A 140,455-nucleotide genomic window follows, 5' to 3' on the forward strand; every position below is an offset into this window, starting at 1 on the left:
TTATATTTTTGTGGCTTACAATTCATGAAGCAACCTTTTATAAATGAGCTACCTTGTGAAGAAGTTTCACCACCAAACTCTCGTAATTGTTAAAATAGCAAGCTCATCTGTTCCACAAGCAGAAGACATCCCATCATGAACTACGATGGCCCGAAGCAGGAGTGGTTCCTCTACAAAGGCCCATGGAACGAGGCACTAGATAGTTATCTTTGCCGTCGTTTGTTCGAACGTGAGGAAGAATGCAAGCCGACTCTGCTCGTCGATTCACCTCATGCAATGATTTGTGCTATGGAAGCACTAAATAAGGAACTCAATGCTGGCGTTGTTTACGACGACGTACTTCAGCGGGTTGAGTTCCTTCGAAAACGCTACTTATGCTTCAAGAAACTGGCTGCTAATGTGAATACGAACTAGGAAGCTTCCAACAACTGTATCACGGCAAACGACAGCGTGTGGAAGGAAATCTTCGAGGCATAAGAATTTAGTTCTCGTTACTAAATTAATAAATGATATGCATTCGTAGTGCTTCATCATCTAACATTTTGAATCTCTTGCGATTCAACTTGTTTGATTTTGACAGGAGGATGATTTCGCAAAAGCTTACTACACCAAAGGTGATCCTATTTGGCGCAACCTTTGCCGTCTTTTTGGGTACAATAGCATCAAGCAAGAGGCGGCGTCCCCGACTGTGATACTCATCTCCGATTCTCCCCATGCAATGCCCGCTCGTGAGCGTGCACCATATATATCTATTTCCGAAGACGAGGTGACATCCCCCGTGATGAAGCAACCAACATCCCTTAAGCTATCCTTTAATGATGATGAGTCATCGAGCATCGGTAAGGGGAAGGAACACGAGGACAACTCTTGTGCCTCGTCGAGTCCACGCCAGTGAACTCGCGTTCGACCTGGTCAGAAAATGGTGGCCTCTTTTTGTTTGTTCTTTTTGGGTTGAAGATGATATTATGTGAAAATGGCGGTTGATAGGGGTTTTTTTTGTTTGTGTATAAATGTTTAATCATGTGTATTTAGTACAACCCCTCCCCCAATTAGCTTTTGTGGGTGTTTGTGACATTATGTACTCACCTATTATCAAGTGAAATTAAGTATGCTTATGTGTGTTTATTTTCAGATACCTAGTTGGTATTCAAGTTTAATTTGTTAACTTTGGGGATTTTTCTACAATCATATTTATATTTTTCGATCACCCAAATTTGAACCAAAAAAGAATACAAATGAATGCTATTCATTTCAAGAGACCAATGTAAGTAATAGGGATAGATCAACAAATACATTTTATATAAGTAGAACAGAATGAATGTTATTCATAAGCCACACAATCAAACTAAAGTCAAACATCAAACTATTTACATAGTGAGAACAAATCTCATTTTTTCAGAGACTATCACAAACCACAAGCTAATAGATTACTATTTACATAGTGAGAACAAATCTCATTTTTTTCAAAAACTATTTACATAGTGAGAACAAATCTCATAGTGAGAAACTATTTACATAGTGAGAACAAATCTCATTTTTTCAAAAAACCCATTGAGTTCTCCATATGCAAACCAAAATAGATTACTATAGACAGTTTAAATTGTCCTACTGTCGCTTGGTGTCGAGTAGATATGCGACATACTGTGGCTTTGCATCATCCGGAAGGCCCATAAAGAGTTCGAGTCCCTGCGTTTCACCAGCTAGTATCTCGTAGGCGTAGAACTTTTCTTTGGTATCTAAGTTAGGCATGCCGTTGAGTTGATCGTACACTTCCTTTCTTGCTTTAGCTAAATCAAATTTGTAACCTATTCGTGATGCAATACTGTCTATCCGCGTTTTGGAATCGTGCCCCATCTCTCCCAAAAACTCTAACAGCCTTTCAAATCCATCGCTAACCTTACGTTTCTTGCTTGTAGACCTAGCTGCGACCCCAGACTTCTCACTTTGGCATGCACTGTCAGCTACTCCTTCTTGTTCAACTTCATCTTGAACGTGTACATAATAGTCACCATGCAATTTGTCATTCGCTTGGTTACGCCCGTGATGCACCTCATTGATTGCGTCCATGACATCTTCTGCCTTTTTGCCACTTGCTCGGTCCTTGCCAAATATCTCTTTCCAATCCTCCCAATATGGCCATCTTTTGGATAGCATTGGACGTGCATTCGAGTCTTCCTACATAGAAAACAACATGTATATTGACCCCATCAAAAATCAATCAAGCAAACAAGTAAAACATACTCAATAAAGCGTATAGAAAATTAAATCATACCATCACAATTTGCTCCCATAGCACCTTATCGCAATCAATCATATACTTCCCGTCAACATTGAATCCAACACCGGTCTTCTCTAGTATAGTCGATAAAGAAGAATAATTCCTCTTCCATGTGCTTAGTTTCGAATGTACATGTGGCATTCCCTTAAGATCAGTCCCTGGAAAGAAGCTCTTAAGAGCTTCTTCAAGCTTACCTAGATACCCAGCGCGGAATCCATTATCTGATTTAAAACCTTGAACGACAAGTTCCTTCAAGGATGCTAACAACACCTCCTTCTCCCGAATGGTCCAACTACGTCTGCTCTTGTCACCTTTTGAAGCTTTCTCACGACCGATCTCATTGCTCACCGAATCTACAATCACAAATGAATACACGAAGAACCATTCAGTACATATATATGTCCGAATTCTACAAATAATTATACAATCCAATATATTATATCACCTGGAAGTAATGGCACAATATAGGTCACCACTCATGCAACACAATCTCAGAAAAATTTCAAATTTATGCAGTATATGGGTTGAATCGTTGTGTGCAGTTAACCACTCACGAAAATAATGCACATTAGACAATCGAGGACATTTCTGATTTTGCCAAGCGAAAACAACGAAATCTACACACCTAGACAGAACACGATCATTTAGAAATTGAAGCGACCGCTGTTTTACTCATGAAATTTCAATCGAAATGTGTATCTGTAGACGTAGCATTGATATTGCAATATCGAATTTCAAAAATTTACACCAACAAATCAAAAAATCTATGAATATCTCGATGACTTACTTCCTTCAACTCTGGACATGGTGTCAGACAACCGCGTCGTCTTGTGATAAACAAAGATTCGCCGGCCGCCGGCGGTATTCGCCCTCGATGGAGTAGTTGCTCTTCTCTTCGACTATTGAACTGCAACCGGTGGAATTTGGCTGAAAGATTTTTCGCGGGTTATAAATTGGAGGCGCAAGAATCTAGATGCATTTGCTCTGCCGCTCTAAATAATTGAGGGACAATTCGGTCAATAGATCAATTATTTGAGGGCGTTATAGGACTGTTGGTTTTAGTCATTATATTACTAAACCCTATCAAACATAATTTAAAAATTACTTGGAAATATATCTACCGCATGTAAAAAGCTATCAAACCATATATTTACTAATTTATTAGAAATGCAGCATTTCTATAGTTAACTATCAAACAGGGCCTAAGTGTCTAACCCGACCCGCGTGCCTGATCCTACCCTGCACGCGATCCTCGCTCCTGACCCTACCCAGTCCGCCCAATTAAGGGCAAAAACGTCCCAAAGCTATAAAAATGGCCAAAATTTATATTTTTCCAATGAGTGGCCATAATTTGTGTTTTATGATTCATTTTGGCTATTTCAAAATTTTACTCATTCTTGAATATGTTCGTAAGAACTTAGCTCGAGCAAGGGTCAGTACTAAATAAGTCAAACTCAATATTAGGCATTTATCTTCATAATTTAGTATAACGATGGTTTAAATTATGTAGATATTTCAAGTATTCATATTGATATTAATTTAAGAATAATTAATAATTACATAAAAGTTAAAATAATTAAACACTTGTGTATTTGAGGGCAAAATATTTAATTAATTATTGTGTAATTTCAGAATTGAGTTATTAGTTCATTTATTTAAGCATAATTATCCTCTCTTTTATTTTATTTTATGTTGTTTTTTTTTTAATTGGACTTTTTTTGGAGTGAAAATTTTAATGCTCTATTCCTTATGTTATATGTGAAAAATGCCTTATTTTATAAACATAAATATTTTATGCCCTATTCTTTAGATACCCTTTTGATTTGATAGGTTTGCTTGGTTTTTTATGAAAGTCTTACACATTTGACCGATTTGACAGCTATCAGTCATAAAAGTAAATGATTTAACCGCTATCAGTCAAGAATACATATGACCAGTGGGTGGCCAGATCATGTGTTCGGCCGGGCGAACACATAATTTCACCGGCTAGACATATGATTTCACCGATCGGACACATAATTTTATCGGTCGGACACATAATCCAATCATACACCGGTAATATGTATTCTTGACTGATAGCTGTCAAATTGGTTAAATGTGTAAAACTTTCATAAAAAACAAAGCAATCTCGTAAACATCAAAAGGTAAAATAGGTCATTCACATAATTAAAACATAAAATGTTTAAGTTTATAATTCATGGCATTTTTACTATGCAACTTAAGCTGACATTTTTGGATATAGGAGCTCTTTTTTGGGTATAGCTTTCAATAAGCAAGATTGGCAGTCGTGTGCTGCAGAAAATCTTGGCGATGACTTCAATGGCGGCGACATGTCGTTTTACAGTTAAAGGCTTCGAGTCGAGGTCTCTCTGCCCTCGTTCCTCCTCTCTTCAACCCCAGTTTCACTCTCTCTCTACCTATCGTAGGAGCTGCAGCACCGACTCTTTGCGCACCTCCAAAAATGCCGGGCTCCTCCGCATTCGGGCCATGTGCTCCGATTCGTCAGGCCCCGGGCCTCAATTGGAAGACACTATCAAGAACACCATTGCTCAAAACCCAGTCGTAGTTTACTCCAAAACTTGGTGCTCGTGAGTGCATCCTTCAAAATATTTATTTTTAGTCTTTTCATTTTAGTGTTTTTGAATTTGTTGTTTTATTGATTTGGGGATTTTCCCGGTGTTAGGTACTCGTCGCAGGTGAAATCATTGTTCAAGAGAGTTGGCGCGGAACCATTTGTTATTGAATTGGACCGATTAGGTATGATTTGAGCTATACCTTTTTCTTGCCATGGCGGCACTGATGCGATGTTCTGTAATTTAGTGTGTTTTGATATGCTTATTGATGGGCTTTTTATGTTCGTCTGCACATATTGGTGCAGATTTATTCGACCTAATGTGATAGTGAGTTAGAAGTTGATGTATTTCCATTGTTTGTTCGGGTTTAGGAATATTTTCAGTAGGATAAACCTAGAGTCTAGAGAAGTCTTTGCAACTGATCCAGTTAATTTCTATTATCTAATAACTACCGATTAATTTGTTTAATGTTCTTCGCGGATTCATTACTTCTAAAGTTGCTGAAGTCTTGTATTGTGTTTCTTATGTTTCCTTTTGTCCTCCTTGGCCGCATGAGAAATTTTTTTTGGAGTTAATAGAGATTCTGCCTTGTACTATTGTCCACTGGTATGTTCAAATGTTTTAGTGGTCATGTAGCTTCTTGCTCCATCACTATGTTGTAATGAGATGTGGGCTTACAGAAAGTCTCCGTATAAAAATATTGCCATTAGATCTCTTTACTGGGAAAACTTGCAATAATGCATGAGTTTTGGTTCGGGCATCTTATTTTCCATTCATATTCTTGATACTTCTAGTTCTACAGCCTTCTCCAAGTCAGGTATACTCTTCTGGAGTACTTTTTGACTGCTGTCCAGCGACTCCAGCCTGTCATTTTACAACCCTCTCTGCTAGTAGGATATGATTTTATGTGTTGAAGCATAGTTAGAATCTGGTGATTTTGGTGTTTTTGGACTATTGACATTTTTCGCGATATGGAATGAAGCCTTCTTGTGGAGCATAAAAAGGCTAATAGCCTCTTGTAGGGTTTTTGGTTTGCATGATAATGTCACCCCTCAAGTATGTTGGTCTACGATAAATGTACATTATTCAGTAACTCAGCAGATCTATCATGGTATTGTTTAACTGAACCCACCCGTTCCATGTTCATGATCATGAGCTCTTCATTCAAATGGGAACCAAAAGTTTTGTGCAGGGTTCTCTCTCTTAACTTATTATTTCCGGCTATGGTCTCTCTGATGAGTGTAGTCTGTAAAAGAAACATGGTGTGATTAGGATGCTTGCCCCTCTAATACAGCACTGCTAGCAACTTGAATTATAGAAGTTGTTGACTCTGAAATACTCACCCTCTTGGGAGTATTACCTTAGGGAGTTTTGATTTCATTAATTCTAACTATCTCTCAAGGTATGTGATTCAACTGCCTGGTTAATCACCACAGCTGCTCAAAATTTTATTTTCTGGATATTTTTACATTTTTCTAAGATGGACATGTTTTCTCGGTTTATCTGGATCTTTCAATTCCATCACATGAGTTCCATGTTGCAAGTTATTGTTTATCTGGATCTCAATATACGAAAAGAAAAACAACAGGAGAAAACGGGGTCCTGAAAGAAATTTGCAAGTTTTAACTAAACAAAGGATGGAAAAGGAGATAGAGACGAGTACTAATTTTACAGAATATTGCCAAAAGAACGTGGATATTAATTTCACTGAAGTAAAGTAATTGCCTCCGTACACTGCGAGATACAATGTGAGGAAAAGGAAGAGGCGGTTTCTCACTATCTAGTTGCAACTAACCTAGGTAATTTCTGTTAACAAATTACCACTGCTTATAAGAACACTAATTTCACTTGGAAGTTCTCAGTTTCTTGTATTGCATGTTGTAAGTATATATAGATTGTTAGTCAAGGGAAACAACTATTCTAGTAGTAGTTTGTCATGGGATCAAAACAGTAGTTCGTAAAATCAACTCTTTTAATAATGTTTGCCCAAGGCTGGAAACTTGATGTCAAAATTTAACACCATTGTTTGATAGACTTTATGATGAATGCCTTAAATTTCCCCTCAAACCTCGGTCTATTCCATTGAATCTGATGGACTATGATAGGGATTATTTCCTTTTGGCGTTCTGGCTTGGCCATTTCTTTAATTAGTTTTTATCCTTCATCTTTTAACCCTCAGCGTTTGCTCCTGTTTACACTTGCAGGGTTAGGGTTTTTAGGTAGATTATTTTGGTGCATTGATGCTATGTCTTTATAGTTTGAATTGGCAACCAAAATCTTTGGTGATAAATATTAGAAATGCCTAGCATTTAGTGCAGTAACTCTTAAAGATTTGGGAGCTGATGCTTGGTGTTACTATGTGGCCTCTAGAATGTACATTCTAGTACTAATCATCAATTTCACTGGTGCGAAGCATGATAACATCAAGTATCCACCAAAAAATGAGGAATGAATAAAAGTTGGGAAGCTTTGTAGAACTGTAAGAATTTAAGTTTGGGAGCTTCAGTAAAAGATTCCTGTATTATTAGTTTATGAGTGATGGGACATTCTCGAGTTCCGTAGGCTCGGTGCAAACTCCATGGTGCTAACAACATTTGTTATAGTATCCATACACTACTCTTACTATAACGTTACAAGAATACTTCATTGGGTGGAGCGAATTTATTTTTAGCTAAAGCTTTATATGACACTACTAGTGTATCCCATGGTTAAGTAGGTGTTTATATAATACTACTATTGTATCTCATGGCTAAGTAGGTGGTTATTTTATTCTTTTTCTTAGTGTTTGCCTGAAAGGAGTAGCCTGTTCTGCCAAGGAACAATATTGGCAAAAGAATGTTAGGCACTCAAGAATGGAAGCCCTAACTGGCTAACTCCACCCAAAAGCTAGCTCAAAGGTGGAGGAACGACTCATACTTAAGTACCCATCAATAATTGCTTATGGGTTCGATGTGGGATAAAGACCGGAAGTCGACAAACGGCTCACAATCTGGGGAGCGTTCGGTCGACCTAGGCAGGTTGCCTTCGAGTCCGTGGTGTCGTGTGGCCCTCTCCCCATGTAGCCTCTCTTCCATACCCGTCGCGATCTGGAAGGTCAGGCCAAATTGTTAGGCACTCGAGAATGGAAGCCCTAACTCCACTCAAAAAGCTAGCTCAAGGGTGGATGATTGACTCCCACTTAAGTACCCACCTATAATTACTTATTGGTTCAATGTGGAGTCGTAACAAAATATCTGTTTGATTTGTAGCTTATGGATTGGATGAAGAATTTGACCTTGCATAAAAACAGGATTGAAATTGGTTCTATATGAAAATAAACCTTTCAAAAACAGAGACCTGGAGGCTGTTTCTAAGCACTCAAATTGAGTTTCCACTTTAAAGGATCAATGATATATCTAAAGTTCAGGATTACAAATGATAGGTTTATTTAAAATATCAATATCATGGCAAGATGTGGAATCTTATTTTGGCAAAATGTGTCTTGTCTTTGTCGTGAACTAATTCCAAGTTTCAGGTGCTCAAGGATCACAGCTGCAGAAGACTCTAGAAAAACTCACTGGACAACATACAGTTCCTAATGTGTTCATAGGTGAGAACCATTGAACAGTGCAGTTTAATGATCAAGTATTGTCCATTAGAGCTGTCTTCATTAGAAAACCATAAGCAAGGCATGGCTTGAGCAACATTGCATTGCATTCACTAAAACTTAATTTCATTTTGTTATGCATCAATCAAGAGAGCTGTTCTGGAAAGAAATTGACAAAACCTAGGTATTTGGACTCTAAAAAATAAATATAACACTGCTCTCGATCTCGCTCTCACTTCCTCTATGAGTTCCATGTGCAAAGCAATATTTCCTGAAATCTTTTTTTTTTTAATAATAACAAATAACTTTGTAATACCACTAGGCACTAACTTATAACCATTGGGGTAAAATACATCCACACACAAAAATACGAAAATCTCATCAGAGTAAGTCTTTTTTTGCTCATGGTAGGTTTTTATTTACAGTTTAATTATCCTTTACTATTATCATGTTTAACAATTTATATCTACAATTAATTGATCTTTCATGTCAGGAGGCAAGCATATTGGCGGTTGTTCAGGTACTTCTTTGCTTCCCATGATAGATTGTGTGTTGGCAAAACATTGTAGCTTCTTTGAAAGATATTAATGCAAATTTTAGAAGCAGTTCTACATTTGGTAAAAATAAAAATGATTAAAGCTTTTTTTTTTTTTTTGACTTGGAGGAGTTGGGGAGGGGGAGCAGTGGGGTTTGAACCCGGGACCTCACTGTTCACACACAGGAGGTCGCACCGCTTGGTGTCCCCTTGGGGACAATGGTTAAAGTTTTTAAAGTTTCAAAATAGTCTTTATGAGTTGCTGAGGAAATTATATGTTACACATATAAAGTGCTTCGCAACTTGTTTACTCATTTTTTCTTGTTAGATGTTCAACATATTATTTGAACATTTTAGATCCCTGCATTTATTTTAAATTCCCATCAGTAGATGGGACTGGAAATTTCGTGATGTAAGATTTATACATATATATTTAAAGGATACATTGATGATGTGTGGGTTTTGCAGATACGATGAAGTTATATGAGGAAGGAGAGCTGGAGTCTTTGCTATCAGAAGCTGGTGCAACAAAATGAAGGCTTGGACTCTACCACTCAATATGGCATGGCTTCTCCCTACATCCTTTTCTTTCTATTAAATGTTAATCTCACTTTCGGTAAGAGTACTGCACATTTCTTCTGACAGGATTGATATATCTGATTTACTTATAAGAGTATCTCGTCCATTTAGAGAGAGAGACGAGTTTCATTTCTTGTCTTTGTCAAGTGCGTTGTAAAAAAAAGGGGGGACAAGATCAGTTTTTGTCCTCAATTTTGACGTTTTTTAAAAAAATATCTTTGAACGTGTTCTTATTTTGAGACAATATCTAATTTTACCATTTTTCAGAGTAAAATAAAATTTGTAGTTACTATTTTTTAGGGTTAATTGCATGAAAATACACGAACTTTAGTCGCAATTTCATTTTGCACATGACTTTTGAAACTTACATTTTTAATCATGAACTTTACATTTGTTCCAAATTTTCTTTAAAATTGAGCTCCGGCCATTTTGATGCTGAGGTGGCGCCTATGTGGCAGCTAGAAGTGTGCCATTTAAACAGCCAGAAGCTTGTAGGCAAAACGATGTCGTTTTTTAAAAGCTTAAAAAAATAATAATAACCACCTCCATCATAGCCGCCTCCACCACCACCACCACCATAGCGACCACCACTGCTTCCGAAGCCTCCTGTTTGTGGCCTATCATTTGCATAATTAACCTTCACTGTACGACCATGAAGTTCCTGAAGGTAATTTCAAAAGTAGTAATTGTCAGTAATCAGATTAAGAAACTACAAGAACACATCTATTAGAAACTAGAAGGATCAGAGCAGTGCAAACGAAACTTACTGATCCAGAGCCTGGATGTCAGCTGATGCCTCCTCGGTAGAAGTAAACGTAACAAACCCAAATCCTCTGGATCTAGGGTTTTTGGGAGAGCTGTGAGATTGAGGGAGCTAGGATTTTTAATTTGGGTATTTTGTTGGGTAGATGGTCATAATAGAGAGGGAGAGAGGACGGCGTCGGGCTGGAGAAGTGGCGACGCCGGTGACCGGCGTTGTATGTGCAGCGGCGGTCCGCGACCGTGCGCGGCGATGGAGAGAAGTAGAGAGAGAGTCTGGCGAAGCGAGAAAAGAAAGAGAGAGAGAGAGAAGTGGATAGAGAGAGAGAGAGTATTAAAACGATGTCGTTTTCGTGCCACATCGGTTTAATTAATGACGTGGTACATACGCGTGGCAAGTTTAAAGACACATTAGCTTTTCGATGGCCGGAGCTCAATTTTAAGGAAAATTTGGAACGAATGTAAAGTTCATGATTAAAAATGTAAGTTTCAAAAGTCATGTGCAAAATGAAATTGCGACTAAAGTTCATGTATTTTCATGCAATTAACCCTATTTTTTACTACTACGTTCTCACACACTTATATAATTTATATTTTCTTTGTTATACAAATATGCACCACTTTTGATGGTACGAGCTTTAAGAAATGCATGTGTGCAAGTGAAAAATAGATCTTATCGTGTTGTGAGTGGAGTGGTATTTAAAAATGAAAAATAAATATTTTTGAGAGATGAGGGAGTATGATTTTTCTGTGTAGCTGGAAATGGTGTAACAATCTAAATAAACATTGTTACACGAGTTTACATGAAATTGTAAATTCGTGTAGTTATCAAATTTTTCGTGTAAGGGAATTAAAGTAATAATGAGTACTATTTTTATATTTTTTTCTATACAATGCTATAATTGTTTATGGTAATATGCCATTGGTTGCTATAAGTAATCTTATTACTGATAAAATTACAAGTGTATACTATTATTTTTTAAAATAAGGCCCAACATTTATCGATAGTCTACGTAAAGTTTTCTTTGATTTTCAATATTTTGTTATTTATTCTATTGATTATTAATATTTACTTTATAATGCTCGGATTGTTATAGCTATGGATATTCAATTACTATAATATATTATATCTATAAATTCAAACGAGTTCGAGAGTAATTAACAAGTATTATTATACTCCATGTGTTTAAGATTAAAGCGAGTAATTATTATTATTATTATTATTATTATTATTATTATTATTATTATTATTATTATTATTATGTTTGAAACGTTTTTTAGTAGCTGAACATTACTAGCTTCATTATTTTGGTTTGTCGTCGTTATTCACCACGACCAACAATTCTAAATTATTGAACTCTACCTAAATGTAAAATTATTTTTATAATTTCTAATTATTCCAAGGTAAAATGATTCTCCGTTGAAATTTGACATGTTACACTGGTTATGGTATCTATTTAATCTTAGAATAAATTCCATTAATAAAATGAAAATATAATTAGATATTTATTTTATAATTTACACATGGCTCCTTATAATTTGCTAATAATTGTAATTGCCTAGACGACGAGGTGACTCATTTTCTATTACTACCACATTATGGATTCGGTCATCATTATAAGTAGTACATTCGCTCGTGCGATGTACGGCGAACATAGTTTTGCATCAAAATTAAACGATATAGCGTGTGTATCGGTTAAGCGATTAGGGGTTAATGTCTAAAATCGAAGGTTTTGGGTTCAAGCCCCTGTGGCGCAGCCTTTAAATTTCTTTATTTAATCATGTTAATTTATTAAAAATAAATAAATTAAATGATGTATCAAATAAATAAAAAATAAATATTAAATATAGTTAGAATATAAGTAAATGTAAATTATTTTTTCTTAAAAAATAAAATAATTTTGAAAAGTATCATTTTTAATTTTCCATCTATTACTCAGTAAAGATCCTTAATTTTATTTTATAATTTTGAAAAGTATCAATTTTAATTTTCCATCTATTTGATGGAAAACTTTATTTTCTTCCTTAAAATTATAGAATAAACACATCATTCAAATTAAAAGAAACGAAGAAACAATAAAAAAAAGAGTTTTCACATCACAATATATAGTTTTAAAACATAAGCTAATCATGCATAAAATTAACTTTTTCTAAGTTAGCTCATTACCTATGTCATCTTATTAGAAAAGCTTCAATTGATAAGTAGGAAAATAAATGAGGCGAAATTTAAAGTGCCCTTTCTCTTATGAATAATTTGAAAAATGCCCTCTCTTACTATACCAAGCACTACATGCCCTAAATAAGTGAAGAACCGAAAATGCCCTTTGAATGTGATGGATGTGCATTGTTTTCCGCAAAAGTTCTTACACATCTATGACAAAAGTTGTTAAAGTGTAAGAAAAACATCAATTCATCAATTTAAAGAAGCAAATCGGTCAAATAAGTGTTGGAACATGTGAAAGACTGACAGAAAAAATAATATTTATTTATTTTTGAATTAAAATCGAAGGTTTTACAAGTAAATCGTAGGCTAATTAATCAATGGAATATAAATACTAAAAATTAACACAATCGATATTAGCACTCAAAACACACATTGGAAAAAAAAAAACAATCCGACCGTAAAAACAAAGTGTCCGACCGGACATAAGGTTTCATCGGTCGGACGCATATATGTTCCGGTTGGATAGATGTTTTTTTGGTTCTGATGTGTGTTTTGAGTGCTAATATGGATTGTGTTAATTTTTTGTATTTATATTCCATCGATTAATTAGCCTTCAATTAAGGGACATAATTTTTTTTTTTAAAATTGATGATAAACGACAAATATGATGTGAAATAGCCTTGTCAGTAAAGTATTCATGTCAAACACTCTAATTTCATTGAAATTCACGTGAAATGAATGAACCTTTGTTTATATATGAGTGAATTCTCTCATCCGAGCACTCAAAGTGAAAAAACACTCAAAGTCATTAGAAATTCTAATATTTTCCAAGTGGTGAAGCTATTATTTGTGAATTCTCTCATCCGAACGTTTAAAGGTATGTCATTTTACGTTTGAAATGTAATTTAAGTTGGTTATTATTTATTTTCAATGTTTTGTTTGATCCTATATGCTTATGTGAATTATTAGCATATTATAGCATACTATGATTTAAAGCCACGTTTGAAGGAAATACATGTGAATTAGAACACATTCTATCATGTTTTAAAGTATTAATTAGTAATTATTAGTTGAATTTTAGTTCTATACATATATATTGCTGTATAACTCATGTTAATATGCTCGAAAATGATGTATCCGCCCGGACAAGTGTCCTTGAAAATGTGTCCGGCCGTGTGTAATTATATATCATGTAATACACGGCCGGACACATTTCCTCGGAAACTTCCCCGGGCGGATAGATGCTTTTCGAGTGTATTAACATGTTATATGTTGTATTTTAACATTTTATTCCCTTTACATCATATATTTATTGATTTATTATTTTTTCTGTAGATGAATGAATATGGGAGATACTTTGTGGTTAATTATGGAGGTGCCTTCAATGGTTATGAGTACATCGGCGGCTCTTCTAAGAATTTGCATATTTTCGGAGACACAATGGCCAGTACGGTGTACATGATAAATTACCTGATGATGGAGAATTCATTGAGCACTAATTACAGCTTGTATTATTTGACGAAGAGATTAAATGGCAGGGTATACAGTAAAAATATTCTTGCCGATGACAATGATTTGCTTCAGTTGCTGGCGTCGCAGCCACATTTTCCTGAGATTTATGTTGTTGAAGACGATTACAGTGGAGGAGTGTATGTTCCTTCATTCGATCTCCCTCAATCTTCCGGGTATGGAGGTGAATCCAGTGCAACATTCGAAGGTGGGGACGGATTGGAAGCAATCCAAAGATATGCTTATTTAGACCTATCAGCCGGAGATTCACCGGCGCAACAAAGTGTTGAACCGTCGGTCACTTGGGGTAATGATCAGTCAACGGGTTGGCCTTCATGGGATGAGCCAAATCCGTACCAGTACGATCGCCCAACAACTGATCGTTGTTGGGGTCCAGCTGATGATCAATATACGTACGAGCCTCAGTTTGTGGAGGATGCTGGTAATGTAGATGAAGATTATGTTCCATCATTTGAAGCCGAGACTGATACAAGCGCCTCTGAAGACTTGTCGGAGCCAGAGAACGTGAGAAGGGCGGGGATTGAATATGCAGGTTGGCAGAATTTGCAGATCGACGAGGATGATGACGAACAAGAAATAATGCTCGTTGAATAACCAAATAGAAGCACACATTAATGTAACAATATACAAAACTATGCAAGACCAAGTCTAGTGATACGGGCTTTCCTAGTTTCACACAACGAAAATATAGATCTAGCAATCTTGGCCCTGTATGCCGCCACGTTGCTATTACCCCACTCAATGGATGGAGAGCCAGATATCAGTCGTTCAGCATACATGCAGACGAAAGGCCCGCAGCTGACAGAGTCCTGCTGGTGAAACTGAACCTCCGCTGGAGCAAACACTACCGTCATAAGTGGCCACTTGTTCTTTGCCACTGTCGCATCAATGGATGTGTCATCTAGCCACCTCGACACCTGAAGGACAACTGGCAACAATCTCAGTAAAGGTAGTAAATCACCAACTCGAGTATCCTGTTGTCGAGGTGTTAGCTTGTGGAATACTGGGTCATAGACCTCGCAAACGGCTTCTCCTAACCGAATCCGACATAGGATAAAATGGTGGCCAATTATGACTGGCATGAGAACCTATGACAAACCACAATGAATTGATAAGAAACAACAGATAAAGCACAAATGACTAACGACAAATAATTGTTTAACTGATTACCTGTGTGGCATCCATCCATCCTATATGACCAGGAGGAAGTTCATGGCCTTTAACGGCTTTTCCACGTACTTGGCAGAGCCAGTCTATCTCAGGCTCCCAACCATCAGCCATTGCTGTACTAGTCAATACATGAAACTCCTTAGGGCCGAACTCAGTTCCTGCCCACTTCTCCAATAGAGCGGCCCACTCTTTCTGGAGGTATATCTACAGATCAAATAAGTAATTAAAAATTTATATCCGCACCAATGAAAACATATAAATAATGAAAGTTTACTTACAAACCAATCCGTGTCTACTATGATTGTGTTATTCATATCTACGTCATCCAGTAAATCCAGGGAACCTCGAAGTCTATTTCTCAAGGTCAAGAAATACAAGTCAATATCCTGCAACAAAGTTAAAATCAATAAGTTAGTAGACAATAATTTAACAATGTTAAAATCAATAGATTATTTACCCCAGTTGAGAATTCCTGGCTGACATTATCCACCCGCGCGAAGTCGTCGTACTCCCGTATACCACCACTTGCCTTGACATAAATCTGACCACCCCTACCCTCTCGACACCTAGCCATCCACTTCTCATAATGGTCACTGCAGTATTGTGTCACTGGACGTGGCATTTAGCTATTAACCCAAGGCGATCTCTGAAAGTTAGACGGACGCCTCACCCTCTGACTGCGACGCGGGGGCTGATCTGGTGGCTGCTCTGCTGGCGGCTGCTCTGGGTGCTGCAGCAGCAGCACTTGTGGCTGCTCTGCCTGTGGCTCAGGCTCCTCTGTCTGAGCCTGCCCTGCCGAACTGGACTGTCCCCACTCATGTGGTGCAATAGAAGTGAGCGGTTCAGCAAAGAATATCGGGGTCTCTGTTCTATACCGCGGCTTCAGGAATGGGGAAGACCAATGAGGGTAGACCTGGGTCGACCAGTCAAAAGTCTGCTCTGCCGGTGTGTAGTCGCCCTGAACAGACTGATTCATGGCCCGCCACTGCTCGTTGTAATCCGGGGTCTCTGCATAATCTGAAGGGCGTGATGGGTAGACCTGGGTCTCTGGATGGCGTGGTTCCTCATCGCGGGGGTCGTCGTCGCAGGGACGTGAAACGCTTGGCCCTGAAGCGTCGGGCCCTGAAGCACTGGGTGGAGGAGACCGTCGCTGTGGAGGAGACCGTGGCTGGTAATCATCAGGGGACCGTCGCTGGTCATCATCATCAGGGGAGTCGGGCACTGGGAAATGTTTGCTCTTCTTGCACCTATCCTTTTTACCCTTGCCCTTCAGTTTATCCACGAATTTGCCGAAGGCCTTCTTAATCTCCTGACGAATCGTCTTCTTCACCCACTTACGGTCCACCTCACCCTCGCTGGGACTGGATACAGTCCGAGATCCGCTCGACGATGAAGAAGTATGCGGCGCTGGGCGCTTGCCCGGATCTACTGAATGACGAGCCGGCTCGTGGGGTCGAGCATCCCTCACAGGGCCCCGAACACTGTGACTGCGAGTCATACGAGGTTGACTAGGTACATCCTCCTCGTCCCCGCGCTCCTCCACAACACGGGCTCCGGTCTGCTGTGGAAATTGGACACCCCGAGCTAATGGGTTGTCGGAGGGCCTGAAGCTCACCGAGAGTTCGCCCGGTGTCAGCGCTGATATGAAGTAGTGATTCGACAGATCGTCACCATCGGGCTCCAGGGGCAGGACACCACCCTAGAAAGCAACAAAGATAATATATTAGAACATAAGTAAAACCAGTAACGGTGAAACACTAAATCTTAAATAACTGATTACCTGTCCCTCGAATAGATCGCGCAGACCGTGAAGCCGGGGCTTACCCCTGAAAGTCCATCTCAAACACCGAGGGTGCGCTGTCGGATCACCGCTAGATGCTGCGACCATGTGTCCGAAGCCCGGGACGCGCTCCAATGCCCAGACATATAAAGTCCACGAAGGACCGTAGAAGTGATACTTCTCGCCCTTTCCTGTCTCTCTCGTATAATGGCATAACATCTTATACGAATACGCGCCCTAGGGGAATCTATCAAATGCAGCCAGATCATCCACCAACACCCAAAGCCACGGCTGTACCCGCGCATCCAACCCAAGAACAAGGGTGTGAGCCACACACACGAGGACAGCACGAAGGTACAGGCTCCCATCCTCATCATCCACTCGACGATCCAAATCGCACACGCGTTTGATGAGCGACTGTATGCTCATGCTTCGCGTACCGCAGAATCGTCGGTATGCCTCCACGCGACTGCAGTCGTGCTGTAATGTCGCATCGAACCTCGATCCCCCGAAATTGAGCCCAGTCACTAATGCGTAGTCCGCAGGGGAAAATCCGACTCGTGCTCCGCACAGATAGAAGCACATCTCATCGTCTTCTGACCCAATCTGCCTCGATACAATCTGGTGTAATGCTTTATTGCTCTTCGGGCCGGGCCTCCAATCAGTGAAATGCCCAAAACATGATGCTCTAAATCTTTCCAATAAATCTGAATTGCACTGTTCGCCGACCACATTTAAAGTTTCAACCAGCTGCGGAAAATGTGAATCCCTATAGTAGGTGCTGATAGCAACCTCCGTCTGGTCTATAGTGTCGCGACGAAGATATGGGACATTCGCCTATTCATTTACAAAATGAATACCATATTAAATTCAGTAAAAAAATTAAAAAATAATACAAATAGGCATAATTAAATAACTACAATTTAATCAATACCAACCAATTTAATTAAACTGCAATTTAATACTAAATTCAGTAAAATTCAGTAATATTAAACTGCAATTAAATTCTGCAAAATATTAAAATTCAATAATTCAGTAAAATACTAAAATTCGAGAAAAATAGTCAAATTCAGTAAAATATTAAAATAGTAATTCAGTAAATTCAGTAAAATTCAGTAATATTAAACTGCAATTAAATTCAGTAAAATTCAGCAATTTAATATTAAATTCAGTAAAATTCGAGTAATTCAGCAATTTAATATTAAATTCAGTAAAAATTCAGTAAAATATTAAACTGCAATTAATACCAAGCAATTTAATTAAATTCAGTAAAATATTAAAAAACTGCAATTTAATTAATACCAAGAAATAACAGTTTCATTAATTAATAATTCAACAATTATAATTAAATTAAATTCAGTAAAATAGTAATAATTAACGTAAACATACAGATAGACTGAGAAAAGTAATTTATACCTAAATAACAACTATCCGGCCGGCGACGTGTCCGGTAAAATGAATCCGGCCGGGTACATTTCAGATTGAAACTGTCCCGGCCGGACTCATTATTCCGGGCATAGTGCCGGCCGGGTAGTTTTTCTATCGACATAAAATACTTTAATTTATTAAATCGCACAAAGCCCACATACACAATGCAATTATAATTACTTAAACAAATATTTCAGATTGAAACAAATTCAGTAATACCCAGCAAAACTCGCAATAATAATTACTTAACCAAATATAATTAAATTAAATTCAGAAAATTACTAACTGATTAATATAAACATACAAATAATTAAAATGGAATATTTTATGCTAAAAAACGATCGGTCCGGCCGGTGAAGTTCCCGGAAAACTCAATCCGGCCGTATGTTTCATTTAAATAATGAATTCGGCCGGACCGATTTATCCGGCCACTTCACCGGTCGGACCGATCGGTTTTTAGCATAAATTATTCTATTCTATTCAATTTCATGAACATTAAAAATAAAAACCTGTGAAGAAGATGCCATTGATGAGTACGACGTGCTTCAATATTTTGAACTCTCTCGGTGGGTAAAAAAAAGTGAAGAAGCCGATATGTGTGGTGAGTAAAAAACCCTAGTGAAGGAAGGTAAATATAGTGGTGTTAAAAGCTTCGAAAAAAATGTGATTGAAGCCGATTGTATCGGCTTTATGTCTATCAAAAGAGAATCAAATTTTTTAGAAAGATATTTTTGACCTTTATGTATCGGTTGTTGCAAAATTCACTTGGTAACATGCATGATTTTTTTGGGTAACACGCATGCATTTAATTGGGACGGATTTTGAGTATATATATATATATATATATATATATATATATTAAATTTAAAGATATGGATTAATTAACACGATATATATAGTGTTATATACTATATATCAACATTCAAGAATAACACAATATATACAAATAATTTCAAAGAATATATGTATCGAAATTAAGATATTAAAGGGAAAAAAAATAAAAAATTTAAGATAGATACGCATGGATATATATTATTAGCTTCTTGAATTTTTTTTTTTTATGAAATTGAATAAAATATAATATTTTATGCCTAAATAATATCTATCCGGCCGGTAATTTTCAAGGAAAAATGTATCCGGCCGGGTCATTGTTTTCTGAAATGTACCCGGTCGGATACATTTCTCTGGCCATTTCACCGGCCGGATCGATGGTATATCAACATAAAAGTGTTTTTTCTATCTATTTCTATCTTTATATTAATTTTTACTATTTTGCTGAATTTAATTTAATATATTGTTTAAGTGTTAATTAGTGTCCGGTCGATAATATTTACACTTTAAATTATCCGGTCGATAATATATATACAGTTTAAAAAAATCATTTCGGACACTCAATGTGTAATCATTTCGGTCAACATCACAAATTATTGTACAAAAATGCATTGGAACTTAAAAATGTGTAAGATTGTGTAAGAAGACCGAAATGATTACTTAAGATGTTGACCCACTCAAGGGTTAATTAGTAATTTAGGGCATGGATAGCTTTGTATGATAATGGTGGGCATTTTTCAAAATATGAATAAGGAATGGGGCACTTTTGCCTATTAACACAAAATAAATTATATTATTAGAATTTATTAGAATACTAATATTAATAAAAAGTTGAATAATTATTTGATACCAAATCAAAGATCTTGCATTCATCTTTAATTTAAGATATATATAGAATATTTTTTATAAATGAAATTTGATTTTTTTTTTAAATCATCAAAATATGAAAAAGAGAATATGAGAGAAAGAGAGGGAGAGAGAGAATAGAAAATTGAAGAATGCGTATGATGAAATAGAGGAGAGAGGAGAGAGAAAATATATGGGATATGAGATTTGTTGAGTTTTATAAATACCCTTTGATTGATTCTTTAATTACAATTTTGCCACAAACTGTGTTTTCATATACTCCCTCCGTCCCAATAATGAAGACACACTTCATTTGGGCACGGAGATTAAGGGGAGATAGATTAGGTGTTAAAGTATTGGGGACCACCTCTATTAGTGTAGTTGATTACTTTAGTTTAGTGCATTTGTTTATTTCTATTTAATGTTTTAGTTGAATTTTAAATTTTGGAATTTCATAAATTTCGAAAATTTTAATTAATTTAATTAAATTAAAAAAAATGTCCAGCCGTCACACCCAGTTCTCAGTGCATAGGAGCGGTGCTAACCCAGCCGTCACACCCTCCGACGTTTCGCCACCTAGAGACTCTTCCGATTAGAGCTGCACACCGCCGCTCATCTCAACCCAATAACCGGGCGGATCAGGCGGCGGCGAAGGCATCGTAGGCAGAGAGACCAAAGGAATGAAGTCGGCCTCCGATTTGAGCTGCACACCGCCGCTCATCTCAACCCAATAACCCGGCGGCGAAGGCAGAGAGACCAAAATGGAACAAATTCATTAAATCGAACAAATTCATAAATGAATCAGATTAATTAAATGGAACCAACAAATTCATAAATTGAACAAATTCATAACCAACAGATTAATTAAATTAAATTCTCAGAATCGAACTCAAAATCGAATCCAAAAGAAAACTTAGAAACTGGAACGAAGCGGCGGCAGTCGTGACCTGCTGCTGCTCACCGGAGATCTGGAAGGAAGCGGCGGCGGTCAAACGGAAGTCAACAGTGACGTTTTTCGCTGGAAAAGGCTGGGGCGGAAGTCAGCCATCGTCGTTGTCCCCCCACCCCCTTTCCCTTCGCCTCTCCTTTTCTCTTCACAAACGAGATGGCGCCGCCGCCCTGCAAACCCTAGCCCCCCAGATCCGCCGCCCTGCAACCCCTAGCCCCTAGAACCAGAACCAGATCCGCCGCGCCTAAAAACCAGACCAGATTTCGTCTTGGGAAGAAGAAGAAGCAGGCGGCGGTGGAGGACGGCAGATCAGATCGGAGAAGGGCGGCGGAGTAGTGGAGGACGGTAGATCAGATCGGAGAAGAAATGGTGAAGGAGAAGAGAGAACATTCGAGAGAGAGAGAGAGTCAGACGATTGAATTACTAAGGCCTGGGTTTTTTTTTTGTTATTTATATTAGTGATTAAGGTTAAGTTAATTATAATTTGGTAAGCCCTAATTATTTCCATATATAGAAATGTGTCTTCATTATTGGGACAACCCATTAAGGAAAGTGTGTCTTCATTATTGGGACGGAGGGAGTAATAAATAGATTTGTGTGAAAGTTGGAGATTTAAAATAAGTAAATAAAGGTAAGTTGATAGTGTTTTTTTTTATTGTTTTTTTTTTCAATGCCAAAATTTAGAATATATATACAGCACACATATATAGGAAAATATACTTATTCTAGAAAGTAGAAAATGAATTAAAGTGGAAAAAAATGGTCAAAATTGACTTCATAAACTACTCCTATTAATCCTTTTATCAAAAAAAAAACAAACTACTATTAATCCTAAAGTTATCACGTATAGTATGAAGTTGGTGGCGTGGCTCCATAGAAACAACCAGCAATCTAAATTAAGAGCCTCAGAATGTATAGTGCGACACACAGTCTGTGACAAGTGCTTGCCATGGCCGCGCTGCTGCGGCTCCCCACCCTCATATTTGATTGTCCGGGATCTTTCCCTCACCGTCACAATTTCGCCGTCACGGCTGTCGACTACTCAATACGACGCCGGAAAAGTCGATCCTCCGCCGTCACGTGCTCCGCCTCCGGAGGGCCGTCTTCGTCGGAGATCAGGTATCATGCCCATCCTTCAATTATTTTAACTAATCGCCTACTTTTTATGATGTATGCTCGTCTTAATAATCACATATCCAATTTCTTATTCCGGTGCAGCTTCAAAATCCCATTATCGTGTTAGTGAGAAATTGCAGCTAGCTAAATGTGTTTTATTAGGATAAACACGGTTGCACGGTTATGCTTTTTGCGAATTGAACACAAGTGTTGTGTTGATTTTCACTTCATTAATTACTTGTGCTAAATTGCTAATAGTCACTTCACTTAATTAGTAGAGATTTTGTGCCCAAAACTTTTGTATGTTAGTTTATGCTCTTAATTCAATGCTTTAGGGCTCATATTTCTAACCAGCTGAAGTTTTCTGTGTTCAATTTGAAGCCAATCTTCCATTTCGTTATGTTAGTGTGCATTTCTACTCATATATACAAAGAACAGAAACTATGATCATAACAGACAGAAACTTAGCTTTTATCATTTGCTCTCACCAAGTTTTGAATAGATGCATCGGTATGGTGTTTCATGTTATGTCACAAAGCCACATTTATTACATTTCGTAGTTTCAGAATTTGAGGAGTGCCATTGGATGTTCTTTCCTTGGCTTAAGATCATGCTGAGATGTTCAAGACTAGAATGTATTAGAATGCATTAAGAATGTATGTTAGAGTGTAATCCTGTATTTCTATTGCTTCAGATAACAAGTGATCAATAACCATTTCAATTGTTGTCCAGTTCCACGGCCAAAATACGAAGCGAAGTTCTGTCTCCATTTCGCACAGTTCGAATGTTCTTTTATCTTGCTTTTATAGCTAGTGGTTCCCTTGGGGGATTGATAGCCCTCAGCCAGCTGATTGGTGCCCTCGCAAATCCATCGAGAGCTGCTGATATTACTGAAATCCTCAAGGGTCTAGGCATAGATGTAGGAGCAGTCTCTACTTTTGCATTTCTTTACTATAGGGAGAATAAATCTAAGAACGCTCAGGTGGCTAGGCTTTCGAGAGAGGAGTTTCTCTCGAATCTCAAGCTTCGTGTGGATGAGAGGAGAATCCTTCCTCTCAGTGCTTTCAGGGGAATTGCTCGCCTTGTTATCCTAGCCGGTCCTGCAAGCTTCATCCAAGACGCGTTCAAACTCAGTGAACCTTTCTCCGAGAGTCTCCTTGAAAGAGGGATTCTTGTTGTACCATTTGTGACTGATGGTGGTTCGCCTAAATTTGAGTCTGAAGAAGAAGAAGAGACGAAGGAGATAAATGGCAAAAGGAAAAGGCTGTGGCAGCTAGAGCCCGTTTATGCTGCTGAATGGAGCAAGTAAGTTGCCTGTGAACAAGGAAGAAAAGCTATTGTCTGTCTACATTTTCTTGTTGTGCCGATCTCCATTCCCTGCTGTTAATTGTCATCTCATGTTAAGGATTAATTTTGGTTTTTTCATGTAAACTGGTAACAGGTGGCTGGATGAACAAAAGAAACTGGCTAAAATCTCTCCGGAATCTCCAGTGTAAGTCTCCTTTAACATTGTTCTTGTTTATGACGTGTCTCTTTGTTTGAAATCAAAGAAGTAGAGGACTAGTGATATATGGGAGTGATTCAAAGCGTCTGAGGAAGGACTTGTGTGATTGGTGAAGAAATAATTCTTGATTTCGATGTGAAGGTACTTGTCTCTGCGCATGGATGGGCGAGTTCGAGGCAGTGGCGTCGGGTACCCACCGTGGAACGCCTTCGTTGCGCAGTTACCACCGGTGAAGGGGATATGGACCGGCCTCCTTGACGGCATGGATGGTAGAGTTTAATAACCCATCGAACTGCCCACATATTAATTCAACTTTTGTTTCTATACTTTTTTGCTTTTCATTTATGTATTATATTTGCCAAAACTCCACTCAATAGGACATATGATGTACTTACATTTAGTTGTAAATCCCTCCATCTGCAAATCTCGTATTGGCTCTTTTTAATATAGGTGGCACGTAACGGGAATGTAAATGAATGTTTGGTGGGGCATATTATAGTTTAGTTCCTAAATAATTAACCTTCTAATGAAAATGTAATTAACTATCGATAACTAGAACTAAAAGCTGCGATCAAAAACATAACAAAAAGATTGAATTGGTTCGTGTGCCAGCATTGATTTTAATAGAAAAAGAGTGGGTATCGAAACGATTTAGTTTTGATGCTCTAAAATTTTAAATAAAATTTCTTCATCTGTCTTTGTTGTGTGAGCCTGCCTTGTATGTGTTGATGGACTCTCCACAACTCATTTTCATGATTGTAGTTAAATATTAGGAAATATCCTATTAGAGATGGAAAGGTTAAAAAATAAGCACATTAAGATTGAGAAATGTATGATACAGGGGTCTGATATTTGAAAGTAGGAAATAAGGATGCTACAAATTTAAAAGTGGCATGTGAGTTCAGGCAACAGCTTCCACTTCATCCAAAGCGTAGTTGTTTGTAGATACATTTGCGTAGTTCACTTTGTTGAACCGCACCACTACCGGGTACCGACTCTTCGGATCCTGCACATAAAACAAACTTAATTTAATTTGAAGATCAAACCTAAATATTATGTATGTAAATTATTATACAATTCTCAAAAAGTTTATATATATCAAAATTCGTAAGATTAATAATAATAGTAGTAATAGATTTCGTATATCGCCATGAATCGGAAACGTATACATAAACAATAAAAACTCCAAATATAAGTAATTGACAATTTATATGATTTTGACGTATCATATGGTATCTCACCTGGTCCACAGCAACAACTGAGCCGACGCCCTTGTACCAGTACGATTCCTTCCTAAGGATTCTTACCTGTAAGAATCAATAAAAATCACTCAACATAATCAATAGGAATTAAATACTTCATACCGATTTCAAGTGATAACAATAGGTACAATTTTTTCAAGGCAATTAACAAGCTAATGGTGGAAAATTTCTAAAAAAATCTTTGATTATGGTGCAGGGTGACGGGATATAATTCAAGAACATCTAATTTAGTTACTTGAAAAACACTAATTTATTGTGTAATTAGTTACCTTAGAGCCTCTTGGGGGCCCAATTGGTGGTGGCTTGGCTGCTTTAGGGGCTTCAGCAGGTGCATCGGCGGTGGCGGCGGCGGCCGGTTTCTCCGCCTCTTCCGCCGCCCTGACAACCAGTCTTGAACTTCTGTTGTTCTTAGTAGAGAAGCATACCATGTTGGTCTTCAGAGTGTTGGAATTTGACGTCACATTTTGTGCCAACACAAATCCGCAGGCAGCAGATGCGATGCTGCTGGTTGCCATTTCCTCTCTCTACAAATTTTTTGCTCTTCAAGTTTACACAACCAGTTTTTGGTATTATTTGATATTATACAAAATAGATAAAATTAAGGAAAGTGAAGAGATTTTGAGAGGCATGGAGTTGAGGGGATATCTTTTTCCTGGACTGGATTATTGGAAGCGAGCCAATGCTGTTGCTTTAGCCATTCGGGCTCTGCCACTTGGACACCATATCCCCTTCTTTTGGATAATCTCATCTCTACACTCATTATTTTCATTTTCATTTTCTACTTTCGCTTTCTTGATTTTTTTTTTTCATTTTAGTCATTAGTATGAAGCTGAGTCACTCAATTTAGTTCTGTTTTTATAATTTGCTGTATATACTAGAGTAAGACAAACACTTGGGTGCGGCGATAATTAATTATTTATAATTAAGAGGGTTGTAATCCTCAATTAGCGTTGATTAATTTCTAATTAGTGTTTATATTTTTTAATTCAAATTTAATTTAAATGTACGTGTCGGGCATCTAAATGCACAGGAATATGCCTCCTAGAGATTACTCATGCCACGGGTACACACCGCACAATTATAAATGGCAATATGATTCACTTCAAAAAAATATTTCGTTGTGCCTTATTTCAGTTGAATGAACCGAAAATAAAATTATTAATGTTACCAAAGAAAACCAAAAACATGTATATATTAATAATATAAATTGTTTACGATATATTTTTGCGTTTAAAGTCAATATGTTTTTCCCAATATAAGAAAATATTTTTTGTTTAACTTGGGAAATAGAGAAATTGCGATTAGTTTCCTATTCTTTTGCTCTTACAAAAAGGACAGATATAAACACTAAACTATAAATGCTTGCGGTGATTGTGTTTTATTTGAATGTTGAATTGTATTTATTTGGATATTTAATTTAATTTGTAATTAAATACTTTCCCTTTCAAGAAGTTATTGATTTAAGTCTTTGTATCTCTCAAAAAAAAAAAAATGCTTGTGGTAGTAGAAGAAAATATATTTGCCTATATGCCTTCAGTTATAAAGTTATATCATCTACAAAATTTAAATTATTAATGTATACATGTATGTATATTTTATTATTTTAATTTCAAAGTCCTAGCTCGGGAACTTATAATCAATTTATCTTCCCAACATTTGAGCATTCATTCTAAACATATATCAACATTTAAAAAATTGAAATGGTTTCAGCATTTAACATAAATCTTTTGAACCCATTTTTAGTGAGTCACAAGGTCCACGTTGCAATAACTATTACACTAAAAAAATGTTGTACCAAGAACATAGAAGCACATGTATGCTATTAAATATGTCTTAATATCCATATATACTTTGTTTAACTCTTCCACTATATATCTACTTATGCGGAAAACAATAACTGCTCACCACATCAACAGTGGATACATACAGTGCAATGCAGCTTTACTGAAGCTTAAACTCAAAATCAATAAAAACCTTCAACAAAATCAAGATGAAGCTACTATTCATTGGGAAAGAATTAATGTATTATCTCAAACTACATATATCGAAATTTGAATCTCCGGAGACAATTCAAGTTTTGGATGTTTCAACCATAATCGATATTACATGATGCAACATATATATACACACACACCTATAGTCGGAGACTAAAATAAAAATACATCTTAGAATATAAAAATTTAATTATTTTCAACCTTTAAATCATTAAGATCTATGATTCATTCATCATCTTATTGGATGAATTCATGGTCTCGAGTTCGAATCTCATAAGTAGCAAAAAATTATTTTTCGCAATTCATACATATACACGGCGAATTCATACGTGTTCAGTGTTTTATGTAGAATTCATACATTTTAGCTAATTCGTATTTTATATGTTAAGAAATGTTTATATCTTTGCCCTCCCCTATATATATATACTATAGGTAAAAGATCAAGTGATAACCACATCTTTTCGTGAAAACGGAGAATCATGAACAAATATATAAAATATATGAACAAGAGAGAGTACGATCGTGAACAGTCAAATATAACATGCATATAAGATGTGACAATCTCTTATTCATGTATTTTATGTATCATAATTATTCACGATTTGATTGTCTCTTGTTCACGTATTTTATGTGTTTGTTCATGATTCTGCGTTCTCACGAAAAGACGTGGTTCTCGCTTGAATTCTAACCCCATATATATATATATGTGTGCGTGTGTGTGTATAAAATCCCCCAATTAATCTTTTCTTTGGTTAATATTTCTGGATCAGTGATGAGTTTTGGAGTGCTTCAAACTAGAATGCTTATGCATTCTCCAATCTGCTGCTTAATTTTCATAAATTTATGGCTTTGTTATTTTTTTCAATTAAAAAATAATCATACGCCGTTGTTTACTTTCAGATTATTATTATTATTATTATTATTATTATTATTATTATTATTATTATTATTATTATTATTTTCGTTCTTTAAATCGTTATTTTAACCACGTGGATTCTAGCGTGTAAATCAGCTCAGTTCCCAGAAAAAATAAATGAAGATATATTTGAAAGTTATATCTAGTTTAATCAATATATAATGTTATTTTATACATTTAAAAAAATAATGTTATTTTTCGTGAAAACTCTGAAAATAGAGATAAAAAATATTTCCCAAATTCTGATTATGTGGCTCTGCAGTATCACAAAATTCATGACCTTTCCGTAATTGATATTAACGGTTAAAATAAAAAAAGCACCATGTCACATTTTTTGCAATTTGTTTATTTACTGTAAAATTGCTATAAATCTCGTTAATATTGTAAAAATAATTTTTAGTTGGGTCTTCATTTACTGTGATCATGAAGTACGTATGTTCTTGGGCCTTAGATTTGTACTATCTGTCAACTCCTTGCTTTTTCACTTCAATAATTATAAAATAAAGTATTCAAGAAATACTAGTTTCATAAAAATTTATGAAATTTGGTCAAAAAAAAAAATTATGAAATTAATTACTCGGGATAAACAAAAGCAAGTCGAGTGCAAAGCGGTGGTACGAAAAAAACGAATGCTCACTGCGAGCCAAAAGCAAAGCTACTCATATATCTATCTCTGTAGTGCCTCAAATTCCGGCGACATTCACGCCGGAACGTGGGATTCCGACGAGTGCTCCTCTTTAAACGTTGTCTCTTACTTCACCTACTCATATCCGCTGCTGTATAATACTGGTTTTCACTTGGAATAAATTTGAAGAGATTGTGCATTGTTTCGCTGCTCACATTGTTCGAATTTCCTGCTTCGAAATTCACTCCGACAATTTTAGGAGTCTCGGCGGTGCTTTCTGCTGCAGTTCCGCTTTGTTGTACTATCTGCAATATCACTTTCCGAAGGTACAAACATCGTGTTGGAATAAGTTCTACCTTTTAACTTTCTTTTTCTGCTGTCTTCTGAGGTCCAGCTTTTTCTGTAATGATTTTTGAATGAGTGATGGCTTTCCACATTTGTTGATGTTCGTTTTGTCATTTAAACTGTTGTTGTGTTTTGCTAGCTTTGCTATCAAAAATTGAAGCTTAACCTTCCATTTTGCTGTAATACTATACTCTAGCACTGCTCATTTAGTAGGAATTCTGATTTGGACTTTTAGGCATACATGTGACTACAAATGTCGAAAATTAGGGTTAAAAATTCAGCTAAGCTGTAGTGGTCCTGAGTAGTTTTTGTCTGCTTAAAATGAAATGTAGTATCTCTGGTGATCCGATTTAATCAGAATATTGGAGGAACTTGGAGTTCAATGAACATTTTTGGAGATTGGTCACATGTTGATGTGAGACATCATGGAAATATGCCGTAAATTCCTATTTACAGGGCTGTGTGTGCTGTGAAGTGTTGTCTTTGTTATTCTTTCTGCATTTGTTCCTTTTGCACATTAATCTAGGGGAATTTGTACTGTAGTTGATTGACTCATTGAGTCTTCATCTTTAATTCTCCTTTTCCCCTTGATTCTATTTTATTTGCCCCTCCTTTTATGTCTTTAGAGCTTGAACTTCCTTTGGGATGGAAGATTAATCTCTTTCTCTCTCTCCCCTTTTTGTTTTGTTAATGTGTCTTCTTGGTTGTGGAGCAGGGAGGTTCCTTTCGTGGATGATGGTTGCAAATTTGAAAAGTACCTAATGTGTGTGTTTTCAACAACTTTATGAATATCCATACTATATTTTGCCTTGGATCTCAGATCAGAATTTTTTTCTTTTCTTTGTGGCTTTTATATTTTGTTCTTGTCTAATGTCTATTGCAGATTTCTCTTTGCTCCTTTTACCAAATGATATTCATCACACTGGCAGAAACTGTGAGTTCGAGAAAACACATCCTGAATGCTTGGCAAGAAACGATTAACCTCTTTAAGATGGACATGGAAGTATCTGCATATAGACTGCTCAATGATAAACTACATTGATGATGTGATGCTTAATTCCTCTGTTTTGTTTCTTTTATTGGCCTATCCCGTCGAGATACTATGATTGGGTAGACTAAGCGTGGTGGTTTCATTGCCATTAGATTATATATTCTTCATAATTAAGCTAACAAACGGTGCTTTTGGGGATAAATTATTCGTTTATATGAACAGCATAAGATATAATATGAAGTTCTGAATAAATGGCCCTACAGATTCTTGGCATGTGAAGGTGTTTTTCACATAACAGTTCTACTTAGTCCTGTAAATGAGTTTCCGTCTTGATGTTGCTATTGGTATGTGGTCCATATTATCATGGTTGTCCAGTGACATTGTAGCAATTTATTTACAGTTTTGCAACTCTGTAGGAGCAGATCAGATGGATAGAGGATAAGCCCTTGTCATCCGACCGAAGTAAGAGTGGTAATAATTTCAAACCGTTTGAGCTTTTGTTTCAGAACTTTAACATTTCAACTCCTACTTGCAAGGTTTGTTTGTTTAGAAAACTATTCTGCCAATTCTACATCTCACTCTACAAACATGATATGACATCTAGAATAAGAACTGCTTCCACATTCCTAAAACAATTATTAATTCTTTCTTGTGCATTCTTTCAACAACTTTTATGTCTTTTTTCACACATTATTTGACATCTATAGACAACATCCTCTCTAATTTTAAAACAAACGCTAATTCTCACCATTGAACAATTCTACCAAAATCACTTCTCCTAACTTTTAGAACTCCCAAATCCCAATACTCCAAAAATCTCCACCAAACACCCTCTTAATATTATTGAGTTGTGACATATAGCAATTTGCCACCTTGCACTTTCCTGATTGACCTTCATAATAATTGTATTTTCTTCTGTTTTCGGGCTGCAGGGTGTCTCAGAGTTTAAGAACAGTTTTTCAAAGACAAAATATAATACAGCACCTATGGAAATGCTCAGTGAATAACACGGGTCCATTCAAATGGAGTCAACACAAGGTCCACCTAATTTGGTTGCTAAATTAATGGGACTTGAAGCCCTTCCCCAGCAGGAACCTGACTCAGTTGTATTTAGAAATCATTATGGAGGTCATTCTCGAAATTGTTCGGATGTCCCCATGAGTTACTGGGAACAACAGGATGAATTCTTTCACTTCCTCGATCCAAGTGGACATAAAGCTGCTTGTAAAATTCGGCAGCGGTCGCAGAAATCAACTCATGCGGCAAGATATAAGGAGACCATAAATGACAGAAAGATGGGTCTTGTTCGTCAGAATTTCATTGAAGCAAAACGCCTTTCTGTGAATGAAAGACTTCGTCAATCTAAGCAGTTCCAAGATGCATTAGAAGTTCTGAGTTCCAATAAAGACTTATTCCTCAAATGTCTGCAAGAACCACATTCAATGTTCCCTGAGAACCTTTACAGTCGGCAGTCTGATTCCAATCCTCCAGAGACGAAACGCATCACTATTCTTAGACCTTCAAAGAGAGCAGAGAATAATGAGTTTGTGGTGACTGGGAATGAAGATACAAAGAAAATTAAGAAAGAAGCCTTTCTTCAGCTGAATGGATTGGAGAAAGTTCAATCAGGAAGTTCTTCTCCTGAAAGTCTCAAGTATTACGAAAATCCCTCTCGACCAACACAAATTGTAGTTTTAAAACCTACACGTAAGAAAGCAAGTGATGATATGGCTGCGGCTTCTCCATTTTCAGAACAACCAATGATGCTGCGAAGGGAAGACTTATTTAGGTATATTGAAGATGACGGAGATCAAGAATCAAGAGAAGTAGCAAAAGAAATCGCTCAACGAATGCATGCCAAATTTGGCCAGCATTGCGAAGATGAAAACTTGATTTCGTCCGTACTACTGAATGACTACATAGGTGATGGAAGTTCATTTAATAAATTAGAACACGATTATGTTGGCGATCATCTCTGTCATTCAGAAGCCATGTCGCCTGTATCTAGGGCCTCTGGGGATTATGTTGATAGGCTTAGCCCTTACTCTACCTCCTCATTGTCTAGGCCATCTTATTCTCCAGAATCATCAGTTTGCAGAGAAGCGAAGAAACGCCTTTCTGAAAGATGGGCCATGATGGCATCTAATGAGATTGCTCACGAACGAAGACAATATCAGAGAAGCTCCAGCACATTAGGTGAAATGCTCGCTTTAACTGAGACAAAGCCATCGTCTTCTCATGGGGAAGAAGGCAGTTCAAGCCAGGAATCTAGGGACTCAGATTTTCTCTTAGTTAGTCAATGGAAAAGAGAAGAAGGAATGGATAATTCAGCAAGAAATCTGATGAGGTCGAAATCTGTTCCTGTATCTGGTGGGTTTGGAACTAGGTTGAATATAGGCAGTTCAGTTTCAGGAGAGGAGAAATCAGAATCTTCTAAGGAAGATACAAAAGTAAACAGTGCAAGATCATCACTCAAAGGAAAAGTTTCAAGTTTGTTTCTCTCAAGGGCCAAAAAAGCTGATAAAGGAATGTCTCTAGTGTCCCATACCAAAGATGGATTTTACTTATATCCTGGAGACATTGATAGGACTGTTAGTCTTAGTGAAAAAGGGTCCATTCATGCTTCACCCCTGTTGGAACCATCAAGAAAAGCATCTTCCTCTAAACCGATTTGCATGAAGATGATGTCTCCTGAGGTAATTTGTCCAAATTTTATATACTTTATTTACATCTTCTGCGTAATTTTTTCGGGGTGATAAGAGGTTTAAGGAATGGTCAAGTTGAGGCTTTTTATGATGATATCTTCATTGTTATCACAATTTCAGGCATTTGCCACAAATTTTCTTTTCTCGATACAGCTCTAAGAAATGGTAATCGATTTAAGCTTTCTGGAGTTCTCTGTGTATTATTCCAGAGTTCGTATGACTATTTTGATAGTGATAGATTGTCTAATTTTGTGCACTGCTCCGGGTTTTACTTTAGCTGCTGCGTTGTGGAGGCATTTACAAACTTGTGGTTGCAGGATGTGAACGGTCAACACTATTTCATATCTATCAAGTTTTAATTGACCAAGTGATTTCTAAACTGGAAACCTGCAGACCCCATAACATATGTTGCCATTTTTGCAGAATGGATTGGTCACAGAGAAACTCAGTGCATCTGGAAGCATAGGCGAAAACCTGGACCAGCCAAGCCCAGTACCTGTCTTAGGTCCATCATTTGAGGAGGATGAGTATATTCAAAAATCAGCTTTGTATTATGCTAAGCCTGAACAACAAGGTAACATTCATATTTCCCAAATTTGCTACACTCTGTTTGGTTCCCTTTGCATCCTCCCATTTTATTTTTCTAGAGGTGAAAACACGCTTGCTTGTTATATTTTTCAGGAATTGTGTATTCTTTCTCCCAAAATGCTAATGATCCATCATGATATTTACAGAGATGTATACCCTGTTATACTCCCTAATGTAAAATCATAGATGGTACATCATCAAGAAGACATCTTATTATTTTCCAATAACCACAAATATAGAATCTGCTAGACATTTGTGAAGAAAAAATATCTTCCGAAACATATTACTTCAAATTCCAATCAAATTATGTACACATTTCCATTCTTTACTTATTTTCCTATAGTATATAACCTATGAAAATGGCTGGATATAAAACCAAACGCATTGTTACATTTTCTCATTCTGTACTTTTCAGTTGGTTAATGTTTCTTTCCTTTTCACCAATTCAGGAGTGGGGTCCCCCCTCTTATCTATAGGATCACATCTTATTGACAAATCGCCACCTATAGAATCCATTGCACGCAGCACTTCTTCAAACGATCCCTTTGTAAATACAGACTCTTCTCATCTCGCCAAGAAATTAACCACCAAAGAAACAGACGAAGAAGAACAAGAATGTCTTTACTTTATTAAGGCATTATTAGCTGAGGCTGGTCACCAATGTGAGGCCTGTTCTACCTCATGTTTGACAAGATGTCACTCACTTCAAAGCCCATTGGATTTATCTTTTAGAGGCAGCAATTTTAATTTTCAAGACGACAAGTATTTGTCGGATGCCAAGTTAAGGCAGAAGAGAGCAGTTCAACAACTTGTGTATGATTGTGTAAATGCAGCTTTAGTTGATGCTGGATATGACTCACACATGAGCCAAGGATTCAATAGATGCATTATCCCCAACTGTATCATATTGGGAGGTGGTGCGTCATTGACAATGCTGGATGAAGTGTGGAGCCAGATGAAGGTATGGTTTTCTAGTGAGGCGAGAGGTGCGCCGGATGATTGTGGGGAGAATGACAGCTTGGTGGTGGAGAAGGTGATCGGAAAGGAAATAGAAGGCAAGGGGTGGAGCGGTTATTTTAGGTCGGAGATAGATAATTTAGGCAGGGAAATCGAAGGAAGGTTGCTAGAAGAGCTAATGCAGGAAGTGGTGGTTGAATTGGCAGGTAGAGCGTGACAAGTCTTTTCATTCATTTAGTTAATAGCTTGTTATTATGCTATAATGCTTAAAGACTCTTACCATTCTTGTAATATGCTTTGACTAGATATATTGATTGTAGCTGTTATAGGGCATCAAATGACAGGCATGAGCATCTGCTGTATTTCCTTCTTGTAAGGCAGGAGAATGATGAATTTCAAACATAAATAGATAAGATAATAACTGATCTATAGATCCAAAGATAGTAGTAGTAAACTAGTAACTTATTTGTAATAAATAAATCATACTACAACAAAAGTTTAAAGGAAATTTTGTGTGATAGACATGAATAGAAAAAATGTGGGCATATTGGAGTCGGCAGGGTGAATAATAGTGGCGCAAAGCGGTGTCTGGCAGCGAGCCGGCGGAGAGGTGGAGATTGCAAAATCTCTTGTACATTCGTGTGCACCGTGAGTATGGATCCTTTCGGCGACTTATAAAAAATAGAAACAAACCCTTAATTTCTGAGATCTCTAAAATCTCAAGTCGTTCCACGCTCGTCCATGTCGTTTTTTCCCTTTCCGATCGGTATGTTTCTTGGAGTTGTCGAAGGTGAGCTCCACCACCGCATCTTCGGCTGGAAGCCGCCTTGCTGGCCGAACTGCCATCTGAGACGTCGTTGACCATGCTGAGCTTGATGCTCTTCTTGTACAGTTTACAGAGCGTCGCCTCCAACTCGCGCTCACTGCCTCAGACAGCAACAGGCACCATCCATTCTAGCCATTTATCCACTGTTTGCTTTTCTCAATTAAATTAGTTTGAATTTCAAAATTCATGAATTTTTTGGCTATATTAGTTGAGGACAAACCTATAACGCTCTACAGGCTCGGAGCTCCTTTAACACTTGATATCCTTGTCTTGAAGTATGTTAATTTCCTCAATGAAACCAGCAAACTTATGGTAGTGTATTCAATTTGAATATGCCTTTTTTCTTAATCTAACTATCTATATCGTTCCATACCGTTGTTTTGGATTCCTGTTGTTGTGTTGCTCCTTTGTGTTTGTGGTTGGTGCTGCTTTGGGTCGCATGCATTCCTTTTGTTTGAGGCCTATTGTGGTATTCAGGATAATACTTTTCTTCTTCGTAAATGATACTCCGCCAAATTTATGATTTTTCTCTTGCAAAGTTATGTAGAATGGGTTCAGTAAACCTTGTCTACTTGGTCGTTTTCGCCGCCACCACCAGAGCCAGAGGCAGCGGCTCTGCCAAGGTGCCCGAGAGACGCCCTAAAGCTAGGTGTATGTGCAAAACTGTTGGGAATTTGGTGGAAGTGGAGGCCGGGAAACCTCCGACGAGCCCGTGTTGCAGCTTGCTGAAGGGCGTGGTGGAGCTGGACACGCTCGGCACGCTTTCTCTCAGCTTGCTGCTCAATGTATGTGGAACCATTCCTCCAATTGTTTTCACTTGTTAATAATCTTGTTGTTTTTTTAAGATTGAATAAAATTAAATCTGTGTTTGCTCGTGAAAGTAAATTACATATGGTGGAATAAATTTTTCTTGTTGCATGATTTTATTGTTGGTGTTCAACCAGGTTGAGATTGTCATGGGAGTTGGAAGGAATTTGAAAGCATATGATCTTATTGAGGTGGTCTTGGAGAATAAGTGATGAATCAATAAGTTTTCTAGAAATTTTTTGTAGAAGAATATCATATATTTCGTTCATGTGTGTTACAATATCACTTGAATTCATGCTTGGTTTTGTTGTTTAAGTTGTAAGTATAATATCAGTCTTTTTGTTTGGATTTTATTAATTTGTATTTGAAGTTTTTTTATGTTCCTTGTATCGTTTTCACTTCTGTTATGGAATTGGTGTCTGGAGAAACACGCACAAATGCACAAAAAAATAAATACTACTCTCTTCGTCCTATTGAGTGGGACTTTTATCTGTGAAATCTTCGAAGCTCGTTCATTAGACATTGGTGCCTATTGAGTGGAACTTTTATTCGGGAAATCTTCGAAGCTCATTGTCCATCCCATGTCGGAGATTGTCGAAGATTGAGAGGGATACAGTTCAGAAGATCAGAATTGAAGTCAAATTTTTCGAAGGAAATCAGCTTTTTGAAGTCTCCATAGAACAACCATAACTTCCTCTACAAAACTCCAAGTGAAGCGAAATAGGTTTCCACACAAAGTTCTTTTGAAAACGAAGAAGTCATATTTTTAGGAAGAATGCGAAAAGAGATAGTTTGATGGGTCAAATGGGGCATCAAAATTTGCTAGCATGTTTAGTTAATTGATGAATTCATCTGCGAATTCTTCAGGTATTTCTAAACCCCTTTGTACAGTAATTAAATTAATAGAAGCATGCTAGGTTTAATCGATGTATGGTAAATGTAAATAATCCAAGAGATGATCCTACAGACAAATTGAATGTTAATTAATTTTAGGGTTAAGGTACAGATACCCCCCCTAAACATGACCCCCCTAGAGCGTATACCCCCCATTCTCCAACTTGGTACAGATTGCCCCCCAAACTCGACGGAAAGTATACATTTAAGTCCAGGCGTTAGACGGACGTCTAACGCCGTCAAGAAAATAATTTTTTTTTCGCCGCTGCAATTCCGGGTTTGGGATCTCCGCCGCCGCGTCGCCCCCTTCTGAACTCTGGCGAGGGGTCGCTATCTCCATCTCCATCCTATCTTCATTTCTTCTCTCTCGAAATCTATCGAAGAAACGAAGAGAAGCCTCAAATCTGGACTCGAATGGAGCCCCAGTTTTCCAAAATTTGGGATCGCCGCTGCAACTCCCGGCCATCTCAGTCGCCGCCGGCGTCGCCTCGAGGAATCTGGTATAGTCAGTCGTCATTCGTCCTCCTCTCTTTCTCTCTGGACCTAGCGCCACCGATTAAAAATGATAGTGTCTCCGTTCTTCATACGATTTCCGGCGAAGCTTGTAGGTGTAGCTCCCTCCTTTATTCTCACGGCTGCTGCGTTTCTCCGGCGAGCGGAGAAAGGTCCGTCATTGCTACTTTCTCCTGGTCGACGGCTCGACGCAGCCGTGCTGCTGTTGGATTCGGGGATGGTTACGCCGCTGCCGCCGTTGAGGACCTTCTCCGGCGAACGGTCAGCCCCGTTGCTCCACTTCCGGGCCCAGCATTAAATTAAAAAGAAAATTTATTTTCTTGACGGCGTTAGACGTCCGCCTGGACTTAAATGTATACTTTCCGTCGAGTTTGGGGGGCAATCTGTACCAAGTTGGAGAATGGGAGGGTATACGCTCTAGGGGGATCATGTTTAGGGGGGTATCTGTACCTTAACCCTTAATTTTAATATTCCTACAGATCCCCTTAAGACTCGCCAGAATGAAGGCGTTTGATGATTCTTATGAAAATAAATGGCGAAAATGCACTGAGAGAATAATTTGGGATCCTAGGCGATAAAGCTTTATTTTGTTAGTTGTTCCACCAATTTCCTCATTCAGGATCCATTTATTTAAAACAAAAGAAGAGATGAAGAATAATATAAAAATAGAATGAAGAAGAATAGAAGACGAAAAGAGAAATGTGATGTAAAATGAATGAGTATTTAATACAAAAAAATTAGAAGAAGAAAAAAATGAAGAATGCCGTTGAATGATAGCCAACGACTATTTTCCTAATCTATATAATATATAAAAGAGGAGTTTTTCCCTCCATATTTTTCCTCTTTTTTTCTCTCTCTTCTGTTCACCAATTTTCTACTATTTTTTTCTTTTTGTTTTTTATATTTTAATTCTTTTTTAAACATTGTCAAATTTGATTCATGAAAAAATATTCAATAGACAATTTAAATTTATTATAGTATAAAAAATATCAAAAATGAATTTAAAACGAATAAGTTATAAAAAATTAAAATTTTTTATTTTCTCTCTCTCCATTAAAATTTTATAATTTTTTTTGTTTGTATATGAAAATATTTATTATGACGCATCAAACGTGATAATACTCAATAATAATAATGTGTAATGCTGATTTTTATTACACTTAAAGTTGAAAATTACATTTTGAAATTCAAGCTTTTATTGAGTAATTGATGCGGATTATTTTATTTTTCAAACATGTTTCATATTTATTTATATGTTAATTTTATTTATTTAAATATGAGTATCATTTAATTTCGATATTCGTCGTGCATCGCACGAATGGGCATATACTAGTTTAAAAAAATCACCAAATGATCGTTGTTTCATAATTTTAATATTAATTTTTTTAATTTTGTGATTGGGCAGTGTAATGCACGCGCTTCTCTATCTCTCCTCGTGCGGCTGGCGCGCATTTCCAATCCTCGTCCCGAGCCCCTTCCCCGTGTAGCACTATGCGGCTCGCGCGACCACCGATGCAGACGCTTTAACTGACGTGCGTGTAATAACTTTTTTTTTTTTGAATTTTTTAAAGGCAATCTATTTTAAAATTTGTCAGCAAAAATTGGAAATGTTTTTGAAATAGTATGTAATCTCATATATGCAGAATAATATTTCTTCTGAATTTTCAGTACTTTTCGAAAACAAACGAGCTTGAAATCCCATTATTCAAGTACTGGTATTCTGTGTGCAATATTACATTTTTCTACAAAAAGCAAATTAAGGTAATCAAATATTACATGTATCTCTCTCTAGACTCTCTATATATATCGAATCATTTGATGTGTTTTATATCCTATTATCATTTTATATTGAGTGGAAATGGAGAAGGCAAGCCCCACTTTCACCACCAAGAAATTTGCAACAAACTTCATGATAACATTTTTGCTGCTATCCCTTGGTAAATTTATTATCGTGCTCTATCTAGCTCTCAATTTTTTTATTTTCATTTTATGGTTATTTTTTTGTACTTCGTAGTTTTTTTTTCACACGGTTATTTTTTATCATATTCTTCAATCATTCTAAAATCAGCAGTACGCGAAAGAAATACTCCTGATTGAAAATTGTTTCTAATAGATAATTATTTCTTGAGATAAAATAAAATTCATGGCATATATAATGGAATAATTAGACGGACGTACCGAAGGTCCGAAACTATTTATTTGGTTTGAAATTTGTTAGGTAATTAATTATGATGATCATATAATCTTTTGACGATGGTATTAATTAAATTAAGTATACAATTAATTTAAAAATATGGTTTGTTTTGGTTTGCAGAATGTGCGGTGATCGAAGGTGAAATTCAATGCGAAGGAAAATGTGAAGATATTCCTGATTGCAATGAATTTTGCCAAAGATCAGGATTCGCATCGGGGAAGTGCTATCCACCACTTTATCAATACTGTTGTTGCTCTGATTGATTCATTCATTAATAATCAATATTGTAAGCTCAGGTGCGATGCCTAAAGTAATCATCAAATAAAATACAGTATATTTTATGAAGTATTGCAATTTTTACTATTTCATATAGGGGTGTCTTGTATAAGACATACTAGCATTTCACTGTGTATGCAATGCACTAGAAATATTTTTATATTATTATATTTATATAAAATTGATATTAATTTAATTATTTTATTTATAAATATAATAAAAAAATTAACTGAATATATTTGAGCTAAATTAATATTGTAAACATAAAGAAAATTCACAAGGATAAAAACTGATATTATGAAAAGGCAAACAAAAAAAGTTAAAAAAATTAAAAGAAATTGAAAAATATATTTATTCAAAAAAATATGAGAGAGAGAGAGATTTTTTTTTTAAAAATTAATCATTAAATAATTTTTTTAAATCAAATATTTACATTAAATATATCAAATCAAAGCTCTCTTATCGTAATCTTTTATTTGAAACACATATTAAATATTTTATAATTAATCGAAGTTCACAATTTTACAAAGACATAAAACAAAAAATAAGAAGATAATGAAAAAGGAAATAAAAAATATTACTCCCTCCGTCCCGGCCAAGACGCTACATTTGCTTTTCGGCACGAGATTTAAGGGGTGTATATTAATGTTTTAAGTGTGTAATAATAAAGTGATAAAGTAAGAGAGAGAAAGTAATAAAGTGATAAAGTAAGAAAGAGAAGGTAATAAAGTGATAAAGTAGCACAGATAAGGTAATAAAGAAATACTTAATTAGTGTTAATTAAGTGTTTAAAGTTCCTTATTTTTGCCAAATATAGAAATGTAGCATCTTCGTTAGGACGGCCCGAAAAGGAATATGTAGCATTTTGAGCGGGACGGAGGGAGTATAATTTATAAATAAATCTTCATTTTCATTATAACTACATAATTGCCACTAAATTTTAAAATTAATTTCAAATTGAAAATTATATTTTTAATATATTATAGATGAAAGTATCATTTACGGTGAAAAGGCTCATCTATACTACATAATTTATGAAACACCAATGCTCTTATGTTTTTTTCTCTTTCCTTACTTACAGTTGTTATTGTTGCTATTATCTCTCTCCTTACTCGAGTAAGCCACTGAGGGTGGGCAATGACTCGAGTCCTACTCGATTAATCGAGTATGCCTCATTCTCTCTTTTTTTGAGCGCGTGCAATGCACGCTTGAATTAAAAAAAAAAAAAATCGAATTTTCGATTTTCATTCGACCATTGCTGCTTTTTGATTTTTTTTCTTCTTTTCCTTTTCTTTTCTTATTTGACCGTTTGAATATATATATATATATATATATATATATATATATATATATATATATATATAGGGAGAGGTTCAAATAAGAACCACTAAATAAAATTAGAACGTAGAACCATTTTAAGCCATTCGATCATCAAGATCTACGGTGGATGCATCATCTTGGTGGATGAATGCAGATCCTGGGTTCGAATCCTGAAGGGAGCAAAATTTTTATTATTTTCGGATGCATTAAATTTAATCGCAAATGCATTAATTTATATAACAAATGCATTGATTTTAATGGTTCTTATGTTCTCACGATAAGTGTGGTTCTCATTATAACCACACCCTATATATATATATATATATATATATATATATATATATTCTTTCTTTCTTTCTTGCAATTTGATCGTTGCATTTTTTTAAATAATTTGCTTCTATTTATACCCCTTTTTCCCGACCAAAAAATCACAATTTTCATCTCTTCATCTCCATACTCTCTCTCTAAAAAATTCTCAATTTTACTCTCTTTATCCTCTCTTCTAAAATGGATCCAAACAATCTCAACTATTACAAACCAAATTGGATCCCCGATCTCTCCAACGACTACCATCCCAATTTATCGGGATTCAACTTAGGAGAGGATCCCCCAACCGGCGAGGAGGAGGCGCCCATAGTGCGTTGAAGCCAAAGAAAGGCGGGCGGCAGAAGGCGGTCGCCTACAAGGAGATTGCGTTGGCGCATTCAGCGGATGAGGGGAGGGTTGTCCGCCATACCTACACCCAAGAGGAGACGAACCTCATTGTAAGAATTTGGGTGGAGGAGACGAACGACGCCATCCGGGGTGTCGACCAAAAGAGAGAGTTCTATTGGCAACGCGTCTTCGACAGGTGAACGCCCTCATCGGAACCAACCTCAACCACCGGCAAATAAAATCTCATTGGGCCCGTGTGAGTTCAGAGGTGAAGTTGTGGGAGACGATTTGGGTGGAGACGACCTCCAGGTGGCCTTCCGGCCATTCCGATGACATGTTTCGGGAGAAGGCCCAAATTCTCGATCAAGCAAGGAGCAAAGGCGGCCCCTTCAAGATGTGGAATGCGTGGAAGATCCTATGGACCAACAGGAGGTTCAAATCCATGTACCTCAATGGAAACGTGCATTCCTCCAAGAAGACAAAGACTACTGAGACGGGCGACTTCACCACCTCGGCGTTGGACGAGGAAATCACGTCTTCCCGCCCTATTGGAAACAAAGCAGCAAAGGCGGCGGCGAGAGCAACGAAGGGGAAGGGGAAAGGAAAGGCGTCGGCATCGCAAGCCTCGGAGCCTCCACCCGAATGCAAGGAGTAAATGGAGAAGTCCAACACCAAGCTCGAACAAATGATGAAGCTGTACGACACAAAGAATGCCCTCAAGAGGGAGATCCACGACGATCGGATCATCTTCATGAAGACTTCCGACATGACTCATGAGCAGCTAGAATGACACAAGGAACCGATGGCGACGATTCTAGCTCGGAGAAGGGAGGGTGGAAACTAGATAGTTAAGTAGTTTTTAATTATGTCTTTATTTTTTATTTTTTTATGTAATTTGTAGGTTTTTTATATTACAATTATAATTTTAAGTAATTGTGTTATTTAAATTGGTACAATTTAAATTAAATGAAAAATACAAAAATCAAAATAAAAAGAATGAGTCACCCTACTGTAGGCTCCTCACTCATAAGTAAGTGGTCCCCACTCTATTGAGTAAGGAGCTTACTCAACCACTGTGGATGCTCTTACAAAATTTATCGTTCATAATAATAATAATAATAATAACAATAATAATAATAATAAAACATCATATTTATGTGTTGGATGATAATATCAAGAATAACATAAAAATATAAAGATTAAATTTTTTAATTAAAAATATGATGCATTGCTATCAACAAATGTGTAGGCGGTATTATAAAAATAATTGTTAATTATTTTTATTGAAAATAATAATCAAATTAGAAAGAACTATCTTAAATTTGAGATTAGAGTAGATAACATATTTTTACTATGGGAACTTTAATATTTAAAAAGGTTCACCAAATTTGTTAAGTTTGTATTATGTACATAATCTTTAATATATGGGATAATCGTACGTAAATACCCAAATTTTGGCGAGAATAAAAGTGTTATATACTCCCTCCGTCCACGAAAGAACTTCCTATCTTTCCTTTTTGGGACGTCCACAAAAGAACTTCCTACCTATTTTTGGACTATACCCCACCACTTATAATCCTCTTACTTTTTCACTTTTCACAACTCTCAATATTAATTATAATACTTTTTCACCACTCCCAATACACTCAACTACCTTTTATCCACTCTCAATACACTCAACAATATTTTTTCTTAAAACCCGTGACACTCCCTCTTAGGAAGTTCTTTCATGGACGAGGGAGTAATTTAAAATTTGGTGGAAAATTTGAGAGGAGTGAGAAAATTTGATGTTAAAAAATCTCATGTTTTATACTCCCTCCGTCTCATTAATAATGACACATTCCATTTTGGGGCGTCCCAAGTTAAATGGCTAATTTCTATTTTTTGTAATAATTTTACACTACAAATTACATGGGCCCACATACATTTACACACTTTTACACTACAAATCACACGAGTCCACATATATTTACACACTTTAACACTACAAATCACATGAGCCCACGTACCTTTGTACACTTTTACACTACAAATGGGACGGGGGGAGTATTATTATAATAATGGGACGTGCCAAAAAAGTGTACCATAATAATGGGACGGGGGGGAGTATTATTATATATAGATTAACTATAATATTTGTATTTTAAATTATTAATGTTATACAAAAATAATTACTATAATATTTATAAATAATATTTGTCTTCCCTTTAAACGCAACTTTTATAGCTAATTAATTAGTTTTTATATTATTTGTTACGAGAAACAATATCATTTGCTTTAGGGTAAATTGCAAACTAAGTCACAAACTTTGCCACATTTTTCAATTTCAACATCACTTTTAAACCTTTGCAAATAAATATCAATTCTTTTAGATTTTTGCAATTGAGGCTTCCCTAAGTTTTTGCACCTCTTGAACTACGACATTGACAACACGAGAGAAGCAAGTGAACCTATTGTATGTGGAGATATATACTAATAAATAAATTATAACAATAATAACACAACTAATTGCAAGAAAAAAAGAGACTGTAAATTGGGATGAGAAGCCTCAATTGCAAAAACATAAAAGAATTGATACTTATTTGTAAAAATTTAAAAGTAATGTTGAAATTGAAAATTGAGTTAAAGCTTGTGACTTATTTTGCAATTTACCCTTTGCTTTAAACGAAAGTATCGTTTACAAAAAAGCTAATAAAAGTAAATGACACCTTTTCTTACCGTACAATTCTTTCAAATAATTGATATAATTATGTATTAGTTAGGGGTTTTTGCAAATAAAATCACGAACAATTTTGAATTTGCAATTTTAACGCGACTTTTGAAGTGTGGCGAATTAAATCATAACCTTTTCAATTTTTGCAATTTCGTCCCCTCAATTTTTTCCGGCCACCGGAGTGATGTGTTGGAGCTTATGTGGATTATTTTTTTCCACGTAATTAATTTCTGACTAAGATTAAATTGTTGACTAAGATTAAAATAAAATCAAAACCTAACTCTTTTATTTTTCTTCTTTTTCGTCGAACTTATTTCAGTATCCCCCATTTTTCTTAAACTAGTACGTCCTCCCGTGCGATGTACGGCCACGATATATTTATTTATTTTTAAAATTTGAAATTATGTAAAAATATTATTATTTATTAATCAAATTAATTAATAACAAAAAATATATTAATTTAAATATTAGTATTTGATTTAAAATAGTGTGTAGTAATAATTTTATCAACTTAATGAGTAGGAGTATAATATTAAGTTCAATGAGTATTGTATAATAATAATTAAATTTACCGAAAGTTTTTTGTTATTGATTACTATTATTTTCTATTAAAATTAAAATTAATAAATACTTTTATAATATTGTCTCGATATTTGTTGATAATTGTGCATTATATTTTTTAATTAATATTTTTAATTTAAATATTTTTATGTATACTTTGATAAAATAATTCAACAAATAAATATTAGTATATTTTTTTAATCAAAAGATAAGAGAAGGTATATAAATTTTGTAGGAGAAAGAGATACAAATAAAAATAATATAATAACAAAATAAGGAGAAAGATAAAAAAAAATAAAGAATATTGTAAAAGAGATAGGAGAGAGAAAAATAATCACTTTAAAATTTTAAATTATAATAAATTATTTATTTCAAATTCATATTTAATGAATTTTAAATCAAATTGAAGATCTTGTCATGATCTTTAACTTAAGATACACATCAAATATATTTTTATAAAAGACGAAAAATAAGTAAAATAAAAGAATTAGATTTTGATTTTGTTTTAATCTTAGTTAGAAATTAATTAAGTGGAAAAAAAATAATCCACATAAGCTTCAACTCATCACTCCGATGGCCGGAAAAAATTGAGGAGACGAAATTGCAAAAATTGAAAAGGTTATGATTTGATTTAATTTAATTCGCCACACTTCAAAAGTCACGTTAAAATTGCAAATTTAAAATTGTTCGTGATTTTATTTGCAAAAGCCCCTATTACAGTTATAAGTTTGAAACTTTTCTAATTGGGTAAATGACACTCTTATCTAAATCTCATGATACAATCAATTTCATTACTTATAAATAGTACTAATAAAATTAACTATGTAAATAATTATATTATTGACTATTAGTTTAATGTAAACAATAATGGAGTAACTAATTAATTAGTATCACTCGCTCCACCCCAGCGAGGTTGAGTGACTTCTTTTAGGCACGGAATATAAGAAGCTAGTGTTTAGTTATTTAAGTATGTGTTTAGTTTTGTGATTAAGTTGATATTTATATAATTGATTATTTTAAATTAAATTTAAGTCCAAAATTTAAATTAATTAATCAGAAATTTTATTTTTAACTTTGATTTATTATTTATTTTTTTCTATCTTAAAAAATCAAAAAGTGGTGACATTACATTGTATGTTTAAAATCTGAATACAGAAGGTAATGGATCATGATTTAAAAGGAACTGAAATTTCATTAAATCCAAAAAATCGGCATTTAATGTCATTTGTTGTGAGAAGTAAAAGTACAAATAAAGAATATTTTAATTTAATGAAAATGATTATATTATTAATTAATAGTTGAATATAAATTGTTAATTATTTAAAGTGAATGATTAATTGAGTGGCGCGGAGAATACGGCAAGTTAAATCGCGGCGGAATGGACCTTCGATCAATTTCTACAAAACCTTGCTATGCTGCAGAAAAGCTGTGAGTTTTAACGATGTTGATTGAGAGCTCAACAATGAATCTTCAAGATGAAGCTAAAATGCAAAAACAAAACGAGTTAAACTAAAAAGAGAAGCAGTCGATCAACATAACATTTACCTTTGATTTGCGACAAATGGAAACACCAACTCTTTGATCATTCCTACTCACTTGTAATACTTGACATGCACTCTTTCTTAGCCCAATCGTAAACTGCTAGACCACGTTTGTCCTCATCCCCCTATGCTGCTCTTCTTTCCATGCAATCAAAGTGACGAGACTTTGCTGGTAAACCAAAGCTTTCCTCACTACAATCCAACCATGCAACATTAAACCGATAACACTTACACTTACCTCTAACACTCATTCCATCAATTTCAATATAATATAGATTTAGTGAAACAATTTTGTTGTTTTGATTATTGTTGGATGACGCATTAAGAATTGGAGGGAGGAGGCGCGATACACTTTCTAAAGAGAATAGTGAATTTTAATCGAGCCTTAGCAATCTTGTTTATAAATATAGGATTTTATGTTCTCGTCGTTTCATTCCCATATACCAATCATTATCACCTAATGGTTGCTCCTAATATAGATATAAACCTATAAATATATGTGCCACACATAAATTGTTGGTTATTTCGTGCAGAAATGAGTGTCCAAGAAGAAAATGGCTTGGTCCTCAACACTTTTCACAGAAAAACAAAAAGCACACTAAAAAGTTACAATTTGTCTTCCTTTTTCTACAACGATGACAGTAGTCATCCACACAATTCTTGGATCAATATACACCACGCAGCTGCGAGAACAAACCCTATCTACGCCGAGCTCACTAAATCATGGAGTAGTATAAAGAATAAATGTCATATAAAGCTGATCGCAGAGGAAATACACACCACTACTGCTCTTCATTTGCTTCTCACCGACACTTCGTAACATCAGCTGATGCTTTTGGATTCACCAAATTTTGGTTTTGTGTCACTGCTGGTATTAAGTCCATACTGACAAAAGAAATTGTATGAGAGCAAGTACAACTCAAAGTGAACGCATGCAGCAACTTTATGAATTCAAGACAGCCTCTACTAACAAAACAGAATGGTAGGGTAGGGCTATATCGAAAAATCCAACACAAGCATCTCTGAATAAATAAGTCCATTTTGAGTATAAACTGAATCTGAAGCCTACTCACAGTCTGCTATAAAAAGCATTTTCATAATCCTATACAAGCAAAACAAACAATAATATACTCACTGCTATAATTTTAGCATTTCAAAAACCAAAAGTCTGAAATATGAATCTTGAAATATGATGATGTCTTTTAACTCATGCAATTGCTAAAACCACATACACCCTACATCGCTCAAGAGAGTGGATCAGTTTTGGTGGCACGAGTTTTAATAAATGTTAGGTGAGTGTGTTGTGATTGAAGAAAGAGATCTATCTTATTGTAGTGTTATGTGATGGGGTAGTCTCCAAAACGGAAAATGAACACCCTTGTGGGTTGTAGGACATAGGGAGTATTATATTTTTTATAAGATGCTGACCTTTTCTCTCATTCTTGAACTCCAGATATCAGAATCACCTCTAGTTGAACCAGATGCTTGGCCTGAATATGGACTCAGCAATGGTTCCCTAGTGCTCTTGCGGAAACCATACTCTCCCTCAATATCGTCGTCTTCATTCTCACTAGAAACCAAGGATCTCAGTACAATCGCAAGAAGTACAGATAGGACCTGTAAAAGAGATGACATATTTATCAGTAACCCTGAAGCATGGATTTTAGAACTAATGGGAATAACTGTTTGTATGGTGGAAGCACCTTCATCATAAGACTACTTTCTAAAATACTAAGATCAAAGGTTCCCCATGAATAGTAAGAGAGGTGTTGTAGCACTAATCATGCACCTGGGTACTCTACGAGAAAAATTGCAAAATAATGATCGCAGAAATGCTGGTTGAACTTCTGTGCAGTCAGTCCCAAGAGATGATAAAAGACCAACTCAAACCAAAAACATGGACAGTTTGCTAGTTCCACCTAAAGCCATCACATATGAAATCACTAAAAGTTTGCCAAAAAAACAAAGAGGTGGCAACTCGAATATCAGGAACGGCATGGAAATTGAGATATGTAGGAGAGATTTTCAAACTTTACTGGGTTTTCCGTGGTCAAAACAACCACTCAACATCCTCTAAATTTGCAACTAGCTGTTTAAAAGTACTTTAGTAACATAGGGCTGCATAATATATTGCATTAAATCTTGTCCATCACATTTTAAGTTTGTTCCTGCTATCAACCTCTCAAGGTAAATCACAACTTAGTAAAAAGCTCACTTATGACGTCTGAGAAATGAAATGACCACTAAATTGGTCGTACCCATTCGCAAACCGCTCCTAGAAAGTAACAAGCTTCTACAGCATCTTGGTTTTTAATATACTAACTAGACCAAGTAGTAAGCACACTGAATCCAAGAATTTCATAATTAGTGCCCACCAACAAAGGGAAACAAAATAGAAAATCACAACTAACATGCTAGTATAGAAGACTCAAACATGCCTGTATAGTAACAATTACAATGCCGACCCACATAAACACATCAGCATTCTCTTTGATAAAGGTCCACAGGGTGTCGATTTCTCCAGTGGGATCAGATGGGATATCCTGAAAATGATTCGCATCACAGGTAAGGCGCAAGGATGCACAGAAGCATCATCAATCAAATGGTTGTGGCATTACCTTCTCCCATTGGTGATCAAGAGCAATGAAGGTCACCAAACCCACTTCAGATAAAATGAATATGGTTGTGAGTACGGCATACTGAGATTTATATGGTCAAGGATAAATTTATTACAACATCATATTTCATAAACGTGAGGGTCTGCCAAGATTCGTTTCAACAAAAAATAATAAATAAGGTGCAGTTTTCAAAGTAAGCTCTAGGTAAATATAGTAAATGTTAACATAACAGAAAATAATCCTCTCAGGGCACAGTTACATGTATTAAAATGCCACAAAAACAATAGAGTTGAATGAACCATCCACCTCCTCTTTGATCTTTCCAATTCCAGCATTGCCAATAATTTTTTATCTTTTCTTTATTTAGATCAGGTTTATAAAATTTGGTGTTAAAAACTATATCCTATCACTGCTCTCTCTCTCTCAATTCTCCATGTTAGCAGCCTCCGGGCTTTGCATTAACTACAATTTTAGTAGTCACTGCAGAGAGCAGTTTCTACATCAGAAGTTTTTCTGCATCTTGTTTCTCACAGCAGTTCACATAATCTCTCTAAACGTTTTGAAAAAGGAAAATGTAAAAACAACAGCACCATTCGTCCATCGCGTTGTTCTAATACTAAAAAGACAAGATAATCTAACAATCTTGCCGAGAAACAGAACACTGTACTAAAAAACAAATCTGAAAATGGAGAAAAAAGTTACACCTACCTTCAAGTGTCACCAGGATACGATAATGAACAAAAGGTGACAGTATCCTGGCCATTCCATCACGGCATTAGAAAGAAAGAAAGAAAATACTGGAACGAGCAGAAGGATACAAAGCAAAGACAACAGCCGCTGATGGCCTCCGCGCCAATGAATCCAATAAAACTGATGAAACATGTCAAAATCCCGATTCCCATAAACGCATATGTAAACCTATCAATAACAACAGACGAGAACTCATAAATGAAACAACTAACAAATCGAATTAATGCATCAGCTTCAAACACAAACTTTCCCTCAACCATAATTCCAATTGGGCAGATAACCGAGCAACAACATTAAGATCGCAAAGAATTTCAAAAAATTACCAAAAAAGTAAAAAAAAAAAAAATGTTAAGATTTCAGTACCAAGGAGCTGGGAGGGAGGTGAAATTGGAGCTGAGCGCATCGTCCGGGTTAAAGACGCCGGAGTTAGGGCGGAATCCGGATTGATTCGGCGGAGGAAATGGGTTTTGGTGGTGCTGCAATTGATTAAGCACATATGCAGAGTATATAATTATGACTACACCCACAAATGCGGTGAGGAAATTCAGGAATTTGAGGATGAATGCTAGAAAGGTGTGGGAACATGGCGTTCGCATTTGTGATTCTCTTCAAATTTTCAAGGATGCGATTCGAGAATTGGAAAATTGACTTTTGAGTAATCTGCTCTACAAATATTCCTTTTCGAGTATGAAGTTCGAGTGCGCTACAATTCAATAGAACGAGTCTTCGGCTTTTTGCTTTTGTTGTTTATGTTTATTAATTTTTTTTAAAGAGAGAGGCAGAGAAGATTTCGGATTTTATCATTTCAGGGCTTATCCATAAAAATGGAGTTAGCTAATGGGCCACCGAATATCCACAAATAAATTGCAAGTCTGTCTACCGAGCCGCATGTGCAATTCATGTAATTTTCATTTCTTAATTTAAATTTAATAAAAAAATTGTTCTTAAAATTTAATGTTTATTTAATTTAAATTCAATTTTTAAAAATAGAATGAAGGATATATATAGCCCATTTATAGAGGCCATGTTGGGTAAGGGTTTACTCTATAGAGAGGCGGCTCTCGAGAGAGCTCCTAGAACATAAATCCATTTAAAGGGATTAATATTGTAATATCCATGTATAGGTCAAGAACAATAATATTTATGATTTTATTTATAACTTCAATTTATTTTATTATAGTTCCTTATTTACAAAAACAATTAAAATATTAATTGATGTATTTTACCCGTATACCCCTCAAACTAATAGATTCCTTATTATAGCCTCGAAAACTAAAACCGATGGGATTCTACAATATTGGGGTTATACGTTTTCATTATCCTCTTCCTTCCCAAAGAAATCTTCACCATTTACCCTTTGCTAATTGGGATTGTAGAGAACTAACTCGTTATCATGTATCAGACATTCAGTATTTTACCATAATTTTAATGCTCAATTCGTCAAAGACATGGTATTTTTTTTTCATTTGTTATCTCTCCAACAAAATCAAGACTCCCAAGTTTCCAACCATCTTTGAAGGCAGAGGAGGCAATTGCAACCGAAGAAATAAAGGTTATTATTATCCCTATCAAAGATTAAGACACTAGCCAACCATGAAGATATGTTGCAGGGTTAAACATATGCAAATTACTTGCATCTTAAAACATAGTAGATGAAAAATATCCCAAGAAAATGCTGCACTCCAAAGAAACATATATAGGTCGCTAGCATTTAATTTCCTGATCATATTTTTTAATAGAACGTATATTTATCATATATCATGCCAGTTGCCACTAGTGCTAAATGATACAGAGTTTGAATGTGGTTGAGAACTTAGTAAAAAGTGAATCAAGTAAATTGGATGAATGTGTGAATGGTGAAAATCCTATGAAATTTACTGAACTTAGGTTGCATGACTGATTACCTAATGTATAAGAAAAATAGGGGGAATATCACATATATGCTTCATAAAGAGTACTCCGCCGTTAACCTTTACCCTTACTCGAAAAAGAAAAAGAAAAAGAGTTGAGAAATGAATCCTCATTTGTACAAAAGATAAGGATTCGACGAATTCATAAACATTTCAACAAATATGAAGCGCTCTGCAAATGAACAGCGGTGTCCTCTACCCAAAATAAGCAGCAGATACTCATCAGATTCAGAATCAGTGATAAGAACTGATAACTTCCTTTACCAATTACTCCTCTTCTAGACGGCGGAAGACTGTGGTGTGGTGGAGCTCTTATTTTCTATGCAGGGAAGGGGAGTTAAACGTTGTCGTAGCAATGAACCACTTACCAAAACAAGGAACAATAAATTGAGTAAATGAAGAGTATAAAAAGTTACAGCATTTTTATAGAAAAACTATATAACCAATTGATTTGTAGATTTTTGGAACCACCAATAATTCATTAATTTTATTATGTTTAATAAATTCATAATTTTTAAATATTTATGTAATTTGGTCCTTAGATAGCTTAAACCCTAAACCCTGGCTCCCTTGCTTTTCTTGACTTGCACTACAATCTACTCCTTCACTGTGTATATATGCCCACATAACGAAGCTCCTTTGAAGCAACAATTTCTAAGCAAATTCAGCGCGTGTGGATCATGTATCGCTTTGCCACTAACCTCGTTTCTAAACTCAGGTGCTATTTTATTGATATCATATTCCCACACTCCAACCTAATATTTATTTATGTTGATCAGCTCACCATTTATGTAGGATATGCAGAAGCAGCCAACTGGTAATTTCCTTTTCTATGTTTTTTGTTCCAACATTGGAAAGTGAGATGCCATTTCTGTACCTAAATCATATGGAGTTAGATTTTTTTGGTTAAAAGAAATTAAAATAAAGATCTAAGGTATGAGAATAGAAAACCCGATGGGTAAACAGAATAGAACGTTGGTTTAGAAGAAGATAAAAATCTGAGAGTAGAAAACCTGGAAGGCTAGAATTTCGCACGCTAACACCATCATTTTATCTTCTGATCAAATTTTTGTCTTTTTTTTTTTTGTTATTATAAAGGTGAATAGTGGTAGACTTTCATGGAGCCGAAATTATGCGGCTAAAGATATTAAGTTTGGGGTGGAGGCGAGGGCAACCATGCTTAGAGGCGTGGAGGAGCTGGCTGATGCCGTCAAAGTTACCATGGGGCTTAAAGCATCGTTTTTCAATTCATAAATTTATCAATTCTCTCTAATTAGTCCATGAGAAGAAAATAGATAATTTGGCTTCTATAGTGAAAGTGCTGGAGTTAGCCGTGAAGGTAAGATGGTCCCTGTAATTTAAATCTGACTCAAGTCTTACTTGATAAATTCATAGTTGTTTTTTCTCTACATTGTCTCAGAGGCGAAAACCTTTGTTGATCGTTGCGGAAGATGTGGAGAGTGAAGCCTTGGCTACTCTAATTATCAACAAGCTTCGAGCTGGATTAAAGGTGTCATTTGGTTTTGTGTTTGAGCGTCATTAGATGCGTGGGTGCCTAAGCTTCAATGAGAAGATCTCTGTTTATGTGGATCCACAGGTTTGTGCTATTAAAGCTCCTGGATTTGGAGATAACAGAAAGGCCTATCTAAAGGACTTAGCAGCACTGACGAGAGGCAAGGTAATTTAACCTGTCATAGTTTTTTGGCCCCTTGTGACCATGTCTCTCCCCAACACCCCCAAACAAAAGTAAAAAGGAAGGCAGCTTACGTTCAAAGGCGTACATACCTATATGGGCTATATCATGAGCGATTGCAGACTACTAATTTCTTTACACTTATTTATGTGTAGGTCATCACCAATGACCTTGGAATGAACCTTGAGAATTTCACAGAAGACATGCTTGGCTCATGCAAAAAGGTTAGATATAAAAATTGCTCATACGGGTCTATCCTCAACTACACTTGCCTATTTTAGTAATAGTTTGTCTTTTGGTCATAACTGATAAATGCCATCACCTTTCTCTCTCAGGTTACAGTATCAAAAGATGACACTGTTATTCTTGATGGAGCTGGTGACAAGGATGCTATTGAGGAAAGATGTAACCAGGTTGATGACCACAACTTTCTTGGCCCTTTTTCCTTTTCGAACTCTTACCTTCTTAAAATCAATGTTGAACTCGTGAATAATGTTCTGATAGTTACGGTCAGGAATTGAGTTAAGCACCTCTGATTATGACAAGGAGAAGCTCCAGGAGAGACTCGCTAAGCTTTCTGGCGGTGTTGCTGTCTTGAAGGTAAGACTTACAATCTGCAATATCCAGGGGCACTCTGAGAACTATAATTGAATATCAAAGTTGTCCACCATTGTTAGATTGGCGGGGCTAGTGAATTTGAGGTTGCTGAGAGGAAGGATAGAGTTATATGTTCCCCAAAACTTTTCTAATCTTTATTGGTCGTTGTATGTATATGTCTATTGCAATAACTATTATCCCATGGATGTAGATATTACATACTTACAAATTCCAAAATTTGCAAAACAGAAACATAAAATACACTAATACAAAATTATAAAACCTGCATGCAGAATTTATGCTCAATGAAGATATCCCACCGCTCTTCGAAGCCCTATCGCCACAGCCGCTTTCAAAACCCACATATGGTGCTCAAAATGTTCGGTGATCTACCAACAAATAACACATATTCAATAAACACCAATCTTCCAAAATTCAAAGGTAACAAACAAATAATTTTTTAGATACATACTCCCTCACTTGGGGGATGACACCGATTTTATGATATATTTGGTAGATAATATGTTGAGGGAGAAAGGAACCCACTACCGTTTTGAAAAAATGATGATGTGTGGGGTCATGTCCCGAAATGAAAGTGATATTTTCTTATGGAACGGACGAAAATGAAAAAAGTGATACTTTCTTATGGGACGCGGGGGGAGTATAATGCAAGACAAAAATACAAATACTAAATCCCCAAGAAAAATACTTGCTGGTGTTCATCCATTTATGAGGTTGCAGGTAAACCATAGTTTTAGTTTGTTTGATGTTTTGTGTTTTCATTAGCCTAACATGAGACTAAATGAGATCATTTTGCAGATGTTATACGTCAGCTTACCAAATAGAGTGAGCAACAAAATCAAGATACCAGAAATTATTATTGAATCACCAAGTACACAACCTTAAAAACTGATTATGTTAGTTTATACTAATAGTAGTTGTCTTTTAAGTTTGTTTCATTTACATATATTTCTTAATTTCATAATATTTTTCTTAAGAGTGAGCATGGTTGAATGCATTCTAGTCATGAACTCATGATCCATACTGAGATGTCTAAAATAATATCATATGATATGCACAAGTAACAAAGCTAGTAAATAAAAGACTTAATTAACCGTACATCTAACCAGGATATTGTTGCAAAATCATAGTCGACCAGAATACTCAAGCGTCAGGGACAATGGTAGACAAGATCTGCAATTCAAATAACGTATGCATGATTAAAATATTATTGCATCCACTTACAATAATGTCTAAATTTGATACTGAATGATACCTTTTCTGCAAATTGACGAAATGATTCCTCCTCCATGGCTTTATCAAGCTCCTATTGAAGAGCAAAAACACATACAACAAATTTTTCACAACTCCGAAATGTAAATCCACAAATTGAAAATCTAGGAACTCTAAAGAGGATTTTTTTTTCCAGACCATTAGTGAAGGAAGAGTGTCATTTATCAAACTTACATTCTCAGGATCCACAGAGCAATCAATGTTGTATATAAGTGTCTGAAGCTTTTCATTCTTTACTAAATCACGAATTTCATTGGATGAAGCTGCAGGAGAACCAGAAGGAAGAATAACCACATAATACCAGTGACTGTGAGTTTGAAAGACCTTGACGGTTAAAATGCTTGAATAATAGGGAGAAAATACTTGGCAATTCAGGCAATTAAGAATAGAAGGAGATTTGTCTTAGACCGACAAAAGTCTAGCTAGAACAGGGAAACATGTGAATAAAACAAGTCAGGAAATCAAAATGATATATACAAGAAAAATAAATCGTGGTAAAGAAAAATTAATCTGACAAAGCATACATGTTCCAAAAAACATGCAAACCCAACATCAAGAACAACTATCTCTGTCCTCTGCCTTGTGCAATCATCATATTGAAACATAGGACACTGAAAATCAGTTCCCCGTGATGTTAATCAAGGCAAGTTTTGGCAGGTAATCTAATAAAAAGCCATTCAAGTTTATAGTCAAAACAAATAGATGTGTCTTTCTAACCATACTTTCCCCTCCGATAAAATCAAGTCATATCCACCAAAGCTACCTTACACTGTATAAAGCCAAATACAATAAAATAAAATAAAAAGAAAAGAAGGCACAAAATTATGGAGAGTAGAAGCAGCTATCCCCAGGGAACATTGTCCGCATCACAAATAAGATTCTGCTTTTTTTCCCAAGTGCTTTCCACCCTCTTGTCTCAACTGGGATTATTGGATTGCCTTTTTCAGCTATCTCAACCTCAGAATCGGAATTGACGTTAAGCATCATGCCTATTCCATGTGATTCAATTAATCAAACCAAATACACCCTCTATTTTAGTAACAACATATCTCTAAAACCATCGCCAGGTTGAGTACTTATAAGCCAATTAATAGAAACCTAGTATTCAAATAACCATATCAGATTATGGGAGTCAGAAATTATAGTTTCTGAATATCTCTAGTAAATTGACCCAAAAGCCGCCTCCCACAGCCTAAATGAGCTATAGAAACTCAGACATAGATACAGAAATCCAAAATGGCACCATAGAAGAAGTCAGCAAGGTCGATAATTTGGATTAGCATGTCAGAAACTAGCAGGAATCTTACCAACAGACTGTAGTTGCAACTCTTGCAACACCTCACTTGGCTCATCCACATGAGGTGGTTGGTTATCATTTGTTGTTCTAAGATCTGGTGCAATAACAAAATGTTACACAACAATATAAATGAAGAGCGAGAAATTGTATAATAAGCACATAGAAATACCAAAATCATACTGCAAAACTATTGCAAAGAATTAGGTTTTCAAAGTATATTCACACATCACATCTATCAAAAGTTAATTGTATCTACTGTCAGCAGAAGGCAAACTAATCAGAAGAAGAAAACATAAACTGTCAAAAATATGACTTAATTAGTAACAAGTGAAACTCTCAAGACAATGCTGTTTTGTAGTCTTGAAGAGTTAAGCAGTATACAGTACAATTTATTTAACTATCAGTTGAGCTAGTTAGTTACAGTGATACACATGCGAACTGATTGACAAACCATTGTTAGCTTCAAACCGTTGGTAGCAAGTTGTAACTAATTCTCAAGTCAGAAGTTGATAACAACTCAGTTACTTTATCTCACTCCCTCTTTCATTCTCAACATTCTTCCTCAATCCCCAAATTGAGATTGAAGTTGATAGTAACTTCTTTCCAAATTTGCCTACTTGACCTAAAGCTCAGATCGATTCTTTGATTTCAATTGCCAAATTGGCGACAAGTTGTATCAGATCAAGCCCTATGCCCACTTCACCATGTAAAACAACTATACACCCTCAAGCTCAGATCCATATTTTTGGAGTATATACATACTCAAGACTTTATGGATCTAAAGGAAAAGGGTTATATATCATAAGATGAAGGTTGAAATGGATGCAGCTAATAACTGAAAAGTAAAATTTACTGCCACAATCCATGATCAAAGGCTGCACTACAAATCTGTAGTAGTACCTCTGTGCACATAAGGATAGACACAACCAATGATCCGCACGTCATTTTAGTTCCTTCAATAACAGACTAGGGTATAGTACGAAGAAAATCCACAGCAAGAACTTTTATGTCGTACTTTTTCTTGTCACATTTGGCAAACCCAAAAATATTAAATGTAAAATTGGTGTAGAAAATCGTAATAAAATGATAATTTGCTGGACATCAGAGGTCGTTTGATTACAGTCTTCATACAAGAAAATAATCTTAAAATACATATATACTAAGGAAAGAAATTCATATAAGTGACAAGTTGAAGGAGATCAATAAAATCATCTAGACATGAAGACATGGGCAAGCAAGATGCTAAATTAGATAATGAGGGGATGTATACATAAGAACTACCAAAATCTTTACATACAATCTTAATTCATCAGAAGCATCTGCTTAAAAATTACAAAACAGATCTGAAACATAACATAATCAGTACTTCAATCATGAAAACAGGTTGATCAGGAGCTTATATTGCTAGCAAATTAAGATGTCAGACCCCTTTTGAATTTACAAGTCTAAGGCCAGGGCATCTTAAATTAAAAGAGCTTTAAAAGATTCCTCAAGCACAATGGAAATGGATTTGACAGTTGGGATTGGGAAAATGGTAACAGGAAAATTTGATCGATGGGGGAGGGAGGCAGTTAATGAAAATGGCCTCCACCCCACTCCAACCAATGAAGTCCCTCTGAAAAACTAGGACATTGTGACTTCAAGAACCTCTCTCTCTCTCTCTCTCTTAATTAACAATATAAACAGTACCAGATTCAGCAGCTTAGCAATACAAGATGAATGCAATTAAGTAGCATACAAAATACATCACATAAATTTTTCCATTCGAATAAGCTCAGACCTTCATTAACTATAGCTGCAAGGCCACAACAACTGACATTGAAAGATGAATAGAAACTACTTACAAACTTTTTCTTCCTTTAAAGATTCTGCTTTCTGGCAAGGAACTTCTGTAAGAACATGGCAAGAAAAGCTTCAGTGCTCCAATAGAAAAGATACCAAAACCTTAGATTGGACAATTGGTTTACCTTTGTGTTTCTTGAAGCAGGCCAAAGAACAACTTCGAGCCATTGCCAGAAATCAATGAAAACTCATAATCAATGACTAATAATTGCGGAAATTAAGAGTTGAAAAGAAGAAGAGATCTACTTACTAGGTTATTAAGCAAGTAGGGCACTTATACTTTGATTGTGCGTCCTCACACACTTGACATTTCTTTTGCCCCATCACATAATCAGTCTGCAATTTCAGCGCTCTGCGGCATAACAGGGAAAGGTTTCACTTCGATTGATGTTTGCTTTTCTCTTGTGACATCAGGGTTCACTTGTTGGAAACAGTATATTCCCACATTTCACATATTTTTGAATTTCATACGCAGCTTCAGCCTGCAACACATTTGTTCAGCCAAATATATAAACACATTACCGAGATGGTTGACAAAAAAAAAATGATTTTGAAGTACAAAATGAAAGTCTTCATAATATCAATGGATGTATAAAAATCTGCACTAACTTATTGGAATGGAGACAGGGGTCGTGGAGGCGGGATGGTGCCGGCGTGAAACGGAGGCGATTGCTGGCGGCGTGGCGCGAGGGGAGGCTGCTGCTGGGCGGTCCGGTGCGGCGCTAGGATTTGAGTGTTGGGTGAGGTGAGGTCCGTGAGGAAGTGCTGGGGCGGCGGGTTTGACAGAGCTTAAGGTAAGAACCGAAATTTAGGGGGGGGTTGTATTAGTTGTGGAGTTTAATAGATTTCTATGGATTTTAAAAGTGGGTGTATTCGTTCCAGACTTTTAAAAGTCTGTAGAAATCTGGGCGTATTCGTTCCAGACTTTTAAAAGTTCATATAAATCTGGGTGTATTCGTTTCAGACTTTTTAAAATCCATACAAATCTAGGTGTATTCGTTATTCCATTGACTTCAAATCCGTAATGACTTTCATGGATTTCATCCAAAAAATACACACGACGAAATCCGGCCAAGAACCACGAGAATTGAAATTCATGGAGTTTTGAGCGTGCGCTGAGTTCCAGCGCCCGCGGCCAAGAAGCCAGTGAGCGCCTGAACTCATCACACGTTGAGAAAGGCCAGCGCTCTCTGGGTTTGAGCGTGCGCTGGGTTTCCAGCGGCCGCTGGGCCCAGGCAGCCCAGCCCAGCAACGCCTTTAAATACCCCTCTTCCATTTTTTTAACCTCTCACATTTGAGACGCCTACCACCCCTTCAAAACAGAAGACAAGTTCAGGGTTCTACTTTAGCTTTTAGCCAGGTATTTTTATATCTTCATAATATTTTAATTATGCAATTTTTCTATAGCATGAATCTTGTATCTTCATAAATTGTTAGCAATTGTATGTTGTGTTTCTATTGCATGTGAGTTGATTTTAGTTTTTTGTTGATGTTTTTTATTTTTTATTTTTATTCATTCATATAGTACTGTTCGGAGTTTAGTAATATTATTATGGGAGACTCTCAACCACAAGATTCCAAAAAAAGGGCAGTGTATGAAGCATGGACAAAGGAACAAAGTGATGCATTGTTAGATATTCTGGTTGAGTCTGCACATAGGGGATGGCGCGATAATAGTGGTATATTTAGCAAAGCCACAGTAGAGGAAAGGATATTGCCTGTTCTGAATGACAAACTTGGGTGCAATAAAAATTATAATCACTACCAAAGTCGTATCAAATGGTTTAAGAGCCGTTGGACTGCGTATTCAAACCTCATGAAGTTTAACTCTGGTTTTGGTTATGACAACGTCACCAAAAAATTCACGGCCCCAGATGAAGTATGGGATGCGTATATAGAGGTAAATTTGTTATCAATTATTTTTTAAACACAATTTAATTTAAATAATATAGTTAATTAATAATTTTCTTATTTATGTTTTTAGGCTCACCCAAAAGATGCATACTTACGCACTGGGAGTTTTTCGGATTATGATGACTTGAGGCTTGCTGTTGGAAACGGTGTGGCTGTAGGAAGAAACGCAATTGGAGTTGGCAGTGCTACTGATGCTAGGACAATAGGAGTTGATGAAAGTAGAGGTCCGCTCATAGAGGAGTTGAATTACGATACTGCTACTGAGGCGTTTGTAGTACTGGGTGAAGATGATCCACCGTTATCCGGCTCGAAATCACCTTTGGAGCCCACTGAAGTGCCTGTGGAGTCCACTCAGAGAAGAGCTCCCGCCAAAAGAAGCAGAGGCCAGTTTGAGACAAGTTCAGGCCACACTGAAAATAGTTCGCATCAGGAGCTCATGGTAGAAATTAAAAAAGTCACTAGCACAATGGATCGAGTTGAAAGCCTCTTCGTGAAACGAGATACTATGATGGAGAAAAGAGAAAAGGAAAAAAGTTTTACAACTTGGGATGCTATTGAAGAAATTCGTGATTTGAGTGAAGAGGACCGCTACACAGCATTTGACTTGCTTGTTACAAAGTCACAAAAAGATGGATTTATGAAAATGACTGTTGCTCAACGCAAAAGATGGATAGAATTCAAGACTAGGAAATAGATGATAGTTTAGTCATGTTTTTTGAACTATGTTTTATGAGTACATTGTTTTGTTGGTTTTATGTTTTAATACTTTATTTTGTTGATTAATGAATGGTTTTTTATGAGTATTTTTAAAAGGCTATTTTTTGTGAGTCCCTTATATTCTTATTTCAATTATTGTTTCATTGTTTTAAATGGCAGCATGAATTATGAAGATAAAATTAACATTGCAATTGAAGAAGACATAGATGAAGAACTTGAGGATGAAATCGAAACAGAGATGGAGATTGAACTTTCTGTTCATGCTAGGCAACTGATGGAAGCAGCTAAGGTAGTTATCACTCTATTGGGAAATATTATGACGCATCATCCGACTGCTGACAATGCTCTGATGCGACGACCAAAGACTAGGGAAGGATTCCGTTTTATTACGAGAATGATGGATGAAGATCCGAGCCAGTTTCGACAGTTGTATAGAATGTATCCTGACGTCTTCATCAAATTATGCCAGATAATTAGAGAGAAAGCCCATGTGGATGATACACGATACACAACTGTTGAAGAAATGTTGGCAACATTCCTCATCATTGTAGGGCACAACGATCGTTATTGTAACGTTCGTGAAAGGTTTGGTCGTTCGCATTTTGTTGCTAGTCAGAACTTCAACAAAATCTTGAGAGCATTGAACACCATAGCACCGGACATGATGTTTAAGCCGACTGGCGCAATACCCGCTAAAATTCGGGAAAGTACCAGATTTTATCCTTACTTCAAGGTATAATATTTCTGCTCTTGTATTATATTAAATATTTATGATTTTTGTATAACACATTCACCTATTATTTTAGGATTGTATCGGGGCTATAGATGGCACTCATATCCCGACCATGATAATAGGAAAAGACGTGAGCTGTTATCGTAACCGTCATGGGGTGAATTCGCAAAATGTTTTGGCAGCTTGCAACTTTGATTTGCAGTTCATTTATGTGCTTAGTGGATGGGAAGGCTCAGCCCATGATTCCAAAATTTTAAGTGATGCATTGTTTAGACCAAATGGACTCCACGTGCCTCAAGGTAAATATTTTCTAGTAGATTGCGGATTTGCTAATCGTCGACAGTTTTTGGCTCCGTTACGTGGCGTTCGATATCATCTCAAAGATTTTGGTGGTGACGGTCGTCATCCAAGAAATGCAGATGAGTTGTTCAATCTTCGACACGCATCATTGCGAAACGTGATTGAACACATTTTTGGAATCTTCAAATCACGTTTCACAATTTTCAAAACAGCTCCTCCGTTTCCTTTTCAAACACAAGCAGAGTTAGTTTTGGCTTGTGCTGGATTGCATAACTTTCTCCGAAAGGAGTGTCGTTCTGATGAATTTCCAGTCGAAGTTGAAGAAGGAAATGTTGCAGCAGATGTTGAAAACGATGCGGATATTTTGGATTATCTTTCTCAAAGCCAGCTGTCTCAGAGGAATGAAGCTAATGCATGGAGAACAAGTATTGCTAATGCTATGTGGGAAAATAGACAAATAACTGAAACCGATCAAGACACACAGGCGGAGACCGAAGATAATAGTTAGGGAGGTGTTTTGATGGATGTCGTTGAATTAACGCTTTTTTTTCAATTTGGAATTTTTATGGATGTTGACGTTATTTTGTTTTTTTTTTAATGGATATTGGTTGATTTTATTGAGCATGAATTATATAATTAGGGGTGTATTAGTTGGGGATTTGATGAATTCCACGGAATTGAGCATGAATTAGGGGTATTTGTTTGGGATTTGAGTAAAATCCGAGAATTCGAGCATTCTGAAATAGGGGTCCAGCGGCCGCTGGACCCCTAATTCAGAATGCTCGGATTCTATGGATTTTAATCAAATCCCAAACAAATACCCCCTGATTTATGCTCAATTCCGTGGAATTCATATTTTTTTGGGTTGCTTATGTTAAGAATTTGTGTATTTTATTTTATTTTCAGTTCATCATACGTTATATTCATGTAAAATTGTATGATCATAAAAATTCTTTGACATGATTAAAATGTAATGAAAACATGAAACTCATGAATCAAATGCAAACATAATTCATGAAAACAAACATTAATCATTGTTCAAAAGATAAAATTATCCAAACTCATAAAACAATGTCAACATTAATATAAAAACTCAGAAACGTGGTCTCCAAGAATCCCACTGGCGCTGCAGCTCGGCAATCTGCTGGTCTTGTGCATCAAAGCGAGCATTCATATCATTCCTCATTGATGTCATCGATGAGTCAAAATGAGCTCGGAATGCTCCCATGGATGAATCAAAGTGTGCACGGAATGATGTGAGATCATTTTGAACCTGCTGATGGTAGTCTCTCGGCATTGAACCACCAGCTGCTCGCTCTCCATTCCCCTCGTCTTCTTCCTCTGCCTCTTCGGCTTCCTCTTCAGCTTCTTCTTCGTTCTCCTCTTCTTCATCATCACCGGCGGTCCCAGATGGACCAGCACCAGGATCAATGCGGGGACGATGGCCTGCTGCAATCTCGGAGTGTATGTAGTTAACTACACAAGTCCTCTTCTCATGAGGAACCAGCGTGTATTGGTCAGAAATCAATTGAGCTGCTCTGAGCTCATTATAATCAATGTACTCAGCATCCAGCTCCTGACCATGGATAGACCCTTCTGTCGCAGCAAGAACTCCATTCTTGTGTGCCAAACCAGTGATAATAGCAGCGAAAGAAGCATGGGCAGTAGGGCGCTTCTTCGCCCGAATCATAGCAGCCCAAATAAACTTTGAGATGCACATTTTTGTGCCATCTAAAGCACACTCCAGCAAAAATACCTCAACTGCATTAACCTTATTCGCCTGCTCCTTTCCAGACACATTATATGCAAGAAATTTATGAACAATAGCCAATGCCGGATCCTTAATGTACCCACTAGGCATACCCGAACTATCCCAATTATCACAGTCAGTCAATCGATTCCACGCTTGATTAACATTCCATCCCCGAGTTTTATCAGATAATCCACCAATACTGAAACCAAAAACAGCTTTCATTCTAGCCAAACTAATGCGATACTCTCGCTCATACATCCTAGCTTTAATCCATTTCATATCACCAGCCATTTCCACAATAGTCATGAACTCATAACATAGAGGATCATACCCAGAAAAATCAATATTTTTAGCATATTCTTTCATCCCTAGATTTTGCAAATACAACTCAACTTGCTCCTCAAGATTCAAATCAGTAATTAACTCCTAATCCAAGTAATGCGGAGGAGTAATATAGTTCTCGTTAAATTTCTTAAATATTTCTCCCTCTAATTGGCTTTGCAATTCAAATGGACATTCATACCTTTGGCTCAAAGTAAGCTCCTCTCTACCGACGTTTACGTTATTCGTTCGGACCATTATATCGTTGAAGGTGATTTTAGAGGGTAGTGGTATGGAAAAATTGTAGTTGAAGGTGATTTTTTGGGGGGAAGGTTCTGGAGCGGCGCTGGAGAGGAGAAGAATGAAATTAGGGCACCAGCGCTCACTGGCCCTTTATATAGCAGTTATTTGGTCCCAGCGCTCGCTGGAACCCAGCGCTCGCTGGGTTTCCAGCGGTGCTGGGTTTCAGCGGGCGTTGGCATCATGGATTTCAATTCCAGAATTATCCCCCAAATTCTTCGAAAATCAGTGAAAATCGGGGTGAAATCCAACCACGAATTCTTTGAAAGTCGTCTGGAATCTATGTGAATTCCATGGAATTTAAAATCCATTGACTTTTTAAAGTCTGTGGAAATCCACAACGAATACACCCCCCTTAGATTAAGTTAGTTAGGTTTCTTATTAGGGTTAATTGCCAATAAAATACTGAATTTTTTCGTCCAATTCTAGTTTTGCACACAAACTTTGACTGTAGCGTGAAAATTACTAAATTTTAGATTTTATCTGATTTTGCTACTAATCCAAATTCCGGTCAAATATTAAGCTAATATGACGTGCCAATATTTGACGAGGCGTATTTATTGTTAATTTCTTATTTTAAAAAAAGAACACTAATATATCAAATCAAATAATAATATTTTTTTCTAGTTCACTATTAACAACTGATTACGCGAATATATAAAATAGAAGTCATTCAAATAGTATAAATATATATAGTTTATAAAAAAAAATCCTTAGATAATGAAAAGTTAATAAACTTTATTACTTAGCTAAATAAACTTTTTTATATATTAAGTTATTGATAATTAAAATATTCTTTGGCTTACACACCTAAATTCGAAGAATCCCCTTACTATTATTTGATTTGATATTATTAAATTATTGACAATTTAAGTTAGGGTCGGAATTTAAAGTACCCACTTTTATAACATGTCTTACAAAACTACCCACCCAAACCCAAAGTCAAAAAGTCAAAGCCTGACATGCTTGGTTTTTTGTAATGCGTCCAACTCACGTCACTTTCACAATGGATTTAGTTAAATATGACTCTAAATCTGAGGACACGTTAAAATAATAGCAATTGTTGGATAAAAAATTTATAAAATCATATATTATGAATCAAGAAAACATAATAGAGCTTAAAAATTCACTATTATGTATATTATGCAACAAAAAAATATTATGAAACAAATGGCGTAATTAGCCGCCACAAATTCATAGCCGTGAACAGTAGCCGCGCATATTTGGTACCGGCGGCTACTGTTCACGGCTATGAATTTGTGGCGGCTAATCTACCCATTTGCAACAAAAAAATATTATGAAACAAATGGGTAGATTAGCCGCCACAAATTCATAGCCGTGAACAGTAGCCGCCGGTACCAAATATGCGCGGCTACTGTTCACGGCTATGAATTTGTGGCGGCTAATTACGCCATTTGTTTCATAATATTTTTTTGTTGCATAATATACATAATAGTGAATTTTTAAGCTCTATTATGTTTTCTTGATTCATAATATATGATTTTATAAATTTTTTATCCAACAATTGCTATTATTTTAATGTGTCCTCAGATTTAGAGTCATATTTAACTAAATCCATTGTGAAAGTGACGTGAGTTGGACGCATTACAAAAAACCAAGCATGTCAGGCTTTGACTTTTTGACTTTGGGTTTGGGTGGGTAGTTTTGTAAGACATGTTATAAAAGTGGGTAGATTCCCCTATTCACAGTTTAAGTTATTTGCTTTGTGTTCTTTTTTTATTGATAAGAAATTAAATAAAAAATATTATTTTGCCAACTAATTGTCACGCAAGAATAAATACGTCACGTCAAAATTGACATATCATATTATATATTAGCTTGGTATTTAGCTGGAATTTGGATTAGTAGCAAAATCAGATAAAATCAAAAGTTTAGTAATTATCACGCCACAATTCAAAGTTTGTGTGAAAACCAGAAATAGATGAAAGTTCAGTATTTTATGAGTAATTAATCCTTCTTATTATTAAAATAATACTCCATCCGACCACTAATTGAAGGCCTAGGAGGCAAAATATATATTTTAAGAAAATAATGTATTTTTATTAGTTGATTTTTAAGAAAAAAACTAATTAAGCGTGATTTATCAATTCAAATAATCCTAATTGCTAGATTTAAAATTTAAAATGTGAAGATATCCTCATATTAATATAGGTTTTTATATAAAAAATTTAGTAGCAAATTTGTGAAGTAATTATATTTGATTGACACTTTTATGAAGTTGGGTACTAGAATGAAAAACCCCATTTTGAATTATCAAATAATGTGGCCCTCAGTCTCAGTTTAAGTATCTCTGCATTCTTTCTTGAACAGAAAGACAAGTCCATCAATCTCTCAAACACCGTCTATTTCAAGGTCTAAACTACCCCCATCTCCACCCCCAATTTCCACCATGGGTCAGGGTACTCCCGGCGGCCTCAATCGCCAGCTCCCCGGGGACCGCAAGAATGACGGCGACAAGAAGGAGAAGAAATTCGAGCCGGCCGCGCCTCCTGCGCGCGTCGGCCGGAAGCAACGCAAGCAGAAGGGGCCTGATGCAGCGGCTCGGATACCCACGGTGACGCCGCTCACTAAGTGCAAGCTGCGTCTGCTGAAACTGGACCGAATTAAAGATTACTTGCTCATGGAAGAGGAGTTTGTGGCCAATCAGGAGAGGTTGAAGCCACAGGAGGAGAAGACGGAGGAGGATCGCTCCAAGGTCGACGATTTGAGAGGCTCGCCCATGAGCGTCGGGAATCTGGAGGAGTTGATTGATGAGAATCACGCGATCGTTTCGTCGTCGGTGGGACCGGAGTATTACGTCGGGATCTTGTCGTTTGTGGACAAGGATCAGCTCGAGCCTGGATGCGCGATTCTTATGCACAATAAGGTATAATGTGAAAAACTGTGGTGTTCGATTTTATAGGCTTTTCAGAAATAGGTGCTTTGGTAATTCGTTTTGGTGTTTTCAGAAAACGGGAAAGATTTGCTTGCGTCTTACTAATTTCTAATTGGAACTGAATAGTATTGAGATTGGGCATCTGTTCAAGTATTATCTTGGGTTATAGGTTATATGTAATTTTGATTTTAGCTAGGACATGTCTTAAAGAGTATCTGGTTTGCTCTTTGATCCATATTAGATCCACATGCTTGAGGTGGGGCTTTAAGATTTTTACATCTGCTTGGTGAAGAGTAAATTAAGAACGTATATAAATCTTCTATTTGAAAGCATTAATCCTTAGAGAACTACTTAATAGTCTGTAAAGTTTAGGTTTAGGATTTGACACATGATCTTCTATCCGGATTATCATTTTTTTTGCTGCTGTATTGTGGGCTTCACCTAGCATTTGATATCGGTCGGTTGGTGTCTTCAGTGTTTATGCACTAAGAAAATTGGCGATGCTCTTTGAGAAGTTCCATTGAGAGTGTTCTATATCATCTGAAATTCTTTTCCCTGTAGAATGAACTATATCAGAATTCGAAGTCATGAAAAAAGATGAATGTTCATTTAGGAACACAATAAATTTTGAATGCTTGTTGAAATGATTTTGCTTGTCCATACCATAGAATAGTTCTATTTTTGAGACTACCACTCTGGTTCCCTCCAGATAATTCGGCAAAAGGAACTTTGATTTTAGGTGGATTAATTAAGGGGCAGCGAGTACGTTTCATAAAGTTAAAACTTTATTCTTTTTACTGGATTTGTGGACTTTGTAACCAAAACGAAGATGCATGTATTTTATTTTGCATCACAAGATGTTTCCAGAAAAATTTATCATAAGAAAAGCAAAACCTTCGTTGATAAAAGGGTCAGCTATGGGGATTGAGTTCCCTATACTGCTGCTGCTCAATGAATCTTATATTGGGTGTCCCTCGTCTAATTTCAGGTTCTATCTGTTGTTGGGCTGCTTCAAGATGATGTTGACCCAATGGTTTCCGTGATGAAAGTTGAGAAAGCTCCATTAGAGTCATATGCTGATATTGGTGGTCTGGATGCTCAGATCCAGGAAATCAAGGAGGCAGTTGAGCTTCCATTAACACACCCAGAATTGTATGAAGATATTGGTATTAAGCCTCCCAAAGGTGTCATATTATACGGAGAGCCTGGAACTGGCAAAACTTTACTTGCAAAGGTATGTGTACTTGATAGTGGGCAGTAACCTTCTATATGTCTATGCTGATAGAATTGGGCGATTTTTATTTACCATAGGCTCTGACTTTATCATTTTCTTACTCATCTGAAGAATGAAGAATTGGGGTGTACTATGCTTGTAACCTTTATTGAAGGAAAACCAAGGAAAGAATAATATGCAGTTTTATTTTGTGTTTCATGTGCTTCCTTTTTTCCAAAGTGAAGTTTGTCATAGTTTGATTGAGTAGTGACATAATGACAACTTTTGACCTTGAACTGCCTTGGAGCCAGCTTTGTCAAGCTGGTGATGTCCTTCTCATCACCGAGAACTGTTATGAGTTGGAACATTAATAAATTTTGTGGTTGTAATTGCTTAAATTTTGCAATTGTTATATTTTGTGGATGGTTGCTTCACATGGCTTCCCTTAAAGTGGATTATGCCATTCTGTCCTTGGTCTACTGATTGCTTTATTCAGTTGGTTTACATCTTCAGAGTTTGTGTCTGTAAAGTGCTTAGTTCTCATTGTAGTCTTCCAAATTTCTAGGCCGTGGCAAATTCTACATCAGCAACTTTCTTGCGTGTTGTTGGAAGTGAATTAATTCAAAAATATCTGGGAGATGGTCCTAAATTGGTCAGAGAACTTTTCAGAGTTGCTGATGACCTCTCACCCTCTATCGTCTTCATTGATGAAATTGATGCAGTGGGTACAAAAAGGTAACATCAAGATTATTGCTGCCATTTACTTTTGTGCCAGGGTATTTATTGGATAAACTTTCTGTGACCAGGTATGACGCCCACTCAGGTGGTGAACGTGAAATTCAAAGGACTATGTTGGAATTGCTGAACCAGCTAGATGGTTTTGATTCAAGAGGAGATGTGAAAGTAATCCTTGCAACAAACAAAATTGAAAGTCTTGATCCTGCTCTCCTTCGGCCTGGAAGAATAGACAGGAAAATTGAGTTCCCTCTTCCAGATATCAAGACAAGGAGACGCATTTTCCAGGTATGTGTAGCTTATAAAATCATGATTTGTCACCAAAAACTATGTTGCTGTTTCCTTGTTAAAATCTCAAATAGCCATTGGAGTGAAGTAGAAAATGCGTTGTTTGATGCTTAGATACACACATCAAGAATGACGTTGGCCGAGGATGTCAGCCTGGAGGAATTTGTTATGACCAAAGATGAGTTTTCTGGAGCTGATATCAAGGCCATATGCACTGAAGCTGGCTTGCTTGCTTTGAGAGAGCGGCGGATGAAGGTTAGATAAACCCCTTCATTAAAGATCCTCTAGAATTCTTTAACTGTTCACTGCTATGGGCAGAGTGTTGTGTTTTCCTTTTGAAGTAAGCTTTCGTCGTTCTCATTTTTTGAAGTGTACGACAGGACACTTGCATTTTTCATATTTTTCTAAAACCCAAATTCTGATATGACTGCTTGATATTTAACTTTTATATTTTTGTTAAAACCTCAATAATCACTTGTTAGGGGGGAGATGATTAGCTTTAAAGTAGAATAGTGTTATGAGTTATTGTTAGTTTCATCTGGTGAAGTGTGCACTGGAAGCTTGCTATATCTGAAAGTAGTCAATAAAATCATAGAGAGGACAAATTTATATGTTAGTTAGGTGTGGAGATATCTTAGCTGCAGACATTGACATTGAATTGTTATGTTTAGGTGACACATGCTGATTTCAAGAAAGCAAAGGACAAGGTTATGTTCAAGAAGAAAGAGGGAGTTCCTGAGGGGCTATATATGTGATGATTCCCAAAGTAGATGTTCTTCAATGCCTTAAGCTTATGGCAATCTGTCGTTTTGTCGATGCTTTTCGGATTAGTTTCATTTGGGCTAACCTTCATATTTCATTTAGCTTGTTGAATATTTATACATGCTCCGAAACAATGTTTATTTCTTTCTATTCCTTGTTCTCATATTTTCCAGTTCAGTATCCTATAATCCTATTTCATATTGATTAGATGCTCAATTTGACTGCTTAGAGCACCCACACTGTGGCGAGAGCCGCACAGCACTCGCCCCCGGGCACCGGAGGAGAGAAAAACAGGCGGGCGTGTGTTGAGCACGGCCCAGTTAAAAATAAAAAATTAATGTTCGTTTTATTCCTCAACGACTATTTTGGCAGATTTTGAATTGTTTTTAAAAAATTCAGTCGTTTGAAAACGGTTCTTTTATATTTTTTTTTTCCAATTTTATTCTATAAATGCCAAATCTTTTCTTTCATTTTTTTCACATGATCAAAATCAACTCATATTCCATATTTCCTACCAAAAAAATGTCTGCTTCTTTCAATTCCTTTTCCAACTCTTCCTTCGGTTTAAACGCCGACGAGATTCAAATAATGTAATTTTTTTATTGTAATTCTTTTTAATTATTGTAATTTTTTTAAATTAATGTAAGGTTGAAATTTAATTATAATGAATTTTTTGTTGTTAAAATTTAATATTTATTTTAATCAACAAATGCATTTAAATAAGAAGGGATTTAAAGGGAGAAATCTTTGTTATTCTTCTAATTTTCATCTAAAGTGTGATAATATTATCCCTATTTGAAATGAAAAGAATTAATGAGAAATAGTGATTATCTTTTATAAAAAACGAGGGAAAAAAAAAGAAATTTGAAGGCAATTTTTTTTGTTATCCCTTATTTTCTCATGATAAATTTTTCAATCAAACAAATTACACTCTTAATTTAAAATTTAATGTATGTTCTTGAGTACACGATTGTACACATGTACGAATGTAATTTTTATGCTCTTATGACTTTTTCTGTTACCTCAAACACGATTGTACATGATTACGATTTTTATGACGAGTTACAAGCAAAGGTTGAATTACAAATTATAATCAAAGTGACAACCAAAATTTAATGATGTCCAACTATCGCAACGAACAATATTTGACATATAGTGAGGCTTTATATGATACCTACCCACATTGGATATGAATTGAATAAAGAGACATTACTATATATGTTAGATCATTACTCTAAACCTATACGCTTTACTGCAATTTCTCATTATATATTGTAGGAAATTCTTCAATACCGTTTTCGTTGCAAACACCCAATCCATGGGCATCATTATGTAAGTGAATCAGTGATGAGCCACAACTGCCACTGCTATCCCCTCTTTAATAATTGGAAGAAAAAACAAATATAATGTATTAATTAAACAGACCTCTTCAAACCTATTAATATTGAGCTAGCTTAATGTGATGACTAACTAATTTAACATTGCATGCTATCTGTGTACGTCAATTCCTTAATAAATTCCATGGTACCATCTGTAAAAGACGATATAAACATTAATTTTATGCCACTTCTCATATTTGATTCTATATATATCAAATAAATTATACTTCCTCCATCCTTGAAAAAACTTTCTAGCTAGGAGGAAGCTGACACGTACGTGTTTTAAGAAAAAGTTATTGAGTGTATTGAAAGCGCAAAAAAGATTGCTGAGTGTATTGAGAGTGATGAAAATGTGAAAAGTAAAAGTAAATCACGATGTATTATAAGTGGTGAGACATAATAATTAATAATAAAAAATAGGTAGAAATTTTTTTTGTTGACGTCCCAAAATGAAAAAATAGGAAGTTCTTTAATAGAGACGAATGGAGTAGTTTGATACGTCCAAATATTGAAAGTATGAAATTAGGTCCCAAATATGTTCCCTTACCCTCGCCATTAATATTACCATAAATCAATATAGAATATAATGAGTTCGCTACAAAAATTTCATTTCGAGATCAGTTAACTTGCTACGTAGGTAGAATAATATTACTTTAATTTCTAATTTTCTATATAAGAGTGCTGATTAACAAATTTGAATTCACTGACAATCGATGATAACAATATGAAACTAATTAATTATCTAGAGTAACACGTAACAAACAAAAGGTTTGACAAACAACCACAAATTAACTAAACAAACTAATGAAACGACATCGCACATACACATGCACACTGAAAACTGCAACACATTGCAAGCTGAAGTAGCAAAGAGATCACAACTTCAAGGGTACGGCGAAGCTCCGGTACCTCCACCAGCTCCACCGCCGACTCCGACACCATCTCCGCCACCAACTCCGCCGAGTCCGCCCAAATTGCCAATTCCGCCTCCAAGCCCTCCAAGCCCACCAGTCGGCAGTGTTCCAATGCCACCGGCAATTCCGCCGTTGAGTCCGCCGCCGGTGGCACCTAGGCCGCCGCCAATGCCTCCGAAGGGGAGGCCGCTTCCGCCGATGCCGGAGTAGCCGCCGAGGCCTCCGAAAGTGGCAAAATTCTTCTGGTCTGCGTAACCGTCGGCAGGCAAAACCCTAGCTGCAATCTGATGAGCTGCAACAAGAGCAACCACAAACATCAACCACAACTTCGCCATTAATTAAATTTTTATTCACCTTGTTTTCTTGATTGATGGCTCAAACAGTGTGGAGTAGCGTGTGTTAAATAGAGGCGGAGAAAGCGAACAGTTGGAAATATTGAATGAAGGAAGAATAAATGCAAATTTCATGGCATATATATGTCTTCTCTTACTGTATCTCTATTCTCTCTCTTTCTCATGCATGTACACTTCACTTTCTCTACTAAATTTCACACTTTAGTTTATCAATATAATATGTACATTTATGATGGTATTAATATAATTAACTTTCCATCCAATAATACGTATACATAATAATAATAATAATAATATAACAAACGTCCTGATCAACTGATAATTAATTATGAGTTTAATTAGGGTTAGTACGTAAATTATAAATTATAAGATCTAAAACCCATAATTGAAATTTCATATATTAATTGGAAATTAACTAATACTAATTTACAATTAGGATTTAAAAACCTATAATCAAAATTTAATATTTTAATTAGAATAATAATAAAGAAAAGTAGAAGAGTCCGGCCGTACACAGCTCAATCATTTATCTTCAAGTTCATCAAAGTGATCAATTCCATGATGACTGCAGTAGGAAATACGAGTTAGGTTATGGTCAAGAAAATTGAGTAGTACATCATAACATATCTCTTATACATAGGTTTATATCCTACTCAATACTAAGGTCGCCCTACTTAGGTCACCCTACATATCTCTTAAAAAGAAAGATGCATGGAATATTGTTTTTATAAGAATGATCAATAATATTTTACCATCCAGTGATTAAAGAAGAAACATCTTATCCATCTTATCTAGTTGTGCTTTATTGTCAAGAAAAATGGAACAACTTGAAGACTAAGACTGCAAAAATTGATTTGGTGTGCACCTCATCCTCTTTGATTGAGGGTGATAAGTATGGATGTCAATTGTGCCAATTCATTGGATTTCAGGCTAGTTCTATCCGGTTATCGAAATATCTGGATACGGGCTAATCAGAAGAAAAAAAATTGGGTAAAAAAATTTCAACTATAATCATAAACGTTCAGGTTTCCGACTAGTCCATCAAGCTCGTAAATTTATAAAAAAATAATAACAATATATTTTTCTTGACAATTTTATATTTGTAACAACACGTATAGAACATTCGAATACAAACTTATATAATAACAAATATGAAACTCTTAAAGATATAATAATGCATACAATTTTGTTAAATGATTATCATTATCAATAAATATGTATAAATTAATTAGCTCTGTACTTTTTTCAATCGTGAATTTAAAGGAAGACAATATTATAGATTTTATCAAGAAAGCTAGAAACATTTTACTATATTTTAATAAGGGTTAATTGTCCCTAAATATACCACCTTTCATTGAATTCTACAATTGCACATCACCTTTAAAATCCGCTCCAAAATACATCACCTTTACCTTTTTCTGATTTTGCACATGACCAAAAAATCCTCAATCGGAAAAATGACTTGGTAGTCGGAAAATAACATGTAATCACGTCGGAAAAGCATTTAAATGACGTGGCTGACAGATTGACAAAACTGTGTCGTTTTGGTTATTTTTTCAAAATCCTAAAATCTGAAAGCCCTAAATCAAATTACAATCAAATCTGAAACAGACTAACTCACGCATAACTCACGGCCTTCTTCAAACGTGGAGGCTTTGCTCACGATGGCGCGGCGGACCAGGGTGCCATCGCGCCGGCTGCAGGGTGTCGATTTCGGACGAGCGACAGAAGACTTGGGTTCGTGGGATTCAGGCCAGCGACGGCTAGAACACGCGAGCCCTCCGCGTTTGGCACCCTGGTCCGCCGCGCCGTCGTGAGCAAAGCCTCCGCGTTTGAAGAAGGCCGTGAGTTAGTCTGTTTCAGATTTGATTGTAATTTGATTTAGGGCTTTCAGATTTTAGGATTTTGAAAAAACAACCAAAACGACATAGTTTGCCAATCTGTCAGACACGTCATCTAAATGCTTTTTCGACGTGATTACGTGTTATTTTTCAACTGCCAAGTCATTTTTTCGATTGAGGATTTTTTTGTCATGTGCAAAATCAGAAAAAGGTAAAGGTGATGTATTTTGGGGCAGATTTTAAAGATGATGGAATTCGATGAAAGTTGGTGTATTTAGGGGCAATTAACCCTTTTAATAATTACAAATAATTTAATTGTTCTATAACTCTGAAATTATTAAATTAAATTTAATTATACATTGAAAAGAAGTGCTAATAGTTCTTTTTGGTCACATGGCCGTGACTCTATAAATTTACAAAGCTGTATGCTAAAATTAAATAGGGAATTATAGAGATGTGCAGTGTCTGCTGGCTGATTATAGTTATTTCCATTGATATATGCAATTGAATGCTATAACCTATATAGTGCCGTTACCCTATTGAGTTTCTAGCTTCAACAAGATCTTTACTTAACAATTATTACCAATTTCTCATAAGAAAAGAGAATCGGTTTCCAATAAGTACACAACTAATTTCAAAAATGAAAGATATGCATCACATCTGCTGGACTGGTATGCTATGCGTGATCTCATCCTATATGGAATCCATGAAATAATAATAAATGCACATTTACTACATACACATGATTTTAGGTGGCTACCTACCACTCCCTTATTGCCCGCCCTCCAACTCAAGTAGAATGTTGTATTCACTTAATTTTGTAGTCCAATGAGACGTTTAGTTTGCATGATTCGGCTGGGATGAATTCATCACTCATCCCGCATTCTAACATTCAATTAATATTAAGTGATTATTTATCATTTCATCAAAATTAAGTGTATTATTTAATTATCTCATCATCCTAATTTTTTTTATCATATCCATCAAATTAAATGCCCCCCAAAAGTATTCTTCCCTTTATAAAAATGACATATTAGAGATTATCCAATCCCTTGTCCCTAACTCAAGAAAAGGAAGAAAGTTTTTGAAGTACGTTGTTCATCATCTTGTTCTAACCTCTATATACTTCAGACATGAATTTAATTTCCATGAATAAACTTTTTAGTAACTTTTTTCAATGAATAACATGATATTTGGGTTAATTTATAATTTCCGGCAAAAATGCAACTATATCCCAACAATACTACGATTTTATGAAATTAATCTTGTGAAAATCGTAATTTAAAAAATTACACAAGTAAATAAAAAAAATTTAAAGACCGCATGCATGACGGTAAATTCGAACCCAAAACCCCAGGCATTAGGCATTAACCACCTAACGCTAGGTCAACACACGCACACAGACGGTATGAAATTTGAACTTGAAAGAGTGTGACCTTAATTTGATCTTAGGAACTATCTACTTTACCAGTGGATCAACACAGAATATATACACCCTTTGTAAATTGTGAGATGCATCACTTTATGGATAAAGTATAATCAATATATGATTAGAGTATCGTGAGTTAAAAGTGTCAGAAATGGAATCAAGTAAGTGGCAGCAGCGACTCATCAACAAACTCACTGAGATACATTTACACACAGAAGAATTTAAGAATAATAGTGAATTGTATAGTTTAGTAAGTTGTGTTATGCGAAAATTGGATGGAGGTGTGCGTGCATGTCCATTTCAATAATGCGTGGCAGTTGCAGCTCTATTAATAGCTATAGATGCCCTCGATTGGCCTTCAACAACAGTTGTTGCATGCATTCTGCAGCTGGAAGTTGTTGAGTCGCATAAATATTTTCTGCAAGATAGCGCCATTTCAAATTATTACCAACTCCAATTTGAAAAAATAAAATAAAATAAAATAAAATGTAGTACTATATTGATTGGAGTGAGTAAGCACAGTATTTAAAACCATCAACTACTTATTTTTATGTTCGCTGTACGAAGCAGAATTGATAGCAGTAATGGTTATATTATAGCTTTAATTGATGGGTTGGTTTATGGAGATCCATAAACTTTTTTCTTTTCCACCAATCAAACCATACTAGCTCGCTTACTAATTCAAAGGTGGTCGTAACGGAATGAAATTCAGTGTATCAAATTTTAGGTCGTGGGCCGTGCCACGAAACTTATTACGTTTCTTTATATGGTAAATTTTTTTTTCTCTTTATTCACTTTTTCACTTTTCCACCTATCACACTTAACACACTAAATACTATTTTCTTAAATCTCGCACCCAAAAGAAATGACTCATGTTTTGCGGGACGAAGAGAGTATTAGTTCAGAATTTAAAATATTAGTATATACTCCTAATACCATTTAAATAAGAATTTATCAAAGTAATATGTGAAACTCCCTCCGTCCCAGCTTTTTGTATCCACTTTTAGTAGTAAATACTACTAAAAGTGGATACAAAAAGCTGGGACGGAGGGAGCAATAAAGAACGGAAAAATAAAATGTATCTTGGGTTGGAAGAGGTTATTTATATAATATAGGGATATTGACACCTATGATGCACGGATTCTTCAAAAATTAGCATGTACGGCGAATCGAATTCTTTTAGGGTGCGATTCTCTCGGATTCGCACCCGATTCGCCACGTGGCGTATCTTTTAAAACAATTTATAAAAATAAACCGGATTCGCAAATTCCATAGGCAAAATTCACGTACGTATCTCGTACACGAAAGGCCTACACAAGGTTATTTTAATAATTTTATTTCCAGTTATGACTTATATATTGGACTAATAATATTTGAGTCGTTATATTGTTGCTCAATTAACTTATATAATTGAAAATGTTTAACTTTTGGGTAAAATAAAATGTAAATTACATATAATTAATTTAAGAAAATTTAAATTGTATATATTTTGTAAGCATTATATATCATAAAATTTTAATAATTAGATGTATCATTGCCGAATCGCACCCTATAATTTTTAAAAACCCGTATCCCCGTACTCGTATCGTATCGCCCCCGCATCCGCACCCCCGTACCTATGCAACATAGATTGACACCTAAATACACGAATTTTGGGACTATTTTGGTTTTTTTCCACGAACTTTGAAAGCTGTCAAAGAATACTCGAATTTTGACCCATTTTATTTTTTCTCACGAACTTTGAGAATTTTTAAAAAAATACATGAACTTTGGCTCATTTTTTTCCCCACAAAATATATTGTTATAGAAAAATGATCTAAATAATTCTTTTATAATTAACTAGCTAGCTTAATTAATTTAATTAATGATAGATGACAATTATTCATGGTGACATAATTTTCTTTTGTAAATTTTAAAATATAGTAGTATTTCGTAATGAAAACAATGTCGTTTTAATAAAAATTTAAAATAAAATAGTAATTATTTGAATAATATTTTTTAACAATATATTTCGTGGGGAAAAACAAAATGAGCTAAAATTTGTGTATTTTTCGATAATTCTCAAAGTTTGTGAGAAAAACAAAATGAGTCAAAATTTGTGGGAAAAATCAAAATGGGCCCAAAGTTCGTGTATTTAGGCGTCACAACCCTATAATATAAACTAAAAGTTCATTCAATTAAAGTTTACGCCTATTCTCAAGTCAACAATTAGAGAGAGAGAGAGAGAGAAATAAAGTTAATTGATCGTCAGGGCCGATCCTCAGGGCGGGCGAGCCCAGGTGACGGCCTAGGGCCCCAAAAATTTGAGGGCACAAAATTTTTAATATATCTAATTAGTTATAGGCTTTATGTATACAAAAAAGTATATTTTGTTATTAGTTTTGGATCCAATAAAATTTATTATCATATGCCATTAAATCATTAATTATTCAAGTAGATAAGATCTCCTTTAATGTATTTCGTGAAAAAAAAAAAATAACTCTTCATCTTCTACAAATCGTTAGCCAGTTTTCCAAAAAATAAGAATGGAGAAGGTAGTCTCTTCAATTTACTTTTCTTACCATTGAATAATGAGTATAGTTATATATATAAATATAAGGAACCATAATTATTGTCTTATACCAATTTATTTATTGATTATCGTCCTAATTCTGAGTGAAGAAAAAATCACATTGCAATTCGCAAATTCTGAAGGTAAACCATTTTAGAACTCCCAGAACAAAATTCACAAAAACTTAAACTTATTGAAAACGTCAATGTCCCAAAAGAGATTGAATAGTTTGACAATATTATATATTGAAAAATATATTTTAGATAACATAGATTTAAACGATGTTATAGATGATTTTGAAAGTAAAACTATTAGACGAAGTCATTTTTTATAAGTAATGAACATTTTCTTTTTTTAATGTATGCGTACAATAATAGAGGCTTATTTTTATAATTTTGTCATGGACCTCATTTTTATCGGGATCGGTCGTGCTGATAGTAGACTTATTGTCTCTACTTAATACCAGAAACCATGATAATATTTCAGGTCACTCCTAGCCTATGTTGCACAGGTGTGAAGGGGCGGGTGCGGGAGCGATATGATTCGAGTGTGGGGATACAAATTTTCAGAAATTATAGGGTGCGATTCGTGAAGGATACGTCTGTTATATCTATATATTTTATTATATATGACCAAAAAAGAAAAGAACATTCATAAATTAAATGTTGCATTGCAAATATACGTCAAAGTAAAAATTTCAATAAACTGCATGTAAAAGTTTCAAATTGCATGCAAATATAAGTCAAAAATTGCATGGCAAATATAAGTCAAAGTAAAAGTTTCGATAAATTTTTAAAAATTACAAAAGAGCCCAAAAACAAGAAATTCTTCAAAAACAACCCTCAATGCACCCTAAACGCACTCAATTTGTAAGGTGGGCGCACCCGTTTCGCGAATCCTTTTTTGAATTTTTTTTGGGGGGATTCGCCACGTGGCAAATCCCGTGCGAATCGCACCCGCACCCGCCCCCGCCCCCTTGCGCGTATCCGATATTGCAATGTGCTATTTTTTGGAGAATCCGTGCATCATAGCTCCAAGCTGTATCGACATCCTAAACATGTATTTTAATGTGACTGTTCAACTTTCAAAGAATGTGGTCAAAATACATAACTATGTAAAAAAAATTTACCCTGAATTCATATTACTCTATAAGATTATAGAACTAAGTATTTAATTAACTTCTTTATATCCCAATATTATACGCTGGAGAAAATATGCAGATTTGGTTTTCTAAATAATAATGTGGGCATCAATCGAATAGATTAGGCACGCATGCAAATATATTGGCATTATGACATAAATCCATTTAGACAGAAAATTTGATATGAAAATATCAAATACGAATATATGTTGCATATATAAGTTCCGAATATATGTTGGCATTATGACATAAATCCATTTAGACACAATAGAATATGGAAATCACGAAAAATTTTATCCATAAATAACTGTTTTTATAAATAACTCCCCAAATGGTAAATTATGTAATGAACATAAAATTGACATGTTGATATCAAATAATAATAATAATAATAATAAGAAGAAGAACATGTGTTTTCCAGAAACAATTGAAGATCCTCGCATATGTCTCGGCCTTTGATTTAGATTATTTAGATAGTAGATACCATGCACGTTAAATCTAAATAAGTGGCACAACTTTTATTTCTTTTTTCACTTAGACATCCTATACTGTATACCACCAAAAAGTAAATCTTTAAAATACATTTCCGCCATATATAGCAACAAATTGCATTTATGATTATGACATTAATCACGGCAAAGATTACACCTAAAAACATGCTATAAATATGCAAAGTCAGTAGCAATTTTTGTATCAATCTCATAAATTTGTAGAGAACAAAAAAAGTGAGTAGCAATTTTTGTGTATCAATCTCATAAATTTGTAGAGAATGGAGTCGAAAAGAGTTGCTACAATCTTGTTGGCTGTTTATGTTGGACTCATTTGCATGGCTTCGCTCACAAGTTGTGCCGGCAAGTTTATTATCGATCTTTTATTTTATTTTATTTTTTTCATATATAAGTCTCAACCATTAAACTAATTTGTCTTTAATTTGATTTATTGGATATTCAGCACCAGGAAGGGACAAGGAAACGCACGTTCTTCAAGGGCCATGCTCAAAGTATCCAAACTGCAACGAGTATTGTGTGAAACATGGATTTGCACAATATGGGGGAAAATGTATTCAACTTGTTCCTGGAAAAACCGATAACCTCGTTTGTGTATGCATCGTCCCAAACTAGAATACAACTTGTTCATTTCATTTCGACTTCACAATATCAAATCCTATAATAATATCAACATTTAACCTTCCATCTATTCTTTTGATTAATTTGATTCTCGCTCTATATGAACTTATGGTGCATATATTTACCCCCTTGAATATTTCCTCATCAATTTTCAATTGATGTAATTTGATTAAGAGCATTCCTCCTGTTGCAAATTAAATAGGCATAATTTAGTAAACAATTTATCTATAAATCTGTCGCAAATTAGCTATCCAACTCCAATTGTGTCCGTCGGCAATTGTAACACCTAAGATTTTCTTTGGGCTTACAAGGCCAAATTTTTTTGGGCTTAGTGAACTTCGTGGGCCACTCATATATAAATGAAGTCCTAATTGAGAAAAAGATATAAAAAAATAACTGGCCTATTTTTATTTAGAGGATTAAATTACTTTTTCCCCATCAATTATCTTTAATTTAGATAATAAATATATATGTAACAAAAATAAAGATTAATGAACTAGAAAAGATAAATGTTTTCATGGCATTGAAATGAAGAAGATAATGAAAACTAGAAAAGATAAATGTTTTCATGGCATTGAAATGAAGAAGATAGATTGGAAAAGATATTTAGTGCTCGTTTGGTTCAAATAAAGGAATGAAAAGGGAATGGAATCAAATAAATGAGTGAAATGGTAATAATAATAATTACTTTTATTGAGTATTTGATTTAACAATGGATATGAATCATTAGTAAGGAGTAACAAATTGGGTGATTGGGTTACCTCGAATAAGGGTAATGATTATCTCATTACCAAAACCAAACAACAAGTAATGGATTCAATTACTTGATTCTCTTTCCAACCTCAAAAAACACTCTGAATCAGTAGTCCATCTCTCTCTCCCTTATCAAGTTACGAATGCGCATCATATTCATTGCAATCCTCCTTCAGCCAAAATATTAACTTCCTAATTTACCATATATCTTTCAATGTTTAAATTCTGTTTTCCCGATTGATGGCACGGGAAAATTTTGCTACTGGGATCGTCCACATTCATTTAACTATAGATGAATTTCACAATTTTGAACTCAATTTTTTTCTCTTGCTAGAAGTGAAAGCCAGAGATCATAGTAAAGTGCTACAAACTCAGCCTCTTTGATAACAGGATTATCAATGAAGAAGCTACATTATAATGTAATATGTTGCAAGATGAAGTATGCAACGGGCAGAGATGATAGGTAGCATCATTACTGATCAGCCATCGTTTGGAGGATCGTTCTCATGGTCAAAAGGCTCTGATTGCAAGGACGAGGTTGTAGAGTTCACAGAATCAGCAGGTGAGTATGTGTTCGAGGCTACACCATTCACAGCTGATACCTTATCTGCACTGGAGTTAGCCGGGGGAACAAGCCCCTTTGCTTCCATTGCTGCTTGCTCCTTGGCCCGTCGAGCCTTTTCCAACACCTCATCCTGCACCAACAAATACAGCTTATATATTAGATTGCCGCTACTACCAATTCTTAGAAGAAGCCTTGTTAGAAACAAACTACACTTGAATTGAAAGAAAACAGTGAACCGATTAGATTTACACTTTAAAGAAGGGGCAGAATGCCTATTCCAAATGGTAGCACAATCGATTGGGAAGGTATTTATTCTCGTAGTTTGCATCGTGAACTTTGTTGGAAAATAACATAGTATGGTGTAAAAGTAATGGCTGGTAAATGTAGGACAAAAAATATTGGTGTATTTCAAACTGACTAACACAACATGAAATAAATTTAAAGTTGAGTTGATATCAGATGAAATTGCCGTGCTTCGATACCTAAGGTTAATGACAATCATTCATAGGTACAACGACTTAAAAACTTTAGCTAGCAAAACTCTAAATCTAAAGTTTGCGCGACTAGTGTCTGGGATTTCCGAAAGAGAATACTAGGAAATTCAATGTAATGGGTGAAATTGTTCAACTTTTAGGATATAAGAAATGAGGGATGGCGAACCTATACATTTTTTTAGTTATTTTGTTTGTAATTGGTCATCTCCTTTCATATAAATGCATAATCATGATCCAATGCTTCAAAAGACATCCACTTACCAATGTGCCCAGCTCCACTATTCATATTTCACCAAATTATATTCTCTCAAATACCTTTGGATTGAAGACTTCTCCGGTTCACCTCATATTTCCAAAATGGTTAAAAAGTGGAAATTCTAATAATTAATAAGCCAACTGCCTATTTTAAGTTAGGCAAAAGCTACACCTTTTTTTTTTGTTATTGTATATCTTGAGAGCTAAGACAATGTGTATCTGTCAAACAATTCAATTAAGGGAGATCAGGATTTGATAGTGTCTCAAACCTTAGTACTTTACTACATGATATGATTATTGATCCTGGGGAATTTTCTCGCTGAAAACAATGTGCAGCATGAGATCACTCTAGTAGTGAATTCGAGATATAACTTGCTGCTTAAGAGGCAAAAGTGACGGAGACAAACAAACTGGTTGTTAGAACGATGGAGTATCACATACAAATTGAGGATGAACTTAAAAGGCTTACTTTCCATAAACTTGAAAAGCCATATAAACATTTCCAAATTTAACATGACTTGCTAGACTCAACCTATTTTTTCTCAATGATATTAAAAATCTACACAATATCAAATCCTGTCTATCCATCTATCACTTAGTAAATGCCCCCTAAAGGAATTAGAGGTTCCACATAAGATTACATACTGAGACCTATCATGGCCTAAATGCAAGAGCTGATTGGAGTGTAGAAACCTGTTCTCTTGCTAAAAACAAAAACTCTCCGAGCTCAAAAGCAACACACAAGCGCATTCAATGACAAGCACAGAAATCATAGATGACACAGTGGCTGAAATATAAGCCCTCATCACATGACATGAATACACAAACACTGATACAGTACCTGAAATTCTTGAACTTGCTTTTGTTGTTCAGCTTGTAATCTGCCAATGGAGCTCAGAAACTCACCCACAGCCGATTCTAGACGCTCATTAAGTGCCTCAGCGACTGCCTTTCCCAAGAAAAATGCATCTAAGATTGTTTTGCTCTCATTCTCACCTGAAATAGCAAAAAACATTTTCATCTTTAACTGGTTTTACATGATATCGTCATTATAATCGCCATAATTGTCTGCAATCCGTATCCTCATTAACTAATCTTAGAACCAACAAATTTGTTTCCATTCTTAACTAACAAATTTTGAACAGGTAGTAGTTTTCGATGTTTGAATAGTATCATAGTCTGATCTCTTTCATCATTAAAAGGTTAATTTAAAGTAACATACTAACCACAGACTTCTTCATAGCATAGATTCGCAGTTTCTACGCACTCCGAGGGTTTCCATTTCTTGATACTAACTCAAGTCTAACTCTATCAGCAGAAATCTAAATAGCTGAAACAGAAAACCCTAAATAGCAACTACCAAGAACAGAGAGAGAGAGAGAGAGAGAATTTGCAAAATCAACACTACCCAGTATTAAGAATGAGAGGCAGACACAGTAGAGAGAAGAGGCGTACCGGAATCGCGAGTGCAGTTGCAGCTGAAAGTAGTTGATGGAGATCTAGAGGAGAGAAGGTTGAGGTTGGAAGGGGATAAGGAGAGGTCACGTGGCTTAATAGAGCAAGGAGGGCGATGGATTATGGATGGTGAAGGAACCGAATAGGAGGGTGCGGAATGCACTCGCCCAATCATTTCCCCTTTCCCTTCTTCGTCCTACTCTTTTTTCTTCTCTCCCTCCTCAAATCTCTCTATCTCCCCCTTTTATCTCTCTGCATATTAGTAGAACTAGAAGGTGAAGTGAAGTGAAGTGAAGTTAGTTGGGCAATTGTGCTCGCGTGTCTCTCTATTTCATACCTTTCATTTTAACTCTTTATAACCTTTAATTTAAAATAATACTTTCTCCGTCTCATTGTCAAGGACTCATTATTTTTAGAAACAATTGTTAAAAAAAAATTATTTATTTTAAGGGGAAAAAATAGTTATTTAAGGATAAAAGTGATATTATAAAGTGATGAAGCTCATAACCTTTTGTGAGATAATGTGGCTTCCTTTTATGAAATAGGTCATTATCAATAAAATCAAGAGAGTACTAATAATAAATAATTACAAATATACAATTTTATTTTATATCACAAAACTTCAAATTAAATAATTAATAAATAATTAGATTGTTCTATATAGCTCAATATTTTTAATTATAGCCCCCAACTTTGTACATAGTTCTGACATTCTCCTTAGAGCATCGGCAACGCCTTACTCGAGTAAGGCGTTGCCTTCGTGTAAGGCGTTGCAGACGTGCGGTACTCGAGCATTACTCGAGCCTTCGAGTATGCTCGATCGGGTGGATAGGGAAGGCGCCTGCAATGCACGCGCCTTAATTAAAAAAAATAGAGAAATTCGAATTTTAAATTCAAATTTTGATTGGTTTTTCTCGATATGCGTGCTTTGACCGACCGTTTCCATTTTTTTTCTTCTTCTTCTCCTCTTTAAAAAACCCCATCTCCTCCATTCTTCTTCACATCTCTTCTTCTCCAATTTTCTTCTCCTCCATTTCTCTTCAAGAATTTTCTTCCTTCATGGATCCACACAACCCTTTCTATGATCCTAATTGGTGCCCCGATCTCTCCTCCGATTATCACCCCGATATGGGAGGAATCAACTTGGAGGAGACCCACCCGAGGAGGAACCGGTCAGTGCAGAGCAGAGTGCCTCCAAACCAAAGAAAGGCGGCCGGAAGAAGGAAATGGCCACCAAAATCAAGCACGACAAGGAAGTAAGGATCCGTCATACTTACCTTTCCGAGCATACGGATCTCATCGTCCAAGTTTGGGCGGAGGAGACCAACGACGCCATCCGTGGGACGGATCAGAAGGGGAAGGCGTATTGGGGCCGGATCCGCGCACGTGTGAACCCCATCATCGGCGTCGACCTTAAGATCCGGCAACTTCAAGGCCACTGGGCCCGAGTGAGCGCGGATGCGCGTCTCTGGGAAGCTATTTGGGTGGAGACGCGCAACAATTGGCCCTCCGGTCATTTGGATGATATGCTTCGTGACAAGGCCCAAAAACTCTTCAAGGCTCGAAGCCCACAAAAGGCCGCATTCAATTTTTGGAACGCGTGAAAAGTTCTCCGGAACAATCCCAAGTTCAAGTCGATGTACCTCGTTGGAGATGTGCATGCCTCCAAGAGGACAAAGACTACGGAAGAGGGCGGCTTCACCACCTCGGCGTCGGGCGAGGAGATCTTTTCTTCCCGGCCCATTGACAACAAGGCGGCGAAGGCGGCGGCTAAGGCGGCAAAGGGGAAAGGGAAGGCATCAGCGTCGCATACGAGCTCGAAGCCTCCACGGGAAATAGTGGAGAGGTTGGACAGGTCCGACCAGCAGATGAGGGCATTCACCGCCCAGTACCAGCAGAGGAACGATATCAAGGAGAAGGAGCTCGATATGCAGCTCCTGAACGCGGATACGACGCACATAACGGACGCATAAAGGGCATTGCACGCGTCCATGGTCGCCGACGTGCTCAGGCGTCGTGGTCTAGACTAGGATTTTAATTATGTCATTTTAATGATGGGGTAATATGATGTTTTAGGTGTTGTTAATTTTTATGTAATTTTTTTTTATGTTTAATGGTGTATTTAACTATTAGAAAAATATGTTATTTAAATTATGCAATTAAATTTAAATGAAAAACATAAAAATCAAAACTAATGTTATCAAGTAGGCTATCAAGTAACCCCAATACAACACTACATACTCAATAACACAACCACTATCAAGTAGGCTATCAAGTAAGCCCATTGCGGATGCTCTTACCTCCATTTATGTTTGGATACTCGGGAGCAAGAGTATTGATTAATCATTGCCATAACCATGGAAGGGAAATAGTTAAAGAACATAAATAACAATATTCAAATGGTGTGATTTTCAATTTGTCCGAGAAAATGACTCGACATAGCATCACAACACAACTAACTATTTTTTTCAAGGGTTGGAGTTTGAGGACGAACTTGAGTTCTATCTTACCGTGATGAGGTTTAATGAAATATTAGAACAAAAGGATTAGTGTGCATCCATTTTCAAATTCACTGTGGTAAATGGTTTTAATCCAATTCATCGCCCTTGAAATTAAAATTACTCCATCTGTCCACAAAAAGATTAATTTATCACATTATGGAGGACACAAGTTTTAATAAAATACTACTCCCTCCGTCCGCCAAAAGTAGACCACTTTGGTTGGGCACGGGATTTAATAAAATTGGTGATGATTTTGATGTAGTGGAGAAAGGGTCCCACCACTTTATGAGATGTGTGGTTGAGATTGAATTTGAGGTGAGTTTTTTTGTAAATAAAGAGTGTTTGTAAGGATAAAAAATTAAAGTGGGTGGTGGGACCATTTCCAAAAAAGGAAAGTGGTCTACTCTTTGCGGACGCCCAATATAGTAAAAATGGTCTACTTTTGGCGGACAGAGGGAGTATAAGTTATTTACGGTTAAAGCTTACACTACAAAAAAACGCGTAAATAGCGACGAAAACTACCGACGGCGGCGGCGCCGCCGGCAATTACCGACGGCACGGCGGCGGCAAGATAGGCGACCCGCCTTTTGACTATTACCGGCGCATTACCGACGGCAAAACGGGCCGCCGCTAATTAGCGGCGGTTACGCCGTCGCTAATTTAAATATATATTAATATAAATATATATTATTTATTACCGACGGCAATTGCCGTCGGTAGTTACCGGCGGCAACCGGCCGCCGCTAATCACCACCGCCGGTGACATCCGGCGATAGCACCACCGCCGTCCGGCCAAAATTACCGACGGCATTTTTCCGCCGCTAATTACCGACGGCAAATGCTAATTACCAAGGGCAAATGCCGTCGGTAATTAATTTTATTTTTTTTATTATTTTTTTATTATTTTTTTATTTTTTTATTTTTTTTCATTTTTTTTTCATTTATCATCAAATAAATTGATCAAAGATAAAAATACAAAAACATTAAAATCAAATATATATTGAAATACAAGTGAAAATTTAAACATTGATTATTACTAATCTAAGATTATTACTAAGAGTTCAAGATTCTTAGTAAAAAACTTATAATTATAACTTAAGAATGTTAATTTGATTAGTGATTCACTCATCAATCATCACTAATCCAAGATTATTACTAAGAATTCAAGATTCTTAGTAAGAATCTTATAATTATAACTTAAGAATGCTAATTTGATTAGTGATTCACTCATCAATCATCACTAATCCAAGATTATTACTAAGAATTCAAGATTCTTAGTAAGAATCTTATAATTATAACTTAAGAATGTTAATTTGATTAGTGATTCACTCATCACTCATCACTAATCCAAGATTATTACTAAGAATTCAAGATTCTTAGTAAGAAACTTATAATTATAACTTAAGAATGTTAATTTGATTAGCGATTCACTCATCAATCATCACTAATCTAATATTATTACTAAGCATTCAAGATTATTAGTAAGAAACTTATAATTATAACTTAATAATGTTAATTTGATTAGTGATTCACTCATCAATCAACACTAATCTAATATTATTACTAAGAATTCAAGATTCTTAGTAAGAATCTTATAATTATAACTTAAGAATGCTAATTTGATTAGTGATTCACTCATCAATCATCACTAATCCAAGATTATTACTAAGAATTCAAGATTCTTAGTAATAATCTTTTAATTATAACTTAAGAATGTTAATTTGATTAGTGATTCACTCATCAATCATCACTACTCTAATATTATTGCTAAGCATTCAAAATTGTTAGTGAGAAACTTATAATTATAACTTAATAATGTTAATTTGATTAGTGATTCACTCATCAATCAACACTAAGGTTATGAATGGTGTATAAACTAGATTGATAAAAAATAAAAAAAATCGAAAATTAATAATAAATTAATTAATAAATATTTTTCCGACATAAAAATAAGAACGGAAACGAGCCCAATCCGTAATTAACAACATTTTTTGTATATCATCTCGAAAAGAACTTCAAGGTTAAGCGTGCTTGACTTAGAGCACAACTAAGATGGGTGACCGACTGGGAAGTTCGTCTAAATTATGCAATACTGTATAAATACCGAAATAAATTGTGGATATACAATAAAATAATTAAATAAAATAAATAAATAAATAAAATAAAATAAAATAAATAAATTAAAAAATATTACCGAGGGCAAATGCCGTCGGTAATGCCGTCGGTAATACCTTGAACAACTTCGGCGTGTGCGCCACCACCGTCCGGTGGAAATTACCGACGGTGAGCTCGTCGCCGCTAATTACCGACGGCATTTGCCGTCGGTAATTTTCCGGCAACTCTCCGCCGTTCAACGGCGGTATTTAACGGCGGAAATGACGGCGGCTTCGCCGCCGTTAATTGCCGGCGGCGGCCGATCGCCGTCGGTAATGGCGTTACCGACGAGCCGGTTGGCGACGGCGAGTTGCCGCCGGTAGCCTTTATCACCGGCGGCCGTGTCTTATTACCGACGGCAAAATACCGTCGGTAATCGTGCGTTTTTTTGTAGTGTTATAATGCTTTGATCAATTCCAATTGTTGAAGTTGGGCAAAAGTAAATCGTATTTTGTATTTTTCTAGGGTTATTTATTAAGTTATTTGGAAGTCATAGTGTGAAATAATAAATTTGATAATATATTTTTTATATATATAGTGAGTAAAATGGAGATTGTGTATATAGTCACCATTTACTAAAAAGTAACTAGACCACCCGAAAAACATTAATTGACCCAAAATGACAATAAAATGAAGAGGTCAAACTTGTAATAGTAATTATAAATAGTAAAAATCAATAGTTGCCCATAAATTTAATTTGTAAAATTTGTAGTCAAATTTCTGTATTTTAGACAAAAAAAAATTACTCATAAAGTACTATTGCGTACAAATTATGCACTCTTCTATAACCCAAGCTCTCTCTTTTTTTCTCTTTCTCACTCCTTCTCTCTTTCGTTTACTCTGACGACTCCCTGTCTCTCTAATTCTCTCTTTTTTCTTATCGGAATATCATCGTTGTCATTCTCTTCTCCGATTCTCTTCGTCGCTGCCATCACCTACACCAAGTCATCATCTTCTACGATTCACTGTTATTGTCGCCACCTCTCTAGAATCCGTGAACTCCATTACTGCATCGTCATCTCCAAAACTATCTACTAGAAATATAAGATCCAGTTCTAGATCTACGAAGAAAATGAACATTTAGTTCATGCATTTAGTTAGATCTGTGAGATTTCGTCTTATTTTGCTTATTTGATTTGGTTTTTGTTTATGAGTTGTAATTGAAACAAACTGTCGTTTTTTTTTTTGCATGAAATGATATGAATAACAGTGTCATATTGTAACTAAAAATAAATTTATTATCCATACAATATCCTGTTGAAATATTAGATTATTCATTCTAGTAATAACAAATCAATCAAAAAAATTATATTTGGGTATAAAAACGTATTCAAGTATATTTCCGTGTCTAATTTCGCATACTAAAAAACATTCGCCCTAAGAATTTTCATGTCATGCTGTAATTTAATGTATATAAATGTGTTGTCCATACAATATTCGACCCAAAATATTAAATTATGCGTTTTAGTAATAACTCTCCACTTGTTTCCCAATTCCTCTGATTCATAAATAATCCAAAATATAAAAATATAAAGAGTCGCGTACACCTACATTCTAGTAATAACAAATCAACAAAAAAACTATATATGTTTGGGGCATAAAAATATATTTATGTACAATTTCATGTATTAAAAAATATGTGTTTTTTAATTTAATTTAAGTACCTTAACTAAAATGAAGCAGGTTGTTTCAGAATCGAAAAATTCTAAAACTTTACCTTACAATATTTTTTCCAAAAAAATTTCCCTTCAAAATAGAATTTTTTAAATTTTTAAATAACAAATGAATGTGTAAACGTTTTAATCCAATTTTATATTGCCAAGTTTTAGTAAATGCTTGCCAATGATCTCTACAAAGAATAAATGAAAAAGAAATTTAATATTATAAACTTTTGCTTTTACATTTTCTTTTGATACACTATTACTTTATTTCAACTGCAAAGGGGTAGTATTGTCAATCTACTCCAAAATGACTAGTTTTATCTAGTTTTACTACTATATATATGTTTATGAAGATGGTTGGAGCCTACCCCCAAATTTTCAGTTATTTTTTTAATTAATTAAAAGAAGAAAGAGGGAATATAATATAATATGTTTAGCAATGTACATTGACAAGATATTTTCTCAACAACTGATAATGAAAAGATTTTGCAACGTTTTTAATCGAAGAGTACACATCGAAATCAATTGTAATTAGTTTATCCAGCAGAAATAAGCAGTTTGCCGAGTACTTATTTTTAAATAATTATTAGTGTACTAGATCTATTTAATGTATGAAAATATTATTTGTTTCTATTACTTATATGTTATTTTTAATAATTGTAAGGATTGATAAAAAAAATTGTTCAGCTCCCTAATGAAATCTTTTGGCTCCGCCATTGTATATATTTTCACTGTTCCTAATATGTGTATGAAAAATGGAAGTCGACTATCTTAATAGAAGGGAAGAAGTATATGATAGAGTAATTAACAGATCGTTTGAATTGTTAAGTGTGTTTGTTTATTTTTATTACTTTTCTTTTATTTTTTTAGGCTGGCTTGGGTTGGCATTTTCAAGACTTAGTTACCCAGCTGGAAGCCGATGACCTATTTCTATTCATATGTATCCTATAAATAATGGTGGGTTGCATTCAAGATTCATGAACACCTACTGTAAGCTCTATCACTAAAAGTTTATTAAACTCACTAATACTCCCAGATGATCGTCCAGGTTCATTCCATCAAATTCCAAACGACGAAAACTACGTTGGCCTTAATTAGCTATATACATATAAGCAAAAGATACCAAGTGCGTGTGCGTGTGCGTGTGCGTGTGTGTGGATCATAAAAGTTCCGAACTGCATGTATCTTTATTGCATTCAAGGCCAGGTTCAGTCTAGGGATGAGCACGGATTGATTCTGACTTCTTAGTTCTTAAGAACGTTTTTGTCCTCATTTTAGAATTAATTATATTTTGTGTTCCCAACTTTTAACATGTTTAAAAAAGAGCAATACTAAACAGCCACATTGTGGTCACCCACAATTTACCTAAGTAGAAAATAATTTAATTTATTTAATTTATTTTCTAAATAAAAATAAGATTTAATTATTTTATCATATTCTCTACATTATAATTATTTTTTTGCAATTTTTTGGTAACTTTTTATTTTTATTAAAAAATAAATTAAAAATAAAAAATGCAAAAAAATAAAAAAAAAATAAGTACAATGTAGAGAATATAATAAAATAACTAAATCCTATTTTTATTTTAAAAAATAAATTAAATAAATCAAGATTATCCTTACTATATTAGTGTGTGGGTGGCCACAATGTGGCTGCATAGATTTATTGTTTAAAAAAAAAGGCTCCAACTAATACTTTTTACTAAAAAAAACTATTTTTCGGAAATATTTGATTCATATCCCGCATTACAGAATTTAACAATGGTTCCAATTTAATCTCACCCACTAAACGAGGTCATTTCACATTTCAAAAAGAGAAAAAACAACTTAGGAAGATAGCTCTTCGATTGAAATGGAAGAGGTGAACGCGGCAGAGTAGCCGAGATTGAGAGAATAACTCATGAAGAGAGAGATCAACATAACCCAATGCACGAGGAAAGAGATCATAAAATTCGGTGAGGCGTGTGTGATTGATGAGTTTTTTTTAAAAACGTCGTTTAGTAGGTGAGATGAGAAAAATTTTCACTTAAGAATCCGACCAAGTAACTCATTATTTTGTCGTAAAATTTTAGAAAGTGAAACATAAATTACTATAACAAAAGTTGAATTTTCTTAAATAAAAATCGTTAATTAGAGACATTTTCTAAGAAATGTTAAAAGTTAGTAACACAAAAAATTATTTATGTTATCCTTTGATTATAATCCACTTAAGCGTGTTTCTAGTAACTTAGTTTTGATTCAACTTTTGTGCAAAATTTGATTACTAGTGGTTGTTAGAATGTCAATCGGGCCAATTAATTAGATTTCGAGTTAACCCTATCGAATTATTGAAATATTCGAGTGTGGTTAATCAGGTCGAGTTAGAAATTTTCAACCATAACCTTAAATGTTCGAGTTTCGGGCTAGTCCATCAGGTTAGTCGGCTCAAAATTTTATTAAAATAAATCAACTAATATATTTCTCTTGATATTATTATATTTGTAACAAATAAATATACACATGAAATAAGTGACATTTTAATATTAACTTACATAATAACTAATATTCAACTCCTAGAAATATAAATCTGCACATATTTTTGTTAAATAAATTATCATTTTTTAATTTTTACATATAAATATTTTATGTTAAGTATTGGATTAAAAACACAGAGAAATGAAATGATGAGTATAACTTTTTAGTACTGAATCAAAATACATTTTGTTCAATCCAAGGTGTACCTATAGATTGCTCGCAAGAGAACGAGATCTATCATAGTGTAATGAGTTAACGTAAGTCGTATTCCAGGAAGAAGTCTTAGCAGGCTTTTGATTTATATGTTATACACGTAAAAACAATAAAATCCTACACATTAACTCTAAAAAACAACGGGAAATAAATTTAAGATTAATAAGCAAATAAAAGTTTAAGGATTAAAGGATTCTGGGGAGATTGGTCATCTTCTCAGGACATCGGTGAGCAAGTGAAAAATATTGTACAATTAATAAACTCACACAAATTCTCCTAACATAGAAACTCAAACCATAGCTTCCACATTCAAGTTTGAATCTACGCCAATGAAATAATGTGAATTAACCAATTATTAGATTGTACGTTTCCGATTAAGTCTAATTCCAATTCAACCACGGTCAAGCAACAAGTTCTTCTCTTGATCTCACACGTTGCAAACATAATAAAGCAATGATCAATTGCTAAATTAAAAAATCAAACAATTGAATCAGACATATGCATCAATAATTCACAAAACACACCAATGAAACCCAATTGAATCCCCAAACCCTAAATTATGGAAGTTAGTTCATAATTTTGTAAAAATAAAAGAAAGAGAAATTGAAATTAAATGATAAACTAAGGTTTTTCCTAATGTTCTTGCTTAATAAGAGTGAAAAGATAAAAGTTCTTGTGAAAGCTTCGAGTTTGAATTGTTAAAAACTGTTTTTTAGGGCCAAATCCCGTTACCATTAAGTTAGAAACTGTTCCAGTCAGCCTGATTGACTGTGCCCCGGGGCGCGCTGCATTTTCTGCCCAATTAATTTTCTTCAACTAGTCACCCCAGTTCATTGTGCGCAACGACTAGCAAGACTTGAACACCTTCTTTTGCATTATTGTGAGCTTACTTCGATATTTTTAAATGCTTTAACATTAACATCTTTTCTTCCACACCTAAAGCATCACAATTTCACGCTAAGCTTAGTTTATACACAAAATTACCACTATACCACACAACTTTTGCAAGAAAATACAACTAAACTAACTAGAGAAAACGACACAACTACGACAAAACAAATTTCACATACTTGTGGAAAAAAACATCTTACTATACTAATTTTTAAAAGAAAAGTAATAAAGTGAAAATCAAATTACAAAAAAAAAATCATATAATTAAGTGAATACATCGTTTTCGGGTCAACACTATACGGTTCGGACTATTTTCAAGCCAACCCCATCAAGTGTCGGGTTAGTCGAGATATAATTTTATATGGTTGAAATTTTTTGCTCTAACCCTCCAGAATTGTCTGTTTAATCAGGTATGTCCACGGGTTTCGAATTGGATTGACATCCATACTAGTGGTAAGAATTATTTCACATAGTTTTACATTTGCTCGCTCAAATTATAAACTATTAATTAGGAACAACTTGCTAGTATTATATATATATATATATATATATATATATATATATATATATATATATATATATATATATATAGGGGTGAGCTACCGTGAGAGCACATCTTAAAATAAGAAATAAGAGCAATTTTTAATGTATGAATTTTATGTAGAACACGTATGAATTCGTTGTATAAAGGTATGAATTGTGAAAAATAAATTTTTGCTACCTTTGAGATTCGAACTCAGGACCATAAATCCATCCAACAGGATTACGAATCAACCGTAGATCTTGATGATCTAAGGGTTGAAAATGATTCTTATTTTATATATTAGGAAATGCTCTTATTTTAGCCCTCCCCTATATATATATATATATATATATATATATATATATATATATAGGAAGAGGTTCTAATAAAAACCTATGTTAAAATGAGAACTAGGAACCTAATCTTGACCTTTTAAATATTAGATCTAGTGGTTAGGATTTAGTCAATAAAAGAAACTGTGCATTTATTATATTTTACTGTGCACTTAAAAAATATGCAATTTATGCAATTGAAACCAACAATGCAAAATACTCAAGCAAATCGAAATTGTGCATCTATGCAATTGAAACTGTGCATCTATGCAATCGAAATTGTGCATATGTAGTTTAATCTCAGCCCTCTATTTTATTTAAATCAATGGCTTTAAATTGGTTCCTAGTTTTCATCTTAAGAGGGGTTTTTATATTAACCCTACCCTATATATATATATATATATATATATATATATATATATATATATATATATATATATATATATATTTATGGGGAAAAGATCAAATGAGAATGGACAAATGTGGTGAGAATGAAGAATGATTGCATAAGCCAATATATATGTTATATAAGATGCTTGTAATGACTGCATACCGAAATTCAATTAATTATATAAAATTTTCGCTCCCTCCAGAATTCGAACCCATGTAAAAATTTTATGCAGTATTATACTGCAGCTTATGCAACACTATATACTATATTATGCAATTATTCTCATTTCTCACGAAAGATAGCATTCTCAGTATAACCCAATAGGGGTGTGCAGCGGGTCGGACCCGGACCGACCCGCCGGGTTTGTAGACCCGAATTTTTTTAAAAAAGGGACCGACCCGGACCGAAAGTAGCGAGTGGGCCGACCCGGGACCAGACCGAACCCGAGCAACGGGTCCGGTTCGGTCCGGGTCAGACCCGCATGAGCAGTAGACGAAATTCTTCCCTTCAAATCTTGAATCTTCTTCTTCTTCACGTCTCTTAATTTTTTCTGTAGAGTGAGCAAGAAACTGGAATTTGTTTCCCTATCAACACCAATAATTTGATCGACAATGTGGTTTTCAATGACATCTTCAGCCGCATGTGCTGCACATGCCATTTGCCTTTCCACATCTGCTCCTTCTCCATTAATCACTCTTCCATAATTGTAGCTCTCAATGAAATCGAGCAATAAACCAGCCTTTTCCTGAAGGGATTGGATCTGGTTTATGTCGAGGGTAGTTGAAATGCGAGGATAATTCACAATCTGATCGATGTTACTCAAAAGAGAGGCTAGAGCTGCATAGGCTGCCATCTCAAATCTTCAATATTTGAACTAGGTAGCTGCCGAAAAAAAATCGTCCAATCTCTCTATCAACAGGGACGTTCCTCTCTCAATTTTTCAGAAACCCAACCCATCATCCCAGCAAAAGAAAACCATAGGAGTGGATGATGGGTGTGTGCGGCGCAGAGGAGAGAGCAACAACAGATTGATTTTTATTTTTTAGGGTTAGATTCAAAAGTATAAGTTAGATTAATATTATATTATTATTATAAATATTAAATATAAATATTAAATATTAAATTTTAAATGGCATGGGTCGGTTCCGGGTTCGCCGGGTTTCGACCGGGTTCGACCCGGACCGACCCGGAAATCTCTCGGTCCTGAAAATAGGACCCAACCCGGACCAAACACCTATACTGGGCCGGTTCGGTCCGGACCGAACCCGTCGGTCCGGGCGGGTTCGGCGGGTCCGGGTTGGATTTGCACACCCCTATAACCCAACCATATATATATATATATGGTGTGGTTTTAGTGAGAATTCAATTTTTCGTGAAATATGAGAATAACGAATAAATTAATATAACTTACGAATAGACGTATCCACACCAAAGTACCTATTTATCCGGAACCTTTTTTTTTTCTTGACTTATTCGCGTATGTTCACATACATTCTCAATTCTTAAATATGAGAACCACAATTTTTGTGAGAACATGAGAACCATTAAATTAATTTACTGCATTTGCTATACAAATTAATGCATCTGCTATTAAATTTATTGCATTTTAAAAAAATAAATTCATTGCTACCTTCAGGATTTGAACCCAGGTTCTGCGTTCATCCGCCAAGATGATACATCCACCGTAGATCTTGATGATCAAAAGGGCTTAAAATGGTTCTCCATTCTAATTTTATTTAGTGACTCTTATTTGAATCTCTCTCTCTCTCTCTCTCTCTCTCTATATATATATATATATATATATATATATATATATATAGGGAGAGGTTCAAGAAAGAACCACTAAATAAAAGAAGAACGGAGAATCATTTTCAGCCATTCGATCATCAAGATCTACGGTGGATGCATCATCTTGTTGGATGAATGCAGATCCTGGGTTCGAATCCTGAAGGGAGCAGTTTTATTTTTATTTTTTTGAGTGCATTAATTTTAACAGCGAATGCATTAATTTTTACAGTGGATGCATTAGATTTGATGGTTCTCACGTTCTCACAAATAATGTAGTTCTCTCTAGAACCACACCATATATATATATGGGTGGTCTAAAATAAAAACACATTTTAAATTATAAAATAGGGTGATCTAAACAACTACCTATGAGATTTGAACTCGGGACAATGAATTCATCCAATAAGATGATGAATTAACCTTAGATCATGATAATCTAAGGGCTGAAAATAGTTCCTATTTAATATTTTAAAAGGTCTTTTTATTTTAGACCATAATGAGAACCACACTTATCGTGAGAACATAAGAACCATTAAAATCAATGCATCTGCTATATAAATTAATGCATTCGCTATTAAATTTAATGCATCCAAAAATAATAAAAATTTTGCTCCCTTCAGGATTCGAACCCAGGATCTGCATTCATCCACCAAAATGATGCATCCATCGTAGATCTTGATGATCGAATGACTTAAAATGGTTCTCCGTTCTAATTTTATTTAGTGGTTCTTATTTGAACCTCTCCATATATATATATATATATATGTATGTATATATAGGGTGTGGTTCTAGAGAGAACTACATTATTTGTGAGAACGGGAGAACCATCAAATCTAATGCATCCACTGTAAAAATTAATGCATTCGTTGTTAAAATTAATGCACTAAAAAAAATGCTCCCTTCAGGATTCGAACCCGGGATCTGCATTCATCCAACAAGATGATGCATCCACCGTAGATCTTGATGATCGAATGGCTGAAAATGGTTCTCCGGTCTTCTTTTATTTATGGTTCTTTCTTGAACCTCTCCATATATATATATATATATAGAGAGAGAGAGAGAGAGGGAGAGAGATTGTATCAAATAAAAACCTCTCTTAACGTACAAACTACAAATCTCTTGCACCTAGCTTATAAAGTATTTGCACTAGACCTATAAATTATCTGCACTTTCGTGATCCTGTGGATTCAAATTTACATGATAATTTATTACTACAAAAATGCAGTTTATTTTTACATTAAGTGCAATTGCTTTATAGTTTAATTGCATGATTTTTAGTTTTTACATTAAATGAGTTTGTACTGCAACTCAAATTTGACGTATAAAGAGCTGACAATTAAAATAATGATTTAATATAATTTTACATTTAATGATGTTATCTCAAGATCTAGAAGTGATGATATCCACAACTCAATTATGGTATTTCAAGTTTCAAACAAAATAATGCCCATAAGTTATAGATGATCTATCAAACTCCAAACGAGATAATGCTCAAACCTCAATTATGTTCTTTTTCAAACTACAGACGATATGATTCTCATAAGTCAGCTATGGTCTTTCAATCTCCATATTATGATTTGTTGGTTCTGGGGCGAGTATGTACTGGTGTATGGGGGTGGAGAATACAGTAGTTTGCAACTTTTTGTTGATTTCTCGTTTTCTCAAAGTGTTAAACAACTTACTGATAATGAGTCAGTAAGTGAAGGAAGTAGTCTTCCGAGTAAAGGCAAGCTTACTGATACATCAAGCAAGATGACTATATTTAGCTAACCAGGGGGCTTAGCCCACTGGCCACCGGGTCCTCACTTAAGTGAAGTGACCCGGGTTCGATCCCTCTTGGGAGCGAATTGGAGATTGGAGATATAAGGGTGAATTTGGTGAATGGAGAGATAAGGTGGTTCTTGGAGTGGATGGGGAACTAATTACTAACATATAACATGACTTTGCCCGATCAAAAAAAAAAAAAAAAGATGACTATATTTAGCTTAGACGAGCATAAGTTCCTATTCAATTGGTCATACAGAATTTGATAGGTTACGAAACTCGCTAGTTGAAAATAATTTCTACCTATTCTCATACCAAAGATTTTAGATCACTTTTATGTGGTTTTGATAAATAGTTTGACCATGTGCAGTTTATGATGCAGATGATCAGCTTGGTGAAAGATTTTGCCATAAAATAATTTCTCTAAAAGATACAAATGAGATATTAAGATTTTAAATTTGATCGATATTACCGAAATTACGTACGGCACCTAGCTATTAACACAATAGACTTAAAGAAAGAAGTAAAAATTATTGATAGATTAGTCAACTGAATACAGGGCAAGTATTCAGTTGACAATTGTAAATTTACCCCGGCCCCTTAGACAAATAAATTAGATAAATAAATAAATGAAATAGAAATTAAATACACAAAAGCAGGGATATAGATCTGCTTACGTATAATCTTAAATCTAGAATTAATGTTTTATCTTGAATCCTACATCTGTTATTCAGTACAGAAATTACTATTTAAGGAGGGTACAAACTCACACCTGGCAGCCAAGATAAGTGGAAAACCTGCTGTTGAAATAAGTGAGATTATACAAGAACGAACCTGGACGTCCTACCGTCTGCATTCATTTACCTCTCACAATTTAGTCCACGCCCCGCCCGTATATTATTGTTGCGTATATAAATACAATGCTCAAATCTGAATACTACCTATTCTCCGTCTCAATCTGCATCTTCTCTTTTCCCAGATTCGACCAATCTATCGATCAATTCTATATATCTATACATACACTTTTTTACTAGAGAGAGAGAGAGAGAGAGAGTTGAAGTAAAAATGGAAAGTGGGTCGAAGAAGAAGAGTTCACAGAAGAGAGAAAGGGATCTCTTTCATGTAATTCACAAAGTTCCTTGTGGTGATGGGCCTTATGTCCGAGCAAAACATGCTCAGGTAAAATAAGAATATGTATATTCTAATCTTTTTACTTATTTTGTCCTTTCCTATTTTGTGCGTTTATAAGATTTTGCCTTTTGCTGTTCATATCAAATCTTAATTGGATAGTTAGCTTTTCAAATTCTTCCTTCTCACGGTTTTTTTTTTCAAATATCATATTTTGGCTTTGTGTGTTTCATGTAGTTTTTCTTTAGTTTATAGTAATTTAAGTTAGCTAGCAAAAGGTCAATTAGTGACACCATGTGTTTGTTTCATGAAAGTTTAGATGTTATAAGGAAGGTATAGTACATTTTAGTACATCTTTAGTAGTGTTTTCTCAATCGTAGGAAGATTAATTTGTGCTATGTTATTTGTGCGAAGACTCTATATTTATTTGATTGGATATGCATTAGATTCCCCTATAAAATTGTAAATTATCCTTTTGTATTAATTAGGAGCTAGAGCTAAAACATAGGCTGTCCAACAATAAATTGAAAGATGGCATACTTATCTTTTTTATGACATATCATAATTGGAAGGTGTGATGCAAAATCTCACTTAAGTGGTTAATAATTACGGGTGCTTGTTTTATCAAAGAAATATTGCTTATGAAGCAAGAGATATTAAGCTGTTATTTATACATATTTAGCAATGTAGCAAACGAACAAATTAAAGTTATATAATTCATTCAAACTACTTTATCACCAACATTAATTAGTGCTTCCACAAAACTAATTATTCATGCATGGGCATTGCTATCAAATCACTCTAATTTATTCTATTCATTTTATTACTATTTTATTTGTATAAAATTAAACATTAGCATTTTAATTAACATATTACATTAAATAACATTATACTTTATAAACTAAGACATGAAAAAATAACTATAAAAATAATTAATTAATACTTCCTGAAAATTGTGATATTTCCTTATTTAGAAATGATCTCACAAATTTAACTAATAAAAAACATTATCCCCACTCACTATTTACAAAAGGTGTGTATCCTAATCTCCACTCAATATATAACTATCATATTTTTTTTAAAACCCGTGTTATCTCCATTGCACCACAACTTTTAGGGGCAGAGGGAGTAATAATTAAAGGACAACACACACAACCACGTGGGATTAACCTCAGGCAATTCTGAGTCTTAGGAAATTTGAAGAAGATAACCTTAGCGCCTGTTTAGTATCCATGTTTGGAAATTGATTGATTAATAAAAGTAAGATAAGTAATATAATAAATAATAATAAACAGTTAGTGTATCGATAAGATTAATTACACATGGGTGAAGTGAGGTTATTTTTTAAAGAGGAACAGTGAAATAAAAGCAGACGTTGGTTTTATCTCGGACCCGGACCCTAGCTCATAATTGATAATCTAGGGTACCAAATGTATAGATAACTTCAAATTATTTAATTATCTATAAGGTCTACCAAATATGCAATCTATACATGATGCCAATGAGGTCTAACTCAAGTGGCAAAGCTGAGGCACTCAAATATTTTTCCTTGTGAAAGGTCTTGGGTTCAATTCCACCTACGTGCGGTGCAATTTTCCCACATTTATGTGGTGTAATGATAATGTAGATATTTTCTACTTTTGTGTGGTGTAGAGATCCCGCTTACATGCGGTGTATATATATAGTATATAGATAACTCTTGTAATTCAAAAAAAAAAACACATGATACTAAAAATATTGCACGCGAATTTTAAAATACTAGATATAAAAAGACTACACATGACATTTACAGTTCGTTTGATTGGCGATAAAACAATGTTAATTGGAAATATTGTTCCTAAGAAAATGATTCGAGAAATATAAATCCTTATAAATTATTTATCCTATGTTTGGAAATACCAAGAAAAAATGTTAGAATTATAAATTTGTATTGGTTAATCTATATAATATATAAAAGAGGAGTTTTCTCCCTTCATTTTTTCTCTCTTTTCTCCCATTAATTTTTTCACCATTTTTTATAATTTTAATTATTTTCTAAATATCGTAAAATTTAATATATAAAGAAATATTCAATATGCATCTTAAGTTTATATTCGTAACAAGATCTTTAATATGATATAAAAATCATCAAAAATGAATTTAATCGAATAAGTTATTAAAATTTTAAAACATTTTATTTTCTTTATTTTTGTTAAAATTTTACAACTTTTTTATTTATGTCTGTGTATAAAAATATTTATTTATTTATTTATTATTATGTGGAATATTCTATAATAATAATGTGTATATTAATTTTCATTATTAAATAATTTAAAATTATTTAACAATTATAATTATCATTACACTTTATACATAATTGAAAATTACTTTTTAAAATCCAAAATTTTATTGAGTAATTGATATTCTATTTTAAAATCATATTTTACATTTAATTCTATTTAATATTTATATTTATTTATTTAAAATATCAATTAATTTCGGTTTTACCGTGCATCGCACGGATGAGCGTACTAGTTAAATAGAATTAACCAATATGAATAAAAAATTTGCAATTACTTTTGTATAGTAAATGAGAGAAAAAAGTATATATAAGCAAAGTTGGGGAATAAGCTCTGAAATTAAACTTAGATTATTTTTCATGACATCAGAATTCTTATTACTTTCCGCGTTTGATAAAAATTCAAAGAAACACACGAATTTAAAATTCTGAAATCGAATTAGTTTCCCAAGAATCTAAGTGAGACAAACCAGCTTTTTGCATAAAAATTATGAATTATGTGTGTTAATATTGAAATGAATTTGCATGTTAGTAGATACATGATGTGTTGAGATGAAAGTTTATGTTAATGTTACAGTTAGTTGAGAAGGATCCAGAGGGAGCTATAGTGTGGTTCTGGAAAGCAATAAATGCAGGAGATAGAGTGGAGAGCGCCCTCAAAGATATGGCTGTGGTGATGAAGCAACTCGACAGACCTCAAGAGGCAATAGAGGCCATCAAATCCTTTCGACCCCTTTGCCCCAGAAATTCCCAGGAATCACTTGATAACATTCTCATCGACTTGTACAAGGTATTACTAATTCATTAATTTTCATAATCTTCGACTTCCATTTAATCTTGTGAATATTGCAGAAATGTGGAAAAGTTGATGAGCAAATAGCGCTTCTAAAACATAAGCTCAAATTGATATACTTAGGGGAGGCTTTCAACGGCAAGCCCACCAAAACTGCACGTTCTCATGGGAAGAAGTTTCAGGTTTCTGTCAAACAAGAAACATCAAGAATTTTGGTAAACACTCACCACCTATTTCATATCTCTGTTTTTTTTTTTTTTCATATATTAATTGCAAGTAATTAAAGTATATATATGAATGAAATGAAGTACGGTGCCAACACAGGGAAACTTAGGTTGGGCATACATGCAGAAGTCCAACTTCCTGGCAGCAGAAGTTGTATACCGCAAAGCTCAAATGATCGATCCCGATGCAAACAAGGCCTTAAACCTATGCCACTGCCTCATCAAACAATCACGATACGATGATGCAAACTTGGTTCTTCAAGATGTGTTGCAATACAAGCTCCCTGGTTCCCACGACTCCAAATCAAGAAATCGGGCCGAGGAGCTCTCGTTGGAACTCCATATCAAGCTGCCCAACAACCCCTCCTCGGCCCTCCCCGGCTTCGCCTTTGAAGATGATTTTGTGGAAGCACTCGAGCGTCTCATGAATGAATGGGCGCCTCCTAGATCCAAAAGGCTGCCAATTTTTGAAGAGATCTCCCAGTTTAGAGACCAGTTGGCTTGTTGATTAATTCTTCTATATATGTTGCATGCAATGATGTGTATGATAGCGGTTGGAGATGGGAATTGTGTTGATATCGATGTAAACGAATGTGTTTTTCATTCTCATTTTGTAAATGTGTTTTAATAAAAATTGTGAAGTTCACCCCTCTTAAATGGAATAACATCTTGATTTTGGGCTATCGTATGATTTCATTGGTCAATCATTAAATGGAAACTCAAGTTGTAGCCCCAGATTTCAAAAGCAAATTTCATCTCAATATTTACTACTCCTATTACAATTGGATGATTCTGTACAAGCCCCGGCCCATTTTTTTCTCACTATATATATAACCACTTATTTAATAAAACTTACACTTGATTAATTTATATTCCTATGCCTCCAATTTGAAACTTTAATTAGGAAAATACTTTTATTGTTCTATATATATCAACAAGCTAGCTAGATCTTGTAGGTGGAATGATGGCCAAAAATTTGAATGGGCAACTTAGCTAGTTGCTCAAGAGTAAGCAGGAAAAAAAATCTTGAAAATTGGTCAAGACATATATATTGATCAGCATGTGTAATAATCCAATGAAAAACTTTTTTTTTTTGAAAGAATCCAATGAAAAACTAACATCGTCATTTTCCTGATATTTCAACCGATAACATCACATGAATACATACAGGTGAATACATATAGTTGTAGCACCCTCGATTTCTGCATCCGATCTTCATAACTCGAGCACAACAACTATCCAAAAAACAAATAAAAAGCTATCAGATGACGTACGATTTATATATTTACAGCAAAGTTATTTAATTAATATCCAAAGTTATAGAGTGCTGACATTCAGAATCTGTGGTGATCCAGTTTCCCGGGCGAGCGCGCAAAGGGGTGGAGTTGAGTGAAGCTGCGGCGAGGATGTGGTCGTGTCTGAGCGACGACGCCACCGCGGAGATGGCCGAATAGACAGACGAGGTGGTGGAGCAGCTCTCCACTTCCCATCTGAAGCTGATCTTGGGAGAGTCGTTGCTGAGGTCGTCGTCGTCTTGCACCGCCTTCAACGCTGTTGATTTGTTCCTAAAATGCAAGACCTGCTCAGATCATATATAGACGTTAGTATTAATTCGTGTGACATTCATGTAGCTAGGGTGGGGTTATTAATCAATTACGTACCTTTCTACCGATGTATTTTGCTCCTTTGTCAGTCCTAGCAGCAGCTGCCCATTTGAGCAGCTCCTTCATCCTTCTAATGGTCTTCATCTTGTCGCCTTTCGTCTTCTCTTTCTTGTTGTCTGCGTTGGGACATTGATCGCCGCTGCTTGCTGATGATGCTTGAGCTGCATCGCTTATAGGTAAGACTTTGTTTCCTACGTGAGATATCGATGTTGCTGCTGCACAATCTGCCTTGTCTTCTTTCTTCGTCTTCATCTAATTTCTCGTCTCCTTCCTCTTTCAAATAATGCTATACTACACTCTTTGATCTGACGAAATAAACAACAAGTGCCACATTAATTGATGCAAATTAACATTAATGGATCATCACTAACAAAAGGAAACCATTATCCTCACCTTCTAGCTATGACGTTTCGTGTTCACCTGATTAGAACGATCCCATCTATTGGTGGCATTTAAGGATCTGTTTTATATATAATACTGCTATGAAATGAAATGAAATAGATATTGTTAAAATATTTTGCATGTGAAGATGATGGTGCAGCGATTAATTTGATCCAAGAAATTGCGTGGCTAGGTCACCTGCATGTTAGTCGCGTATATTTTTAATTTAAATGATTCCAAAATGTGGATAGTGAAGAGAATATGTGAGACGATTTGTTTGGCCAAAAGGACAGCGCACGTAATCTATCTGTGCTGTCTGTATATCCCAAAGATTCCATCACTTTGGGAATTTCCTCTTGTGGAAATGGAGAAATAAATTATAGATTATGAGATATTTACATATATATGCAAATTTATATAGATGGGTTTAATTATTGTAAAATGGTGAGACAACTAGGCAGTGAGTGGGGGCTGGTTGGCTTTAATTGTTTTTATTTCATTAGTTTGATTATGTGATCGATTTATAATTAATTTAACCTTTACTTTCGAATAGTTTATTATTTGAAATTCCAATGCATTAATTATATATATTAGATGTAATTTAGGCTTGGTGGCACTTCATTTCACCAAATAAATGTAGATTTAGGGTGCGTTCTCTTTGATTGTAAATTTTTCATGAGAAAAAGAGAGATAAACAAAATTTCACCCTTTAAATCATTCATTTCTTTTCCTACATTTTCTATTACCATTACTCATTCTTCATTTACACTACAAATGAGGGATAATATTATCACACAAATTTTGGAAGGATAATATTATCCCTCATTTGTAGTGTAAATGAGGAATGAGTAATGGTCAAGTAAGAAATGTGGGAAAAGAAATGAAGGATTTAAAGGGTGAAATTTTGTTTATCCTTCATTTTTTCATAATAAATTTACAACTAAAGAGAACCACCCTTAGAGGAAATGTTTGCACACATTGAAGTGGTCCTCACTGCGTCTTCAGAATCTTTGGCGATATATTATAATCTGTTCATTTCAATTTGTTTTAATATTTTATATTTTATTTGTTTGAAAGTTAAAATATAGAGAGAAGAGAAATGAGCATGTGGCTAATCGTGGACCAGGACTTGAGGTGAGCACATGTACCAGAAGTTGAAGACATGTGAGAGAATTCTCTGCTCTTGTTTAGAGTCAATATTTGTATAATTGCAATGGTTTACAGTGAAAATTTACAGAGTATGTATACACGTTTCTTTCGAAACCTTAATAGACATGAGTTTCAGAAATGATCACTTCTATAAGTATACGTACTTATGAACGTATCGATCAGCATGTGCAATCTAGCTAGGAGAGGATACAAGTACTATTTCATCATCTTTATTGATATATAACTACTTGTTAATTAGAGTATTTACTCTATATTTGTTGTTATTGTGTAGACAAAGTATGTGTCTCCGTAAGTGTCTTCCGATATTCTACTTTGCTTATTAGAACAATTGCTCCACGAGTGACTTCTGATGTTCTAAGTTCTACTGGAGACAGTAGCTTTATACTTGCGGGTTTTTGAGATAAACTTGGAGTTATCCAATACATTTTTGTGGATAAATATTGATCTGATTCTGTAGATTGAGGAGAGTTATTTCGATCCAAAGTATTAGATAGACTCCAACTAGTTCAGAGAGTCCTATTCAAAGCATATTTCCTGCTAGAGTTTGGCTATATATATGTGATGATAAGAACCAGAGTTGGTTGCTGCTTTTTGGTGTTACTCTACTGAATATTGAGAGTATTTTCGTGGCTTTTTATTCAGAGCATACAATACATGTGCGTGTGTTCTTATATATATTGCTTATTTCATCTTGTAAGCGTTGGGTATTGGTTGGATTATTCTTTCGTTCCCTTACACCAGCCTGTTGGTGTAAGTTTGATTATATTATTGGGTTTAGGTGGTGAATGTGTAGTATTCACACTTAGAGGGTGAGTCGTTGTCTTGCTCTCAATTATTCATATTGGTGGAAGTTTGGAAAGATATAGAGGGTAGGGAGAACGAGTCTTCGCTTGTAAGTCCTTTGTATATCTTATCATCACTAGTGGATAATTTACCTTGGGCGTGGCCCTCCAGACGTAGGTGTTTTATCACCGAACTGGGTAACCAATTTTGGTGTTCTTGTTCTTCATGTTTTATGCACGTTTACTGCATCAGTCTCTCTGTGTGTGCTGCATCAGTCTCTTTGCATGTTTTAACTTTTGGGTGTGCCGTGTGTGAGATTAAATGTGTTTGGATAGGTGAAAATTTCACTACTCGAAATATGAGTACATCTTCTTGATGAAATGATGCAAGTTGGAATTCTTTGAGAAATTCAAAGAATTTAGGACTTTTATGGAAATGCGTCGTCAAAATAGTATCAAGTTACTATGATTTAATCATAGAGTACGTGCACCCTAATAGAATAAGACTCTTTTGGAGATGTTATGTCGATTATGAGTTATTCATAATTACCCACATTGTTTTGAGGGTGGTATGCGTTAGAATTGACGACGTACACGTACTAAACTTTGTACCTTGAAAAATCGATCCTAAAAATTGAGTTGTGGATTGGGCAACTACCCAATCTAAGACATCTCAAAATTTGGGATTGTCTATAACTTGTATATGTTGGAAAATTAAGGACGTTGATAAGCTGACATCTTAATTCATGTACAAGGTATCTCAAGGAAACGAAAGGATGATATTTCTATAGTCCTCAGGATCAAAAGGCTATTGTTAGTATCAATGCTCTATTCTGGAAAGAGGATTATGAGAAGAACGTTAACCATAAGCTTTTGGAAATTAGGACAATAACTTTCGGACTTGTAAAAATAGGACAATAATTAATAAGCGTTGCATCCGCATGACATTTCTCGACCAATTATCGAATTTTCGGATTTTCCCGCATGGACCAAGCACATGACATCCTATCTAGAGCCGTAAAAATGACGTGCTTGCCACATAATCAACCCCTCCGTGCAGGTTGTCATGTGCTTGGTCCGTGCAAAAAAGTCCCAAAATTCAATAATCGGTCTATAAATGTCATGCGGGTGCAACGTTTATTAATTAGTATCCTATTTTTACAAGTTCAAAAGTTATTGTCTTAATTTCAAAATTAATCTTAATTATTGTCCTAAAAAATCCACTTACTCCGAAATAAGGAACAATCTCTAAAACTTCTAATCAGACAAAGTTATAAACACGATCGACAATATGGTCTTCTTCAACTAAATCGCCTCTTATTTCTTTGATATGGGCGAAGAGAAACTATTAATGATTTAGTGCATTGGGACTGTAACCGTGGGAGTTATATATACAAGTTAATTAGGCTATCCATAAACGCCTATTAGAGTTGTACTAGATCTCTATATTCATGACTCATGAGTCCATATATTAGATTACGTAAATCCACAAATATAAAAACCCAATATATATGTTGGTCATAATTAGATTAATAGGAATTCCTAACACTACATTGATTTAATAATTTTCACAAATCATAATAATTTAAATCTTTAATATTTTGTGCCAATTATATCACTAGCTATGCGTATGCAACTTACATAGATGAAACGGAACACTGGTTCCGCTACACCCGACAAATTAAGTACCTTAATCAGACCGGACACCCGACAAATTACCTTAATCGAAACCTAATGTTTCTTGTGCATGTTCGCATCGAGCATAAACTTCCAAGAGCACAGGGAAAATGGTTGTTTATTAACATGATGGCCGAAGACACTTTCTATTCTAGGAAGCATATATACCAGTGCTAATTAGCAGTCACGTAGATAAGATTTAATTTCACTTCAAACCTTCAATTGAAAATTATTTTAAAATTTAATATATATGTATACATTTAAAAATAAAATTGTTATTTATAACATAATCAAAATATTATATTATATATTTGACATCATCAAAAAATAACTAAATATGACTATATAATAAAATATTGAGGCAACACTCTATTCTAGCCAAAAATAAATTATAGCTAGTGCCTGTTAATGGGTAAAAAAATGCTTAATTCGTATATAAAAAATGTCATCTCTTATAAACATATGTATTTTATACCCAAATTAAATAAATAGATTTAAATATCCTTTGATTTTGATGACTTTGGTTGGAATTTTGTGAAAAGTCTTACACATTTGACTGATTTTATAACTATCAGCAAGAAATGTGTAAGAAAAATATAAAAAAGAGAATGATTTGACGACTATCAGTTAAAAGTTTATCTAGTCGGTGACTAGATCATCTAGCCACCTGGTCAAATGATTTGGCCACCCGAGCGGCTAGATAGATGATCTAGCCACCGGTTAGATGAACTTACTCAGTCAAATAATCTGGCCGTCCGAACGGTCATATGATCTAGTCATCGGTTAGATGAACTTTTGACTGATATATAGTTATCAAATCATTATTTATTTTTTTAGATTTTTTTCTTACATATTTCTGACTGGTAGCTATCAAATCGATCAAATGTGTAAGACATTTAAAAAAAACACAAACAAAACCATCAACGTCGAAGAGTAACTATTAATTTGGGCATATAATACTTGTGTTAAAAGAGGACATTTTTCATATAGCTATATAAATAACAATATGAAAAATAGTAGTCATTTTGAACTATTATGCCCACACACTTACACGGATTATGTGTGTAACCAAAATTTATGTAAAGGTGTAATAGTCCAAAATAACTATTATGTTCATATTTTTATCTAGATGATTATAATTCTTTTTGCTACATGAGAAAGGCTAAAATAAGATATTATCTATAAAACATTCTATTTTATGTATATATTTCATGTTCAAAAATTGTTGCAGGATAACTACATTAATAATAATCTTAAATCCATAGATCTCTTCTGTTTTTAAATCCATAGATCTCTTCGGATGTGATATACTGAGATTAAACACATATCAACATGTAATTAGTTAAATAAAAAATAACATAAGTGATAATATTTTGATTCATTATAACACATTCTAATATTTTTCTCGTAAAAAATATAGTAAAAGTTTATTTCTTATAATAATAAAAGTCTCTCTCCTACGTAGCATTCACTCAAATGATCAAATCTCATTATTTCAAGTTCTCTCAAATCTCCATTATTTGTAAAAAAGTTAGTTATTAATTGCGATTTCCTTTATTTTTATTTTAAAACATATCTTCTATCCCACATTGTTTTCTAACAAGACTTCACTCTTCAAAAAACCTATATAAATTGCATTTACTAATTATTTTGCATCGATTAATTAATTAATTTACCAAACAAATATTTATGTTTTTATTTAGAAATTTATTTGGAAGGCTTAGATTTCAAAGTAATTTATTCTTATTTTCATAACATCTCATATCTCACATTGCTTCAGCTCAACAGATTTTGAAATGAACGAAATGGATGGTGGTAATGGGCTTACTAGTATCATCGATTCCTTCAGTTGGTGCGATATAACTTGGAAAAGATAATACGAATTTGTACGATTTCATTCAAGATTTGAACTAGTAGAACTATTGAAACTCGAACTCATAGATCTCGTAGATCTGGCGACGATAGCGCGACGATAGAGTTCACCGAATTCTGAAGAAGAGGATGACGACAGTGGCTTTCAGATGAATCTAGAGAAGAGGATAAGATTTGGTATCAACAAGGACGAAGAGGTAGTCGTCGAGGACAGAGAGAGAAAGAGCAAATCTCCAACGAAAAAGAGATGAGGAAATCACCGAATAGAGAAGGGGAGAAATGTTTCAGCAATAGAAAGAGTGTGTGAAAGATAAAACTAGGAAGAAAGAGAAAGTAGCTATTTTTATACGTACAATTCAAGGGTCGTTTTATTCATATTACTTAAATTTAAATAATTTATTGAAATAATAATATTGGACAACTATTGATTTCTAATCTCTTGCATGATTAGGGGTGTATCGAGCCGAGTCGAGCCAAATAGTGTATTGCTCAAGCTTGACTTGTTTAGCTAATCGAGTTGTTTGCTTAATTTTTGGTCGAGCTTTAATCGAATCGAATATAGTATCGAGCCTAATTGAGCTTTTTAAATTTAAATTTTTATTTAAAAGTTTAGTTATTCCCTTAATACATAAGTTGTTTTTCAAATATATAAGTTATTTTATTCACAACAATGGAGTAATATATGTACTATTTTCTTGTAAATAAATAATGTTAATCAAATACTTATTCCAAATATTACTAATTATAGTAGTATAAAATATAGTAAGGCATTTAATTAATAATCTTATCTTTTTAAGATAAATCACTTAATGAGCTTGTTCACGAGCTAACGAGTCGAGTATCGTCATACTTAAACTTGGCTTGTTTAGCTAAATGAGTTGTTCATTAAATTACCGATCGAGCTTTTATTGAGTCAAACATCGAATAGCTCACGAGTAGCTTGACTCGTTTACAGGCCTACTGCCATGTGTATGACTAGTACAAAAATAGGCACTTTTAATATATTAGAGATTTGGATGTTTAAATTTAGTAGGTTTGATTTGATTTTCAGCCAAACAAACCAAAATGTATGCTTAGGCCTGGTAAACCAGTTTCGGTTATCAGATTAACCGGTTTACTAATTAATTAATTAATTAATTAATATTTTGTTATGTTAAAATTTAGAAAATAGCAGATACGGTACGAATGCCAAATTATATTTTTCATTTTTCACTCATACGCATCTCTCTCTGCATTCTCTCTCATTTTCTGCCCTCTACCGTCTCTCTCTCTCCCCATCCTTCTCCGGCGCACGTCGCCGCTTCTTACCGCCTCTGGCGTGGCGAGGCCGGCGCCTCTCCTTCCCCCTCCTTTCTATCTTCTATCTTTCCCCAATTCCTCAAATTAAAGCTACCTAGGGTTCTCTCTAAATTTCCCCTTTCAATTCCACTTCTCCGGTGAACTCTACCGCCGCCGCCGCTACTGCAGCCACCTGAACGTCTCCCTGTCATCCTCCCTGCCTCAGGTAAGCCCCCGCCTCTATCTCTCTTTTTCCCTCTCTGCATCTCGATCTCTCTCTGCCTCTCAACCTTTCTCTGACTATGTCTCTCTTTCTCTCTCTCTCTCATCTCCCTCTATTGGCAGCCACCGCGGACCGCCCTGGTGCGGGCCGCGCCAGCGGTCGCCGCCGTCGGACGGGCTGACGGGAAAGGCAGCGGCTGCTGCTGCTAAAAGGAAACAACTGGAATTTTACCTTCTGCTGCTTGTATCTATAAGAGCATCCGCAATGGGGTTCCTTGATAGCCTACTTGATAGTGGTTGTGTTATTGAGTAGGTAGTGCTGCATTGGGGTTCCTTGATAGCCTACTTGATAACATTAGTTTTGATTTTTATGTTTTTCATTTAAATTTAATTGCGCAAATTTAAATAACACAATTTATTTCAAATTTAAATTGCATTAATTATAAAATCCTAAATATTACATAAAACTTAAATAAAATAAAAACAATTCCTAAAAATTAACTACTCTGGCCCTAGAGGTCCGAAACGTGCCCAAAGGTGCTCCATCAAATCATATCGGAGCTGAGCATGTAGTTGTCTATCTCGGAGAAGGCTATCCCTTCGCACATATTCCTCGAAGGACACCGGTGTTTGTCCAGCACTCTCCGTCGAAGCACTGCTAGACGCCCCGTCATCATCTTTCCAGTTGGCAGCCGCTTCACCTTCGTGCTCCACAATCATGTTGTGCAGAATGATGCAATACAACATGATGTCCTTCAGGTGCTCTACGTACCAATTGCGCGCCGGACTTCGAATGATTCCCCACCGAGCTTGAAGGACTCCGAAGGCGCGTTCGACATCCTTCCGGGCCGATTCTTGCATCTTCTTGAACCTTGCCTCCTTCGGATTGGTTGCCATTGATGGACTCTTCACGAAGCAACGCCACTCCGGATATATACCGTCACACAAATAGTAGTCCATCCGGTATTCGCGCTGGTTGGCATGAAAGACCACCGGCGCCGCAGTTCCTCTTAACACGTCGGAGAAGAGAGGAGACTGATTCAGCACATTGATGTCGTTGTTTGAACCAGCGACTCTGAAGAAGGCGTGCCAAATCCACAAATCGAAAGAGGCAACGGCCTCCAATATCAAGGTGGGCTCTCCCTGATCCCCGCGTGTGTAGGCACCGTGCCACGCCTTTGGGCAGTTCTTCCACGCCCAATGCATGCAGTCTAAGCTCCCGAGCATCCCGGGAAAACCATGTCTCGCCTCGTGCATATGAAGTAGGCGTTGCACGTCAGTTGGCGTTGGACGGCGCAGGTAATGGGCTCCAAAAGCCCGTATGACCGCCTTGTAGAACTTCTTTAGGCATACACGACCGGTTGAGTCCGCCACTTTGAGATACTCATCGAAAACATCCGCATTAACCCCGGTGGCTAATTGGCGGATAGTCGACGTGCATTTCTGCAAAGGAGAAAGAGAATCTCGACCGAGTGCATCAGTGCTCATATGGAAGAAAATATCTTCACCTTGAACAGCCTCGACGATGCGCAAAAACAGCTCCTTCTGCATGCGAAATCGACGCCGGAAAAAAATAGGGCCGTACGTTGGATTGTCGATGAAGTAGTCTTGCATAAGACGTACATGGGCCTCTTCACGATCACGGTGGACGTATGATCGGGGACGTTTGACACGCGCCGGCTCTGGCGCCGGTTGGGGGCAGTATGATTGAAGCAGTTGTTTCTGCAACTCAACCAACTCCATGAACTTTTCAGTGACTTCGTCCAAATCGGGCGAAGAATCATATTCAGGTGACGACATTTTTGGAAGAACGAATATGATAATTTGCAAGAAAAATTGTAGAAGGAAGAAGGAGTGAGTTGTGATGAATGAAAGTGAGTTGTGATGAATGAGTGAGGGAGAAGTATTATTTATAGAGAGAAAAGAAGAGAGAAAAAAAAAAGAAAGGAAAATGGGCTCAAACGGCTAAAAGAGCTGTTGAAAAAAAAATCGAAAAAAATGCAAAATTACCGTTGGATTTTTTTTTTAATTTCAGGCGCGTGCAGAGCACGCACCGCTCGAGTGCTACCCGAGCACTCGAGGAATACTCGAGACGCCCCCCCCCCCCCCCCCCCCCCCCCCGCAACGCTGCTACTCGAAGCCAACGCCTTCCTCGAGTAGCCACTCGAGGAAGGCGTTGCGGGTGCTCTAATCATTTTACCTTATTGTTGGATAAAAGTTTTGATTTTGAATGTGGTGTGGATATGTGAATTTAATTTAGTAGTTACATAATTTGATTTTGAATGTGGTTTATGCAAGACTTTTTTGAAAGCTCGAGGCATGTACTGTTATTCGTGCCATTGGCCCTTTGTCTTCAATTTGTTTAGTTGATGAAATTTGATCTTCATTTTCGTGGATTAATTTGATGAATTTTTCTGTTCCTGCCGAATTCTTCTGCCATGTTAACCGGTTATTTCGGTTAATTTAATCGGACTGGTTAATCGGTTAACCGAATTGAAAACCGGTTCTGTGTTCAATTAGTATTTTTGGTGTTAATCGGTTCCGGTTAACCGAACCGGACCGATTCCCACGCTCAGTGCTAATTTGGACTGAAATCACATTCCACAACCCGCAGCCCTCTCATCACGATGGAGTACTTGCTGCCGACACTAAGGAAGAAGCAAGAGGTCGATTCTCTCATCAGAGACACCTTAGACAAAGTCCTTGTCCTTCGCTTCGGCCTCTCTTCCGATGCCATCTGCCTCCAACTCGACGACGTCGTACGCACGCCCCTTTTGCCCTCAAATCTTCTCCGTTTTTTTTTTCTTTTCCAAATTTAGTCTATTATTATTCACAATCATAGTCGAATTGATGTTATAATTTGTTTCTTGTTCGGAAGCTGTATAAATCGGCGAGAGACGTGTCGAAATTCGCGACGGTGGCGCTAGTGGATGCGGCGGCGGAGGAGATTCAAGTTTATCTCAAGTATTTTGATATTACATATGTTCCCTCCATCGTGTTCTTCTTCAATGCTCACCACATGAAAATGGACTCCGGGTACTCCGAATTCATCGCCATTCAATTCAGTTTTCGTCTTAATTTGATAAATTCAGTTGGAAGAAATTAGTTTGTAGATTAATCTACAACTGCAATTTTGTGGACAATTAAAACAACAAAATAAACGAAAGAAAATAATTTAGATGTTTACATTGTTCAACATCAGTGTTTCTGCTAGCATCTTTATTACTTCGTTTCAAAATTGTGCTTAGGAAACATTAATTCAATGGCCCCTTGGTTAATGCAGAAGTTTTCCGCTTTTTGTGTGTGTGTTGGCCTAGCGGTAGAATGGTTTATGCCGGGTTTGAATCCATCGTGACGCAGTCTTTATATTTCTTTGTTTAATTGTTAATTTATCAAAAACAGAAGTTTTCCGCTTTAATGTATACAAAGTGTACATGTATTCTAGGTTTATTTTATTTCTCTAAATCCTTACTCTTGGGTACTTCTTTTCAGATAAGTCCATTGTCGTTTGTCCTCTTCTAGATTTGCTCGCTTCATCGTTCTTTGTTTTATTTTATTTCTGCTATGGGAATAAGAGAGATAACATGAATTCTCATGTTTCCTTTTCTTAGATTCATAAGTGGAATCTGAACTGTCCATTTATTTGATATTTGATGATGTTGCCTTTTGTTTACAGGTAATTTGAAGATGATTTGATGTTGGCGGAATCCTCTCTCTTTGTCACCATAGGCATTGCATGTAGTCTCTTCTGTTACATATGCAGTTGATTTACTCATCTTTGTTTCTTACCTCATTCAGAAGTGCAGATCACACTAAATGGGTTGGTACATTTCAGAAAAAGCAAGACTTTGTGGATGTTGTGGAGGTATTTGACACTGGAATCTTGAGCGAATATTCCAAATTGTTCACGACCTTTACAATCTAATTTCATCTGCAGTAGATACCGATGACCGTTCTCAGTGAGGTTATCTAATTTGTGTTTCTCATTCTTCTTTTCAACACATAGGGATTTAATAATCTTAGAGAGTTTGCTGTGTAAGAAGAGATTCCTTCTTAACAACAGCTACTAGTACTACTAATTGAACAGTCCCCTTCCTTAAAGTTTCATCAGAAACCAGCTAGCAACAAACTTCCAATTTCTTTGCATAGTATAGTAGCTCAATTGAGAATCTTTTAGTTAATCTGCTTTGTTAAATATCTCAGGGTTTAGGGTTTATCTTAGTATAAGGAAGTTGTCAAATATCTTATAGGACTTCTAGAAAGTGAAGGGGTCATTATATTTGGCGTAGCTTCGATAGGTAGCTCAAGGCAGAGTCGTTTTTATGAGCAGCCAGGGAGACATCATCTGGAAATGAATTAATCGGAAGACTTGATTCCGCTTTTAACTCTCTTGCTAATATACTGCTTTTTTTTTCTTTTTCTTGGCTGTGTATGTATGTATACAAAGTTTGTTTTTGTTTTTGTTTCTGTTTCTGTTATATATATTCACTTTGATATGGTGCAAGGGCGTAAATTTAGCTTTTGTAATTGCAGGCCATATATAGAGGGGCAATGAAGGGCAAGCTAATTGTAAACTGCCCGCTTCCTGCTGAGCGAATACCAAAGTTTCAGTTGCTATATAAAGATGTTTAGGATGTACAGTTGCAAAGGTTACCAAAGCAGCAAATCTCTGTTGTGTTGCATTAAATGGATACCAAAGCAGCAAAAGCTTAAATAGATATTGTCTGGGAAAAAAAAAAGAGAAGTATATGAAAGAGGTAGTTTTTTTTTGTACAAATCTGAAAGAGGTATTGAATTAACAGTAATTGAGTATTTAGCTCTAACATCTAACTTATCTATACTCTATAGAACGTTATTCTAAGGTGTTTTTTTTTTGGTGCAGTACTTCAATATAATTTTTACCCTTGTATACTTTTTAACCTTTTCCATTTGTCTTCCAATCTTTTTTTTCTTCTTTGAATTTTATTGAATTTTGCTTCCTGCTCTGTTGGTGATGGCATTAGAAAACTGAATATGATATGCAAAATTGTTCTCCCTTCATCCCACTACCATTGGTCTAGTTCTTTTTAGGAGAGTTGGATTGCAGCGTAAAAATATATGAATTTATATTTAGTCTATGTTTGATTGGGCGTTTTTGGAGGATGAAAAGGACTTCAATTAATTGAATTCATTATTTACTTTTTGGTTTGAATAATGAGTTAACAATTATCCCTACTTGAGGGTAACCTAATCACTTAATTTCCATTGTTAAACATAACACTTAATAAGAGTAATAGTTATAATTATCATTCATCCTTTTTATTTGATTCCATTTCTTTGTCATTCCTCTACTTGAACTAAATGAGAACTTAATATAATGCCAATTTATTATCCAAAACAAAAAAGCATGCCGAAGTTAAATGTTATAGCTTATAAAGAACATAGGGGTTATGGACAAAAATATACGAACTTTGAAAAAAGTTGTAACTTTCACTTCAACTTTCAATTAAGTTAAAAAAATACATTAATTTATATTTTTGTTACAATTTCATTTAAGTTTGACTTTCAATGAAATTAGAACTTAATTGACAGTCGGAAGTTCACCTGATGTTGTTGGTCTAACTTCTGATGATAAGGTGTAGTTTGAAGCTCGGAGGTCTAAGAAAGTAAAATTTAATATGTTTGACTTAATTTCGACTGTCAATTAAGCTCTAATTTCGTTGAAAGTCAAACATTATTTTTTTACTTAATTAAAAGTTTAGGTGAAAATTACAATTTTTTTTAAAAAAAAATTATGTATTTTTTAGTCATAATCTCAAAAAAAATATAAGTGAAGTTAAATAGGACGTAGGGAATACATGTATGATAAAGCAAAGATTATAAGTACGAGGGGAAAGTCGTATTGATTACTGTCTCTTTAATTATTGTATACGTGTCAAACATATTCTTTTTTCTCTCGTCACGAATCGATTTGACTATAATATTATGCATGGACTAACTTAATGTCATTGATCAATTTGATCTGAAGTGATGATTAAATGAATAATATACTCGTCGCAGGTAAGTGAGGTGAGGTGGGGGAAAAAAGACTATATTTAGTAATGATATGTTCAATCATTTAACTTCTTCATATTTAATTAATTTATTTTTTCTATTTCATAAATATTTTTGGCAATCCAATTATATTTATTTTTTATGATTTATCAATAGCTTCTCCAATAACTTAACTATAATATTTTATATAATTATTTTATTATCTTCAATTGTAATATATATAAATTAAAACAATAGCAATAAGTCAAGAGAGAATAAAAAGTTTTCAATAGTGAAAATTGATATTATACATAGAGAAATATTATATTATGTATATAACTATCACAATATTGGTGTTTATTTATAGAGAATTAAAAAATAAAAGGCTTGTTATTGATTATTTTTTATTTTAATATAATATACAAAATATATATTCAATATTTAACTTAATATCAATTAAAATTTAATAACTTAATCATAACTTGACACTTATCACAAATAGAGTGGAGAGACCTTGTGGTCTCAAGAGATTGCTTGGAGTCGGTGGGCGGTTTGGGGGAAGGGAATAACTTTTTTCCTTGTTATCTATGTGCTCAATTAAATCATATCGAAATTGGTGATGTGTTTTTTTCTTGTCACATACTGTTTCACTAATAATTATTTTCGCATTCGAAAACATCGTCTAAATACATTGGGACCCCATGTTCTCATCGAAATAATCCTTCATGAATCACTGATACTACCTTCGTCCCACGAATCTTAACACGTTTGGTTTCGACACGAAAATTAAGGAGTTGTAGATTAGTGTTTTAAGTGTGTAGTTAATAAAGTATAAAAGTGATAAAGTAGGAGAGGAAATATAATAAAAATGATAAAGTATGAAAGAGAATGTAATAATTATTATCTTATTTGGAAATGTGTCAAGATTCGTGGGACGGCCCAAAAAGGAATATGTGTCAAGATTCGTGGGACGGAGGGAGTATTACTTTCCCGATCATTTTGCACATATATTTTTGAGGGATAAGTCTGTTGCGACAGTGCTCAGAGTAAATGTTGGTGGACACTATCATCCTCCATATATAAACGTATGTAATTCTTCATTTACAGCTTCAGTTTGTTCACGATCAGTACAAGATGAAGACATCATTGAAAATTCGTAAATGAAGAGAGAAATTGGGTTGAGAGAGAACATGGGTATCCAAAAAAAAGTTTATTTCACAACGGAAAATGCAGTATGATGGTTGATATATTTATAATGGCTGAAAAAATGACCGTTTGAATAATGCAACAACTATATCTTAAAAGTGACAGTTAAAGAATAGAACAATTACAAATGATTGTTATAGGATACAAGAAAATTAAAAACCCAAAGGAAAGAGAAAAAAAAGTAAAGAAATAAACAATTTTTTTTTCAAGAAATGGTAAAAAAAAAGAAAAGAAAAAAGAAGAGGCAACACACAAAAAATAGAAAATAAAAATCACAATTGGCGCCCCTCTTTCCTACGCTCGTCTAGCACTGCGAGCGTGTGCGTTGCACGGCCCAGTGTTGTCCGTGTTGGGGCAGGCTTTCTTCTCACGCGCACGTCGCCTCTTTCTTGGATGGCCCCACAATTCGATAGCAAATGGGGTAACAATAACCAACACAATAATAACAATAATAATAATCGCTAGTAACGATGGATAAACCCGTCGTAGATTACAAAAAGGCTATCGTAAAAAATTTTATTGACGGATTGCTGACGGAAAATCAGTGTCATTATATTGATCATGGAAAAATAAATTAATGACGGGAAATTTTGTCGTTGAATTTAACGATGAATCATCGATAAGATTTTTCCGTTGTTAATATGTGGGCTACTGGTGAGACCAAATTTTGGTGAACAATTTAACGATGGGAATACTCGTCAAAAAATTAACGACAGAAGATTTTCGTCGAGAAAATAACGTTTTTTTGTAATAGTGTCGTTAATCCATGGAGAATCTTGCTGTATAATTTTTTTTTGTTGTTGTTGTATAAACCTACTGAATTATATAGATTATTCACAATTTAAACATCGATTCAAACATACTTATAATATTAAAGCATCCAAATCTAAACTACAAATAGAATCCAAATTCATATCACAAGTTTAAATTAAACTAAGTATCTAAATCCATACAACATAAATTCAAAATACAATCTCCATTAAGGATTGGGACCCCTCTATGTCCTTGCCATCAACTTCGCCATCATACGCTTCAAATCATTGATGGTGCCATCTAGGGCTGTCTAATTGGTTATCGGGTTTTGAATAATTCGTTAACCGAACCTAAATTTCTGGGTTTGGGTATCCAATAACCGAATTTTTTGGTTATTGATTCGGTTTCGGGTATCATTTTTAGATAAATTTTGGGTATCGGTTAACCCAATAACCGAAACGGGTTAACCGAAATAACCGAAAATTATTTAATACTCCCTCCGTCCCTAAAATAACTTCCTCTTTTTCCATTTTGGGACGTCCCCCAAATAATTTCCTCTTTCTTTCTTTCCATTTTTGGAAACCTACCCCACCACTAATAATACTTTATTTATTCTTACTTTTCACTTTTCACCACTCTCAATACTAATTATAACACTTTTCACAACTTCCAATAATAATTATATCACTTTTTCTCCACTATCAATACACTTTACAACTTTTTATTAAAACCCGTGCCGTCCCCAAAGAGGAAGCCATTTCAGGGACGGAGGGAGTATATATTATGTATATTTTAATTATTAATTCATTAAATTTTTTTAAATGAAGTCTTAGCTAAAATAAAATTATGATATATTTAAAGTATAAGAATAAGCTTTAGTCTAGTGGATAAGTTGTTTTGTGTATTTTCTAGAGACTAAGGTTCAAATCCTCTATCTAACAAATTATTTAAATTTTAATTTTTTAAATGGGTATTTCGGATACCCAAATAACCGAATCGGGTAACCGAAGCGGTTATTGGGTAACCGAACACCTAAAACGGTTTGAGAACGGTTAGTGAAATATGGCAATTTCGGGTTCGGGTAGCCGAAAATTCGGGTATGGGTAACCGAACCCGAACCGATCGACAGCCGTAGACTGCCATCTTGCTCCAACATTCGGGCCTCAAGGTTGTCCCCTCTAGCAACATGTGCATCCAATGCAGCCTTGAGCACCTCGACCTCCTCAAGAGAGACAACACAAGAGAGACAACAAGAGCATCTTGAGACGTTCTAGTGGATCCACTAGACATCATCTGTGACATTATGCCCATTCTGAGCACACGCCCCTTCACTCGAAGGGGCGTGTGCTCAGAATGCGATGTACCTCTTCTGGAGTCACATCTATGTTCTGAGTGGCCTAAATATCCTAGATGCAGTGATGTATCTCCATCTATAATTGAAAACAAACTATATTTATGATCTAATGAAAAATTGTAACTGTTAATTAATAATTATACTCTAAACTTACCGCGTGAGCCTCAGAACGTTGGCCATTGTATATTTCTTCATTCAACTGCATGGGTAAAATGTATCATATGCTGCACAATCCATGAGAACGTTCTTCTCACGGGCCTATAATGAAAGCATAAGACGTTAACAATAATTTAAAACATAATCAATGCTCAATCTAATGTAATATTTAAAAGGCCATAACATGTGTGAATCAAAGTTCATTCTAATCTAAACATGTAACGTAACACACCTAATTCAAGTAATATAGCCTAATCAATATAAATAATCTAATCTAACATGTAAGAGCATCAACAATGGGGGGCTCGTTGCTGGGCTGGAGCCCCCATTTTCCAAGCCTCCCCGTTGCCACACTGAGGGCGTGCGAGCCCCCCCCCCTCCGTGCTCCGGGCTCAAAGCTCCAAGTGGTTGGGTGCGTGCATAGCACCGCCCAATCAGATTTTTTTTTGTGAATTGAAAAAAAAAATCGACAGATCCGAACATTGGAGTGCAACCGTTGGAGGGGAGACAGTCGTTCTCAACGGCTATTTTGCAATTTTTGTTTTAATTATTTTAAATTCCCTCTATATATATCACCCATTCACTTCTCCATTCATATCTCCCATTCACTTCTCTCTAATCCCTTCATCTTACAAAAAAATGTCATCATCCAACAATTCTTCAAACCATTCTTCCACCAATTCTTCATCTGACGAAGCAGTTCCAATCCCACAACTTCCTCATTTTCCCGATCCTATGCAAAATCCTAAAATGTTTTTTATCAGTCTTGATGGGAATTTCATGCAAGTGGCGAGTTCTTAACGATTCGATATCCTCCTCCTCTACTGAAGAAGAAGCGTAAAGTTATTCTCCGTGATCGTGAAGGTGGTGGTGAACGCCTACATCGGGATTATTTTGCTCCCGATGCAGTTTATGGGCCACAATTATTCCGACATCGTTTTGGCATGAGCCGGGCGTTATTTCTACGCATTGTGAATGCGCTAGAAGTTGATCCTTACTTCCAACAATGTCCCGATGCTTGTGGCCGCTTTGACTTCTCACCGATCCAGGCACAGTGGCGATTCGGCAACTGGCGTACGGCACTGCTGTAGATTGTTGTGACGAATATTTTCGTATAGAAGAAACGACGACGTTGGCGTGCTTGAAGAAATTTTGTAAAGTCGTTGTTTGTGTTTTCAACGGCGTATATTTGAGGAGGCCAACCACTGCCGACGTTCAACGACTCACTGCAATGCACGAGGCCAAACATGGGTTTCCGGGGATGTTGGGGAGCCTAGACTGCATGCAATGGGCTTGAAAGAATTGTCTAGTGGCTTGGCATGGTGCTTACACTCGAGGTGATGAAAGCGAGCCCACTATTATATTAGAGGTTGTTGCTTCACAAGATCTGTGGATATGGCACGCCTTCTTCAGAGTCGTTGGCTCAAATGACGACATCAACCTTCTCAACCAGTCCACATTATTCAATGACGTCCTATTGGGCAATGAAGCAGTAGTGCAGTTCATCTCCAACAATTTCCACCACACTAGAGGCTGCTACTTAACTGATGGTATCTATCCGAACTGGCCGGTATTTGTCAAAAGCTTCCAATTTCCGAGCGACGAGAAGAAGCGGAGGTTTAAAATGATGCAAGAAGTTGCAAGGAAGGATGTGGAACGAGCTTTTGGCGTAGCTCGTTGGGGTATTATCAAAGGTTTGTCTCGTTTATGGAAGTAGGAGCATATGAGCAGTATCATGTTTACGTGCATCATATTGCACAATATGATAATTGAGGATGAAGGAGAGTTTGCAGCAGCTTGGGATGGCGACGCCGGTGAGGGATCAAGTAGCGTTCCTCAAACACAGTTCAATACCGGAACACCACCGAAATTCACCACCTTTATGGCCCAAAGCACAAACATGAAGGACAGTCGACTGCACGCTCATCTCCGCGATGATTTAGTCGAGCATGTATGGGCACGCTTTGGTCCCGGCGAGCCATAGTTCGTAGATTTAATTTTATCGAAATTAATGTAATGTTTTCTATTTTTCGTTTTTTTTTAAATTTAATGTAATGTTTGATTTTTAATTTAATGAATTTTAGGTTGTTAAATTTAATGTTAATTTTAATTAAAAACAACAATAAAATTAAATAGGAAATGAAAATATAAATTAGAGAGCCAAGGGGTGGGCTCTTCCACTGTGGAGAGTAGACTTTTAAATGGTGGGAACCACATTTAAGAGCTCACCTTGGATCTTCATTGTGGATGCTCTAAAAGGCCATAACTTGTGTGAATCAAAGTTCAATCTAATCTAAATCATATAACCTAACACATCTAATTCAACTAGTATAGCCTCATCAATCTAAAAAATCTAATATAATATTCAATAATCATGTTATTCTAAAATAATAATCCAAAAATCTAACACATAAATTAAGTAAATAAATTACAAATGACTAATTAACACATAAATTAAGTGTCACAGCCCGCAACCCTTAATGACAAATTTAGCCGGGATTATGACTTGGGATGAGAATTAATGAGTGGGAACGGATATGGACAATTACTTAACATTAAAGTATATGGAAATGTCACTCATAGATAAAATGCTAGGATCATATATGATCATTTGGATACTTATAAAACATACACATAAAGGAGAACTGATTAAGGTGGGTTACCCAATAACACGTGTCACAACTTCATAACATAGAGTTATTCTAATTAAAGTGTTTTGCAGCGGAAAACGTGTGGGATATACATATGAAGATGTATACTCAAGGTTACATTTCTTGAAATGTCAAAGGAACACCCGCTCAACATCATTCCATTCCATCAGCTGCTCAACCTGCACATATAGAAATACATGCAGGGCTAAGTATAAAAAATACTCAGTGGGCACATATGTCTACTATGAAATATAACATGCTTCGTAAAGATTTAAATTGTCATGCCATCATAAGCAGTACAGCAAGGGGTTTTTCGCTAAAAAGGCCCAAGCTTACTAAATTCAGTTGTGATTCTTAAAGTTCGACTGCAGTCTAAGTTCTCTTGTAATCTATCATATCTGGAACTGTGTGCCGGAGAGGTGGCCACCTCTCACGGTCACTTGACCGGCCAACCCGCTAGATGACTCACGGTCACTGGTGTACACTAGCCCTGGCAGGATAGCTATCAACTGCTCAAGACCCGAATTCGATTGCATCATTGGCAAAGCCAAAGCAGATAGATATCATACTAAAATTTAAACATTTTATGGCAAGACAATACTTGAAATAACTTTAACTCAAAGATTTTGTCATGAAATAACTTGCTTGAACGTAACATTTAAACTCATTTGATATATATATGAAACTTTGTACAAATATTCACCACACTCCCATCTATACCCCAGAAATTTCCCATAATATAATAGAAACGGGAATGCATCGAAATAAGGGCGTCAACTTACCCTTGTCCAAGTGAGCACTAATGGAAGTTGTTCGTCGGGGGTTTTCTGGTCGTCGTTCCGCTATGGTGTTTAGCCGCGAAGGTCTACGACTTAGTCTTCCTCGTGCGAGGTAGATCAGGCTACACAACGGTGGTTTCTCGATCCTTTTTCGTCGTAAGGATAGTGAGAAACGAAGGCCGTAAGTTGGCCGGTGGCTAAGTCGGGAATTCGACGTTGGCCGCCGAAGGATATTGCAGCCTTTGGTCAGGAAAATATAGAGAAGGCTTCGGCCTTTCGATTGTTGGGTTTGGTAGCCTGAAGATGGAGGAACGAGTACACGTTCTCGGTTCAGAGCCTAGTGGCCGGTCGGCGAATAAACGGCCCGGCGAAGGGAGCTCACTTGAGCTCCTACAATTAAGAAATTTAAGGTTTTCAATACAATGGAGTATTGCTTTTGCGGGAGTGAAAGTGATGAGTATTGAACTGATAATTGTGAGTATATATATATAGAGGAGCTTCCGCAGACAACGGAATTTAAGATGGTTGAAATTTTTGAAGGGAGTAGGAGAATTTAAATGCAGCTTTTGAAAATTGTAGATTGCTGTAGATTTTCTCCTGCCATCTTTGAAAACTTGTAGATTGCTGAAGATTTTCTCCTGCCATCTTTGAATATCTTCTCCTGAAATTGGGGCTTTTGGGGTGTGATGGATTTCAACAGCTTTTGAAAACTATGGATTGATCTGCTACAGGAAACTTTGGGGTGTGATGGAGTTCAGATATGCTACAGGAAGAAATCTGCAATCTTTAGAAAAACTTCTGCAGTAATGGTGTATTGGAGGGGAAGGTTTGATGTGACTATTTATCGAGATCTAATTTCTCATAGTTCGTATTCGTTTCTTAATAATTATCCAATTCTTGCTAATTAAATACTCGTCGTATTAATTAAATCCTTAACTTGGGATTTAATACGTGAAAGTCGGAATTAATTCGCGACTTAATACTAAACACATATAGCGTGAAATAATAAAATTATTATTCACATAAACTCAAGTTATAATTCTAGCAATTCGATTTAAATAACACGATTTATGAAATCGGTTATAAATCTAAAATTTCTAATACTATTGATTAAATCAATCAACTGGTAATGCAAGGTCTCAAACGTGTAGCTAAACCAATAATTTAATTATTGGTTTGATTCATGATTGAATATTAAATCGCTGCTCTGTATCTCTTATACAGACTTTTGCTGGAATAATATTATCTGAATAAAATAGTCACAATAAATAATTAAAAGAATTTTATAACTAATGCACATATTTAATCTAATATGTATTTAAAAGAGCGGGGCATCACATTAAGCATGTATTCATACAATCACCCTAAAATCTAGCACACAAATTAAATAATTTTGTAATAAGTTGCAAAAAACTAACATTTATATTCGGCGAATGTGTCGGGACTGACAATAATAAACAAAAAAATAAAATAAAAATCGCAATACTAAACAATAATAAAATAAAATAATGTTGAGGGAGACAGACGCGCGGCGGAGCAGAGGGCAGACATGCGGCGTAGTTCGACTCCGACTGAAAATGGGAGGCGGCGGCAACTTAGGATTTGTAGTTTTAGGGCAACTGATTTTGGGGAAGGAGATCCGAAATCAATATTTTTGCACTTTTGAATACATGAATACTATAGAACCGTGCGGGTCTATGTGTATCCAAAGGACTATTATTGTATCTTGATGAGTGAGATGTTTAAAATTTTAAATATTTGATGAACCGGAGAATTTTGTGTTTCTGAGACACTTTAAGCTTTTAGTTTCATTATTTCAACACTAGGGTTAAATGCATAACTAGACTATAAAATAAATAGTATAACACAAAAAGCCACAAGTATAAAATTATAACAAAAGTAGCTAATTTGGCAAGAAAAGACAATTCTATTCTTAATGGGGCCCACAAATAATAAACTAACTATTTTTTTTTAAAACTAAATCTGATTTTATTTTAAAAAATTTGGGTTCCACAAAATCTTCCTTTATCTTATTTCTCTTCCCTAGGTCGTCTCTCTTTATTACCTCTATCTATTTGCATATCTTGTGTATTATCTCTCAACACCCTTTTCTTCTTCATTTAAATATTAGGGGAAAATTTATATTTAGCCTATAAAATAAATAATATATTCAATAGAGCCACAAGTATAAAACTATAGTAAAAGTAGTCATTTTGTAGTAAAAAGACAAGCATATCCTCAATGGGGACCACAAATAATATAACTATAATACATTTAAAAAAAATCAACAAAAATCCCACTCACTCTCTCTTCTCTCTCTCCTGTCCTTCTCGATTTTTTGTTTAAAGCCTACTATCTCTCTCAATTTAGTATATCTAAATTCAGCAAAAATCACTCTCTCTCTCGAAAATTTTTTGAAAGTCTCATGTCTCTCTCGATTCTCTCTCAAACCAGATTTATTCCTACATTCTCACACATCAACACTTCATTCAATACTACTCACCAAACATTAGGGTTTTCCTCCACCAAACACCCGCCCTCCCTCCCTACCTCATTCAATATTTCTCACCAAACTTCTGCCGCTACACCACTGAGAGAGAGCGCCGCTGCAGTAACTGAGAGAGAGCGGGAGTCGCCCAGCCTGGTTCCACCGTCGACGTCGCCATCGCCAAACACCCACCCCCCTCATTCAATACTTCAGCCGCTGCACTATGCATGAGGGATACGCCCATCCTCCGGCGTCTTCCTTACTGAGAAAGAGCGAGAGCCGACGTCGCCATCCCCAGTGCTGAGATAGAGGTTCAGCGTGCAGCCTTATTCCACCGTCTGCGTCGCCATCGCCCCGCCTGAAACCCTAAGCACGCCGTCGCCGCCTCGCTCGTCTGCTACCAGAGTTTCACGCCGTCTCGCTCGTCTGCCACCAGAGTGGCACTCTTTTCTCCAGGTAATCCATTTTATCTTTTTTATGGAGTATAAATGAACTTCGATCTTTCATGTCGCCATTTATTTGAATTTGCTTTGAAAGTGCTAAGCACGCCTGCCACCATTTTTCTTTGAAAGATTCAATTTTTTTGTGGAAAAAGAAAAGAAATAGGGTGTGTTGATAGTAGTATCATTCCTGTCGCCACATTCATTTTTTAAGTAAAAAAACATATATATATATATATATATATATATATATATATATATATATATATATATCAGAAGAAGTGAATGTGATCTATATCTACGTAGAAAATTAAATCATCACAATTTAAGCTTAATCCAATATAAAATTTGGAGTTTAGAGATTGACTTTTTGAATTTTTTTGTGTGAGCTTTACTTAGAGGCAGTATATGTGAATTTCCCTTAAATCAAAGTAGCAAACAATATTTGACAATCATTCTTTTCAACCAAACTAAACGTACATTATAATATAATGTATCTGTGATAAAACCTGAATTCCCTCCCTTGTCCAGTGATAGAATTGATGTATGAAAGTGATAATGATGAGAAAATTAATGTATATGTTGCCTTTGAGATGTGGGACAGTGGCAAACCTATTGCAATCTTGGTTAATTTGTAAATTAGAAGATAATTTTTTTTGTCAATTGATAGGCAAAGGTTCTCATTAAAAAAAAAACATCGGCTGAATTACATAGGAAAATAAAAGATGAGCGACACCCAATCCGATCCTCAATACGAAGAGGAGGAAGAGGAGGTGGACGAGACGTCCGAAGAGAGTTTGGAGGAATAGGAGGTCGAAGTGCAGCCGGAGAGGCGGAGGGGAAGACGACGATAGTGTTGCTCACGCATTTCGGTTGAAGATAGCTCGTCGAGTTTGGAGCTTGTGTTTGGCATAGTAGTTGTTATTATGGATTGATTATGTTATTATTTTGGAAAATGTTTTAGACAATGTTGTTATCATGGATGAATGTTCTAATATATATGTTTTGGACTGTTTTTAGACAATGTTGTGTTTGTGTGTTGGAGCTTTTGTTGGATGTTGGATGAAATTGTGATTAAATTATGTAATCGTGTACTATTTGTGTATTGAAGAATCGGGTTTTGTGTATAATTTTGTGCACTTGATAACTATGGATGATGCCAGGTTTCGTGTACGTCTTTGTGTTCTAATTTACAGATTTCGTGTACTGAAGAAATAGGTTTCGTGTATGACTTCGTGCACTTGATATCAATAAATAATAACAGCTTTCGTGTACTGTTTCGTGTTTATGTTTATTGGTTTCATGTAGTGTTTTGTGTATATATTTACAGGTATTGTGTACTATTTTGTGCACTTGGGATAACCAAGTTTCGTGTACTATGTCGTGTATTGAAGAACATGTTCAGGTGTGCACGAGATATTGTACACGACTATGATCTTTTGGACACGACACTAGACACGAAATCAAATAACATACTTTTAAATGATTTGGCATCGATATGGATGTTAACATTTTCATTTTCATTGAGAATTATGCTTCAAATCTCAAAATAAACTTACTTAACACGATTTTGAATTCTCTATTAAATTAGTGAAACTTAAAACTTACAACTTTGTAAGAGAATGCACATAAATATTAATGAAGTAACTTAAGATTTATACGAATAATAAGTCATATTGTTGTTTTAAAAACATTCTTAGTAAAGATTATGAAAACTACTCAATTGGCTCATTGCACCAATTTATAATGATCGATCAATTGAAAAATCGATCTAAAATCAATCATCCTATATGGTACACGAGATTAGGGTACACGAAACACAACACGAACCACTGCACTGCACGAATAATTCGTGTACCCTAATCTCGTGCACCGTATAGGATGACTGATTTTAGATCGATTTTTGAATTGATCGATCATTATAAATTGGTGCATTGAGCCAATTGAGTAGTTTTTATAATCTTTACTAAGAATGTCTTTAAAACAACAATATGACTTATTATTCGTATAAATCTTAAGTTACTTCATTAATATTTATGTGCATTCTCTTACAAAGTTGTAAGTTTTAAGTTTCACTAATTTAATAGAGAATTCAATAAAACCGTATTAAGTAAGTTTATTTTGAGATTTGAAGCATAATTCTCAATGAAAATGAAAATGTTAACATCCATATCGATGCCAAATCATTTAAAAGTATGTTATTTGATTTCGTGTCTAGTGTCGTGTTCAAAAGATCATAGTCGTGTACAATATCTCGTGCACACTTGAACATGTTCTTCAATACACGACATAGTACACAATACCTATAAATATATACACAAAATACTACACGGAACCTATAAACATAAACACGAAATAGTACACGAAACAGTACACGAAAGCTGTTATTATTTATTGATATCAAGTGCACGAAGTCATACGCGAAACCTATTTCTTCAGTACACGAATAGTACACGAAATCTGTAAATTAGAACACAAAGACGTACACGAAATCTGGCATCATCCATAGTTATCAAGTGCACGAAATTGTACACAAAACCTGGTTCTTCAGTACACAAATAGTACACGATTACATAATTTAAGCACAATTTCATCCTACAACCAACAAAAGATCCAACAATCCATCCATCCACAATAACAACATAGTCCAAAATGATAACATCCATCCATAATAACAATACGGTTCAAGCTACATAGTCACATTTATGAGAGGGGTCCTGGCCGCGCCGGAGAGAGAAGCACCGGAGTCGCGCCGGATAGAGAAGGAGGAGCGAGAGAAGGGTCCTGGCCGCGCCAGAGAAAAAGAGAGGACCGAGAGGATCGAGAGAAGGGTTCTCGGCGGAGATGTCGTCCGAATCCAAGGTGGTGCTGAAGTGGAACAAATCGGCAGTGTATTGGGAGAGTGAAAGCTACGAGCCTGGCAATCAGTTTGGTTTCGATGCTCAACAGTTGAATTCCCTTTCCATCAGGTTTGAAGTGGAGAAGCAATACGTAAGGCTTAAGAATACTCTGGCTATTATGATTCACGACACTTTCCACCTTGATTTCTTGATGCTGGTGATGGATCATCGCGAGGGGAGGTTGAAGAAGGTCCCATCACGGGGCAGTAGCGGCGGTGGGGCGTGGGCTTCTCTTTCAGAGGCATAGCGAGAGAAACAATGTCCAAAGCAGACATACTGCTAAAAGCAGAAGAATTGGTGAAATCCAACATGAAAGGAAACGATGCATCCCACGATGCCGCCCACGCATTTAGAGTGAGAGACCTCGCTCTCTTTCTTGCCCGTGAAGAGGGTTTCTCCGCTTCTCCCCATTCCATGCTCATCATCGGCCGTCTTCTTCTCGGAGCTGGAATAGGATTTGCCAATCAGGTAGTTTTTCTTTTCACCACCAACCACAGTATTCACATTCTTTGGTTTTGTTTGCAAGTTGTTGCTACACAACAAAAATGTGTTTCCAGCATGCCATTTGTGGGATTTTTTTTATTGCTTTGAGATCTTTCAAAATTCCTCTCTGTGGTTTTGAAATTATTGGGTTCTCAGCCTCAAAAAACCATTAGCTTCTTTGTTCTATCGGTGATTATTATGATTTAATTTTTTTTGTTATTTTAATTTCTAAAAAAATATAATACATCTCAAATTTTAATATCCGAAGCAAATTCATTTTTAAATAGTATATGAAATACCTTCCTGGATAATTAATTGATGAATTTATTTGCTTCAAATAGCGTATAGTATGAGGAAGAAAACAAGTTACATATTAATTGTGATGTCAGCACTTGAACAAAACAATTTTGAAAGCAACAAAAAATCGAGAGAGAGAGAGAGAGGAGAGGATAGAGAGAGGGATTTTGTGGGCCCCACTGAGGATATACTTGTCTTTTCACTACAAAATGGCTACTTTTACTATAGTTTTATAGTTGTGGCTTTTTTTAAAATTGTTTTTATATTTTAGGCTACTAATATATATTAACACTAAATATTACACCAAAACTTAATTACTTCTCAACCACCTCAAACACACACCACCTCCCTCCGCGTCGCCACAGTCGCCTGCTCACCGTGGCTCTGCCACCACTGCATGCGGTTTGTGCCCACCCACCAAATTCTACTCTCTCATCTCTCTTTCTTCTATTCTCTTCTCTCATCTCTCTCTCTCTCCACCATTTTTCTTTTAAATTGCAGCAACAACAACAAACACCTATAATAAGAGAAATATAATCAAACAAATGACCTTGCCTAAACACATTCGAGGCCCCATAGCGCGTCGGTCGTCATACTAAACACATTCGTGGCCCTCGAGCTCGACGTCCTCCACGTGCTCTCCGCATTCCTCCCGTCCACCTACGCGGTTGGACCGCTCCACCTCCTCGAAATTGAGTTAGACGACGCCCGGTTGGATCGGCTCGACTCCAACCTCTGGAAGGAAGAACCCATGTGCCTTGAGTGGCTCGATTCACAGGAGCCCAACTTGGTGGTCTTAACCAACGATACAGTGAACTATATAGTGCTGAAATGGCCAACCCTCTGCACCATTGTAGATCTTATAAATGCAAATTGGCTGCCCACAAAATTACCTAAAAAATTTGAAAAAGACAACTCATTTTATTCCTTAAATTTGGCCCACAAAATCTAATTCTATCTTTCACTCGTATATTCTATTTCAGACGTATCAAATCATCTTCATGCTTCACTCAATACTTCTCACCAAACTTTACGATTCTCAGTTTAGTGATCCGCCCACCCACCAGCGTCTTCCCTACTGAGAGAGAGTGAGAGTCGCCGCGCTCAGCCTGGTTCCACCGCCGACATCGCCTCGTGTTGAGATAGAGGGTCAGCGTGCAGTCTTATTCCACCGTCGGTGTCGCCATCACCCCGCCTGAAACACTAAGCAACTTTAGTCATATTTCTCATGGAATAGGTATGCTAAGCACTACTTCTCTCATTTTGACCCGTTACTATTAAAAAAAATGTTATTCCCAGTTAGTTACTTTTGCTATTGTTCAGCTTATGTCTATCAGATTTGGGCTATCTGCCAGTGGCAAGTCGAAAGTACCTAAAACCCTAAGCACGCCGCCACCTCGCTCGTCTGCCACCAGAGTTTCACGCGGTCGCCTGAAGCCCTAAGCACGCCTGCCACTGTTTCACGCTGCCTCGCTCGTCTGCCACCAGAGTTTCACGCTTTTCTCCAGGTAGTTCATTTTTTATTTTTTATGGTGTATATAAATTAAATCAACTTCGATTCATAAATTAAAAAATTAAAAGTTATTTAATAATAAACATTAACATTGTACATTATTATTACGCATTTAATAAATCAATAAAAAGAAATTTTCATATACAAACATAAATAATAACTCATACTATTTGAAATTTATATCTAATATATATAACTAATTATTCACAAACATAGATGTTTTATTTATTTATAATATTATAAAATGTAATAGAGGTGAAGGAAAATATATTGATTTATTTTATAATTCTTTTTATATTCATTCATTTCATAAATCTTTTTTTTAAAAATTGATATAAAAAATAAAATAAAATAAATATAAAAGACTTAAAGGAAAAAAATTATTGTATGTTCAACATTAAGAAAACAACGTAGTCGTTCTAAATTTAGTTTTGATTATTTGTACATTAAATTTAGTCATAGGAGATGAAGACTCCGGGAGCAGCAAAGGTCAGCATGGGGAAGAGGTTGTTACTTCTCCAAATATGCAGTCGGAGGATATTGATGAGTTACAGGTTCAGAAAGCAGCTGCCATGAATACACAACGGGAGAAGGACCCTACTCCTGATTTGAAGGATAGGGCGGAGTCTCAGGGGATCATTCCGGATCAAGAGGATATTGCTAATCGTATTAGCAGGCTCGAGGCGCAGGTTACTCAAGGGATGGAATTGCTCGTTGAGCAAGTTCCACCTAAGCGTGGACCGGGTCGTCCTAAAAAGGGTATGGAACGTTCGCGCGTGCCACTGAATCCGAATCCGATAGATTACATAAAAGGTCGTCTAAGAAATGCGGAGGAACTGGGATATAAGCCGAGGGACTTTGTGGTTGATCATAGCAACAATAGTGCTATGCGTGCTATGAACAATATCGCGCACGGCCGTTGGTCGGATGAAATGGAGTTGGACGACTGATTTTGTTGCCAAGTATTGTCTTTTGACTTAAGCTGTCCTATGCGTTGATGTTTTTGTTTCACGAGCTCTTTTCGAGTCTCGGGCCCTAAGTTTGCTTTCTTGTGCCTTCAAGGGTTTTTTCTTTTTCCTTTTTAATAAAACTCAATTTCATCAGATATAGATTATGAACTCATATTGGTGTATTAAATTTAATAAGTATTGTATATTAATTAAATTATAAACACAAGTATCACATGTTTTATTTTTAACATATATAAATGTAAAAGTAAAATTAAATTTAATTGAGAAAGATAATAGCAAATATGTTTATATAAATAAAATAATAATTTATACACAAGCACATCTATAAAAAATAAACTTAAACAAAAATAAAATATTTTAAATTTTAGTTTTTTCATAACTTATTCGTTTTAACAACATTTTTTGTGATATTTATACATATTTAAAAAAATTCATGAACTTAAATTTAAAATGTATATTGAATTTTTTTTTTCATAAATGTAATTTGACGATATGTTTAGAAATAAAAATCATAATACTACATAGACATTTGTTGATAATTGTACATTATATTTTTTAATTAAAATTTTTAATTTAAATATTTTATTCTATTCACGATAAAATAATTCAACATATAAATATGATGGTTTATTTTTTTAATTTTTATCAAAAGTATAAAATAAGAGAGATAAATTTTGTAGGAGAAAAAGAGATGAATAGAGAGAATATAATAACATGACGTGAGGGGAATAAGGAGAGAAAATAAAGAAAAGAAAAGAATATAGAAAAAGAAAAATAAGAGAGAAAAATAATTACCTTGAAATCTTGAATTTTAATAACTTTTTTGTTTCAAATTCATATTTAATGATTTTTACATCAAATTAAAGATCTTGTCATGATCTTTAATTTAAGATACATATCAAATATATTTCTATAAATCAAATTTGAAGGTTTTAACAAAATCATAAAAATATGGAAAAGAGAATAGAAGAGAGAAAAATTTTATATAAGAATGAAGTTTAAAAAATAACGTGTGATTGTGTTGTAGAAGGAAGAAAGAGAAATTAAGAAAAAGATAGTAGATGAGAGAGAAAATTTGTCGGAAAAAAAAACTGTGTTTTCATATAACACAAAAACTTGGGTGTAACCAGTTGTACCGTGTAACCGGGTTGATCCGCATCTAAAATAGTGTTATTTATACAATTAGAATCATGATATGGATTCAAGTTAGGATACAGATCATGATTTAAGTGAGGGTGCAACCTGATTGCACAGTACAACCGGTTGCACCCAAGACCACCTCTTCATATAATATATAGTTAAAAAAAAGACGTGTGATTGTGTTGTAGAAGGAAGAACAAGAAAATAAGAAAAATATAGTAGATGAGAGAGAAAATTTGTCGGGAAAGAAAACTGTGTTTTCATTTGAGTGCGTCAGCTTTGCCACTTGAGTTAGGCCTCATAGGTAAAACTGTGTTTTTATATATACATTAGAACGATCTCCCGTGCAATGCACGACGAGTATCGAAATTAAATGACATCAATTACTCAATAAAATTTTGGATTTGAAAACGTAAATTTTCAACTTTGTATAAAGTGTAATGACAATTATAGTTATTAAATAATTAATAATCATTTGATAATGAAAATTAGCAATATATTTTATTATAATTATAAAGTATGATGCATCTGTTATGAATAGTAATAAGTATCCCACATTGGTTTAGTGTTCCTAGTTGTGATAGTTCTCTTACATATAAATATGTACTCTTATCTCCAATATATATACATCTTCCTACTTCTTCTTCTTCAATATGTTTTATATCTTTATTCTCTACATGGTATCAGAGAATGTTAGATACCTGATAATTTTTTCTACTGTACGTATTTATGAATAGTATTGTACGTATTTATGAATAGTACTTTACGTATTTATGAATAGTTTTTTTTTTCTATTCCTATAAGTATGCTCTGTGGTTGCAGCATTGTCTGATCTTCCACATCAGAAATTTTTTTTTTCTTCTTTGTTTTCCTTCATCTCTCCGGCCGTCATTCTCTCCGGCTGGCACTACTATTGCTGCTCGGGTCTCCCCGTCGCACAGCCTCCCTCTCTAGCTTTTGTTCTCAGCCACCGCTGCTGTCTATTCTCTATATAGGGTTTGAGTTTTCTAATCCTTTTACATCATGTCTGATTCAAAATCCGCTGCCCTAGGAACCACCATAAAATTGAATGGTTCCAATTATCTTCTCTGGTCTCGTGCCTTTCTATTGTTCTTAGGCTCTCAGAAAAAGAAAACACATGTTCTAAGTGATCCAGTTGCTTCTACGGATCTCAAATATGATGCTTGGAGTGCCGACGATTGTGCTATCATGACTTGGCTTTTGAATAGTCTTGAAGACTCTATTAGTAAGAATATCATGTTCTTAGAAACTGCTAAGGACATGTGGGATACATTGCGGCAGATGTATTCCAATGACAAGAACGTATCTCGTGTCTTCGAGTTATATGAGAAACTTTTCTCTCATACTCAGTCTGGCCAATCAGTTAATGACTATTTCTCTACACTCAAAGGACTTGCTGATGAAATTCTTGTTTATCATCCACTATCCTGTTCTGTCACTCAGCGGGCCACACAGTGGGAAGAGTTCATGGTTGCCAAATTCTTATCAGGTTTGGATGCTGATCTCCGACCAGTTCGTGACAGTCTGTTATCAAGTGATAATGTTCCATCATTATCCAATGCCTTATCTCGTGTGTTGCGGGTTTCCACTGGTCGTACCGATGATGCTACTTCACCTAATTCTTCTGCCATGGCTGCTCGCGGTCAGAATTCTCATGTTAGTGCCTCTTTTTCGCCCTCCAGCCAGGCTGTTCAGAATCAAAATTATGCTCACGGTCAAAGTTCTTACGGTGGTCGTGGTCGTGGCCGTAGTGGTGAACGAGGTCGTGGCAGAGGTCGCGGTTCTGATCGTTATTGTGAGTATTGCCACCGAACCAACCACACTTCTGAAAATTGTTGGAAAACCTTTGGCAAACCAGGTCGGGCTCATACAGTTGTTCCTGATCCTCAGTCTTCCTCCAGTGATGATACGGTCTCGCTCTCACGGGCTCAATACGACAAGCTGATCCAATCCATCAATTTGTCATCTGGTACTGCTCCATCTACTAGTGCAGCCTCTCCTATAGTTGCTTCTGCAGGTGCGTTTGTAGTGTCTCATGGTAAGTCTTGGTTGGTAGATTCTGGTGCCTCTGTCCATATTACTGGTACTAAATCTCTTTTGACATCTTTTACTCCTTCATCCTTACCTTCTGTCCGTGTCGCTGATGGCACCTATTCTTCGGTGACGGGGAGTGGTGTTGTCCGTCCTACTCCTCAATTAACTCTTAACAATGTCATGTTTGCTTCTAAATTTCCCGTTAGCTTATTATCGGTTAGTCAACTTACCAAAACTCACAATTGCTCTGTCACTTTTTTTCCTACCTTTGTTACCTTTCAGGACCTGCAGACGAAGAAGACGATTGGTGGAGGACATGAGCGTGACGGGGTTTACTACTTGGATTCTGGTATTCCTGCACCTTCGCGTGCTCTCTCTGCCACCGTGACTCCATATCAGTGGCATTGTCGCCTTGGTCATCCGTCGTCGTCTAGTCTTCGCAGTTTAATTCCTACTTCGTCTGTTGAATTTCAATGTGAGTCTTGTGAGTTGGGCAAGCACCATCGCACATCTTTTCCTTCTAGAATTGATAAACGTAGTTCTTTTGCTTTTGAGCTTGTTCATTGTGATGTTTGGGGTCAGAGTCGAGTTGAGTCTAGAGGGGGTTTCAGATATTTTATGGTCTTGGTTGATGATTATTCGCGTATGACATGGGTGTATTTGCTCAAACAGAGAACTGGAGTCCCTGCTATACTAAACTCTTTTTATCATGAAATAAAAACTCAATATTCTGTCGATTTGCGTATTCTTCGCACTGATAATGCTCTTGAATTCACTCAAAAATCTATTTCATCTTTTTGTGATTCTCGTGGCATAATTCATCAAACTTCCTGCTCACATACTTCCCAACAAAATGGAGTTGCAGAACGAAAACACCGTCATATTTTGGATGTTGCTCGTACTCTTATGTCTCATATGCGGGTTCCTAAGTGGTTATGGGGTGATGCTGTTCTTACGGCATGTTTTCTCATTAATAGAATGCCTTCTAGTGTGCTTCATGGAGATATTCCTTTTTCGTATCTCCATCCTGACAAACCTCTTTACCCTGTCCCTCCTCGCATTTTTGGGTGTGTTTGTTTTGTTCATGATCTAAGTCCTGGGTTAGATAAGTTATCTCCTCGTTCTATTAAGTGTGTTTTTCTCAGGTATTCTAGAACACAGAAAGGGTATAGATGTCTTGACCCTCTTACCAAACGTCACTATGTCTGTGCCGATGTCACCTTCTTTGAATCTCTTCCATTTTTTCCTCATACTAGCACTACTTCTCAAAATAAGTTACACTCTGCTCCTTTGCCTATACCGGCGATAGTTTCTCCTCCTACTCAACCCTTACAAGTGTATACCCGTCGTCCTCGTCCCGCACCAGTTCTAGAGACTATTGCTGAACCGGCCTCATGTTCTCCACCCGAGTTATCTTCTTCTGCAGATTCTGAGGATGAACAACCTGCCAACACAGATGACTTACCTATCGCTATACGCAAAGGTAAACGTACTTGTACCACTCGCCATCCAATGTCTAACTATGTCTCTTTTGCCTGTTTGAGTCTTTCTTTTCGGTCTTTTGCTCTTTCCCTTTTCTCTACAGTTATTCCAACTTCTTACCTTGAGGCACTCAAACATCCGCATTGGAAGGCTGCTATGGATGAGGAGATGTGTGCCCTTTTATCTCGTGGCACTTGGGTTCTAGCAACTGCTCCTGTTTCTGCTGTTATTGTTTCTTGTCGTTGGGTGTTCACTATCAAGTTTCTTGCTGATGGTACCATTGATCGGTACAAAGCCCGCCTTGTAGCAAAAGGTTTTACACAGACTTATGGTGTGGATTACTTTGAGACATTCTCTCCCACCGCTCGCTTGAACTCCATTCGCATCTTGTTCTCCTTGGCTGTTAATCTTTCTTGGCCTATGTATCAGCTTGATGTGAAGAATGTTTTTCTCTATGGCGATATATCTCCAACTGTTTATATGGAGCAACCTCCCGGGTATGTTGCTCAGGGGGAGGATTCTACTAAGGTGTGTTGTCTTAAGAAGGCTATTTATGGTCTTAAGCAAAGTCCGAAGGCATGGTTTGACAAGTTTAGTAGTGTTCTCAGCAAAATTGGGTTTAAGCAATGCAAGTCTGACCACTCTGTTTTTGTGCGCCATCAAGCCTCTGGAATTGTCATTCTCGTTGTCTATGTCGATGACATCCTTATATCTGGGAGTGATGTACAAGGAATTGCTGATACAAAGACATACTTGCAAGAACAATTCGTTATTAAGGATTTGGGACGTCCCAAGTACTTCTTGGGAATTGAAATTGCTCACAGCAAGTATGGAATTTCTCTGTCTCAGCAGAAGTATGCTACTGATTTACTTAAAGAAACCGGGTTGTTGGGAACGAAGCCGGTTGATACTCCTATGGATATTGACCCGAATGTCTGGGATGAGAGTGAAGATTTCTTGGAGGACAAAGCTAAGTACAGACGTCTTGTTGGGAAACTTATCTACTTGACAGTGACACGGCCTGATATTTCTTTTGCGGTTGGTTTGGTTAGTCGTTTCTTGGATAAGCCTAAACA

General features: G+C 35.6%; 19 protein-coding genes and 1 long non-coding RNA gene across 25 annotated transcripts; 11 read left to right on the forward strand and 9 right to left on the reverse strand.

The window, feature by feature from the left end:
- Positions 1-1,605: 1,605 nt before the first annotated feature.
- Positions 1,606-3,486, reverse strand: LOC131018973 (uncharacterized). The gene is made up of 3 exons (XM_057947656.1): positions 3,066-3,486; positions 2,273-2,631; positions 1,606-2,175 (listed from the first exon to the last, which is right to left on the reverse strand). Exons 1-3 carry the CDS (start codon positions 3,082-3,084, stop codon positions 1,606-1,608), a joined length of 948 nt encoding a protein of 315 aa, XP_057803639.1. The 5' UTR covers positions 3,085-3,486.
- Positions 3,487-4,478: 992 nt separating this feature from the next.
- On the forward strand, positions 4,479-9,795 carry LOC131014288 (monothiol glutaredoxin-S12, chloroplastic-like). Its single transcript, XM_057942220.1, has 5 exons — positions 4,479-4,866; positions 4,962-5,035; positions 8,366-8,440; positions 8,931-8,957; positions 9,441-9,795. The coding sequence occupies exons 1-5, from the start codon at positions 4,589-4,591 to the stop codon at positions 9,506-9,508; spliced, it is 522 nt and encodes a 173-aa protein (XP_057798203.1). The 5' UTR covers positions 4,479-4,588; the 3' UTR covers positions 9,509-9,795.
- Positions 9,796-14,636: 4,841 nt separating this feature from the next.
- On the reverse strand, positions 14,637-15,381 carry LOC131018974 (uncharacterized). Its single transcript, XM_057947657.1, has 2 exons — positions 15,175-15,381; positions 14,637-15,092 (listed from the first exon to the last, which is right to left on the reverse strand). Exons 1-2 carry the CDS (start codon positions 15,283-15,285, stop codon positions 14,637-14,639), a joined length of 567 nt encoding a protein of 188 aa, XP_057803640.1. The 5' UTR covers positions 15,286-15,381.
- A 415-nt stretch (positions 15,382-15,796) lies between these two features.
- Positions 15,797-17,859, reverse strand: LOC131018975 (uncharacterized). The gene is made up of 2 exons (XM_057947659.1): positions 16,955-17,859; positions 15,797-16,873 (listed from the first exon to the last, which is right to left on the reverse strand). Exons 1-2 carry the CDS (start codon positions 17,171-17,173, stop codon positions 15,797-15,799), a joined length of 1,296 nt encoding a protein of 431 aa, XP_057803642.1. The 5' UTR covers positions 17,174-17,859.
- Positions 17,860-21,837: 3,978 nt separating this feature from the next.
- On the forward strand, positions 21,838-24,052 carry LOC131014289 (protein LOW PSII ACCUMULATION 1, chloroplastic). Its single transcript, XM_057942221.1, has 4 exons — positions 21,838-22,127; positions 22,857-23,429; positions 23,566-23,616; positions 23,770-24,052. The coding sequence occupies exons 1-4, from the start codon at positions 21,958-21,960 to the stop codon at positions 23,906-23,908; spliced, it is 933 nt and encodes a 310-aa protein (XP_057798204.1). The 5' UTR covers positions 21,838-21,957; the 3' UTR covers positions 23,909-24,052.
- Positions 24,053-24,425: 373 nt separating this feature from the next.
- On the reverse strand, positions 24,426-25,726 carry LOC131014290 (photosystem I reaction center subunit IV A, chloroplastic). Of its 2 annotated transcripts, XM_057942223.1 has the most exons (3): positions 25,160-25,726; positions 24,870-24,935; positions 24,426-24,634 (listed from the first exon to the last, which is right to left on the reverse strand). In XM_057942223.1, exons 1-3 carry the CDS (start codon positions 25,403-25,405, stop codon positions 24,530-24,532), a joined length of 417 nt encoding a protein of 138 aa, XP_057798206.1. In that variant the 5' UTR covers positions 25,406-25,726; the 3' UTR covers positions 24,426-24,529. The 2 variants fall into 2 exon arrangements, with proteins under 2 accessions (XP_057798206.1, XP_057798205.1); XM_057942222.1 differs by having other exon boundaries at positions 24,426-24,935; positions 25,160-25,706.
- A 2,668-nt stretch (positions 25,727-28,394) lies between these two features.
- LOC131014291 (uncharacterized) lies at positions 28,395-34,373 on the forward strand. Its single transcript, XM_057942224.1, has 6 exons — positions 28,395-28,751; positions 29,486-29,533; positions 29,654-30,232; positions 30,694-32,457; positions 32,890-33,040; positions 33,504-34,373. Exons 4-6 carry the CDS (start codon positions 30,784-30,786, stop codon positions 34,226-34,228), a joined length of 2,550 nt encoding a protein of 849 aa, XP_057798207.1. The 5' UTR covers positions 28,395-28,751; positions 29,486-29,533; positions 29,654-30,232; positions 30,694-30,783; the 3' UTR covers positions 34,229-34,373.
- A 342-nt stretch (positions 34,374-34,715) lies between these two features.
- Positions 34,716-36,033, forward strand: LOC131014292 (putative lipid-binding protein AIR1). The gene is made up of 3 exons (XM_057942225.1): positions 34,716-35,149; positions 35,377-35,622; positions 35,782-36,033. Exons 1-3 carry the CDS (start codon positions 35,024-35,026, stop codon positions 35,854-35,856), a joined length of 447 nt encoding a protein of 148 aa, XP_057798208.1. The 5' UTR covers positions 34,716-35,023; the 3' UTR covers positions 35,857-36,033.
- A 10,836-nt stretch (positions 36,034-46,869) lies between these two features.
- On the reverse strand, positions 46,870-50,475 carry LOC131014294 (tetraspanin-18). The gene is made up of 6 exons (XM_057942226.1): positions 50,042-50,475; positions 49,747-49,846; positions 48,929-49,009; positions 48,749-48,853; positions 47,739-47,927; positions 46,870-47,195 (listed from the first exon to the last, which is right to left on the reverse strand). The coding sequence occupies exons 1-6, from the start codon at positions 50,272-50,274 to the stop codon at positions 47,133-47,135; spliced, it is 771 nt and encodes a 256-aa protein (XP_057798209.1). The 5' UTR covers positions 50,275-50,475; the 3' UTR covers positions 46,870-47,132.
- Positions 50,476-52,234: 1,759 nt separating this feature from the next.
- Positions 52,235-52,820, forward strand: LOC131014295 (uncharacterized). Its single transcript, XR_009098164.1, has 3 exons — positions 52,235-52,306; positions 52,384-52,405; positions 52,687-52,820. It is a non-coding gene; the product is annotated as an uncharacterized LOC131014295 (long non-coding RNA).
- Positions 52,821-52,992: 172 nt separating this feature from the next.
- LOC131018976 (chaperonin CPN60-1, mitochondrial-like) lies at positions 52,993-53,932 on the forward strand. The gene is made up of 5 exons (XM_057947660.1): positions 52,993-53,098; positions 53,186-53,266; positions 53,437-53,505; positions 53,617-53,694; positions 53,786-53,932. Exons 3-5 carry the CDS (start codon positions 53,458-53,460, stop codon positions 53,930-53,932), a joined length of 273 nt encoding a protein of 90 aa, XP_057803643.1. The 5' UTR covers positions 52,993-53,098; positions 53,186-53,266; positions 53,437-53,457.
- A 77-nt stretch (positions 53,933-54,009) lies between these two features.
- On the reverse strand, positions 54,010-59,121 carry LOC131014296 (uncharacterized). 2 transcript variants are annotated; one of them, XM_057942228.1, is made up of 9 exons: positions 58,920-59,121; positions 58,561-58,792; positions 58,436-58,467; positions 58,313-58,357; positions 56,479-56,562; positions 55,346-55,434; positions 55,155-55,205; positions 55,006-55,072; positions 54,010-54,267 (listed from the first exon to the last, which is right to left on the reverse strand). In XM_057942228.1, the coding sequence occupies exons 2-8, from the start codon at positions 58,632-58,634 to the stop codon at positions 55,043-55,045; spliced, it is 405 nt and encodes a 134-aa protein (XP_057798211.1). In that variant the 5' UTR covers positions 58,635-58,792; positions 58,920-59,121; the 3' UTR covers positions 54,010-54,267; positions 55,006-55,042. The 2 variants fall into 2 exon arrangements, with proteins under 2 accessions (XP_057798211.1, XP_057798210.1); XM_057942227.1 differs by having other exon boundaries at positions 54,999-55,072.
- Positions 59,122-59,862: 741 nt separating this feature from the next.
- On the forward strand, positions 59,863-60,918 carry LOC131018977 (uncharacterized protein At2g29880-like). The gene is made up of 2 exons (XM_057947661.1): positions 59,863-60,210; positions 60,295-60,918. The coding sequence occupies exons 1-2, from the start codon at positions 59,863-59,865 to the stop codon at positions 60,916-60,918; spliced, it is 972 nt and encodes a 323-aa protein (XP_057803644.1).
- Positions 60,919-66,593: 5,675 nt separating this feature from the next.
- LOC131014297 (26S proteasome regulatory subunit 4 homolog A-like) lies at positions 66,594-70,392 on the forward strand. Its single transcript, XM_057942229.1, has 6 exons — positions 66,594-67,235; positions 68,233-68,478; positions 69,023-69,192; positions 69,264-69,480; positions 69,595-69,735; positions 70,152-70,392. The coding sequence occupies exons 1-6, from the start codon at positions 66,759-66,761 to the stop codon at positions 70,233-70,235; spliced, it is 1,335 nt and encodes a 444-aa protein (XP_057798212.1). The 5' UTR covers positions 66,594-66,758; the 3' UTR covers positions 70,236-70,392.
- A 1,877-nt stretch (positions 70,393-72,269) lies between these two features.
- Positions 72,270-73,093, reverse strand: LOC131014298 (uncharacterized). The gene has a single exon (XM_057942230.1). It carries the CDS (start codon positions 72,868-72,870, stop codon positions 72,505-72,507), a length of 366 nt encoding a protein of 121 aa, XP_057798213.1. The 5' UTR covers positions 72,871-73,093; the 3' UTR covers positions 72,270-72,504.
- Positions 73,094-82,027: 8,934 nt separating this feature from the next.
- On the reverse strand, positions 82,028-84,841 carry LOC131014299 (uncharacterized protein At4g13200, chloroplastic-like). Its single transcript, XM_057942231.1, has 3 exons — positions 84,500-84,841; positions 83,886-84,040; positions 82,028-82,425 (listed from the first exon to the last, which is right to left on the reverse strand). Exons 1-3 carry the CDS (start codon positions 84,672-84,674, stop codon positions 82,210-82,212), a joined length of 546 nt encoding a protein of 181 aa, XP_057798214.1. The 5' UTR covers positions 84,675-84,841; the 3' UTR covers positions 82,028-82,209.
- A 15,171-nt stretch (positions 84,842-100,012) lies between these two features.
- Positions 100,013-104,336, forward strand: LOC131014301 (protein SULFUR DEFICIENCY-INDUCED 1-like). Its single transcript, XM_057942233.1, has 4 exons — positions 100,013-100,409; positions 103,214-103,426; positions 103,489-103,644; positions 103,754-104,336. The coding sequence occupies exons 1-4, from the start codon at positions 100,296-100,298 to the stop codon at positions 104,159-104,161; spliced, it is 891 nt and encodes a 296-aa protein (XP_057798216.1). The 5' UTR covers positions 100,013-100,295; the 3' UTR covers positions 104,162-104,336.
- Positions 104,337-104,674: 338 nt separating this feature from the next.
- LOC131014302 (uncharacterized) lies at positions 104,675-105,986 on the reverse strand. Of its 2 annotated transcripts, XM_057942235.1 has the most exons (4): positions 105,711-105,968; positions 105,315-105,622; positions 104,986-105,232; positions 104,675-104,888 (listed from the first exon to the last, which is right to left on the reverse strand). In XM_057942235.1, exons 2-4 carry the CDS (start codon positions 105,567-105,569, stop codon positions 104,869-104,871), a joined length of 522 nt encoding a protein of 173 aa, XP_057798218.1. In that variant the 5' UTR covers positions 105,570-105,622; positions 105,711-105,968; the 3' UTR covers positions 104,675-104,868. The 2 variants fall into 2 exon arrangements, with proteins under 2 accessions (XP_057798218.1, XP_057798217.1); XM_057942234.1 differs by having other exon boundaries at positions 104,675-105,232; positions 105,711-105,986.
- Positions 105,987-112,384: 6,398 nt separating this feature from the next.
- On the forward strand, positions 112,385-117,649 carry LOC131014303 (uncharacterized). Of its 3 annotated transcripts, XM_057942237.1 has the most exons (6): positions 112,388-112,703; positions 112,823-112,943; positions 115,314-115,458; positions 115,578-115,735; positions 116,498-116,564; positions 117,233-117,649. In XM_057942237.1, exons 3-6 carry the CDS (start codon positions 115,327-115,329, stop codon positions 117,329-117,331), a joined length of 456 nt encoding a protein of 151 aa, XP_057798220.1. In that variant the 5' UTR covers positions 112,388-112,703; positions 112,823-112,943; positions 115,314-115,326; the 3' UTR covers positions 117,332-117,649. The 3 variants fall into 3 exon arrangements, with proteins under 3 accessions (XP_057798221.1, XP_057798220.1, XP_057798219.1); XM_057942238.1 differs by lacking the exon at positions 112,823-112,943 and having other exon boundaries at positions 112,385-112,703; XM_057942236.1 differs by lacking the exons at positions 112,388-112,703; positions 112,823-112,943 and having other exon boundaries at positions 114,893-115,458.
- A 4,827-nt stretch (positions 117,650-122,476) lies between these two features.
- LOC131018978 (uncharacterized) lies at positions 122,477-124,164 on the forward strand. The gene is made up of 4 exons (XM_057947662.1): positions 122,477-122,592; positions 122,968-123,254; positions 123,491-123,874; positions 123,962-124,164. The coding sequence occupies exons 1-4, from the start codon at positions 122,477-122,479 to the stop codon at positions 124,162-124,164; spliced, it is 990 nt and encodes a 329-aa protein (XP_057803645.1).
- The last annotated feature ends 16,291 nt before the right edge of the window (positions 124,165-140,455 follow it).

Source organism: Salvia miltiorrhiza, chromosome 3 (genome assembly GCF_028751815.1).
Source record: "Salvia miltiorrhiza cultivar Shanhuang (shh) chromosome 3, IMPLAD_Smil_shh, whole genome shotgun sequence".
Classification (NCBI taxonomy): Eukaryota; Viridiplantae; Streptophyta; class Magnoliopsida; order Lamiales; family Lamiaceae; genus Salvia; species Salvia miltiorrhiza.

Bases quoted from the DNA above. Each gene is read 5' to 3' on its own strand.
- LOC131018973 (XM_057947656.1), bottom strand. The intron at 2,176-2,272 runs GTATGATTTAAT...TTTTCTATGTAG, and splicing joins TATGGGAGCAAATTGTGATG to GAAGACTCGAATGCACGTCC.
- LOC131014288 (XM_057942220.1), top strand. From the start codon at position 4,589: ATGACTTCAATGGCGGCGACATGTCGTTTTACAGTTAAAGGCTTCGAG. The intron at 4,867-4,961 runs GTGAGTGCATCC...TCCCGGTGTTAG, and splicing joins TACTCCAAAACTTGGTGCTC to GTACTCGTCGCAGGTGAAAT. The intron at 8,958-9,440 runs GTACTTCTTTGC...TGGGTTTTGCAG, and splicing joins GCATATTGGCGGTTGTTCAG to ATACGATGAAGTTATATGAG.
- LOC131018974 (XM_057947657.1), bottom strand. From the start codon at position 15,285: ATGGCTGATGGTTGGGAGCCTGAGATAGACTGGCTCTGCCAAGTACGT. The intron at 15,093-15,174 runs GTAATCAGTTAA...GGTTTGTCATAG, and splicing joins GATGGATGGATGCCACACAG to GTTCTCATGCCAGTCATAAT.
- LOC131018975 (XM_057947659.1), bottom strand. From the start codon at position 17,173: ATGTTATGCCATTATACGAGAGAGACAGGAAAGGGCGAGAAGTATCAC. The intron at 16,874-16,954 runs GTAATCAGTTAT...GTTGCTTTCTAG, and splicing joins GCGATCTATTCGAGGGACAG to GGTGGTGTCCTGCCCCTGGA.
- LOC131014289 (XM_057942221.1), top strand. From the start codon at position 21,958: ATGGCCGCGCTGCTGCGGCTCCCCACCCTCATATTTGATTGTCCGGGA. The intron at 23,430-23,565 runs GTAAGTTGCCTG...AACTGGTAACAG, and splicing joins TATGCTGCTGAATGGAGCAA to GTGGCTGGATGAACAAAAGA. The intron at 23,617-23,769 runs GTAAGTCTCCTT...TTCGATGTGAAG, and splicing joins ATCTCTCCGGAATCTCCAGT to GTACTTGTCTCTGCGCATGG.
- LOC131014290 (XM_057942222.1), bottom strand. From the start codon at position 25,405: ATGGCAACCAGCAGCATCGCATCTGCTGCCTGCGGATTTGTGTTGGCA. The intron at 24,936-25,159 runs GTAACTAATTAC...TGATTCTTACAG, and splicing joins GGCCCCCAAGAGGCTCTAAG to GTAAGAATCCTTAGGAAGGA.
- LOC131014291 (XM_057942224.1), top strand. From the start codon at position 30,784: ATGGAGTCAACACAAGGTCCACCTAATTTGGTTGCTAAATTAATGGGA. The intron at 32,458-32,889 runs GTAATTTGTCCA...CCATTTTTGCAG, and splicing joins TGAAGATGATGTCTCCTGAG to AATGGATTGGTCACAGAGAA. The intron at 33,041-33,503 runs GTAACATTCATA...TCACCAATTCAG, and splicing joins TGCTAAGCCTGAACAACAAG to GAGTGGGGTCCCCCCTCTTA.
- LOC131014292 (XM_057942225.1), top strand. From the start codon at position 35,024: ATGAATTTTTTGGCTATATTAGTTGAGGACAAACCTATAACGCTCTAC. The intron at 35,150-35,376 runs GTAGTGTATTCA...TCTCTTGCAAAG, and splicing joins ATGAAACCAGCAAACTTATG to TTATGTAGAATGGGTTCAGT. The intron at 35,623-35,781 runs GTATGTGGAACC...GTGTTCAACCAG, and splicing joins CTCTCAGCTTGCTGCTCAAT to GTTGAGATTGTCATGGGAGT.
- LOC131014294 (XM_057942226.1), bottom strand. From the start codon at position 50,274: ATGCGAACGCCATGTTCCCACACCTTTCTAGCATTCATCCTCAAATTC. The intron at 49,847-50,041 runs GTACTGAAATCT...TGTTATTGATAG, and splicing joins ACCTCCCTCCCAGCTCCTTG to GTTTACATATGCGTTTATGG. The intron at 47,196-47,738 runs GTCAGCATCTTA...TTCTTTTGTCAG, and splicing joins GTTCAAGAATGAGAGAAAAG to TATGGACTTAATACCAGCAG.
- LOC131018976 (XM_057947660.1), top strand. From the start codon at position 53,458: ATGAACCTTGAGAATTTCACAGAAGACATGCTTGGCTCATGCAAAAAG. The intron at 53,506-53,616 runs GTTAGATATAAA...TTTCTCTCTCAG, and splicing joins TGCTTGGCTCATGCAAAAAG to GTTACAGTATCAAAAGATGA. The intron at 53,695-53,785 runs GTTGATGACCAC...ATGTTCTGATAG, and splicing joins TTGAGGAAAGATGTAACCAG to TTACGGTCAGGAATTGAGTT.
- LOC131014296 (XM_057942228.1), bottom strand. From the start codon at position 58,634: ATGGGGCAAAAGAAATGTCAAGTGTGTGAGGACGCACAATCAAAGTAT. The intron at 56,563-58,312 runs GTAAGTAGTTTC...TTATTGCACCAG, and splicing joins TTTAAAGGAAGAAAAAGTTT to ATCTTAGAACAACAAATGAT. The intron at 55,206-55,345 runs GTAAGTTTGATA...GCTCTTCAATAG, and splicing joins GCTCTGTGGATCCTGAGAAT to GAGCTTGATAAAGCCATGGA.
- LOC131018977 (XM_057947661.1), top strand. From the start codon at position 59,863: ATGGGAGACTCTCAACCACAAGATTCCAAAAAAAGGGCAGTGTATGAA. The intron at 60,211-60,294 runs GTAAATTTGTTA...TTATGTTTTTAG, and splicing joins TATGGGATGCGTATATAGAG to GCTCACCCAAAAGATGCATA.
- LOC131014297 (XM_057942229.1), top strand. From the start codon at position 66,759: ATGGGTCAGGGTACTCCCGGCGGCCTCAATCGCCAGCTCCCCGGGGAC. The intron at 68,479-69,022 runs GTATGTGTACTT...CCAAATTTCTAG, and splicing joins GCAAAACTTTACTTGCAAAG to GCCGTGGCAAATTCTACATC. The intron at 69,193-69,263 runs GTAACATCAAGA...TTCTGTGACCAG, and splicing joins GATGCAGTGGGTACAAAAAG to GTATGACGCCCACTCAGGTG.
- LOC131014298 (XM_057942230.1), bottom strand. From the start codon at position 72,870: ATGGCGAAGTTGTGGTTGATGTTTGTGGTTGCTCTTGTTGCAGCTCAT.
- LOC131014299 (XM_057942231.1), bottom strand. From the start codon at position 84,674: ATGATTGGGCGAGTGCATTCCGCACCCTCCTATTCGGTTCCTTCACCA. The intron at 84,041-84,499 runs GTACGCCTCTTC...TTGCTATTTCAG, and splicing joins CAACTGCACTCGCGATTCCG to GTGAGAATGAGAGCAAAACA. The intron at 82,426-83,885 runs GTACTGTATCAG...TTGTTGGTGCAG, and splicing joins AGCAAGTTCAAGAATTTCAG to GATGAGGTGTTGGAAAAGGC.
- LOC131014301 (XM_057942233.1), top strand. From the start codon at position 100,296: ATGGAAAGTGGGTCGAAGAAGAAGAGTTCACAGAAGAGAGAAAGGGAT. The intron at 100,410-103,213 runs GTAAAATAAGAA...TTAATGTTACAG, and splicing joins TCCGAGCAAAACATGCTCAG to TTAGTTGAGAAGGATCCAGA. The intron at 103,645-103,753 runs GTAAACACTCAC...GTGCCAACACAG, and splicing joins AAGAAACATCAAGAATTTTG to GGAAACTTAGGTTGGGCATA.
- LOC131014302 (XM_057942234.1), bottom strand. From the start codon at position 105,569: ATGAAGACGAAGAAAGAAGACAAGGCAGATTGTGCAGCAGCAACATCG. The intron at 105,233-105,314 runs GTACGTAATTGA...TGATCTGAGCAG, and splicing joins CAAAATACATCGGTAGAAAG to GTCTTGCATTTTAGGAACAA.
- LOC131014303 (XM_057942238.1), top strand. From the start codon at position 115,327: ATGGAGTACTTGCTGCCGACACTAAGGAAGAAGCAAGAGGTCGATTCT. The intron at 115,736-116,497 runs GTACTCCGAATT...TACCTCATTCAG, and splicing joins CACATGAAAATGGACTCCGG to AAGTGCAGATCACACTAAAT. The intron at 116,565-117,232 runs GTATTTGACACT...TTGTAATTGCAG, and splicing joins ACTTTGTGGATGTTGTGGAG to GCCATATATAGAGGGGCAAT.
- LOC131018978 (XM_057947662.1), top strand. From the start codon at position 122,477: ATGGGGGGCTCGTTGCTGGGCTGGAGCCCCCATTTTCCAAGCCTCCCC. The intron at 123,255-123,490 runs GTACGGCACTGC...AGAATTGTCTAG, and splicing joins GTGGCGATTCGGCAACTGGC to TGGCTTGGCATGGTGCTTAC. The intron at 123,875-123,961 runs GTTTGTCTCGTT...TTGAGGATGAAG, and splicing joins TCGTTGGGGTATTATCAAAG to GAGAGTTTGCAGCAGCTTGG.